At 37.9% G+C, this 107239-nt stretch overlaps 1 protein-coding gene across 6 annotated transcripts; it reads left to right on the top strand.

The window, feature by feature from the left end:
- The first annotated feature begins 5950 nt into the window (after nucleotides 1-5950).
- Nucleotides 5951-106576, top strand: LOC5578857. 6 transcript variants are annotated; one of them, XM_021843654.1, is made up of 9 exons: nucleotides 5951-6062; nucleotides 6299-6436; nucleotides 95756-96138; nucleotides 96195-96295; nucleotides 96353-96457; nucleotides 96606-96791; nucleotides 96940-97239; nucleotides 97440-98744; nucleotides 104702-106576. In XM_021843654.1, exons 3-9 carry the CDS (start codon nucleotides 95769-95771, stop codon nucleotides 105680-105682), a joined length of 3348 nt encoding a protein of 1115 aa, XP_021699346.1. In that variant the 5' UTR covers nucleotides 5951-6062; nucleotides 6299-6436; nucleotides 95756-95768; the 3' UTR covers nucleotides 105683-106576. The 6 variants fall into 6 exon arrangements, with proteins under 6 accessions (XP_021699346.1, XP_021699350.1, XP_021699351.1 ...); XM_021843658.1 differs by lacking the exon at nucleotides 96353-96457; XM_021843656.1 differs by lacking the exons at nucleotides 5951-6062; nucleotides 6299-6436 and adding an exon at nucleotides 95405-95521.
- Nucleotides 106577-107239: the final 663 nt, after the last annotated feature.

Below are 107239 nucleotides of genomic sequence, written 5' to 3'. Positions count from 1 at the left end.
GTGAACCATATTGAGTCAAGTCCTTAGCTGAAATAAATGGAGACTTCGTTCGCGACAGATGACGACGAACCTGGAAAAGCGAAAGGTACAATCCTTCTACGTCAACGTATAAACCGTGAAATGTGCTATTTAGAACGTAGGGGCGTTAGAAAATATTTACTTTTGGTGTAAGATAGGGCTCACTCAGAATGATGAAATGCGTTCCAAAGCTACTTCAGTCAACTCACCCTTACTCGATATTCCGTATCTCAAAAATAAAAATAAATAGTAAAAGTTGGATTTCATGGCCTCGATGATCTCTTGGATCGCAATTGCTCTGGTTTTGTGTTCTGTAACTCGATGGTCCCTTTAATATCGAGTTATGCAGAGTTGACTGTATTATCATCGTATTGTGACTACTGATGCAAAAAATAAGAAATTTAATAAGAATCATTTGTATGCTAACTAGAGTTCAATTAAAAAACGAACATGATGTCGTTTTATTATTATTATTATGTTTCATTTAAGACACTTTACCATTTGTCATGGCATTCGTGTCTAACATGATGTCGTGTTTTTGGAGGAAATCACACGAATAAATCATATCTAAAATTTAAATGTACAAATAATGGCTGTGTAATAAATAGGGATTTTTTCAAAAGCAATGTATGTAGCTTTTGTCTAAAGATCAACATTATATGTATATACATACACTCAAACAGCCTTTCAGAGATCGGTAATGCAATTTACTGCAACAGAACGGGAAATTGAAATAGTACCCCGACTAGAGGCTTGTAACAAAAATATAATAAAATTTTATCAGAATATGATATGCATATCATATTATGATATAATTTTGTTAGGCTCCGTTATCCACAGAACATAATAAAACAAAAATAAAACATAATGTGTTTTATTTCCCTTTAAGATATTTTTTTGTTTATTTTCAACAACTTTATAACAAAATAAATAGATAGTTATGCAATAAAATAATATACAATATTATCGTATATCGAACAGTATTATAATTTTGATACTTTGTATCAAACATTATTACTTGGTTTGATATGTTTTTGATAGAATTAAAATACATTTTGTTATGTTTATGTTACTATTCATACACTTTTTGTTATAATTTTAGTTATTTTAACAACATCCTGCATCAAGTTTGTAACAACCTATGTTCGAAAAAACTTTATAACATAATAACATGTGCTGATATTATTTTATTATGTACCCTTAGTCGGGACACTTGTCTCGGTAATTACCGGAATTTCAAAATTAATCTATGGTATATCGGTGATGTCATCCCATTTTAACGAGTACTGTAATTTTATTCACCGAAAATATCAGTAAAACAGATCCAATACCGAGTTCGGTAAGATAGAACTGAACCTTCTATAAATTTGAATTGTCAGCTCCGACCTCTATATTCCTTTCGGGACGAACTATATTTGAGTGATTATTTCAAAATTCACCATATAATTTATCTCGTAGAACAAAACTTTACTTATTTTGGCTATTTCATCAACCCATGAACTTTTTACGGTTAAATTCAGACTAGCACAATTGTGCTGGTCTGTCCCCAAGCGGTCGATGTCCGATTTTTTTAATCGTTCCAGTTATGCCTTTTAAAAAAATGGTCCCTTATTTTTTATTATGTCATTATTTTGCACTTTCGTACGGTAGGGTGACCCAAAAATTAAGTTTTTTTTTTTATTTTGATCTTTTCACTTACATTATCTTTATTTAATACATACTCTGTCACGCTTTCAATTCCTTTTAAATGGAATTGTCAAAAATGAGGCAAAAGTAAGAAAGCGTCCGAAATAAGAATCATGATAAATCCACAAATTTATATTTATTTAAAATTATTAATACGAAATGAAAGTTTTTAATTCACCATTCGAAAGTTAAGTGTTTTAAAGGCTCGATAACGCGGAGGAATCATACAGAATGATTTATGTTATATGCTTATTGATGAGTTATGCTTCACTGTGGCCTTATGTATCCGTGATATGGATCAAATCGGTATTGAAGCGCAAAATCATGTTGAAAATGACGCAATGCCGTCACATTGAATTAAATGTTATTCGGATCACAATAAGTTTTACGTTAATAGGGTCCAAAAATGTTTTATGAAACCTTGTTTTTATTTAATAACACGAAAGACCATGTTACTGCAACTACTTAAGCAATTTTTCCCGCTCAAATAACGTTTAGTCGACAAAAACACCACAGGACTTTTAGTTTTAACACTGAGGTTGTTCCTATCTGACATTTCGGAAGGTACACGGAAAACAAAATACACCCAAAATTTGAGTGTAAGCCAAGAGGTGTGACAAAATCTAAAATAAACAGAACAAATTTTTTTGGGCTTAAGGCTCAAGAATCCATTATTCAATCATCAGCAATCATCAAAAATGAAAAACCAGTTTTTATGTTCAAATTTAAAGAAATCCTCATACAAATTTATCATTACAATCCAGATAGCAAGTGTAATGCAATGATAGATTTTGCTTAAAATTTGAGCAAAAAAACTGGTTTTGAAAATTTGTAAAACGATGATGGTTATTTTCCTCTTAAACAAACGAAAAACATTAAAAAAAAATGAGTAAACATGTGTTTTTGGCCTAAACTTAAGCGTTTGGCGCTAAAATTGGGACAGGGCTTTAACAAAAAAAGACGCATTTTAAGTGCAAATACTTTCTATCAGATTTCTACTTCTTTTTTCTAGCATCACGTCCCATCTGGCACAGAGCCTGCTTCTTAGCTTACTGTTCTTATGGGCTCTTTCACAGTTATTAACTGAGAGCTTTCTTTGACAATTGATCAATTCTGCATGTGCATATCGAATGACAGGAACGATAATACTTTATGCCCAGGGAAGTTCGAGAAAAGATCCTCGACCCGACGGGATTCAAACCCACGACCCATAGCTGTGCGTTCGATCGCTACTGATCCCATATCAAATTTATTTTATTTTTATTTTTACATTGAGAATTTAGCTTTATATGGCATTTACGTCATAGTAATAAGAGAAAAGAAACCACACTTCTTGACTCGATGCGGCTAGTTGCCATGCAACATTATACACATGGCAATGCAGTCCAGATTTTGATTTATAATATATCAAATAATCTCTCAAAATTCAGGATTTGGACAGTATTTGTTTAAGGTGAAACATACAAAACGATAAATGTTATTATGAGCGGATAATCTAAATTCCAGAACTTTGTACAATGCTTAATAGTTTAGTAAAGTATTTCATTGTACTGCATAATTTTTAAGTTTACCTGTTCAAAACGTTCTTTGAACATTGACATCATGGTCAAAATTCTTGTGAGTACTAACCACATGGGCTGGATAGATCAATAGTATGCCAGTTCCAGTAGTCTAAATTCGTAAATTATATAGCAAATATTGCAGAATGCATTGTAGAACACCAAAATGGATTATCGCTCCAACATGGTATTGAAATATTATCAAAGCAATGGCAGAATAAAAAATTGTCAAATATCTGATATGCGTTAAAAGATAGTCCAGTACTGTCTTCGGCAATGTTTTAGTACACAGTACGACTTACCTTGAAGAGGTGAGGACCATCTTTTTAGCTGAAAATTTGGCCAATAGAAGCGCTTTTTCTAACTTTATTAATATGAACCTTATAGAAAAAGTATTTTCTTCTTCTTTGTAGCATGACATCCCAACTGTCACAGAGCCTGCTTCTCAATTTAATGTTCTTTTGAGCTCTTCCACAGTCAATAGCCTAGAGCTTTCCTTGCCTTTTGACCATTTTTGCATGTCTGCAATTTTACTACTAATAACGTCATCTTTTGCTTTTCCCCTAATTCTCTATTGTTGTTTTGAGTCTTTCGAGTTCAAATTTTAGGCCAAGTTAGAGCTAAAACGTACTGAGTATTGAAACTTCTCAGAAGACAGTATTGTGCTATCTCTTAACACATTCGAAATATTCGATAATAAATACCTCCGAAACGATGAAATCCCATAAGCCCTGGCTCTGAAGTTCGTGTTGAAAGAATGCGTTTAATAGGAGGCGCGACTGTATTCGAGAATATGAGCGAAGTCTTTTTTAGATGTGGATTCGTGCGTTCCACTTTCAAGACAAACATTTCCTGCGTGTATTGGGTAAAATGAAATAAAACATTTAAATACAATGAGCTGCCGGCATAAAGTCAATTTTTGAAAAGTTCTTATGTAGAGATTGCATTAGGTAGGACCTTGCATCTTTTGTATTGTATTTACATTGTGCGTGTACATGGTTATATAAATTATGTTGGAAACAGTGCCCCTACTGGCCATATTCTCAACTAAAATGATGATCATTAACTCTGCAAAGTAGATCGTAAGAAGTACTGAAACTCCGTCGAAGACAGTACTGAGCTTTCTCTTAGCACATACGAGATATTCAATAATACCCCAAAAAATTAAATCCCATAAGTTCTTAAGTTTGCGTAGTAGGAGTACGAGCAGGTCCGTCCCACTCGGGCTCAGATTGGGTACCACTTCTAGTACTGCATTTGGTCCCTCGGTAGTGCAAAAGGTACCCAAGTTTGACAGATCGCAGTACACTTTGAACGGCATTCTAGATTACCTCATGAGCCATATAATTTTGGGCAACTGCAAGGGACATGGGGGTCTTTAATTTGTCTTTGGTACGAGGATCAGACTGTATTTAAATGTCAACTCAGATTGCAAACGAAAGAAGGATACCATACTGTGGAGCTGATGTATCAGATAATGCTATTCCGCTTCGCCCAAAAAAAAACGAAGTTTTTTTTAGAGATGGCTGCGTGCGTTTCAGTTTAAAACGGGGGGATGTTTGCATATATTGGACATCTATGTTTCGTGCCAATAGAGGAGTTCCGGTGTACACGGAAAAAAATCCGTTGCCGGATTCATGAACAAAAAGTCATGATTTCATGAAATTTTATGTTTCATGATATCATGACTAAAAGTCATGAAATCGTGACTATTATGCAAGAATTCGTATGCTCAGGGTGTTACACAAATCTAACTGTCACTTTCTTCACCTTAGTCAACGTGTCTCGTGGCGATCGGTGATCTTTTCTAGTGAAATTATAAAAAAAGTTTTGTTTTGAAAAAGTTTAAATTCTTCGGAACCTTGTCATCATATCGATGACATTCTTGGTGAAATTCTCGTGAGTTCCAACATTGTTTCACGACACAATCAATGTACTTACTTAATCCTGACTTTGCAGAACCAGGCAATGTTTCACTTTGAGCGAAGATTTTGCTTGACATTGAAATCATTTTGATACGAAAATTCAAAATAAAGTTGTACGCAACTTATTGCAGAACACGATTTTTATTGTACACGTCGTAGTTATCCAACTTGGAAAACCTCGTTGGATAAATGTACGGTACGAATCGTGCCATAAAAACACCATTCTGCAACATGTTGTGTAAATTACTATTACATATACTTAGTTCCTGACAGTTCCCGAATCTAGGCGTATTAAAGATAAAACTCAGACCTGTGAGTCCAGTGTATTTGTTTAAAAATAAAGCTTTAAATCTAATCAAACTCTTGTAGGTATCCGTAAACATCTTCCATTTTTACTGTGTAGGCACAGCTCTTTCGCGAGTGAGAATTGAGCCAGAAAATAAGACGCAAACAATCAAGACGCAATATCACGCTAAATAATCACAACACAGCATTTTATATATTTCAGAGATATATTATGCTCTCGTAATAACTAATATTGGAATGTATTGTCAAGCAGCTGGTATAGTAATATAATGTTGAGAAAATCGAATCAAATTGTTTATTTTTCCCATAATTTTTCACTGATCCAGCAGTTTTGTTTTGAAAAAGGTGATCAAAATTTGTGCAACAAACGCAAATTTGTGGAAACGATCTTCAGCGTGATCACATGTACACGCAACGTGGGCACTCCGAGAGTGACAGAGCTTGAGCTCCATCTGCGCAAGTAGATTCGATTCAACCCGACCGACATGTTGCTTCACTACTGAGTTAACTGTTGTCGAGTGAAGTTGGGAAGTGCCGCTCCGATGTTCAAGTCAGTCGCCGTGCAGAAGTGAGTTTTCCAATAATTTGTCGGTGAAATTCGTTGGGGCTCCAAGTGTGTAGGGTGGTTACATCCTAGGAAACATCAAAGTAAAATTTGGAGATATTTTTTTCGACTCGTGTTTTGTTGGCAGTGGTCAAAGTGAATTATGATGGGTGTTTCACAGGAATATAAATAATTGAGGTCGCCGCATTTGTGGAAATTTTCTAAGTGTCGCATTTTCGTGTGTTCGTGTTTTCTTCTAGCATCTACTGAATAAAAAGAATTGAAGAAAAGTCTAGCTGTTGGATTTAGATAAACGTGAAGAGAGTGAAACAAAACACATTGTCAACTCCAGAAGGTGGGGTTCTCCGAGAGATAGCGTATTTTGGAGTAATAGGAAGGTGAGTAAACAATAACCCGATATGTCATCATTTATCACTTGGTTTGAATGGCCAGCAAGAAAAAGGTGTTACCTGTTGAAAGGAAGGTAGATGTGTACGGAACTAATACATTTACAGGTTGTTTAAAGATTGCCTTTTGCCATTTCAGTGGAGTACGTCTACCTGCTAATGTCCCTGGTTGGTTGGTCGTTCATTCAGTATGCAGATATGATTGAGCTCTCTTGTCTATTTTTGATTTTTCAAAGTCACTTCTTACGCCCAGTGAGAGTATTTTGACAAATTATCCGAAATATGACAAGAAATATACCGTCCTAGCACCAATCGAGGTCAAACGGTTAGAAAGGCTTGTTTTTTTATTATCATTGCTTCACCCCCACAAGTTGGAAAGTATCATAAAAAGTCAACATTGACAGCTTCAACATAAATCATGCGCGAGATGAAATTCAACCGGTCCCGTTATGCTTTATCCAGGTTCGTTCGCCTGGTTTAACTCTGTACAGTAGATACGACCACAGCAATATATAAGATGCATCACGATCGTCATCCCTTGATCGCTTTTGTTCTCTTCTATGTGAAGCAGAAAAACCGCAGTTTCCCCTTTTTTTGCATTCGATGCTTCGCAATCCCAACGTGGAAACACACACCTTTTGTTGTAACCTTTTACAACTCACCGCCAATAGCCGTGGGAGGAATAAACAGTGCTGCCAGCCGAAACTAGCACGACTGCAGCAATTGGTGCAATTGGCAAATATGATTGACGAATCGACGGAAAAAAACCGTTTCCTGTTCCAGAACGAAAGTTTACAAGCCCACAGTGTGAGTGCGGCAAGATCAAACAGTACCCTGTAACTGCCATCATATCTTCAGACCTCGGGTCGGCAAAAACAACAACGAAAAAGTGATGGCAGCAGCTAGAAAACAGAAGTCGAAAGCGCGATGAAAAAAAAAACTCAGTTAACCGTACCAAGACAATGAAGAAACAAGAAACTTGCAAGACGGCATCGTGAACTGCACTCCTCTGAACTGGCTGTGACTATTGGCACCAGTTGCAGTTGCGCTTCAACTTAACCTTCACTGCTCCGATCATCCGTTCTTCTTTTTAAAAGCAACCCATTCCTATTGGAACTGAACCTGATCGCTTCATAAAACTGCTTAATCATATCCAACACTTGAAAAGCAATTTTCGAAAATCATAAATTCACAATATTAACAATTCAATAGCTTATTTGAGAAACTAGATCAAATTGGTTCTGAATTTCTAAATTAGTAGACTTTTGTTTCTGAAAGCTTATTGGGCCAACAGGAGACTCATCAAGTCTATCCTGGAATTTTTTCTGCAGTATGTCAAGCTTACCATCGACGCAGCAAAGAAAAAATACATGATGAAACCAAATGATCAACAGCACAGTTCCAAGGAGATCATTTCCGGGAATCAGACTGACATCCATTTGGAAACAGAGGGTCCCATTAAGCAAGATGTAAAGGAACGGCAAACAGAAAGCAAATTACAGGAAAACATTTCTCTGCAATTTCGGGGGAATCCAAAAAAGCAGCACCGACTGAACATATGCGAAGTGCATTTGTCTCTCGTCAAACGGGTTGGAGTGTTTTACAGTCTCCCTTTTGATCACTCGGTGGCTGGCAGTACGCGCACCACCAAAGTAACCCACAAGTAGCCCCATTGATTTTCCAAAGCCTACTGCGACTGCGATGCTATAGTGCTGGGTGCCGTCGCCATGTTGGATCAAACCCAGAGAACTCTGTATGGGTGTTTCTGGCAAACAGTGCAGACTGAGCAGTATCACATTTCCACAAACACATACCCGCAGAACCGAGCTTTGTGGAGTGCTGAAATGGCTCAACCGCAGCGCAGTGCCCACAATTCCTACACACATGTCTGAGTGTTTGCGGTTCAACTTAAGTCGAGTATTCAACAATCAACTTACCTATATCTTTACCAGCACTAGCACGCGCGCTGCTCAATGAGATACGACTCTTGCCGTGTAGGTTGACTTTGTGTGGCCGCAGAGTGTCATCGCTGCTGCCGCCGCCGCCGCCGCCGCCACCACGGACTTCGCTGAGCTCATCGAAATTGTTATCAACTTTTTTTTATTTTGTGAGGAATTCGTACGGCAAACAGAACCGGCTTGAAGATGTGTGTTTAATTTGCGTTTTTTATGGATGATCATTGTCACACGTTCATGTGCTTTGATTGTTACGAAGACATCTAGTAATAATCACTAAACAAATCAAAAGATGTCATGTTTACTGGAAGGTTTTAAGTGTTAATTCAATGTTATACAGACAATTTTCCCTTACTCGATATTCCGTATCTCGATATCGAGTTGGAGAAGCATAGTAAATGTTGGTTTTCATGGCTAACTCTATGGTCCCTTGGATCGCAGTCGCACTGGTTTTGTGTTCTTTAACTCGATACCTGCCTTACTCAATGGTCCCTTCAAAATCGAGTTATGGAGAGTTGACTGTAATTGATCACTTTAGAACTATAAAATTTCATACAAGTTCAATAATAATATTGGAACAATTCACATACTGTGGAATTCAAAGTTAAAACAAAAAAAATCTTGATAGAATTACTCGATTTTAAAGCATTTAAGCTAATTGTGCTTTACTATTACCGTAAAACGGGGTAACTTTGATAATACGGGTAACTTTGATAGTGCGAGACGCACAACACACTAAACGAAATAACAAAGTTTATGTTTATCAGTTAAGCAAAACGAATGCAAAAATAAAGACTGTCAAAGCTATTTTCGTTGGAATCAAGTATATTTAAGGATTTATATGCAAATATTCAAAATTTATAAGATTTTAGCATTTTTGAAACGCTTACAAACAATCTGTTCTACGATCACTATTTCATGAAGTCATAATGAGTTCGTCACTTATCCTTGACAGCCTAGTTGCAGCAGAACATTAATTTGGTCTCAAATCTCTTAGCGAAACCCATTTTAACAATCTGGGACCATTTTTTTAATCTAAGTCAGAAATTTCCATATAGCGTTAAACGCCTAGAGGTATGCAGGGCCCTATAAATGTTCCGTTATGCATTCAATTTTGTTCGGTTTATACTCCACGATCAAAGTTACCCCATAACAGAAAACCGACATAGGATTATTTGAAAAACGATATATCCATTCAGAATAAATCTTTTGGCAATCTCTCAACTACAATCGATAGTTAGGATACCAGTACTTGTTTTAAAAATATAAATTATAATTATTTAAATCAGCATGCATAAATATTCAAGTTTTCTTCGAAAAACTATCAAAATTACCCCGTTTTACGGTATATAAATATTCCATATCCATGATAAAATCCGTGATTGTCACAGACAAAAATATGCAACAATCGAATTATTTTCATCGTACGGAAAAAAAGTGCTCAATTCTAATATTGATTAGTTAGCAAACGGTTCACCAATGGCGCCCGTATCGCTTTTGTTCAAGTTTGACGTTTGCAAACTACCCCCATCTAATTATCGGATGGCCAACTTTGTTTTAAATAGATAATATATGTTCTCGCAGCTACGTCTGTTTGTTAGTGGCGAAGCCATACTGAAGGTTTTTGGGTTCGATTGCGATCAGGAATAATTATGGGTTGAAAATATACTTATCGTAGAATAAAGTATTCCATTCTTTTTTTTTGCTTAAATATTTGTTGGGGCACGCTGGAGATTTTGCATGCCCATACCTGTGTAGGTACTGAATATAGGCGGAATATCACTTCCCCTTTGCTTCTTCTATACTACACGGAAAAAATCCGTTGTCGGATTCATGAACAAAAAGTCATGAAATCATAAATTTTAATGTTTCATGATATCATGACCACAAGTAATGAAAGCATGAGTATGTTTCAAGAATTCGTGTGCTCTGGGCGTTACACAAATCTAACAACTGCATCCTACATTCGCCAAACCCTGCACGGAGAAAATGAAGTACTGAAAAGAGAGTTCATTCCACTCAATTCGGGGGCGTGAACCTAATTTTGAGTTGACGGGGTAGAAGTTCTTTTCATTTCCAGCCATGCGAAAAAATACCTACTGACTAAGTTATTTTTCACTCAACCGGCAGATCAAATAACTCAACTTCCAGTACTATGCCACTTACTCAAATTTGAGGTAACGCACGAAGGTTTGGTTTTTGCGTTGTTTTGCTCTTCGCTCTCTGACAACAATGGAAGGAGCGAATGAAATAGGGAGAGAAAAATAACATTTCCAATTTGAACATCTAGTCACCCTAGAAACGTGTTTCTGGTTACCCCTTTCACTGTTTTGTTTTGACTCTGCGTTCCGTTCCACAGCGTTCCATCTCACTTCACTCCGTTCCATGAGCTAAATGACGTTTGAACCATTTTTAATCTGAACGATGTGCAAATTAGCGGGGTACAGATTGAAAAGTGTTCAGATTACATGTGGTCAAACCAACGGGGGTACCCGGTATTTACGTATTGGCTGCAGATTGGAACAAATTATTCATTATTCCGAATTCATTTTTCGAAGCTCCAATGCAATTCACTACTCCTGTATCAGTATCGTTCACCAAAACGCGTAAATACGTCCAAGAAGACCACTGCATTGCCATCATCATGGACACGTTCAATCGCTAACTTACTGCTTCTCTCCAATGAAATCGTTCATCGCTTGACCAAATGATCCACATATAAACAGTCTTCTAATTCCACCATTCACAATTTAATACTCTTTAACTGAATAAATGGGGGACCTTCCTTAGCCGAGTGGTTAGAGTCCGCAGCTACAGAGCAAAGCCATGCTGAAGGTGTCTGGGTTTGATTCCCGGCCGGTCAAGCATCTTTTCGTTATGGAAATTTCCTTGACTTCCCTGGGCATAGAGTATCATCGTACCTGCCACACGCTATACGAATGCGAAAACACAAACTTTAGCAAAGACAGCTTTCAGTTAATAACTGTAGAAGTGCTCATTAGAACACTAAGTAGGCTCTGTCCCAGTGAGGACGTAATGCCAAAAAGAAGAAGAACTGAATGAATGCAGTTAATTAATTAATCGCTCTCGATTACGAAATGTATAGTTTTGCAATTTCTCATCGTAATAGGCTGTTTTTCATCACGTCAATCTGCCATGAAACGGACTACTTTCCTGCACTGAAGTATGCAGTGCGGGAATAGTCATTACTCAACTGAAACCAGTGCTGTAATGGCTCATTGCGCAATGCTTTCTCATAACGCAACTGTTTTGAGTTGCGTAATGAGTCATTACACAACATTTTTTTCATAAATTGTAAAATGATGATGAATGCAATCCGATAACATTTTTGATACCCTCTTGTGGTCTTCTACGAAATTGCAAAAAATGTTGTACGTGACTCGTTGCAGAACTCTGTTTTTACAGCACATTATCCTTATTTACGATAAATTTACGACTCGTGCTGTAAAAATCATCATTCTGCAACTTGTTTCGTAAACAACTATTTCGGAAGGCATGTAACCTAGAAACCGCGGAATTACAAGATAGTTTACTCAAAAATCGCAACAATATTTACAACAACAATAATTTATGAACCATGGTCATAATTTCAGATATTTCGGCTTAATTTGTATTTGTTTTCCATACTTTTGTTCGAATTGCAATAGCGTCACAGCTAATGTGGGCGGCCTAGGGTCCTTTCAATCTAGGTTTAATTTTGATTTTTAATGGTTGATTTGATTTAGTGTTACAATTTGGTTCGATTGGAGCGCCGGTAGTTTTTTAAAAAAATGATAACCTAACTACTGACTACTATTTATAAATATAAAACTTTGATAACCTTACGGGGTGCGACTAGTTGGTCTGACGTTGGTCTGACGTGCGGCAACGAGCCCTGTACCTCTCGATAGACTCATTAAAGCGATCCTTGAGAGATTGTATCTCGGCCAGACGGTGGATCTCAGAATTTCGCATTTGCATAGGGGCGTTCAGAGTCATTATAAGAAACTTGTTCTGAACCCTCTGGAGCTTAAGGTGATGTGTTTTTGCGTTGCTCTCCCAAACCGGCATGCCGTACTCGATCACGGGATGAATGATTTGTTTATAGACAACAAGCTTGTTCTTTTGGGACAGTGTCGACCTTCGGTTTATGAGAAGATACAACATTCGCAGCATCGTGCTGCACCTCGTGGCCGTTTTGTCAACTTGTCAATAATCGGCCTCGTTGAACCATTCCACCGCTGTGCCGTTTAGGATGATTTTGCAATCCTCAGTCGGAACAAGTCTGTGGGATTTGGAGTGGAGGACGAGGATGACCTGGGTCTTCGCCGTGTTAATACATATCTTGCAGCTGGTGAGGTATTCTGTCAGGATATCCAGGCCTCGTTGAAGTTGAAGTGCCGTGAGCGCTCTGATCACTCTTCCACTGTAGACGATGGAGGTGTCATCTGCGAACAGAGACAGCGCGCCGCATCCTGGGAGTGCGGGCGTATCGAAGGTGAACAGGTTGAATAGCAGAGGCCCGAGGATACTGCCCTGGGGAACACCTGCGATGATGTCATGCGCATCGGAAATTGCTCCGTTTAGTAAGACCCGGAATGTCCTCGCTGACAGATAGTTATGCACTATTTTCACCAGGTAGCTGGGAAGATTATATTGTTGAAGCTTGATCACCAGGCCATCATACCAGACGTTGTCAAATGCTTTTTGGACATCGAGCAGTGCCATGACAGAGGTTTTGGAACGGGACTTGTTCCGTCTGAGGATGTTGGTGACTCGGGAAAGTTGGTGCACGGTTGAACGACCGCATCGAAAACCAAACCGTTCCTTGAGCATGATGTGGTTTTGCTCAACAGAAGCAAGAAGTCGTCGATAAACTGACCTTTCGAAAAGCTTTGATAACGCTGAGAGAAGGCTGTGGGGCGATAGCTTTTCGGAGGAGGAAGGATCTTTGCCAGGTTTCCTGATGGAGACGACTTTAGCTGACTTCCAGGACGATGGGAAGTAGCTAAGCCGGAGACACTGGTTGAGGATCACCGCAAGGTGATCATAAAACTGGACACTCAAGTGCTTGAGTTCCAAGTTCATGATGTTATCGAAACCTAGGGCCTTCATGTTTTTGGAGGATTTTAAATAGGTCGAGAGTTCGTCAGCTGTGATCTCCACCTCCCCCCGGATGTCGTTGGGAATCTGTTGGTGGTTGTTTGCATGCTCATTAACGGCGGCTTCATACGGACTGATGATGTCGCGTCCAAGATTATGTGAGCTGACGAAATGTCGACCCTTTCCGGCTGCCTTCTCAGCAGGCGTTATCAAACGATCTACGGGACTATTGTTATCTAGTGGAACCAGCGGTGGAATGGGTCTAGGCTTGGTTTTTAAAATTTCCGTGAGCTTCCAGAACGGCTGAGCCCAGTCTGGGAGAGTGCGGATCTTATTTGCAAAATTTTGGTTTCTGAGGTCCAACATTCTGGCCTTGATAATTTTGTTCATCCGATTTACATCGGATTTGAGGGCAGGCAGCCCAGTTCGCTGGTACTGCCTGCGGATGGTGTTGCGAAGTCTGATCAAATCATTAGTAAGCCTATCGATTGGTATGTTGTTGCTCACCTGACTGGTTGCCGGCACGTGTCGTCCCCTGGCCTGGGAGGTCGCTTCTTCGATGGTCTGCAGCAGCCGATCGACGTCATCGGTTGACTCGGGTCGCACCTCGTAGTCGACGTGGGTGTCGACACACTGCCGGAACTGGCAGTTACCTGGTTACCTTCCTCCGAACCTTGCTGCAGGATGACTCCATTTCGGTTTCTTCTGAGGTTCTTCCAGGCTTCGTGATTCGCGTTGAGGTCGCCAGCGATGATGTACCGCCCGCGCCGCCGAGTTAGCTTGGTGATGTCCTGTCGTAGGACCGTTGCCGACCCGTCGTTGAGGTTCGCTTGCGTTGGGTAGTATGCAGCGATGTGGTGAACGGGCCGTCCGAAGCTTACACTTCTACTCCTAAGGCCTCGATGAGTTTTAGTTGCAGGCTCGGCAGTAGGCGGCAGTTCATGTTGTGGCGCAAAGCGATGGCGACTCCCCCTCCTTCAGAGCCGGTCCGATCTAGTTCCACGTAACTGACGATTTTCTCGTTTACATTGTTGGTGACTGCTCTTATTATACGCCTTCTAGAAGGACTTCAACAATCGAATCGAATTCCAGCTACGCTAGCTCGAGGTATAGCACGCCTGCGACATCCGTTTACTGCACTAACTCGCTCCAGGTTATGCCTAAGCAAGTGACGGTCAAATACATTATTCACGACGACGAATTTTGGATTAACTTTCCACGTAGTGTAATCAAACCAATAGTCTAAATTTCTTCTCTTGGCATACTAGCCGTTTATCTTTTATGATTATCTCGCTGTCATCGCTTTGGCAGCGATCGTATTCGGAGTATTTTTCGGTTGGTTACTACACATTGCAACAATGCTTCTCAGCTTAGTGTTCTTATGAGCACTTCCACAATTATTAACTGAGAACTTTCTTTGTCGAAGTTACCATTTTCACATTCGTATATCGTATGGCAGGGAAGTCAAGGAAATTTCCAATACGGAAAAACCCTGAATCTAACAGGAATCGAACCCAGACACCTTCAGACCCAAGAATGGTCCAATGCACGTGAAATTAGATTATAATTTTTGTATTCATGATCATCATACGAATATCACAGACAAAGGTATTTTCCGCAAAGCTAAACGCCCACATTGTGGTTGGCATGCAAATCGATGGCTGAGAGTGTAAATATTAGCTCATAACGACAAACTTGCTTCTTTGGATACCTCATCGCACCACCGTCTTCCTACTGCATTTCCCCTTTGCACGATCGATTGAACGAGAGAAGCACAAATTGCCTACCTACACAGTGAGAAATAAAATGTAATATATCGCATTTCTTTGTTTCTCCGTTTGTCTCACTGTAAATAGTTAAGTGAAGTCGCCTGTATTTTAAAACTATAACATAGACTATTTAAGATTTTGCTATGGTGCACATAAATCCACTAAATATTCGCATGCTTGTTTTTGCTGTGCACAATAAATCTATCTTCGGATGATTGAGTCGGATGCTAGAGACTGTTCAAAAATGTGCGCTCTTACCCTACTACCTACCGAAGCTGTTGGTTGACGACCGAATGAACAACCACCAGACACACCGTGGTTCACCTTGAATAGCGATGAAAAAGTGCGAGAAGTGACAAATATTGACAGATTTCATCGTAGTCAATGTCCGTCCATCCTTCTTATCCCCTTCGTCAGTGCAGCTCTGGGTTTGTCGACTGTGTGTTTTGAACGGAAATTTCATGCATCCAAACCAGCGCTACAAATTTCACTGGTCATCACGTCAATGTGAATTGTCATACATTTGGTGGTAATTAAAAAAAAATCATTACAATGTTTGCCATCGCTAGCTACTGGTGCAAACCAAATCATCAAGCGAGCTTGATACGCAAAAGTCACGTGATACAGTATTCTTATCTGTTTCTCAGAATTAAACTGAAATCGCCCTCCACTGTATAAGTGGAACATCCCTATCCATGTAAACACTAATACTAAATTAAGCATTTATTAACATTTTTTTAACAACATATTACATTTCATTTGCCGTAACAGTTAGAAATTTGTACAGGTATAAGAGAAGATAAAAAAAACGCTTTCAATTTACTTAACCTAGATAACGCATTTATCGTGGCAATAGAAGATTGCAACGATTTTAGTCTAAAATTATCAATTTTTTTTTTCGACATTTATTCCAATGTTTCAACATTTGAAATTCTATGTAACTCATTAGTACTACACCAGGGAGGAAGCTCCGAAATCATTTTCAAAATTTTATTCTAAATTATCTGCAGAGCTTCTTTCCAATGTTACAACAGCTAGTCTATATTGGTACAGCATACAACGTGGTTGGTCTGAGAATTTGTTTGAAGATCAAACGCTTGCTCTTACGACAAAGTTTCGATTTTCTGTTAATAAGGGGATAAAGACGTTTTACATATTTGTTACATTTGGCTTGAATGCTCTCAATGTGATTTTTGAAAGTTAAATTTTTATCTAGCATGAGCCCTAAATACTTAACTTCATCTGACCAATTTATTGGAAACCCTCTCATCGTGACAACACGTCTACTTAAGGGTTTCAAATAAAGATCGTTTGGTTTATGTGGGAAAGTTATTATTTGAATTTTAGAAGCATTAGAAGAAATCTTCCATTTTTGCAAGTATGAAGTAAGATGTACGATGAAAATAATTTAAAGTTTACGTCTGTTTGTTAGTAGTTTTACTATTGTTCCGTTTTTGCAAATACAACAACGTGATCGAAAATAAATGGAACGCTTGTTATCAACCTCCCATAAACCAATAAATGTTTATAGCGGTCCGAAATTTGATAGGGAAAATTGGCCACCAGTGGTTATTGAAATCCGCCTGGAAGAGGTTGAACATCGTATAATTCTCACCCAATCAATAGACTAGATTCCGGAGAAGTAGAACACCCGTAAACATCGTTCGGATCGTAAAATCCACCGAAACAAGCAAAATGATCTGCGTGGAGCTAATAAACAAATCAGTGGCGATTTTATGCATCGCGTTTGCTATTCCATCATTATGGCTGTTCCGGTTACACTGCCAATCATGAGCAATAGGAATTGAATCATTCGTTCAAACTATATATCTGCGCAAGGTAAATTCAAATTATGCATGTATTCACTTCAATATACATTATTTATGGTGTACAATTACACAACAATCGTTTGGAACTATGCGACGTCACTCAGAAATTGCAGACATTTAGGAAGAAAAGATGTCTGACTGATAGGTCTAGAAGTTTTTGCCTCTTATTATGACACACGTCCTCTTTTCTCTATGAGACCGTTCAGTTTGCGAACATGATCATATAGGGTGCCAGTGCCATTAGTGGACTACCTAAGCTATAAAATATCATAACAAAATAACGAAAAGCCCTAACTGAGATCTTTTGACGTTAACAGAAAGATTTCAACCTCTACTATATGGGAAAAATATAAAAAGAGTGATAAAACTAATTTTTTAACATAAAATCGCTTGAGCCACTATTGGTACACGTGTTCCAGTAGTTGCGCTATTGCTCCAGTAGTAGACGTTCGGGAATGATACAAGGAATTTTGAACAAAATGGTAAATTTTTACATAGGTTTAACATTTTTCCCTCGGAACAGCAACTAATATCTTTCGAATGAACCATTAAGATCATCTCTGGGACTTTTCTTCATTTTTATACATCCATTTTAAAAACTGCTTCCAACCGTTGATCCACTACTGGAACACGACGGCTACTATTGGTGCAAGGGAGCCAATTTTTTACGTAAACTTAATTATTTATATGACTTTTTGATAAGACAAAAAGCTGAAATTTGGCAAATCGACTAAACTAGAGGCGATCTATCCACCAAAAATAGCACATGTCGTTTTTATCGAAAAATGTACGTATTATTCCATAGTCCAATCTACTGGTACATTACAACCATTGGTACCGGCACCCTACCTGCTTTTCAACCGCTTTAGGTTTCTGCTAGTTCTAAGCGCCTTTGACCAAATTGGTCCTCCATACCTCAGTATGCTGTAGACAACAGTGGATAACGCCACGTCTGCCAGGAGCTTGCATATGCTGCCAATTACACTGAAACCTCAATTTACGAAGTCTTTTTCTACGCTAACTCAATTTACGTCACGTTTTTACGAAGTAAATTCAATTTACGTTACTTTTTTTACGAAGTGCGTAAATTGAGTTTATACTGTTATTTGTGTAATGGAATGACCTCCAGTTGGGGAAAACCGTTAAAAACCCATGCAATATGTATATTTTCGGAACGGGCACGAAGAGGAGATGACGAAAATCGATGTGCGACGCCATTTTTAAATCCAAGATGCTCCAAGATCCAAAATGGTTGGGGTAATCGTTGGAAACCTATGCAATATGGGAATGTTTTGAACGGGCACGAAGAGGGATGACAAAAATCGATGTCCAACGCCATTTTGGAATCCAAGATGGCAACCTCTAGTTGAAGAAAATCGTTGAAAATATGGATATTTTCAGAACGGGCAATGCAAGGGGATGACAAAAATCAATGTGCGTCGCTATTTTTAAATCCAATATGGCAATTTTAGATTGGGGAAAAGCGTTGGAAACCCATGCAATATAGGTGTTTTCGGAACGAGCACGAAGAGAAGATGACGAAAATCGATGTCCAACGCCATTTAGAAATCCAATATGGCGACCTCCGGTTGAATTAACCGTTGGAAACCTATGCAATATGGGTATTTTTGGAATGGGCATGAAGAGGAGATGACGAGATATGATGTCCGACGCCACCTTTAGTTGGGGAAATTCGTTGGGAACCCATGCGATATGGGAATTTTCGTAACGGACACGATGAGAAGATGACAAAATCCATGTCCCATGTAATATGGGTATTTTCGGAACGGGCCGGACAAGGGGATGACGAAAATCAATGTCCAACACCATGTTGGAATCCAAGATGGCGGCCCCTGGTTGGGGAAAATCGTTTGAATCCTATGCAATATAGGTATTTTCGGAACGAAAGAGGGAATGACGAAAATCGACGTCCGACGCCATTTCGGAATCCAGTTCATTAAAACCTCAATTAATAAATTCTATCTTAACGCAAATTCAATTGACGTCACTTTTTTACGAATTAAATTCAAGAACATCAGTACAGATCTGTACATTGAGTTAAGATTATATGCTATAACTAAGTATCATCAATATACAACTTTTTACGTTTGTAGATACTTAGGCCTTTACTGGAAGTCCAAGAACATCGGCTCAACTCAATACAATACTTTGTTTATTAATATGGATAGTTAGGGTCCTTCGCAATATTGAAGAACTATCTATTGATAATTGCTTACGCTTGTGGATCATTAGGCCTATTTTCGATAGAGATCTTGGAGGACCAAAAACATCCGTTCAAACTAATAAAATATTCCAACGACCTAAATAAAAAGATACTGTGCCATATGAAAAATGCATCTATTGATAATTGGTTACGCTTGTAGATCCCCAGGCCTAACCTTGATGAATTTCTTGAAGGACCTAGGACATCGGTACAAATTATAACAATAGTCATTTACTGCTATGAATAGATAGTAGTTTGTGCCATATGAAAAAAAATCTTTTGATAATTGGCTACGCTTGTAGATCTAAAGGCCTATATGCAATAGCGATCTTGAGGGACCAAGAACATCCGCACAAATACAATACATCGTTTACTCATATGAATAGTTAGAGACCTTTGGAGTATTTGAAAACTAACCTTAAACCACTTATTTCGGTCGTGGATCCCACCTATATTCAATGGAGTCCTTGGAGGACCGAAAACATGTACATGTACACTCTTAAAAATAAAGAAAATCACTCCGGACGTAATTCACATTATGACTGAATGACACATAATGTAATGGATGAAATGACGTAAAAATGGGTTCTGAAAACTGTATTGAAAGAAAAATGTAATTTTACATGATGAAGGACATGAAAATGATGCCGCTATGATTGACATTTCCCGAATCAGACACCATCGTATTTAAAATGTGACACAAGTTCACGTCATTTGGCTAGCTTCTTTTATGTGTATCCAAAAGACGTAAATTCGCATGATTTTTTCAGAGTGTGTACCAATGACATATACCGATGACTTAGATAATTGGTTAAGAGGCTGTACCATATTAAAAAATTATCGATAGACCATTGGTCAACCTTGTAGATCTTAAGGCCTATATTCGATGAAGTCCTTGGAGGACTAATAGCATCGGTACAAATTATAACAATAGTCATTTACTGCTATGAATAGATAGTAGTTTGTGCCATATGAAAAAAAATCTTTTGATAATTGGCTACGCTTGTAGATCTAAAGGCCTATATGCAATAGCGATCTTGAGGGACCAAGAACATCCGCACAAATACAATACATCGTTTACTCATATGAATAGTTAGAGACCTTTGGAGTATTTGAAAACTAACCTTAAACCACTTATTTCGGTCGTGGATCCCACCTATATTCAATGGAGTCCTTGGAGGACCGAAAACATGTACATGTACACTCTTAAAAATAAAGAAAATCACTCCGGACGTAATTCACATTATGACTGAATGACACATAATGTAATGGATGAAATGACGTAAAAATGGGTTCTGAAAACTGTATTGAAAGAAAAATGTAATTTTACATGATGAAGGACATGAAAATGATGCCGCTATGATTGACATTTCCCGAATCAGACACCATCGTACTTAAAATGTGACACAAGTTCACGTCATTTGGCTAGCTTCTTTTATGTGCATCCAAAAGACGTAAATTCGCATGATTTTTTCAGAGTGTGTACCAATGACATATACCGATGACTTAGATAATTGGTTAAGAGGCTGTACCATATTAAAAAATTATCGATAGACCATTGGTCAACCTTGTAGATCTTAAGGCCTATATTCGATGAAGTCCTTGGAGGACTTATAGCATCGGTACAAATTATGGCAATACTCATTTTACTGCTATGAATAGATAAGGACCTGTGCAATATCAAAAAACGCCAAAGGATAGCTAAATACTAAATACGCCGAACTAGATTACCTGTTGTACTCACTTAGTTACCACATCTCGAATCTGACAATACATTCGATTCTTCAAAATATTACAATCTTATAGCGTCCAGTATTGTTAGATATTTCACTACCTAGAAATGATGAATTGATCTCCATTACCTCATGTAGAATGCCCAAACTCCAAAGAGTTCTTGGAAGACCTAAACTTGCATACATCCTAGCTAGATTGAATCAAATATATCAACAATATGCAAATGATACTAAAAGAGCATAATTTCTATAAATAATAAAAAATAATTTCATACAAGTAGACTCCAAAAGGCAAAACCTCGTTTTACGAACTAAGCTCCCTCGTTTTATGCACTGATTCAATTCACGCACCAACTCAATTTACGCACCCCCGATCTAGTTCGTAAATAGAGGTTACTGTGTACAGCAGAACTGTTAGACATGATCCTCGATAGCGCCGATATAGCCATAGATGCCCTTTTACAGGCATATTCAACGTGCTGAGCTTGTCGAAGGTCATTACCCCAAGATGACTAAGGGATCGTTTGGACTCTATGGTACAATTACCTACTGAGATGAGCACCCTTTGCTCGGACTTGCGGTTGTTGACCACCACCACCTCAGTCTTGTGATGGGCCAGTCCTAGTTTCCCAGACCTCATCAATTCCTCAACTATGGAGATAGAGTGAGCTGCCCGAGTAGCACACATGTTATAATAGACGCAGAATAACTCTTATATGACCAGATCTAGTCATATAAGAGTTATTCTGCCTCAATTATAACATGTGTGCTACTAGGGTGCTGTCTACTCTACTTCCTCCATTGATTCGCCGTAGACCTAGGATGATATCATCGACAATTCAAAACGCGTCGGAAGGGGTAGCCTTAGTACGTCATCGTACACCGCATTCCATAACATCGGGCCCATGATTGAACCTTGAGGTACTTCCACGGTAACTCAACCGGTTTAATGCCCCTTCTCTGATTCATGCAATAGAATCCTACCATCAAAATAGCTTTATTGAAGCTTACACAACAGCACCGGTATCTTGAGGCGGTTAAGTGCGTGAGCTATCGCTTCCCAATTTGCGCTGTTGAACGCATTCTTCACACTAAGCTCTTACGGTGAATTTCACCGTAATCTCAACAGCTGAACAGTTCGGTGAAATAAAGCACCGTAACTTCGTCGGAATTTAACGGATTCCGGTGATTTTTTACCGAATTTTGTAAAAATTTACGGTACTCCGTTAATTTATTTCATCGAACTGTTCAGCTGTTGAGATTTTACAGGAATCCGTAAAATAATTTAAGTGTGTTCACATCCAGGGTGACAAATGCGCAATAACAGATGCCGCTCCTCTTATGCTCGATTGTCACCTCAGCTGTCTGCATGACCGAGTGGACAGCATCCAGAGTAGATTCCTGAATACAAAATGGTTGTTGAACAGGCCGTCCGCACCTAGCGTATACGGTATACACTTAAATTATTTTACGGATTCCTGTGAAATCTCAACAGCTGAACAGTTCGATGAAATAAATTAACGGAGTACGGTAAATTTTTACAGTATTCGGTAAAAACTCACCGTAATCCGGTTAATTCCGACGAAATACGGTGTTTTATTTCACCGAACTGTTCAGCTGTTGAGATTACGGTGAAATTCACCGTAGTGTGTTTAGTGTGTACTAGCCTGTTGGGGATCAACCTCTCCAACATCTTGCCCGTTGTATCTAGTTGGCAGAGAGGTCTATACATCGATGGGTCACCTGGTGGTTTCTTCTTTGGTAGCAGCACCAATTTCATCACTTCTTCTACTTCATCTGCCGCATACAGTGCTAGGGCCATGGGCGTGTGGGGTGATGCGGGAAGAATACATCGATTATCGATCGCAGCAGCTAGGGCGACTTCTGTTGGGACGCCATCGCATCTTTGGTCTTAGCCATTACCACTCTGTAGACATCACCCCATTGACTCGAGTTGGAAATCTGGCATAGACTATCAAAGCATGCTCATTTGCGACTCTTGATTTCTTGTTTTTAAACCAACTTTGACTCTCTGAACGCTACACCGCGTTCTTCTCTTTGTGTTTCTGTGCGTGCTCGTTGCAATCTTCGTCTAGCACGAATGCAGATCGCTCGAAGAACTGAGAGGGGCTTTTCTCGACGCGGGAGCAACAAATACTCGTGATAGGGTAGATGTGCCAATAGTGGAGGTACTAAGCACGATTGAACTTCATTTAACCGCCAAAATTCAAGAAGCGCAATTAATGTGCATGTTACTGTTGTAACGGGAAGTAACGGCCATTGACTTTATGAGAAAAATGATTTCATCGCAGTAATCCACGGCATGTCAGTGAAAAATAATACCTCCACTATTGATACACTGTTCCTTTAGTTGAGGTATATTTTTAATTTGTGTTCCTATAGTTGCGGTATCCGTTGTTTTCTTATGGGATCCTCCACTATAGGAACACTTTACCGCAACTATTGGTACAAGTAAAAAAAAGTTTATCAATTTTAGTGATATTCATCAGTTTTGAAGCAATTTGAACGCTCTTTTCAACTATTTCGTATATCAACAAGCCAATACGTCGATTGGCAGTGTCGGTTCTGTGACTATCGTAATAAAATCAGTGAAAATGACACTACTGCAACTATAGGAGCACCCACAACTAAGGGAACACTTACCCTACAACTAGCTTTTCGCCGTTTAGGTCCAAAGTGTTTCGTTCGCGCCACAAGGCTTCAGTGAATACTTCGCCGTCCAAGCGCGTTGTTTTCCAACCTTGGACTTGGGTCGAGTTACATCGCACTGCTCTCCGTCCGCCCTTGAACATTATACTATAGCGAATCATTTGATGATCGCTATGAGTATAATCATCATCAACGCGCCAGTTCATGGTTCCTATAATGATAGGACTACAGAACGTTACGTCGAAAATCAATTTGGCACCATTTCTGCGAAACTTGCTCACCGAACCCATATTTGCCAGTATTACAGTGAAACCTGAGTCGATGTTCCATGACTCGATATCGACTCATGGAATCATACTATAATCAAAATGTAATGGAGGTTTGACTGTACATATAATGCAGGGATTCCAACAATAGTTGGTCTCTAATCGCTCTCTGTAATAATAATGATCCGCAACATATCATGAGTCTGTTTATCATCTTTTGCCACAGCTCTAATTTAATCGGGAGGTTAACAGGGCATGATAAAACCCGTCTAAACAAGCTTCAAACCTGAGGAGCACTATTGCAATAGGATGTTCAAGAATCGTTTATCATGACAGTAGAATAAAACTCCTACTCCCAATTGTAAATAGGTGAGAAAACTGGTTTTAACATCGCTTTCTCTTTAGGGCTCTCGTTCGCTACTGCTATTTATCAAGCTTGTTAAAACTTGCGATACATTCCCGATCATGTGCTGATACAGATGGGATGTTTTTCATTGCTTGCTTTGATCGTGCTTCAAAATCAAATGAGAACGAATTTCTGCAATGCCTGATTATACTAAGTAAATCTAAGCTAATAACCGTGAAAGTGATCTTGCAATACTAAGCTAAAACGTAAGCACTTTACTAGTGAGTATAGAATTTCAAGTAGAAAAAGAAGAAGATCTGAAACTGTAATCAATGTCATAGTCTCTCTTCTTGAACACTGGATAGAACTCAATGTCCCGGCTTCAGCCAATCGATCGTAATGCACTTCAGCATATTCACATGGAGGATCTCCACATAGATCGGTAGATCACTTCACCACGATCGTAAAACTCCGCTTCAAGAAGCCGCGAAAAGATGAAAAAGCAACACTAATAAACATTCATTTGCCGGCGGTGGAGCATTATTATTATGATACGCACGCACCAGGGAAGTTTACAGCCGAAGTCTGGAACCGGGATGGGCAGAAAATAGACGCTGAATGAATTATGATTATTCCTACACACTGAACACTGCTGCTGAGATGATGATAGAGCGAGCTATGTTTGGGCGTCAAATCTTGGATGAGTCGAGGAGGAAGCCGGGAAAACCTCACGGCTGATGATGATTACGATGATGATGGGCTTACAACCGTGCACTGTAATGAAGTGTAAGCGAAAGAAATTATATCACGGTTTACAGCGATTTGTGCTTCAGCTAATAACTAATCTCATGTTTCAATGCAAATTACTGAAGTGACGTCAAAACCTTTCTTACAATTCTACGAGATGAATATTCAAATGTGTCGTTATGTAAATGGTTTATTGATTTTCAAAAGAGAACACAATTCACATGGAAATCAATCATCATAGGAAACAAAATTTTTTTACGGTCAGTCAAATGAAACAACTGCAGCATCAGATTTCTGTACCGTAGTCTGGGGTGAAATTGATCACTGGGTCGATATCAATATAACAATTGTTTATTTTAAACTTGAAGATTGACATTTATTACGAAGCTGGTTACATACATGCTATGAACATTATAACATTGAAAACATTAAAAAAAAATCGTAGTACCGTAATCCGGGGTAACATTGATCAGTTTTTATGATATTTCTTAAATATTTCATCCAAAAATGTAAATGGTTTTAGTTTTGTATTTTTAAAACAAGTGCTGTCACCCATAGCTCGTGAGTATATACTGTATTTTGTTTTTTTTTTTTTTGAAAGATTTAAGCATGTTTCACATTTTTATGTGATTTTTTAGTTTAGCTGATATGGGGTAACATTGATCATCCGTGTAAACAACGTTCGGTAATATTGAAAATGTCGTTACTTACATAAATCATGGCCCCTGAAGCCGAATATGATGTCCAAACGCTTACATCTCATTTACTTTTTGAGTTATTTTAAAATTAAAAACACCTCAAACAGCGGAATACGCCTAAAGGTAGGAAGTTTGTTAAGGGAATTCTACATTCTTAACAGTAATCCGTTAATGTTGTCTAATTGAACATACTTACAAAAGTTTTGACACCGGAATCGTGTTTAGCGATGCCATTTTTAATAAGAACCGCATTTTCCTTGCATGTGAGACATGAATCTTCGGTAGTGTCATCCTTAACCATTGAAATTATTGTTAACTTGACAAATTTACGCATAAAGTAAACGCAATTTTTGCAAAAATCTTCATTTTTAATAGCTCATAAATATAAGGAAGAGAAGCAACATTTGTTTCATCAATAAATGATGATACCAACTTTTTTAGAATGAAACTTTTTTTTAAAGACGCTACACGTTAATGCTTCCAGTGGGCTGTTTGCCCTTTGAAGGAAGCACCACACTAGACAACGGACTAGCATGCAACGCCCAGTGGCACAGTCGGAAAACATTCCTCTCGAAAAGTTTTCAGCCTGAGGCGGGAATCGAACCCACACTCCTTAGCACGATGCGGCTAAATGCCTCGGTGACACTAAACGCACGGCTACGAAGCCCACAAACTTATTACAACTTATTACGAGATGAGTCATTTCGATCAATGATACCCCGAATTACGGTACCTACTGAACTTATTTTTGAAATAATACAGCATAGTTTTTCAATTATAAAATCGTTCATTCTCAAACAACGTGCTTATTACAAGGAAAATTGCCTACAGATAGGCGTATTATGCTGAACAAAGTAAAACTTTGCAATAAAATGTTTCTACACGGTATGTAAAAAAAATGACGGTTTAGCGGGTTCAGAAGATCCATGATTTCTGAGGAAAATATAACAAAAAGTTATAAAATAGTGTTGAATTTTCCCCCGGTTTACGGTACCAAGAAAAATTAAATCATAAATTAACCATTCAAAATAGCCATTTCTCGCCGATTTGCATTGTACGGCATCAGCATCGAACAACTTTCAACCCGACATTTGTTAATCATTATTATCAAATTTTCTCCGTTTCTGGCGAACGGTGTCCGACTCGTGTGGTGCGCCCTGCTACTGAACTTCAGCGGAAAGACCTACACATGGGTAGGAGGAGAAACCCGAGAAAAAAAAGCGATGAAATAAGATAAAAGGTGAAAACCATGCCGATTACATTGAGGCGGGTAGGGTTTCGTCCGAAAGAATTGAATCACCAGGTCAACGGAGAATTTCACATATTTAACACCACTTCTGGGTATTCATGGTTTTTGATTGCATATACGAAAAAAGGAATCTTTCACTTTGAAGCAATGGAAATCACTAAATGTTATTAATATTTGCAACGTGTTGAAATATTGTGCACTGATGATCCTTATTGTTACACCACATTATTACTAATTTTTGGACATTTAATCAAACGTTATTTTTTGTCTATTCCTTGTAAGCTCCTTATGTAAAGAAGGAAAATTTACCATTGCTTTAAATATTGTTTGATATTTTTACAAACACCGTTACGCTTCATGATCACTTTTCAGCTTTTATTAACTTAATAAAATATCACACACTAAAATAAAATTTGTGACATAAGCACACAAAAACCTATACGAATGGAATCATATCATTCCCTTGTGGAGAAATCCATTCGATTTCCACAAGAAAATCAGATGCACTCCACATCTGGATGCAGCCAGTCACGATGCACCGTAAATCAGTGCAGCGACAGCACCTACCAGACTGCACTCGGGAAGTGTTGCATGTTTTAGTGAGGAGGTGAATATGTAAATTTTCTTCAGTGCACCATTAGCGGGAAATCCGCCAGCCTCACCCCTCGAACCACCTGGACAGACTTTGCTCACCCAATGGATTTAGGTTGAACTCGGTCGCGGTAATTCTTGGAGGACTGATTTGGAAAAAGTGAAAAAAATAAAAAAATACGAAAGTCCCTAGCCTGTCATGAAATTTCAACAAAGTAGTTTATCATTCTTGGTTGATATATTCTGCAAAAGTTTTCAGCTGGCATATTTTCCTGAAAAATGTAAAAAACCGAAGCTACTAGCTATCTTCTAATCAGCTTGCTTTCGTCTGTTAGTAAACTTTTTGAAAAAGTTACCTATTTTGATCGATATTGATGTTCTCACATCTGACTTGCCTGAGTTATCACAGGGGATTCGAAAACCTTTGTTTGCAGCTAAAACAGGCCTCTCCGCCAAAGGACAAATCTTGCGTGTTATCTGTGTAAAAAAATACTTTCGAATACCAGATTTAGGTATTATAAGCCCAATGTAACAAATACATAAAATGTCTTTATCCACTTAATGACAGAAAATCTAAACATTGTCTTAAGAACAAGATTTTTATCTACAAATATGTCCAGATCGGTCATATTGTATAAACTAGCTGTTGTAATACCACAATTTCAAAATTAAATTTTGACAACTTAAGGTTCTATTTAGAAAAAAAAAAGTGAAAAAGCTTCCTTCCAATTGGACAACAAATTGAGAAATGAATGAAATAATGAGGTTTTTAGAAAAAAGTCAAACTTATTTTTCAACAGAACTGTAGAACTAGAGCTCACTCTGTTGTAGGTCACTTCAATTTCGATAACGAATTTCTCCCTTACAATAATTTTCAACGACAGGCTGTCTTGCGAAATTAACCATCAATAAAACAAAGCGAAAACAGATAACCACACACTGTCACAGCTGTAAGAAGTTATTTATTTTTCTTTCTATGTTAGTATCTTTCTAGACATTACATTCATTCCTTATATCTAGATATTCTGTGTTATAAAACACTATCATCCTAATTTGGTAAAACAAATTTAAGCTTTTATCAACATTTTGTAAACAACATATTACATTCCATTTGCGTTACCTGTTCATAATTTTCACAGGTGAGTTGATTTCCCCTGTTTAAAAGACAAAATGCTTTCAATAAACATAGCCTATTTTAACCTAGATATATCACACATTTATCGTGGCAATAGAAGATTGCAACGATTTTTGCATAAAATTATAAATAATTGTATTCGACATTTGTTCCAATGTTTCAACATTAGATATTCTATATTACTCATTGGGGACACTTCAATTTCCTTTTTTGTAACATAGTGTTATCTATATAAAATCTAGATCAATGCCATTTCCAGAACATTTTCAAAAAATGCATCGAATGCACGAAGAGTGGAACACCACCGACTGGTTGTCGGCGATCAACGTAAATAGAGAACAACCAACAATAACAAAAAAACCGTAGGTACTGGATCGCATAAGTCTCAACTGCGCTTCTAAATTTCAAACACACTGCCGGCAGCAACGGAGGCTTATGTTTAGGAAAAAATAAAATGAAAAGTAAAAGGTCTCATAGTCGTCATGTTTAGAAGGCATCGACTGACTGCTTCGGATTTTGTGTTTCTCCTCCATCGCCATCGTCATCTCGTCGTCGACGTTGCTTTAGCTCAGTGATCATCAAACTATGGGCCACAGGCCACATGTGGTCCTTTGCATGGTTTTGTGCGGTCCGCGAATCAATTTTATAACAAAAACAATTCTTCCGTTAAGTATCAGAAGGGCGTAGCTGAAGTGATCGATTTCTCTTCATGGATTTTCTCTTTAGCTAATTACTAGGCCAATAGACTGTATTCAACTGCTGTTTTTGATTCAGTAGAAACTACTGGCCCTAGAAGAGGGGCCCAGATAGCCGCAGTGGTAAACGCGCAGCTATTCAGCATGACCAAGCTGAGGGTCGTGGGTTCGAATCCCACTGGTCGAGGATTTTTTCGGGTTGGAAATTTTCTCGACTTCCCAGGGCATAGAGTATCTTCGTACCTGCCACACGACTATACACATGCAAAAATGGTCAATCGGCAAAGAAAGCTGATTTTCGCCAACGTCAGTGTTTGAAGACTTTTGAAATTTTAGTTTGAAATCTGTGTCCAATGAAGAGAATCTGTGTCCAATGAAGAGATTCTGGTAAAATTGCGGTAGAATATTGAGGCTCCCTGTGCGTTTTTTAAACAGCATGTTGAATTCCGGAAATTTTAAGTATTTCTGTAACATTCTAGTTATTTTGATAGGCTCCTGGTAGTATCTTTGGAATTCTCAGAACTGAAAATCAGTATATTTTCTCATCGAAATTATTAAGATTCTTATCGATATTACAAAAATTGCCCATCGGAAGAAATCAAGAATATATTTATGAACATTCAAAAGATTTATATTAAAGTTTTGCTCTGAATTCCCAACAAAAGTGGAAATCAACTGAATCTCAAAGATTTTTACAAAAATTTTCAAAGATTGACATCATAATTCACCAGATGAAGAATCCAGAATTTGCAGGAATTCCACCTAAATCTCATAGATTCTCACAGAAATGCCGTCTCAAAGATAGCCACAGAATTCTAAGAGATTAATAAGCGGAATCCCATTCCCATCCGAATTCTAGAGTTTTTCACAGATTTCTAATATTTCCACAATATTCCTAGAATGGCTTCCAAAATTCCAGAATTATCATATCAAATCCAGAACGCCTATCAGAATCCCAAAATGTATACAGGGTTTCCTGAATTCAAAAGGAAATCTGATAATCCGGGATGTCAGAACTCACACGTTAAATTGAGAATTACAGTGAAACCTCCATGAGTCGATGTTCCATGACTCGATATCGACTCATGGAACCATACTAAAAACAAAATTTCATGGTTACCATGATGGTCCCCTCAAACAGCTTTCCAAGCATTTCTGTTCCATGACTCGATATTTCCATGAGTCGATGGTTCCTTCAGATATCAACTCATGGAGGTTTGACTGTAATTCATAAATGGATTCCCACCGGCATCCCATAATTCTTAAGAAACAAGATAATTATCATCAAAGTTCACACGGAAATTATAAATTCCTATTATCGGTAATCTTAACGGAATCTTCTAATTCTTTTCCAAACCTCAGATATTCTATGGAAATCTAAGAAAAACCTTTCAAAATATCAAAATGCACATGGAAAACGAGTTTTACTAAAAAGTAAATTATTCCTTTTAATCCGTAATCTCAAAGCTTGTGTAGCAACCTCTGAAGCTAACTACCAGTAGCTTTGTAGTAAATGCTACCTTTATTCATACCAACGCGTTGTATGTAGTATGTTCGAGAGATTTATTAAAGTTAAGTGACACAAACATGTTCCACTTGCATTTACTACCGCGAATGTAGTAAACCTAACTTGGTTACATTTTATTAATACCGCCCAATGTATCTTGCGAATCATAACAAGCGTTAGTGCTGAAAAGGCAATTGATGGCTCTTTTTCAGTGGTAGTAAAAACAAAATTATGAAGGAAAGAAAACACCACGGAAGATAAACTAAACACAACAAGTTATATATTCAAATTACACTTTGATTTCCAATCACTACTTTTTCGAACCAGTTTTCAAATTGCAAGTAATTTATGTTTTTTCCATTATTTTCCATACGTTTTGACAGTTCTCGACTACCATTCTTCCATGCGCTTATATTGGAAGTTTGAGAAAATTGAGAACCGTGTGTAGCGTGATCAGTGAGTGGAATGCAAACATCAGTGTCGCCGCTCGGTGGCCAGTGAGAGAAATTAAATGTTCAAAAGGTTATTGTCTGTGCTTTTTTCCGCTGGCGCCAACTGTAAGCAGAACGAAACAAACAGTCGTTACCCTATTGCACAAGATTCAGAAGAGCGTATGGTTCGGATAGTGCCTGACGGATTCTACGTTCAACGAAGCATAACCACGTTCTGGTGCAAAATTTAGTTGTTCTTAACTGGTTTGCCATGATTCACGTTGTACAAATCATTAAAAAAAGCAGGAAAAGGACGACCTTGGGCTGCGAATAATCAGTTGGGAACCAATGAATTTTATACCTGTGCTCTATACGTATTTATGTTTCCACAATCGTTGTAACTAACAAACACAATCTTAATCTCCTCACATTAGTTCATTTCACGGCGAAATTCACTCTTAAACAAAACCTGAAATCAACGCTGCCAGTACCTGTCAAATTTGATAGGTACTGGCACTATTGTTTTCAGATTTCCCAAAGGAGAGAGAGAAGTTGATTTTTTGATGACGTCACCGTGCAATTCGCATATAATCACAGTTTTTAAACTATTCCTGAAATCGAAGATATACCAAAGAAACATTCTGGTACCAAATAAGCATTTAAAACAAATATTTAATAACCTGTTTTTATAACTAATTGAGCTGATAAGCAGGCTCTGTTCCAGTAAGAACGTAATGTCAGGAAAAATTAGAAAATTAATGAGAGGAAGCGTAATTAGTTTTCAGTGGTAGTCTCAAAATTCAACATGTTATATGCTTACAAGATGAAAAACTCATTTTACTACTTAAAATCAAGATGACGTCAAAATCCAAGATGGCCATCAGTTTGTTTCACTCAAAACAATACTCCTATACTATCGTCTATCGGTTCACTATCAAAACAGTTATAGCTCTTCAAAATGCTCTGGGGTCATATTGACCCCAGAACACAGACAAAGGATTAAATCCATAAATTCAAAGTCTTGAAAGCTAACGGGATTGTTTTTTTTTAGGTCAAAATATTTGCAAACCCAAAGCTTACTACTCGTGAACCTTTTTTTTATTATTGAAAATTAAGGTCTAATTGGAAAAGAAGCATTTTTATTTCATTTCTTATCAATTCGCCTTTCGCCCTATTATAAAGGTATCGAAGTGGCCCGCATAGTCAGCTAGATTGAGGACCACTGCCTTAGTTCAAGGTGGGTCGGTAAGATGGATCTTTGGCTGTTGACATACCATCTGTTGCTGTTGAGCCGCGCAGAGCGACCGCACAAACATGAGATTTGCCTAACCCAGAATCCGTAATTTTCTCTTTCAGCTCGGAGTCTGTAATTTTTCTGGCATACCTTGTGTACTTGAATGTTTGCTTTATAGTTTTATATTGCTCCAAACCGCACCGCACCGGAGTAAGTATGCAAATTCTAAATCGGTGCTTCGTGGTTGGGTTTTGTTTACGCTGCTTTGTGCAACATATATAAGTGTGTCATTCGTCTGTGTGGTTCCTCCAGATGGAAGAGCTAATAAATTTATGGGAGTGTTAGAACGCCCGAAGAATACGGAATTTCAATGGCTCCAAGACGGCGACGGCGAAGTCGACAGGAGGCGCCGAGACATGCGTTCGGCATACACAGGTAAACACAACAGATGTCGGACACACAATGTTTCACTGTGTTGGTGGATAAGCCTTACCTGTAGAAGAATTTAGGCGTGGGTGGAATGGATTTGCTTACTGCGAATCGAATGAAATTGCTAGACTTCTAATTTAAGTCAATATTTGTTAATTTTTATCGTTTAATTGTTGACATCAAATATTCGTTACTTCTCTCCATACCAAGAAGTGACCTCTTTTCGACTCTCAGAGTTCGTTTATGGTCTCATCACGTTTGTTTCCTTCTGTTGTTGAAATAGGAGCGTGATAACAGGAACGTCAATTGATCTTAAGATTGGCCATTCAAAATGTCGAGGCAGCGACGAACAGTTAAAAGGTGCAAATTTCCGTATGACTCATTTAGACACATGGATATTAATGCTTGCGTCAGCTCGGTGCAACAAATTGAAAGCGATGCAAAATTAATGCTTAAACCAGTTTGTTGAGCTGATTCATTATGACGAGCAACGACGGAAACCTACACTTTTCAGCTGCCATGGCCTGGGTGATAAAATTTTATCTTTGTTAATTATAAAATCTGATCGGTTACGTAGACACTGGTAGATATCGTAGTGCGGAGCTTCATTTGCTTTTCAGACATTTACTTCTTAACATTTATCAAAAAAAAAATCAATACAAATTTCTATAAAAATTAACAATTATCACTTCACGTTCAAATGATTCTGAATATTACATTGCATGCGTAATGTGGCAAATTAAAGAACATAAGGTCCTCCAGAGTCTACCTTTACTCCTCGTAGAACCAATCATTCCAAACATAGTTTAATCATTGTACTGCATAAGTCATTAAGGAGCGCATAAAGCTCACAACTTTATTTGATCAGGGATTGAAACCTAAGAGTATTGAGAGTATCCTCCGTTTTCACTCTTCGTAACAATCATGATCAGCAAAACATCATGAGAGCTTGTTTATCATTTTCTGCTACAGCTCTGATTGAATCGAGGGGGATAGCAGTGCATGATAAAATCCAAACCTGGGGAGCACTATTGCTATCGGATGTTCGAGAATAGCTGCTAACAAGTAATTTCTCGGGCTATCTTGATGGATGGGAAATTTCTGCAAGGAATTGATCAAGAATACGCTTTTTTCTGATCACAGTATGCAGTTAAAAAGAAATGTCAGTTCAAATGGGAGTCGCTGTAGAAAATTTCTGAAAAGAATCGACGAGAAATTTCTTTAGCGATTCCTTTTCAGTAGCAAACCAGGATTAATGGTAAACAATCGAGAGAAATGGATTTTATCATCGCTCTTTCTTTTGAGCTCGCGTATACGCTGCATTCATCTATCAAGCTTGTTACAACTTGCGAAACATTGCCGATCATGGACCGATATAAACGGTATGTTTTTCTTTGCTTGCTTTTATCGTGCTTCGAAATCCAAAGAGAACGAATTCTGCAAAGCCTGCATTTGATGGTAGAACGAAAATTTCGGCGCCCTGAACAATTTATATTTTTTATTCGTGATTTCTAGAGCACCAAATAAAAGGAGACCAAACCATTATCATAGCTTAAATTTTACATCTCCATAAAAATGTAAAATCAAACGAACATTTGAACGATACTATAAAACATGAAACAGAATCATCATTGGCAGTATTGTACCACGGAAGGCTTCCCCCGGCATCGTCGTCATCGGCGTTGTCGCCAGTCAAACTTGTTCCACAAGTTGTGTTGTGGTTTTAGTTTGATCGTCGTTACTTGTTTAAAGCACTACTCGCTTTTCGCTTTCTCGCAGTCTGTCAGACTGCCGCAGCCGCGGGATCGATTTGCATTCATACAGCATCCCACACAAAATTTAGGATGGTAGATCACACTGAAACAAATGAAATCAGGGATTTTGTGGAATTATGGTGGCAGTTGTTGGAAGAGTGAGTCAAAAGCTCGGGATCATCATCAGTTTGATTTATCTGAATACCTGTACGCGAAGTTTACACATTGCGAAATGGGAGATTATGTATTGCAAATCAGAATCAGAGAGATTGATCGATTTAAATAAGTATAATAGGTTTTCCTGAGAAATGTAATAGTTTAGGAGCTACTCGTTCCTAGATAAATTTCTTAACGCTAAAAGAAAAAAAGTGAAATTACTGAAGGAAACTCCGAAAGGGTGCTTGAAGACTTGAAGGAATACCTTAAATAATCCGTGGTCAAATATTTGGAGCAATTCCCAGCAAGCAATTTTTAATGGAATCACTGAAGATATTCCCGCGGGAAACTCTGTAACATGGACAACTTCTTGTAGAAATTCCAAAATCGTTTATGTTAGAGTTCTTATAGCAGGCTTATCAAAAAGTTTTGACATTATTTCAATTTGAACAGTCGATCCATTTTAAATAAAAACTTGGTATTCTACCATCCATCAAAGCAATAAAATCGCAATTAAAGCCTGATTCGCTGCTGACAAGCAATTTCTCGGCCTATCTTGATGCATGGGAAATTCCTGCAAGGAATTGATCAAGAAAAGCATTTTTCTTTGATCGCAGTACGTAGTTGAAAAGAAATGTCAATTCAAGTGGGCGTCACTGTAGAAAATTTCTTGACCGTTTCTTTCCGCAGAAATTTTTACTTTTCTTGAGCTGAACAGCATACTTAGCTTAAGTAAAAAATAGAAATTTCAGAACGGAATTCTGCATAAACTTTTTGAGTTTTTAACAGTAAATCAGTAGATGAATTCATGGTGGAGGTTTTGCTGAAATTCCACAGCGCTTTCTTGGAGAAGTCCCTGAAAGAAATAGTAGTGGGATTCCAGAAATAATCACTGGAAACGTTGCTATAGCAATCTTGACAGAATCCATGCCGAAATTCCCGAAGGATGAGTTTTTGGTTGACTCGCTGGAAAGATCCTGTTGGAAGCCAAAATAAGCTTTTTGAGAAATCTCCAGGGAAATTCCTATAGGACTTCTTGTTTCTTGAAAATGTTAATGTATTGGCGGTCTTACGGATTCAGATTTGTAAGTCTTCTCGGCTTCCCAGGTATATATAATCTTCGTTCTTGCATCAGGTATCAGGTAACAGAAAGCCGGTTCCAAAGTCACGTTCCCCTCCAATGGGAAATAAGTGCCATAGCCATATTTGAGCCTATTTCATCATATACTCTATGGGAGAAGAAAGGGAAGGAAAAACGGAAGGGAATAGGGGTGATTCCCTTGAAGAGAGAAAATATCATAAGCAAAATGAGAGCATATAGCTCCATAACACAATGGGTTCAAACAGCGCCATAAAAAGGGCCCTGCAAAACGCATGAGCGTCAAGAGAGCCTATAGCTCATTATTACAGCGGGTTAAGAATAACATATTGTTCTGAAGATTCAGACTTCTAAAATCAGTTTCACCTTATAAGTGCTTACCAAGTAGTCGGAATCGCATTTGCGCGAACACTAGACAATTACACTACCCGTCATAAATACGGACTCCCTAAAATAAGTATTGCAACACTCAGCTAACAAGAATCATACAATAAATGAAAATATTATGCTTAACCACCCCTGCGCTGTATAAGAGCACGTCATTAATTGAAGACTCCTTATATGGATAATAGGGAGAATGTTTCATTGTTCAACAAGATTATAGGCAACCTGTCTCTCATACCGGCTGCCAACTTTGTCACGTCTATCATCCGATGTGATGGCGACAGTGCGCGCGTGGTAATGCCCATGCAGTTATCCAGGTTCTTCGGTTGGTTAGCGATGGCGATCGGTCAGCCCGCCTAAGTGCTCATCAGTAGTCGATCTAATTAATCATTTCACACTCGTACTTAGAACTGGAAGCACCGAGACTAACTAGAAGGGGAGAAAACCGGCTGAGAGCGGCTATTACTAAAGCCGATTGTGATCTCCTATTTTCTAACGGAGCTAATCGGTGCGATGTGCGGCATGCAGTCAGAAGCATGGGGTTCAATGTGAGATATTATAAACAGAAGTGAACGTACACATCGTACGGTTTGATGGCACTTTGGCGCTAGATATAACAAGGAGTGAACATACCTAAATAGATGTGTAGGTAGCACAAAGCTCTTGGTCTCTACTTGAATAGCTAGAAGAGATGACGGCTCGGTGATAAACTGGTTGTGTGATTGAGATAACATCTCTTTGCAGTAAGGTTGCCTGATTTTTTGCATACCAGCAATCTACTTAATATTTGAGATTACTTCCTACCTACTGGGAAAACTTACGCGGATGATTTCATTTTACACATGATTGATCGTTTCCCGTGCTAGTCACAAGACAGTCCATTGCGATTTAGTATTTGAACGAATCGTGTTTCTGTTCTTTATGGGACTTATTCGAATGATCTGTTATATAGGGTAGAAGCAGCGGTTTTTACCATACCAGCAGCTCCTGCAATAGTGTTAATACAGTTATATCTCCCTTACTCGATATTTCGTATCTCGATATCGAGTTAGAGAACCATAGTAAAATTTGGTTTTCATGGCTACCTTGATGGTCCCTTGAATCGCAATTTCACTGATTTTGTGTTCTATAACTCGATACCTCTCTAACTCCATGGCAGTGATGGAAAGTGGCGAACACTTCTTCTGAACTGAAACAAAAACAAAACCAAACGCTCCCGAGCGTCAGAGCGCTGGTTTACTCGCATCTGTCGGCTCCCGAGTAACCGAAGCTAAAAGTGATTCGCGAACGTGTTCGGAGCTGTTCAGAGTCATATTGTGCTTTTGGGAAAAAAGCTTCTTCCCCTGTCGATATGATGGTTATACAATTAATTTGTCTGTCAAAACCATAATAAATCACACCTTGCTCGGTTACTCGCGAGTAAACGCTCCCGAGCTTGTTGCTACTTCTTTTGACATGTTCTCCCGAGTAGACGGGTGCGGACTTACTCACACTTAGGCAGTTCCCGAGTCTGTGATGTTTGTTATGCGTTGGTATACACTCGTGAGCTGCTTCGTGATGCGAACTTTTCCAGCACTGCTCCATGGTCCCTTCAATATCGAGTTAGGGAGAGTTCACTGTACCTATTATAAGAAGCAGTTCAGCACTACATATTAATTTCTTGTTCAGTAAACCAAATTTACATTCACTGAATCTTTAGAAATAAATCAATCTTTATAAATGTATGGATCTGTATAAATCAATTTGAAATATGAACATCAACCTTGCAAGCCCGAATCCTATTTTGCCGATCTGCTTGTTCCTTTTTATAGTCTCTTCGTCGTTGCAGTGAAATTTTCAATTTTGTCACCCTTCGCAAGTCCAGCAGGAGCAAAGTGTCGTGTTTGCTGTTTAAAAACTCATTTAGCGTTGCTGGTGATTCACGAAAGAGACGGCAAAGGAAAATGCAAATGGATCGACATGCAGATGAGTTTAGCCCGAGGTTATCACCAGCGAAACCACTGACTGAGCTAAGGCTCCGGAGATCTCATCAATGCGTGAGCGTGGGCAGACGAGCGCATCGTGGTGATGATCTTGTTTGTGTTGCGGCCACAGCTCTTCAATGGACAACCGATGGAAGAGTTGACCCAAATATGAGGGCACTGGGTCCTATTTATCGTTAAGTTACGAGGGTTCGAATTTCTTGCAAATGTAGTTGGTACGATTACAGTCAAGTTCAGACTAAAAAAACAACCCCTGTTGGCTGTTGCTTTTAAGATTGGTAGGGTAAGTGTTCCCTTAGTTGTTGGTGTTCCTATAGTTGCGGTAGTGCCTTTTTCACTGATTTTATTGCATTACCCACAGAACCGACACTGCCAATCGACGTATTGGCTTGTTGATACACGGAATAGTTGAAAACAGCATCCAAATTGCTTGAAAACTGATGAAAAATTACTAAATTTGGTAAAATTGTTCTTGCTTGTACCAATAGTTGCGGTAAAGTGTTCCTATAGTGGAGGATTCCATAAGAAACCCACGGATACCGCAACTATAGGAACACAAATTAAAAATATACCGCAACTAAAGGAACAGTGTACCAATAGTGGAGGTATTATTTTTCACTGACATGCCGTGGATTACTACGATGAAATCATTTTTCTCGTTAAATCAATGGTCGTTACTTCCCGTTACAACATCAACATGTGCATTAATTGCGCTTCTTGAATTAAGGCGGTTAAATGAAGTTCATTTGCGCTTAGTACCTCCACTATTGGTACATCTACCCTACTCTGCTCTAGAATGGTAATTGCAAACAAGTTGGGTATTTTTGGGTTTGGGTATCTCTTGTAATCAATTATAATTTTGTTCATTATTTTAGCGATCAATTAAGTATTAATAAGTCTTTTCTATTTTGCTTTCAGGTACGTAGCTGCATTTAATGAAAACTTAATTTTGGATTATAAAGGTAATTTTATAAATAAAAAAAATTTGTCGCAAATATAAATCTTCTTGGAAAACAGTAAAACAATAAAGTTAATAATGAAAAGCGTAGCTTTATTAACAAAATATATTCATCTTTCTGTTATTACTCTACGATTTGGTACACTGTTAAAAACAATGGAGATTACGCGTCATGTAAACTTCATTCATTCGATGTAAACATGACGTCAAGCAAATTCAAGTCCGAAATCATGTAAAAATGTGTTGTATGTCATGTCACACAGGATCTGCTGGATTACATGACATATAATTGAAGATTACATGACATATCATGTAAATATCAATGATTTTCCACGCTCCAATTATGTGCATTAGATGTCTCAGAAATTTACACGTTTCGTTCGAACTATGTATACTCAAAAAAAGTCATCGATTTACTAAAGTTTATGCATTGATGACTATATTCTATCCCCCTATTTTTACACTAACTGCCATTTCGGCTGGATTCAAGCAAGGAAATGCTTCAACCCAGACGAATTGACATATAGCATAAAAAAATCCTGCAGAGCAAAAGAGATACAGATAGAAAATAGTCATAGATGACTAAAATTTAGTAATTCTGTGACTATCTCTCATTCTGAGTGTAAGTCGAAAAAACAAACCCAGAACATCCTCGACAGACGGACAGCTTCTAGATTCCAGAAAATATGGGAGAAATTGCGCATGAGTGTCGTGGAACATGATTTGTGATTACAAACACTATTTTAGGCCTATGGCAATTTCTCAATCAATTTTCCAGTTAAAATCAAAACACCAACTTAGTTCACAAATCAATTGGAAAGAGACTGTTTAATACTTACATCAACTGTTTGTGCATAGACAATGTTTTCAATTTGACTGAAATTAATTTACTTAACCTTCGGGCTATCGCGCTGTGGTACTTTGTACAACAGCTGTGATTTATATGTTATAATTTTAAAACAAAGATACCGTTTTGACTCATATTCCGAACACTTAAGGCCAGCAGTGACTTTAAATGTATCTGATTGGCATAAATTAGCTGATATTTGTGAAAATTTTAATTACTTCGCAAAGCCTAACTGTTAGCTGTTGGGTGTACCGAAAATAATGCAGATTTAATTAGTTTTATTACTGTTTTTACATAAAACTATGGAACAACATTTTGATTCAAATGCCGAACACTGTGTAAATTCTGTCTCATATTCCGAACACCTTGATTCAAATTCCGAACAGCACGAATAAATCGTATTCAGATAAATAATTTCGCAAATAAATTTATCTGAGCTTGTTCTACTGGTCTCAAACTAGAGAATCATCACTACTCCCGAGGTATAAAAAAGATTGGAAGACGTTTGAATTGAATTGCAATTGACTGCCATTTTCTCGTCATTTAGTGACATATTTCAGCGAAACATTTCAACCAAATCGCCATACAAAAACCGAGTGTTCGGAATATGAGTCTGTTCGGAATTTGAGACAAAACGGTATCTATCGACAGCAAACCAAAATGCATTCCTCAAAAATCTTCTCAAGAACAATACTCAACCGTTTTTGTTTACAGTATGGCCCTTTATAATGTGGTAAAATCAACAAATGTATATAGAAGTCGCATAATAATGAACGCTCTTTAGGCGCCGTCCACAAATTACGTAACGCTCTAGGGGGAGGGGGGTAGGCTCAAGCGTTACGGCTCATACAAAAATTTAAAAAATTTCATATAAAAATCGTTACGGAGAGGGGGTCAAAATTTTCAATTTTAGCGTTACATAATAAATGGATGCCGCCTTATATGGTTCTAGAAGACTACAATTTGAAATCGATATATTTCAAAATCCAAATAATTTCGAAATATGGGGTCTTCAGTAAAGTTGTTCTAAGATATCCGCAAAACAAAAGTTTCATGCTCATTAGCGCCGTCTGGTGGCAAAATATCGAATTTCTTGGCTCAAATAATGATAGCCCTAATATTTGTTTTAAATTGTTTTGTTTGCTTTAAACTTTTTTACATACAGAATATCATAAATTATTCAAATTCTAAATCTCAAATTCTGTGCGTTTCAACAATTTTTCTTCCATGACTTCCTTCGGCATTCAGAAAATGCAGCCTGAACAAAATTAAAGGCTTAGTTTTCATACATAGTTTCACTGAATCATAGGCTAGTGTTCTCACAGAAGGGCGTTATTCACGCAGATTCATTGACAGGATTATAAAAAGACAGGATTTTTACAAAATCTTGAACAGAATTTTTTAAGAATTCTGGACACGATTTTCACGGATAACATTGGCAAGATTCTCACAAAATTTTCTATGGAATACATAGACTTCTAGCCAGGATTTACAACGATTTCAATACATAATTTTCTAAAATCCTGGGCAAGATTACGATGTACCACTATATAACATTTTGCTAGAACCTTAAGCGAATTTATAATAAAATTTTGAGCAACTTACTTTTGAGATACTGTTTAGCACTCTCAAATTTCAAGAATGCATTTCGGAATGATTTTTGAGTTATATTCTGAAGGAATCTTAGACACTATTCTTGTAAAGTCCTAGACATTCTGACCAAAATTCTCGTGAAAGCTTGATAAGGATTTCAGCACATTCCGAGCCGGATTCTGACAGAATTACGAGTATGATTTTTATAAAATCCTAGGCATTATTCCCACAGAATCCAAAATTTTTGGGGTAGATTCTTCAAAATACTTTGCACTAGATTATTATATAGTTTTGAAAGAAACCCGCACAATATTCTGCAGAATGATTAGCAGCAATTATCTGTCTCTCGATTTTTTTAAATGAAATTTAGTTCATTCACTGATTTCTGACAGATTTTATGAATTTCATTTATTTACTTTCGTCAGACTTCATGCGAATATTTGAGCTTTTTTTTTAATATGACCCGCAACACAAAATTGTTTCTGTGATTTGGCTCGTGGTTCAAAAAGGTTGGGCAGGCCTGTTCAAAGTGATCAGACTCCTGAAATATTTTCAAAACAAAACTTTCAAAATATTGAGCCAAAAATATTACTATTTGTTGGCGCAAGCGACTTGAAGGAGCATTTTCAAGTTAATTAAGTAGTTTTTAAATCCTATAGGCCTGAGTGAAAGCAAACATACTAAAACCATCACCGCTCAGCGAATACTTAACGGTTTTTCTGTACTATTTTTTGTCAGTAGGCTCGCACACATATGTATCTAGTTTCTGGAAGTGGCCAGAGGAACTCGAAAAAATTCCAGTGAACCGAGTTATTCCGTTGGGTCAATGGGTCAGGTCTGGGTAGAAAAGTGCAATTTTGTGAGACATGCCAAGTTATCTTTATTTATTTGCTATGACAATCATTTTAATTTGCATAAATAATTAAGATCTGATATTCAACTTTATAAATGAAGAGGTTCGCACCATTTAGAAAGTACCGGATGTGGCCACTCGGACTTAATGGCTCTGAAGAACCGGCTATAGTTTTAATGGATACTAAACCGTTTTTATGCTCGAAAACTAGAAATGAAGGCATTTGTAGGTTATAAGAGAATATAATTTTTCAAACATATTTCGAATGTATAAAAATTGCACAAAAGTCGTATAAAACTTTCCTAATATGCTATTATGGCCCAAGGTTTAAGCTAAAAATAAAATCATTTTGATATCCGAGTCAAGAAAAAATAAAAAAATAAATCCAAAAGGTACGCTGTACTGTTTTTTCCCATTTGTTAAATCTTCAAGGAGGTCTTAGAAGCTTTTTCTTACAACAAACATATTTTTGAAATTTAAATAAATATATGTACTATTCAACTCGTAGTTTAAACAAGCTACTTACTAAACTTCAGTAAAACAGTAGATATCAAATTTCTGGTGAAAAACAAATCAACAATTCGAAGAAATTTGATTTTTTTTTTTAATAAAACATCACGTTCTTGGGTAGTATTGGTTAAATAACTAAGTCAAAACATTTCTTAATTAAATTTGTTGTATAAATACTGTTCATTTTATAAAGTGGACACTTTGTTTATGCTATATCTTTTTTGTTTATTGTTAAACTCGTAATCGGTTTTCTGTGCATCGTTGAACTATTATTCTACAATGTTGTGAAAATATAAGTTCTTTCAAAATACTTTTGGTTGAAGAATTAAATAGTTTTTCCAAAAACTCCTTAGAAAAAACAAAAATCGCAAAACAAAAATCCTCATTTTTATAAAAAAAAAAAACTGTATGTTGGTATTTTTTACTACTCTACTAAAGGTATTGAAAAAGCTTTTAAAAAAATTAGTAATATTTCACCATTCTCTGACATTTTAGAAACAAGCAAATTAGCTTGAAAGGGATGTTTAAATATCTGGAATCGGATGAAGTTATGGTCAAACAAAGATGATTTTTTTTAGTAAAAAGAGGAAAAATTTAGAGAAAAGACTACTTTTCATTTTACAAAGTTTTCATAAACTTAATTTTGAAGAGAATGATGCTAAGCTTCAAAATTGGTTAGAAAATAACAAATTTATGGAGACTCCACTGAAGGTCATATTTCATAACTTAAAAATTCACGATTAAATCACTTGCGCCAGCTCTAAATCTTAATATTTTAGGCTCAAAATTTGAGGTTTCCCTTCTTATGTGATTTAAATTAAGAAGAGCACACGAATTTTCGGTTTTGAGAAAACTTTCAAAAAGTAAGCCGCACCCTATTGTACAATACAGTAAAATTTCCCTTCGATTGTATGGAGTGCTTATAATGATAGTTGTTAGTTTTATAAATTTAACAACAGATGATAACAAATGTGCATCCTTTTTTATTTAACTTATTTGCTGCCTATTTAAGCATGACAGACCCATTTGGAATTTGTGAAATGGTAAATGTCAAAAAATATTAGGAAATTGGTTGTATATAAAGTTTATAAACACCTAAACTAGCTTCTAAAGCATTTAAAAAGATTTGAAATCGGTTCAGTATTCAAGCAGTTATGGTCAATGATTTTAAGTAAAATGAGGATAAAATTGGAAAAAATCTACTTTTAAGTGAGACTAGTTTTGGTTTAGACAAATTTGATGTTGGACATTCTTTTCATAAATTCAATGTTTAAGAAAATGATGCTGAAAGATCCAAAATTGGTTTAAAAATAACAAAGTTATGTAGACTTAATTGAAAGTCTATAACATGAAAATACGCTTGCGCCACCTCTAAACTTTAAGGCCAAAGTAAAAATGGAGCCTTTCAAATCAACAAATAAAAAAAATGAAAACAAAGTGCTCTGTCACTTTTGATGTTTTCTCCATTTTTCTTGGGCCTTAAGAGGAAAATAACCATGATCGTTTTATATACTTTCAAACCCAGTTTTTTTTTAAACCTGACGTTCATAGACACAAAAGTCAATTTAGACTAACTGAGATGTAAAATTGTGAAAAATAATGGAATCGTTCTGGTGGGCTTAGATCCCACGACTCCCATTACGCTAGACTGGGAGCGTTACCCAAATACGTCATAGAACGGGTAACAATTTTGCAGCGCAATCGGCCAACCTGAAATCAAAGTTCGTCACGACCCCATATTCTCCTACACAACCCTACATCTCCTTCGACTCTCTTAGATGCCATCAGAACGATTCCATTATTTTTTACAATTTTACAGCTCAATTTGTCCAAATTGACTTTTGTGTCTACGAACTTCAGTTTTTATTTTAAAGACACCGTCGGCTGGTATAAGCCGTAATAGACATGAAAACCCTAGTTGCGCAGTTTTTTAATGCAATGATAGATTTTCAAGCGGATTTCTTGGAATTTGAACGAAAAAACTGGTTCTTAAGGCTAAGTACACAGATAAAAATAAATAAATTTCAGTAGATTTTCATACACATTTTGGATCATCAAAATATACTGAAATGTCAACAACAAACCGCTTATTTTTCAATGGAATGCACTTTAAATTTACCCGATCATGTAACATTCAAGTATCTTAAGTTGAAAATAAAACGTGATGCTGTAACAATAAATGAATGTGATTTACTTTTACCATACTCTTCTGTTAACGCTACATTGAAATTTAAATATTTTTATCTGTGTAGCCCGTCATTCGTTTTGGCAGCCTGATGACTTTGCACCTCGCAATTTCAAAGTGATAGGACTCAGTCTTGATTGTTTATATTGACTTGAAAAAATATCACTGTACGCGCTTACATGCATCAAGTATGCTGAAACTTTTTCAGCTATGTCAGTGCAAAACCAACCGATTTTCTTTGATTCGAAATCGTGAGATAAATTAACAACAATCATCAACGACGCGTACAAATTTCAATGACGGCCTACTTCGCCTTAATTTATGATGATTGCTGATGATTGAATGATGGATTCTTTAGCCTTACCATTGTTGGCTAATTGTTGGAAAGCTAAAATGCGCGCTTATTGTTTACCACGCTATAAGGAACACACAGATTGTTCAATATTAGGCGAGATATTGTATCAACAATTGTATGCCACAAAGCCCGTTTTGTGGCCGTATTGCTCCTTTTTGGATTCTGTCCCAAGTTTCACAAATCGTTGAGCACTTAGCCTGTTCACATAGCCCGCTGCGCTACACGCCTTTTTATACCGGTTACGAAGCAAACACCACCTTTGCATGAATGCTGTCAAGCATTCTTGCAACATGACCTGCCCAATGCGTCCTTCCAGCATTCGCCACTCTGAAAACTGGGTTCGCCGGAGAGTTGGATGAGCCTTTTTACGAATCTGTCTACTAGTATATATTTTGATTTTTGACGCATTCACACCAAATGTTTGTCCAATTGTTAGGCCGACAATGTTAATACCATCGGTGAAGTAAATGAATTGAATGGATCTATTGAAAAGCGTTCCTCTCTCGACTGCAATGTTGTGAAAAACTTAATTTCTAATAGCCTTGAGATTTTTCATGCGTGAGTTGTCAATCACGCAACTCAGCAGTCAAAAAATCATGGATGAGTTAGCTCACCTTTTTGACTCATTGTCTAGTATTTCTACAGTTTACTCACACACGGCAATAATTTCTTGTTAGTCTGGTAAAATAATAGTAGTCCTTTCTAACGTAACAACAACATTCGGGTTTCACGAGTTTTTGACGAGTTTTGCGACTAAATCATTTTTTATGGTTTGAGTTGGTTGAGTGATTTTGCATCAAAATCTCAGGCGTGAGATTTGCGAAGCAGATCTCTATTGAGATTAGAGTGTGAGTCTATCAACACAGTTCGACTGTTCCACTCAGGTATTCGAATATCATTTTTCTACGCAGTATTGGACAAAAGAAATCTCCGATTTTCCATAGAATTTTAATAATTGACGCAACTCAAAAAATAAAGGAATTTCTTCATGATATCTTTAGAAAATTTGTAGATTGAAACAAGATTGCTTTCACATTTGCAGAAAAATCCTTTATAATGTTTCATCGAAAACTTAACTTTGGTTGAAATGTTATTACTTTCGAACTCTAGAGTGGAAAGTAAAACTCCAAAGATATGACAATGGCAGAAGGAGGGTTGCTAATGGTATTTTTTTTATTATAAGGAATATATTATTCCCACTTCTGTTATCCATTATTATAACTGTTCCATTTCAAATGACATTGGATTGCTTGGTACGAGAAAACAGCTGATATCGTTTCCGCCCCCTTCGTGATATTATTTTCGATGACGGTATTTCAATGATTAAGTTGATAGCCTTCGGATGCACTTATAGGTATGTACGTATTTACGTATTCACCCGGCAAGTATTGGTCGTACGTGTGTAGATACCTCTACCCCTAACAGCTTTCTGCTTGCATGGGAACGACAGTGGACAGCTGTCAGACATGGATATAACATTCGAATCTAATTTATATGATGACAGCTAATTAGAATACTCGATACTGGCATTACTACTAGACGTTCGAAGACAATTGGTTTACCGCAGTTCTGCTTCTGATTGGTTACGATTATTTTTCCTAGATTTCATTTGTGTGCCACCGAACAAACGATCTTCACAGGAAAAATCTCACTTATCGACCAATTGATCCATTACCCATCAACAAGTCGATAACCCCCGCGATGTGGGATTTCATTACTGCTGTGCTCGTGACCGCAGAGTGCACCAACATTGCGCAGCACTGAACGCGGATAAATGGACTTTAAAGATTTGTGCACTTGATTTGTGCGCTACCAAAGCCAAGCCATCGCCGATCAACAGTGCATATCGTCATAAATTGGCACTGCATGTGCGGAAAATGATGGTTCGATCAGGGTTTGCCAATTGAACAAAGAGCACTGCACTGTACGAGCTGGGAAATGTTTGTTGGGTGGAAGGCCGGTACATACTTTGGAGTCGAAAGAAACAAATCTCTGATTCGTGTTTCATTTCATAGAAGTTAAAATTTAAAATCAATACCTAAATTATCAACCTTTGGTCGTTAGTGAGATGTTCCAAAATTTAACAAACATATATTCTTGCAATTACGTTGCATATCAACCTACTTGTTATCAAAAGAATGAACTTGCCGCCAAGTTTTCGAACAAAGTGGAACATTGGGAGACCCTACTATACAGTCAAGTGTCCTGTTAGACATTATCATTTCTCAGCTGTGGTAATCACGAATTAGTTAAAGTACTGTAGTTATATGCTCCTAACTACAAACAAAACCATTATCCAACCCAATCTGATGAGCAATCTGACTCATATAAAACCGACAGTTTGCCTGTGCTTAAATGAATTCAATATCATGGATAAATCAATTAGCGTGCGTTACCGATGCCTAGAAGTCGAACAAAGAATGTTTTGCGTGCCAAACTTAAACATGGCTTATTTCACAATCGCCGTCGCGCTGGTAGTGCGTGTCTAGTCAATGCACCAATATCTATGTAGAAAAGGTACAACATACGCATAAAAAACAGCATACAAGTTTTATCTCACGCAGACTTCAAACGGAAATCACGATAAGTGGGTGTTGTTTTGACTACGAGGGGAAATTTCCAATCGAATGCGCAACCAGAACGATGACTTTGTAAGCTGCAATGGGCATCGGAGTTCTAGTTAAAGGAAAACACTTTTTTCCCAATTGAATTCAATTTATTTGAAGAATTCAATGAGTTTGAAGAATTACCACATTATTTTTATAACGTCCAACTGACTTGGACGTCTCTTAAGTGGTTTGGTGATATCAATTGATGATTTGACATTTCTAACTATGATTTTCATAAACTGGAATAGAAGGCAAGAGATAGGAAGTACAATCATGAAAAGCCCATAAATTTTATTTATTTTACATTATTCTTGTTGCGGAATCAATATTCTCACCCACCCACTCGGCTAAGGAAGGTCCCAGACATCCAGTTAATCCTTCCTGATAGATGCCAAGAAAACACTTCTAACATACAGTGTAACAATGAAAGGTCATGTTCTGTCCATTTTAGTTCAGAATAACTAGCAACGACATATCGTTAAAAGGTTGAGTCCTTTTAAGTATGTTGCGTGTTTTATACATCGACCCAAAGCGCCAAGCAAGTTCAGCTCGCTACCAAAACTCAAATCAATATGCTTAATTTATCATCCAAACCACGCAACCAAACATAAGCGCGGCGACCACAGTCTACTACTGTTATAGAGATACAACAATCATTGAAATTCAAACCACGAATTCGAAGAAGATGATAACCATAGTGCGGTGGAAACAATGGATCGCCACAGCGCCTCAGCCAAGAAGGGTTACGAAGATATTTTGTTTGCCATAAATTACTGGTGTTGTGGAGTTTTCAATTCGATGCATCCCAATGCGCTTCTCTGAAACGACCGTTTATGCTGCCCGAGTCTTGACCTATAATCTTTCCAAATGATGTTATAATATTAGCTTTTAATTCAATATGGCGATTTCTATCTATTCCAGTATTGGACAGTTTATGATCCTACGGTATGTTTAATACTGACAATACTTCAAGACTATTTGCTGGTTGAGATTCATTTGTAACCATCAATTGTGGAATTATTCTTCTTCTTTCTAGTGTCCCAACTGGGCCAGAGTCTGCTTCTCAGTTAAGTGTTTTTATGAGCACCTCCACAAGGACAGACACGTATTTTGCAAATTATTCCTGCGCTGAGAAGATCCCCGCGAATAATCCCGAATTTTATATAAATCATGGAAATGTCCCTCATTTTTAGAAAAGTTATTACTGATGTCGAGCAGCTATCATTTAAAAATGTATTTTTTGGATACTTTTTATTTCAAAATGTTACAAATCACTGAAAATGTATGATCTGTTACGTGCTTGACAGTTGCCAAATACTTGTATTAGCGATTGTACCCCGTTTGAAATAAGGTCATTTGGCATAAAGTCGTTTGGTTTTTTTATTGGTAGTGTGTTGATTACCTAACATTTCTTTGAAGCATCTCTTATCAGTTTTGCACAAATCGCGTTATTTTTCAGCGACTTTGTTTTGCAAAATTTGTTCTATTTCAGCAAGTGCGTATAATAAAACTCTGAAAAAATATATGTATCAATTGTAATAACTGATCGGACTATCACTTATTTAAATTGAAATTTTAAACTTAAGCATGTAAAATTTGTATTGGAACAAAAAATCCGATTCCAGCCGTGGTCGATTTGAAAATGGTCAAAAAACAAATCTTTATATTTACGTAAAAACATGAATAAATTAAAAATAAAAGTTGCCTATTCAAAAGAGTAGGTATAACTCTTTCTTAAGTCTTAAATGTATTATTTTTTTTTTTTTTGCTGTTTAAAATGTCTGAAGAGTTATAACATCGTGTTGTTGTCATATGCGAAGAGAAAAACACGAGATTTTTCGAATTTTACCATGCTTTCAAGTGTTCAGTAACAAATCCAAATGAAATTAAAAACAAAAAATTTTGTAAAACATCCTTTATATAATGTACTTGAACTCACCACGGTGAAAGATTTTGAAATAAAAACCTATTTTACTGTTTTTTTTTTCGATAAAAACAAAATATCGGGTCTGTGCTGACCAGATAAGAATGAATTTTCTAAAATCAAAATTTTCAATGTAAACGATTATTAAATCAAAAAAATATATTACAGATGCTGGTTAAAATATGCTATAGAAAAATACAAAAATATAAAAATATTAGATTGTTCGGAAAAGTACTATGATTTTCATTACCAAAGTCGTGCCCGTACTTTCTGAGGCACCCTATAATGGTCATTTGGCATAATTATTGACTTAGAATGAATATCGGCATTTTTGAAGCTTTTATCGAGATCAACACCACCGAGCCCATAGCATAATTTTTTGGTAGGTTCTCAACAAGCGTGGAGTTCGTCCAGAGATTTTCCAAGCTATGAATGTCAAAAATGCGACATGCGAGAGCATTACTAAATAAAACTCGTGACAGGTGTGGTGGAAGATCTTGTCCGAATAATGTTTTTATCTACATCCCAGAACATAAAGTATCTTTGAGCTTGTTGCGATATACATATTTAAAATTGTAAATTGACAAAAAAGTACTAATAAAAGGAACGCTCATAGAACATTTCGCTGAAGATCAAGCTCTGTCCCAGTTTGAACTAAACCCTTGATGAAAATTACTTGGGAATTATTTGCAAAATATTTAAAGCTCTAATCCAAAGATCTATTACTGCAACATTATGCAAAAAGCCTATATACGAGAGCAGATTATTTTTCGTTTAAAATGTTTAAGGCTCTAACGCGAAAAAATCTTTTCACAGCATAACTCAAATGAACAACACATTTGTAAATGAAATTATATGTTGAAAAACTTCTTAACGATTCAATATAAATTTTAATTTTGGAAGTGTACATTAAAAACACCGTTTATTATCGACAGAAGAGAAAATTTGGGATTGAGATAATATTTTTTCCAGCATATCTCGAAAGGAGACCATGCGTTTGCAAAAAAGAGTTGAATATTGGCAGGTTCTTAAGTAAATTAAAAAAAATGGTTAATATTTAGCTTTACTAAATAATATAATTTAAAACAGTATAAATTTAAAAAACAGCCTATTTTTATGATAAAATCAATAGAAGATTGGGCGCCAAAAATTATTGCGGCATAATACGACGAAAAGACATCAACAATTGCGTTCAGAATCATCGGAGTGATTGTGCTACTTTTCCCCGAATGTCGTTTCTCCGAATGTCGGTTCCCCGAATGCAAGTTCCTCGAATGACCGGTTTCCCGGAAAAGTGTTGCAGTTTAAACAGGTGCTATAACAGTCTTCAGTGGCTGGATAGTGAACGAGAAAGAACGATAAGCAATCAAAAGATGAGGTTAACCCACCGTCGGTCGCCCTAGTGTACTGAGTACACGCACTTTGCGAAAACTCGAAAAACACGATGAAAACCCCTTCAAATTGATCCGGGTGTTGGTCCTATTCCAAGATCTACTCTTCTTCTTGCTTGTAGGGAAGAAATTTTTCGAAAAAATCAACGAAAAGTATTCGAAAACTTCGTGTTTCTAACCTAAGTTTTTACGCGTGTACTCAGTACACCAGTGCGACCGCTCGTGTAACTTTTTTTTACCGGGCCCGTCACACGAGCGGTCGCATCGTGTACTGAGTACACGCGGAGCATTTTGATTATAAATCTAAAACTAGGCAAGATAGAATATTGATGTCTTCGGCAAATTTCTTCAGTTCAACTGTACCAATCGGTCAGTGGACAAATGAAGCTTTGAAAACATCCTCACCTTTCAGTGGCCATCGGAATGTGTCCCGGGGGAACCGATGAAGTGGACATTTCACAATGTAACATCTCGATCACAAATATCTCAGGATCTAGATTTTTTAGCAAGATGGTGTCTTCGACAAAGTTGTTCAGTAAATCAAGGACTAACATGTGATAGGCTGCTTGTTTCGGAATTCTGTCACCAGTTGGCGCTAGTGAGCATGTAATTTTTCAAACTCGGATATCTCAGGATCCAGATTACCTAGAAAGATGCGGTCTTCGACAAGGTTGTTTAGTAGGTCAAGGACTATCATATCATAGGCCATCTGACTTTAAATTCTGTCATCAGATGGCGCTAGTGAGCATGCAATATTTCAATCACGACTATCTCATGATCCCGATTTTTTAGAAATATGGTGTATTTGGCAATGTTGTTCGATAGTTCAAGGAGTAATATGTGATGATCTATTTAATTCGGAATTCTTTCACCAGATGACACTAGTGAGTATGCCATATTTTGAATACAGATATCTCAGGATCCCGATTACTTAGAAAGTTGACGTCTTAAACAAAAGTGTTGAGTAGGTGATATGCCATGTGATAGGCCACCCAACTTGAAATTCTACTATCAGATGGCGCTTGTGAGCATGCTGTATTTTGATCGGGCAAGCTGTAAAGTAGATCAAGGACTAAACATGTGATGTGACGTTTGATTCGCAATTTTTCCACAACACGGTGTTAATGATTATTAGAGCGGTTCATAATATAAACAAGTTTGAGAATCCAATATCGCATATGTTCGTTACTATTATAGTACCATAAATTTAATGTTCTGTGAAATTTTCAGTTTTCTATGTGGTTATTAAAACGTGGCCCAAAGACGATGTTGATTTATATGCAAATTACTATGGAGAAATTTTAAAAAATGTTCCAAACACTTTAATACTACATTGTAAGTACAAACTTATCATCACATAGTAAAAACTCATTCTTCAAACTATAATAAAGTAATTTGCTGAAGAGATAAATTCATTCCAACGGATAGGAGAAGAGATATTGATGAGTTTGTTTGCTTTTATTTAGCTTCATACGGGATTATAGCCCTGCAAACATTAAAAAGAAATTCCCAAACAATTTAGCTCAAAAGGGATTTGTTTTTTCAGCAACATGCTTCATTAGGGTTTGAAGAATGAGTTTTCACTATGACATGATAAATTTGTACTTACAATACAGTACTAACGAGTCTGGAATAGCGTTGGGCAAATTTGCCCAGAACATCGATGTTACTGAATCGATTCACATTTGAGCTGATGAATCGATTCACCGATTTAATCGAATCCTTTGAATCGATGTTTTCGAATCGATTCGAATCGGATGAAAATTAACATTTATGAAACTTTAAATGAGACCAAATGCATTTGCATTCGATTTCAACATCTTTCTATCACAACAGTTTGGAAAATCAATCGAACAGGTTTACTACTTCAAGATTAGTTCTAAATATACTTTTTTTCCACAAACTCATTAAGAAATATTTAACGATTGTGTGTGTGTGTGTGTGTGTGTGTGTGTGTGTGTGTGTATACAATCCACCTCCCACTGACCGGCAGTGCTTTTATGGAAGAAAATTGTATGCATGTATTTATTGATACCCTTCAATATCTTTATATATGCAGACAATTTTAGCCCGGGAGATGAAAGGTGATAGCTCTACTGAAATTCCAACGACCCATTTCAAGAATGGCAGTAAATACACACACATTCTGAGGTCATTTTCATTTACAGTAAGCCCCGCAAAAAACACCCAGATATCAAATGGATATATGAAATGTTTTTACACTTCCCGAATCGAAAATTAAATTTTCGACCCCGGCACGTATTTAGTTTCAAGTGGTAATAGGTGAGTAAATAATAATAAAGAATAAAGAACGATTTTACCTGGATGTAAGGCTGTTTTTTTCCGTCGCCACACTGAGCTTACCACAAAATACTATACACTTTTTCACTGCACTACGCGCATAACATGATCGCTTCACCCGCCCCCGCAGGAGCAAGCGTCACGGTCAAAAGATCACACACTACTCCATTAAGAAATATTTAACGATTCCAACAAAATTAATCGAATAAAAAAATCGAATGAAGAGAATCGATTAACCCGATTCTAGGTGCTCCAAACATCGATTCAAAAAATCGATTAATCGGAAAGCAAAAATCGATTTTCGGAACATCGATTCAAAATCGCCCAACGCTAGTCTGGAACATTTCTCAAAAAATTTCCATAGTAATTTCCACATAAACCTACATTGTCTTTGGGCCACCTTTAAATCACCACCAAAAAAGCTAAACATTTTACAGAACACTATTTCTATGGTAAGGATGATAAGGAAGATGCAGGAGATTGGATTTTCAAACATATTAATATTTCTCATTTTGAAAATAAATTTAGATTAGAAAGATGGCGGCTTTGATCAAGTTATTCTGTATATCACGGGCCAACGTGTAAGGTGTAAAATGTACTCAAAATTCTTCCTCATTCAATTTAAAATACAGTGGGATGCTAGATGTACTTCCATCAGGCTACGCTAGAGGTCTCAATTCAAAGTTTTCTAATGCAGAATCTCGAGTTTCCGATCATTTGGGCTTTCTGCCGCCCATTAGACAGGCCTTTTCATGAGACAGGTCCGTGTTTCCATTCGTTTCTATCGGTGGAGGACTGGTGTATACATCGTCTTTTCCATACAAGACTGTCAAAAACCTTCCGAATTAGTTTATTTGAAACATCTCGTTAAAAGACCTATTGCTCGATTGGAACCGCGTTTAACAGTTCTTTGATTCCGGTATTCGCGCTTCTCTATATAAACAAATTCTGTGGATAAACCCTACTTTCTTGATAATCTTAAATTTCAAGTAATGTAGTAGAATACCTTGAAGTGAATGAAAGCTGAATTTAGTACTGTATCGTTTAATTCCACTAGAGTGTGTATCCTTGGACAGATACGCGTACTTTGGTTTCCATTGTAAGCCCGTCTTCAATATCATGTACTAGACTTAACGAAGACTCAACTCGGAAAGTGATTCTATAAAAAAAATATGTTAAAATGAAAAGGAGGACGAATTTTATAAAAATTTGTTTCAAGAAAAATCTAACACAATTTGTAAAGAGAACAGAAAACGCCATATTTCTAAATACTGTCAAACCTCCATGAATCGATGTTCCATAGCTCGATATCGACTCATGAAACCATACTTGAAACAAAAACAAAAAACATGGTTACTATGATGCACCCTTCAATCAGCTTTCCAAAGAATATCTGTTCCATGACTCAATATTTCCATTATTCGATGATCCCTTAAATATCTACTGGAAATTTGAATGCAGTTAAGATTCTGAAGTATTTACTTATGGAATTTTCATGCTGAATAGCGCCGTTTGGTAGCATAGTTTCGAATCAAACGGATTATAACATGTTAAACATACTTTAGCCTTGGACAGAATAAACAACTTTGTTGAAGACATCATTTTCATGATTATCCAATCGCGATCCTAGATATTTGGGTTGGAAATACAGTCTACTCAGTATCACCATCTAGAGCAGTGATTCCCAAAGTGGGCGAATTCGCCCCCTGGGGGGCGATTTTTGGGACGAAGGGGACGAAAATTTTCAGAACAGAATTTGGGGGGCGAAAATCCAGTAAAGGGGGCGAAAAGTCTAGTATGGGAGAAATTGAAAAATGACTCATAACGTTCGGAGGACACACGATTTATGCTAATGCTTCTGAAGGACAATCAATTTCATTTTAAACTATTTCTAGTTTCACCTTAGATCGAATATACCTCTGGTCTAAGATGGCCATTTTAATTTATTCTAGATAACACTTGATGATTGTCAAAAGAAAATATTTGTGTTTTGCATTCAGATTTTTTTCATATCATATGAGCTTTAAGAATTTTAGGTTTTCTCAAGATCAGAATGATTTCAAGATACGGAGCGCATTGATAACACACATTGACACCGTCTCCAGACATTTAGCTGCACAGACTGTAACTTAACACTAGACAACGGACAGGCATGCTCCAGTGGCACAGCCGCGAAACATTTTTGGCGAATAGTGTCAATGGCTGAAGCGGGAATCGAACCCACACCCCATGACACGATGCGATCACTGCTTGACGATACTATCCACTGGACACAAAGCCCACAATACTCAATCTGTATAAAAAAGTGAAAAAGGTTTGTATGCCATGAGTTGGCTTGAGAGCGGATCGATGGATTCGAAACTGTTGCATTTGTTCTGGACTTTAAAGTAATCGTCCGAAGAAAAAGTTTAATAAAATCTCTAGAATAGTCGGAAAACGTAAGAAAACTAATTTGTAATTTTGTTTAGGAAATTTTATGACTTGATGGCAAGACGAAGTTTTCTAGGATCACTAGTATTTAACATAAAGATTTTTTTTATATTTCTATTGTTAGCATCCAGTTTTTCACAGAGAAAAATATGTTGTACCCTTTTTTTGTTATTTAGGTTGAACTTTTTCTTACCATTCTTACTTCTTATGGTACAAATATTTTAATTAACAAATCTCTGAAAATTTGACTGACAAAATCAGGTTCCAACGATGAATTAAAGCCATAGTGTATATTTTTTCCAAAGCAAATATGTTTGATATTTTTAACACTTTTGTAGTAATATACGAGTAAACTTGATAATTTTCTATAATATTAATCAAATGTTTAGTACAGTTTATATATTAATTCAATTATATGAACTTGTATATGAACCATTCATCAAGGGGGCGATTCCAAAAAATATTGGCCTCGAGGGGGCGAAAGTCGAAAAAGTTTGGGAAACACTGATCTAGAGGAAGAATTCCGAACCAAGTGAGGCCCATCACAAGTTTGTACTTGATTTAGTGAACCGTTTATCCGAAAACTTTATTTTTTTATGTAATCGGGATCTTCAGATATAATTATTCATAAATATGCATACTCACTAGCGCCACCTGTTGGATGATTTTTAAAACTTGAGGTCCTTCCCATTTAGGCTTCTATTTAATGAACAACTTTGCCGAATATGTAATACTTCTTAGTAATGAGGATATCCCAGGATCATTTTTTTAGGAATCAGGATCCAAATATATCTGAGTCCTTGATCTACTAAACAGCTTTGCTGAAGACACCATCTTGCTATAATATCGCTATCCTGAGAATTTGTTAAAAATAGGGAAATCTGCAAACAGACGCCTGAGAAGGTAACTCAGGCAGTATGTGGTTGCCGCACCAACGACGACCCACTAAAACCAGCCGATGCACTGTACTTGAGCAATTTTTGTTGAATTGCTCAAGTGGTGTACAGTGCATCGATATTACCCTTGGTCTCAGACCCTTATCTCCCCGGACCCTCCTTACGGTATTTCGGTATGGTACTGCTATCCTGAGATAACCGCGATCAATATACAGCATGCTCACTAGCGCACATGCTAGACCTTGACGTACTCAATACTTTTGCCGAAGACGTCAACTTTCTAGGTAATCGGGATTCTGAGATATCTGTGTTCAAAAAATGTCATACTCACTAGCGTCATCTGGTGAAAGAATTCCGAATTAAATAGATCATCACATATTACTCCTTGAACTATCGAACAACATTGCCAAAACCACCATATTTCTAAAAAAATGGGATCATGAGATAGTCGTGATTGAAATATTGCATGCTCACTAGCGCCATCTGATGGCAGAATTTAAAGTTAGATGGCCTATGATATGATAGTCCTTGACCTACTAAACAACCTACTAAACTGACCTACTTTGTCGAAGACCGCATCTTTCTAGGTAATCTGGATCCTGAGATATCCGAGTTTGAAAAATTACATGCTCACTAGCGCCAACTGGTGACCGAATTCCGAAACAAGCAGCCTATCACATGTTAGCCTTTGATTTACTGAACAACTTTGTCGAAGACACCATCTTGCTAAAAAATTTAGATCCTGAGATATTTGTGATCGAGATGTTGCATTGCGAAATGTCCACTTCATCGGTTCCCCCGGGACACATTCCGATGGCCACTGAAAGGTGAGGATGTTTTCAAAGTTTCATTTGTCCACTGACCGATTGGTACAGTTGAACTGAAGAAATTTGTCGAAGACATCAATATTCTATCTTGCCTAGTTTTAGATTTATAATCAAAATGCTCCGCGTGTACTCAGTACACGATGCGACCGCTCGTGTAACTTTTTTTTGAGCGACTGACGGAAGGTTAAGTATCTAGGGCTCATTCTAGATAAGAATTTAACTTTCAAAAATCATATTGAGGGCATTCAAGCCAAATGTAACAAATATATGTAAAATGTCTCTATCCCATTATTAATAGAAAATCAAAAAAAAAAACAAAAGAAGGAGGTATGCTGTCATTCTCGGCTATACACATAGGTGGTAGGTCATTTGGCATAATGGTCGTTTGGCATAATCGTCGTTTGGCATAATAAGTCTGAAACCAAGAATTTCTCAATTTTTCGTTTCAATTGAATCTTTCTGATGACATCTGGCTTGTTTTGGTGTCAATTGATACAAAATGACATTTAATTCAACAATCATTTGCTATTGAATAATTTCAAGCATATTAGGAAAGTTATTGCCAATAGTATTTTATTATTTATCCAGAAATTACCCTTCTTACAAATATTAATTCTTCTTTTGTGTTTCGCTATTGGAACAAATTTTTGCACAAAAGATTTTTATATAATTAGCAAAAATTTACCCTTCTTTTAATTGTTATATTTTTTTCTCCTTCTTTTATGCATAGGCTGTTCTTTGGAGCTATATTTTTTAAGCATTTGTTGTTTCCAACTGACAAAAGGGCGGCAATCGATGACATTAATCTGCTCAAATTATCGGCGAAAAGAGAAATCGATTACTGCAGTTACTTCGATTACTTTTCGTTGTTCTGTTACTTTTCCCAGAATGTCGTTTCCCCGAACGCCAGTTCCCCGAATGCCAGTTCCTCAAATATTCCGTTTCCCCGACTAGCCCACTTCCCCGAAACATTTTTAGCACTCATAATTGTATTGGCGAGCGACCGTTCATTTATGATTTTTTACGCAAAAACGATCATGTTTACCAATTTCGCATGAAACGTAAAACTATGAATGACGTCCATCTACCTTTTGCAATCAATGTGTACAATTAGGTCCAAAACACGTCATAATTTGTTTGGTGAGTAACAGGTCCATTGATGGTTTGGAAAATTTCAGATTAAAAAAAGCTTTTCGAACTTTTGATTGGTAGCGATTAGGATCCTACAGTTCTTACAATTCTTCTAAAAGTGATTCCCAAATTTCAGCATGAACCTCCAAAATAGTTGGAGTATTTCTTTAAGGAATATGGCATAAATTCTCCCAGAAAATGTCTATAATATTGATGTGAAGTAGAGATATTAAATTTAGAACAACAAAAACTCAAGGTTCATGATTTTTTTTCTAACATTAGTTGCAGTTGGATTTCTCGAGTAATTTCCCTGGATTAATATAAGTATTTTTCTAAGAGTTTCAATAATAATACGTTTAATGTCACCACATATTTTTTCGGATATTTCTTCTAAAATCCCTTCAGGAGTTACACTTGGAATTCCTGTAGGGATTGTTTCAGGAATACAGCGGAAATCCGATGGTTGGAACTCAACTGCCTTCCAACTAGCGAATCCTTCCCGTTAGTTGGACAACTGACAGCTCCAGGCCTCATGCATGTAGAGTAGACTGGCCCAGCTCAGTATGGGAGAAAAATAAAATTGTATGATTCCGCGGGGCACCCCCCAGGATTATTTCTTGGGGTTAGAGGAAGCCTTTCTGAAAAATTCAGCTCATTTGGTCGTTCCATGAGCTGGCGCATTTCAATTGAAGTTAATATGGGATTTTCAGCTCAAACATATGAGCAACAGCACATCATCTACTGTTTGGTTCAGGAAAATTGATGATCGCGTTCAATTGGACCCAGAATGTCAAAAACACTACTTGATGTAATAGCGAAGAATATTGTAGAAGATTGTACCATGATCAAAATTAATAAAGTTGGTGTTTTAACCATCTGAAGTATATCATGCAATACTGCTTGTATTTCTTCAACATAGCTTGGAGGTAGCCACTAAACGCATCATAGCCACCTATGACGCGGAGCGAGCTGAGGCACATGTCGCATGCATATAAGTGACTGTACGGGAGTGTTGATATAAGCCTAACTTTCAACAACTGAAAGAGTAATGAAAATGGGATTAATTCCAGATACAACCTTCTGCAATTATGTTCATTTGGGTATAAACAAGTTTATTTGTCATTCTGGGCTTATTTTATCGCGAACAATTAGTATACAGAACGAAACAGTGACATAGGATCAATTTTCAATATATTTGAGACGAATATCCCATACAAACTTCAAATCTAATGCGCCAGCTGGTGGAGCAACCAATTGAGTTGATATTTTGAGAGAGCGTTTTTCTTACCCTAAGGCTCATATCTAGGGGGTGCCCCGTTGAGTTTTACAACTTTTTTGTTTAAGGGCCAGTCTAATGTAGAGAGCAATTTGTCACGAAACGCGCGTATATATGCATATTTGTTCTGTATATGGAGACTTCAATGCGACAATGCTCAGAAGTCAAAGTCAGTTTGACGTCTACTGTTGACATTCGAGTGCTTTTAAGTTGGAATTTTCTGATTTTTTTTCCAACTAGCGAATATCCAACTATGTATATATTCATGCAGCGGAACCCCAACAAGCGAAGTCCTAATGTACTATCAAAGTATATTTCAGGAATCAATTCGATTTTTTTCAAGACTTGCATCAAAATGTGTATTTGGGTATTACTTCCATTATTTTTCTTCCATCGAGGAGGAAATTCTTTTGAGATTTATAATAAAATACATCTGAGAATTTCTCCAAAAAATCCTTCAGAGATATTCTGAGAAAACAAAAAAATATTGAAAAATTATTTTTTTTACAAATTCTCTCTGGCATATATTCTAGTATTCTTTTAGAATTAACACGAAAAACTAGTCCAAGAATCAATAATCAACTTTAACTTTAAAAACTCCTAACAGTTATATTCTCATGAACTCTTTTTCGCTCTGGAACTCTTTAAACATAATTCAAAAGATTCTTCAGAGATTATCAGGATCAGAATTTATACAAGCCGTTTCTAAGAATATCCCTCGCAAAATCCAAGGAGTGATATCTTCCTTTGTATTCTGAAGATTAACTTAGATTAACATTAGTAAATCCCGAAGAAAAGTTCAGATGAAGTCCTTTAAACAAAACTCCAAATTAATATATCCTTGGAAAAATTTCTGTTTCAATATTTGAAGAAATTCTGAGAAAGACTATTCAATCGAAGTGACTGGATTAATTGAGAAATAAATATGATATATTTTAGATAAATTTTGTAATAATGCCAATAGGGAATCAAAACAAAACACTTTAGGTACTTCTGCTTGAATTCTTGAAACTTTTGGAAATATCCAAATTTTGAATATCTATATATGATTTTTTGATAAATTTCAAATAAATCTCTTAAAACTCTCTAGTTCTAAAAATATACTGAAAAAAATAAATATCTGTTCTGTCAACTGCACTAAAGAAGCCAAATAAGCATTCCTGGAGAAATTTCTAGGATAATTAGGTTATTATCCTAGGAATTTCTCTATTTATCGAAGCAAATTACTGGAAACATCCTTGAATCAATTTCGTGGGGAATCCTTACTTAAGGCATTGTATATTCTGGTAAATTCTGCAATAATTCCAGTAGGTAAAAGGAATTTGGAAACAATTCTTAAAGAGTTCTTGGAGAATTTTTCAGAAGCTTCTCTGGACAAACTTTTTGATTGGTCATAGGTTGCATTTCATCAAGGATTTCAAATTTTAAGAAGATGAATTTTGTAAGTGCCTTTTAAAGGACTTCATGCAGTCATTAAAGGCAAAATGTCGCGAGTATTACCAGGAACAATTTCCAAAAAAATATATTGGGGGATTATTGAAGGTGTCTTCAATAATCCCCCAATATATTTTTTTGGAAATTGTTCCTGGTAATACTCGCGACATTTTGCCTTTAATGACTGCATGAAGTCCTTTAAAAGGCAGTTAAATAATGAACGAATTTCACAAGAAACAAAAGAAAAAGATGCTTGAAATGATTCTGAAAGTAATATCTTTCCTAAAGCGTAACTATAAATGTAATTTCCGATCAAATTCGAGAGATATTGCATGAAGAAAATTCCTATAAAACATGTAGAAGAATTCCCAAAACGAGGCGAAACTTAATTTGAGATATTGACAAGGACTCAATGAAGAAATTCTAACTGCTCTTAGGATCGATTTCTGAAGTAAATTAATGGAATGGTTATTGAAGAAATAACCGTGAATAATAAAAAGGAATTCCTGATTAATATATGGATTAATTGCTTATAGGGTTTCTTGACGAATTCTTCGATGCATTCCTGAATGAATTCATTCTAAGATAACCTAACATATGCTTGGCAAAAACCTTTTGAGTTTCATCGCAAATATTGCAAGATCCAGTGCGAACTTTAAATGAAACCTTTGATAGACCTTTGGCAGAAGTCTGATATTAATTTGGACTCCAAGAATTTTTCGAAAAGTTTATCATGACGCAATTTTTCATAAGCACGAGCGCTGTAAAAAATATTTTATAAATTCAAACTAAATATGTACCATTGTAGCAAATCAGACGATTCGATTTTCGTCGGTCATCGGGGGCAACGTTCTTCCTGCTCCCCTCTGGCTACGCCCATGGGGAGCTGCATCGATGCTCATTTGAAATGCCGAATTAAGCTTGGTATTTCATATCCCATCCTAGAATACATACTAAACTCCGCACCTTGATTCGGAATTGCCCTTTACTAATTGCATTGCATGTGCATGCCTAATGGCAGTGCCATTCCAACACCGCACCAAACCGGCAAAGCTCGTCCTCACTCAAGTCCAGAAGTGCGAAAGATTTTTTCTCGCATCATTTGCGTTGCTGTTGATGGGTGAAGATCTTGTATGCCACACTGATCGAGACCGAGGTTTACGATTGAGCATCATGTCATGGTAGTCATCGGGAGTGCAGTGATTTCCTACCAATAGCTGTTTAGTATTGGCCTGAGAATGACTACCCGGGCAGAAAAAAGCTACATAATACCAAACTATGGTATTCCATAGTTATCATATTTACTAGTTTCGATACTTACCCCCTCAATATGGTATGAAAGAGCCCTGTATAAGAGGTAGAACACCTTAAAAATATCTCATGCATATTCTACAAACACCAAACTGATAATTGGATCAAGTATTAAAATATGTTTCCATGTAATACATTATGAATTTTCATAAGGGAAATTTTTCAATAGTATGTAGTTACACACCTCAAGCAGTCCTCAATAGCTTTCGAATATAAGAATGACATATTTTTAATTGTTTTAAAAAGTATTTTTAATATCATGACGATACCAAATTTGGGAACGGAATAGTATTATGGTATGATATGGTATGCTTAGGTAAATGCGAATTATTCGTTCCTGCTCGGGTAGCGACATCCCGAGTATGTATTTGTTCAAACCTCGCTGTGTGGTTCCACATTGAAATGTGTTGCCGCATTTTTATGTAAATTTAACTTACTCTCATAGCCAAAGTGGTTATTTACTTATAGATTATGGAAGACGCGGGATTGCGGAGGTGTCGGGCTACACAGGCAGACATTCGGTGCTAGCTAGATGGTTTGCGAATGCGGAGATGACGAACAGCACTTAAGCGCCAAATCCAAATAAGTGATGAATGCGCAGTTCGATTTTGGTCAATAATTGGCGGTATCGATCTGATCGGGTGCCATGAAGTTTGGAAACGTTTGCTCAGGTTTGGGGTGATTATTGGCACCCTCCTAATTTGGTGGCAGAGTACGGCTTTTGTGTTTTAATATTGGCTTAATTTGACACTTTCTGCAGACAAAATGCAAATGTGAATTGAAAACTTTGTGAGATGGATGTGAGAAATTGTCAAACAGTTGACGGGTTTCGGTGAATTTCATTCCAGGTTCAATCGACGTATCCTTTGGGTGTGAACATGGCTTGACTTTTTCAATGCTGCCCAGTCAATTTTATATAACTCGATATTGTAGAAATCATCCACTAAGGAATATATCGAGTTATAGAACACAAAATCAATACAATAAACCAGGAATTTTCAGTGCTACTCTTTATACCAATTGATCTCTCTTCGATCATTGTTAGGACTCGAGCTTCAGATTTTGTTGAACCCGTTGGCGAAGTACCATAAGATGTTTTGGATGGCAAAGTACCATAAGATTGTATCTGACTATATGTCATGGAAACAATTCCGGAAGCCTACAAATAAAACCCACTCAGTGCCATAAGTGCTAACAGTGGGGCTATGGTTCCAAGCATTGTCACATCGATGCTAAATGCTTGATTTGTCTATAAGTTTTTCGCATGATACGGACGTCTGTCCTGCGAAAGAAGATATAAGTCAAATAAGTGTGTAAGTGCAAATTTCGGAGGCAACCATATGTACAACTTTTGGAAATGCTGTCCACGCAAACAAAGATACTTTTTCTTTCTGGCGTTACGTTCCAACTGGAACAAAGCCTGCTTCTCAGCTTAGTGTTCTCATGAGCACTTCCACAGTTATTAACTGAGAGCTTTCTATGCCAATTGACATGCCAAAGTTGCATTTTTGCATGTATATATCGTGTGGCAGGTACGAAGATACTCTATGCCCTGGGAAGTCGAGAAAATTTCCAACCCGAAAAGATCCTCGATCGGTGGGATTCGAACCCACGACCCTCAGCTGTCTTGCTGAATAGCTGCGCGTTTACTACTACGGCTATCTGGGCCCCAAAGATACATATTACGCAGATAAGTGGAACCATTTATCGTAGATAAATTTTAATCAATCTCACTAACAAAATAATAATCTCTTGTTTTCGATTTCTTATCTGAATAATTGCAACAAATGGTTGATGCAGGTAGGGGGTCATGCACAAATTACGTCATGCTCCAAGGGGGGGGGAGGTGGTCGAACCAAGCGTGACAAGCCTTACAAAGTTTTATGAGGACTTATACAAAAAGTGTGACAAAGGGGGGGAGGGGGTCGAAAAAGTTGAAATTTAGCGTGACATAATTTGTGTACCATCCCTAGGTAATGATCACAACCTCAACTAAGGCCAAACCATCCAAATTGGCGTAAAAAATGCAACCCAGGGCCGTAGTTACGGGAGACCGATGGGGAGCATGAAACCCGGGCCCTCACTTATGAGTAAACATATTTAAACTCAAACTTTTTAGAACAATTAAAAACTTAGCATTATCAAGCTTTAAAAACATTTTTACATTGAAAGCTGGGTAGAGACGTCAAAAGATCTTGTGTGGCCTTTTAATGATTTTTATTCCGAATTTTTTGTCATGTTTACGACATTTTGATTAAAATTCCACTGATCGATGAAATGTATACATTGCTAAACAATAAGGGAGACGTTTAAGCTAGTAGGGCATTATTCATTTTAATAGATGTTCATAGAAAAAAATATATAAAAATAATAAAAAGTGAGCACTTCTGCATGGTAAATTACACTGTGGAACACATTTTTATCTAAAGTGCCAAAATACAGTTATTTAATTAATTTAGGATTGCAGAACCTATTGCGGTTTCTAGAAATATCATAGCACGTCTAGTTTTTGAGTTATTGAATATGCCAAATTTCATGATTTTATCAAACTTGCATGTAAGTCTTTCGAAGCTAAGTCTTTCGAAGTCTATGAGTCTTCGATGACATTTAGATTAAAGTAACCAGACGTCCCGGATTGTGCGGGACAGTCCCGGATTTGAGCATCCTGTCCCGCATCACCAAGTGTCCCGGAAAACGTCCCGGATTGTAGAGATAACAAAATATAATGGAATTTGTACTTGAAATGTGAACATTGAAATGTTATATGGAAATTCAAAATTAACATCCACACACTGGGCGTCTTTCTCCACGGACCAACACGATTCTTATCAAGATATTAATAGAAGCCAGACAGGATTCTAGACAACATCTTAGCAGAACTTAGTTCTAGTTCTTTCTAAATGTATGTAGTAAATATTATTGGAATCGTAACATAATTCTATTTGCACTTAACATTTCTGTAACTATTTAGTGTCTGATCAAGATTCATGGAATCCACAGATTTACTTAAAGTCGAAATCTTAACATAATTTTGATAGAAATGAGAATTTTCACAGAAATCACGTGTAGACATTTTCACAATACTTCAGCCGGACTTACAGGGTACGGAACTGTATTTAATATATTTTAAGCTCATGATTTGCTTCAGAATCTTCTAATAATTTACATCGGTACTGTTCTCAAAATAAGTTGTTTTTTTTTCTATCCCTGCAAAGAGTTTGTTGGGCATACTAACACTCAGAATCCTTTTAGATTTAGAATCTTTCATGGATTCAGTTCAGAATTTAACAAGGATTCAGTTTGATACACTATTAATGTTTGCATCAATATTTCTGAAATTAGTTTGAAAAGTTCATTAAATTCAGATTAAAACTCGTTAAAAATTCGTTAAAAATTTCAGATCTAAATTCATACTTATTTTGTTATTTTTTTTATTGAAAACTCTTTTGCAACATGTTATGAAAATCCCACTAGAATTTGTGGATTTTTGAGCAAAAGTGCAAAACAGACATATTAATAAGTTAAAAGTTTCAAAGAGATAAGTATCAAAAATCTTCTTCTTCTCCTTCTTATTGGCATTAACGTCCTCACTGGGACAGAGCCTGCTTCTCAGCTTAGTGTTCTTATGAGCACTTCCACAGTTATTAACTGAGAGCTTTATTTGCCGAAGTTGCCATTTTCGCATGCGTATATCGTGTGGTAGGTACGATTATATTCTAAGTATCAAAAATATCGTTTCCTTTTCCTCGGAAATTGATTTCATAAAATAATAACACAATAATGTGTGTTCTATATCGATATTAGGCCAATAATCAGAAGTTTACAAATTGTGTCCCGGATTGAAGCCAAACATATTTGGTCACTTTAATTAAGATTCACTGGGCAATATACAATTCTTTTATAAACCATCAAGAAATAACTTATGATTTCTTGATGGTTTATAAAAGTATTGTATCTTGCCCTGTGAATCTAATTGTCATCGAAACAGACGAAAAACAAACAACAAAGCAAGCTCGCTCACAACCGTGTGCCCCAACTTTTGCAGATGGGGATACAATCAAAAGCAAAATTGTCATGACAAGCACAGGGAGCAACATTGTTGCAACCTTTTCAACTCACGATTAAAGCCTGATTTGCTGCTGAACAGGAATCACTAAAGAATTTATTCGCTGATTCCTTGCAGAAATTTTCTACAGCGACTCCCGTTTGAACTGACAGTTCTTTTCAACTGCGTACTGCGATCAGAAAAAAGCTCTTCCTTGATCGATTTCTTGCAGGAATTTCCCATGCATCAAGATAGGCCAAGAAATTACTTGTCAGCAGCGAATCAGGCTTAAACAGTTATTTAAAACACAAAACTTTTTTTTTATAGATGCTGTTCGATAATGTGTCAATGTTTACCAGCACGGAGAAAGTTCTCGACAATTGCAATGCTAAGTCCAGAAAATCGCTGCGCACGTGATGATCGATCATTGTCATATTCCGTTCAAGTGGAGATAAACTGATGACGCGAAATAAAATTATTGCAACAAGAATAGGAGATGACAATGTCTTTGTTGCTGCTTGTTGGGTGATAATTAACTCACTGATCTTGTCATATAAGAGAAACAGAGAATTTTGTATGGAGACTACAAGCATGTTGAAAAAGCCGATTAAATCCAAATTTAATCGTGCAATATATAAATTATATCTTGAATGAAAATTACAGTCATATTTTGTATGCTTTGGTGGGTTAGATAACTAAAATGTTAAATATCATTTTAAATTTAATGTAAACATCAATAAAACCAGTTTTGTATACAACTTTGGCGACCTTAAGCTTAAAATTGTAATGTGTCGGAACACTTATGAGAACGAAATCAGATTCAGCAACCCAAAATTCACCAGACACATAATTTGATCCTTGAGACAAGTAAAAATGTAATTTTTGTTACACTGTGTTATAAATCATTTCCCATACAGAGCATAGTATCTGGAATAAGAAGTCATCTGGAATTTTGGTGAGAACGGCACACCAGACAAATTTAAAACAAAACATTCAAATGAATTGGATGTGATTTGGAAGTATCAATTACATTCAAAACAGATTTGCAGAAGATCAAAAACGGTTTGAATTAAAAGCAAATGTTAGGCGTAAACACATAAACATGTTTCGACCATATCAATCATCAAGGTGTCCACTCATTTACAAAAAATGAAATTCCTTGATATTTCCAGATTTTTCCAGGTTAAAAAAATATATTCCAGGTTCAAGAAATTCTCCAAAATTCATAAATTATTGACGAATGAGAACATTTTATATGACTTAGAATTAATTTAAGATTTCAGTTTAGAAACACTCAAACAAAAAACCTAATGGTAAATTTCAAAGTAGTTTTCAATTCAATAAAAAAAAATAACTCTTTGTTCTAAATGTGCAAACAACTTTGTTTCAATTTCCCGAAAACTAAGCGATAAACCGAGAATGCCTTAAATCAGATATAAGGTAAAAAATCGAACTTAAGAAAATAAACAGCCTTTCCCTTGAAAATAAAAAAAATCTATGATAGTCTTAATTCCTTGTATGAGTAACAATATAATATAATAATTGAAATGTTGTCATGCCGATTTATATTGAAATCTTGCAGCCGCTGGTTGGGTGCGTTTGCTAAAACCTCACCCCAGACAACCAGAAGTCGCAAAACAGTTTACGAACAAAGTCGTTTATTAGCACAAATTGCATCACACCCGCACTACATGGTGTACGAAATCGTTTGACCGACGAGTTTCCTCACATATAAAGCTTTTGTATGGGTTCATATGTACATTTCTTTTCGTCCCGCAAACACATACGAAGTAAGTCGGATCAATCCGTAGCAGCTGTCATATCAATTTTGTTGTTACAAATTTAGTCGTATAAGAGTACAGATTAGTTCGCAATAAAATATACACACTCGCATTGCATACTACTTTTCATGATATAAAATATGCACGTATATCGCCTCCACTTTTGTACATATAAGGCCTTTTCGCGACATCTTATATGTGAAATTTTGCGCATATAAGCATCGCATAACGCAAAAGGTGATTTCGTTACATGTACATTCTGGTTGTGTGGGACATCATTAACGTATCCTTAGTTACATTCACATACTTAAAACTAAATACATACCATAAAACGGGGTAACTTTGATAGTTTTTTTGAGTGAAAATCGAAATATTTTTGATAATAAATCTTCGAGCTGTTTAGTAGAATGCCTATAAGTAGATGAAAAAACCGAATTTAGTACTATACCATTTAATTCCACTAGAGTTAACTCTAGTGGAATTAAATGGTATAGGACTAAATTCAGTTTTTTCATCGAAATATTTTATTTTTTTATTTGTAAAACAAGCACTGGTTTGTTAGTTATCGATTGTACATGAAAGATTGCATAACGGTTCGATCTTAATGAATCTATAGTTTTTCATATAATCGAAAGTCAGTTTTTTGGTAATGGGGTAATATTAATAATGAGTAGATAAGCAAATGAAAATCCAAAACAAACTATTGTTTGACATCATCACAGTTTGAATTGGATTGGAGAATGTTAATAGAGAAACTGGATTAGATTTTATCAATTAAAGTACAGAATTTATTGAATAAAAACAACTTTAAAAGTGGTTTTTAGTCAAAACAAACATGATAAACACCATTATAAGTTGATAATAATGGGTATAAAAATATATCTCTGAATAGATATCTATCAATAATCATGTTTCGAAATTGAATTCACCATAAATCAATCGTTTTTGGAACATGAATGAGTAGAAATCGACTGAATCCCGTAAAGTACATGAGGCGTTGCATACCTCTAGGCTTTTAATGTTATATGGGAATTTGTGACTTTGATTGCAAAAATGATTCCAAATTGTAAAACTGTTTTCCGCTATGAGGTTTGATACCGGATTCATGTTCTACTATAGCTAGTTGATGGCCTACGTACCGAACTCATTATAGTTTTATGAAATAGTGATAGTAAAACAGATTGTTTGTCAGCGTTTTGAAAGTACCAAAATCTCATCATTTTTTAATATTCAAATATAAAGCCTTATATACCCTTGATTGGCACGAAAACAGCTTAGAGATGAAGTGTCACACTGATACTCCTTAGTTTCGCATTTGTTTTGCTTAACTGAATAACATATTTTTTTGTTATTTTGTTTAGTACGTTGCGGATCCCGCACTATCAAAGTTACCCGCATTTTCAAAGATACCTTGTTTTACGATACTAAAATTTATGTGTCCATGTTGGTTATTGAAATTGTTGTGTCTATTTCGCAAAATGTGCCCTCCATAAGTGCGAAGTCGTAAAAAAAAGGGCTGGATTACGTTGGATCGATTTGTTACTGTCGCAACATTTATCCGAAGTAATCCAGCCCTTTTACTCAAAATCAGGCACTTCAAACCCCAAATATAATGTGCTCATTGCATATGAGTAGATTAGTGACTACAAAAAACTTGTATCACGATGAGCTTGAGACCACCTTAAGGCATTTACTGTTAATCATGTTATAGTGAACCCTCTTTCAAGACTTTTGCGCGTATAAGCACATGAATACAGCCTATACTGCCATGTTTATCAATTTCTGGGAATTCCTATTCTGATTAGATAGTTTATACCGAATACGTAAAAAAATACTGATTTGAAGACGGGGTTGGTGGTCTAATGGCTACCGCTTCTGCTTCATATGCAGAAGGTCATGGGTTCAATCCCAGGCCCGTCCCTTTCCTCGTACTTTGTAGTTGTATATCTCTCACTTGCTTCTATCTTCCATTCTAAATATATCACACTCAAACTATTCGTTCATAGCAAACGCTAGAACCAGAGACGGGACAAGAAACCGTTTCCCTAACGCTTCCTACTTCCACGCGCACGCCTTTCTTTCGCCTGATACATAGGCAGTCTGCTAACCACAAAAGCAAACCTCTCTGCCATGCCTTTCCCCCAATCCATACACTCCCGCATGTACTGGCGTGGATGCAGTGGAATATACGGTCTACGTGGGAGCCAGTTCAATGCATCATCAATTCCTCCCCCTTCCCCTCATTGATCTGCATTCTGACGTGGCAGGTGCCATTGTTGCCTAAAAAATAGAAGATCACCAGCACTTATACACTGAGGATGCCTGTTAGTCCCAAGCAGTCATTCGGTTGGTTCCTTGTGTAAGTGCAGCTGATCTGGCGATACTGGAGTGCATCCACGGGCGGCCAATCAAGCTCAAGCTCAAGCTCATACGTAAAAAAATACTGATTTGATTCAGAAAGAAGAATACAAAGCGTTCGTATGAGTTTTGAAAAGTGAAATTTCCATTATATAAAAAATGGCATACAACCATGGGCTGGTCATATTGTGTTAGTGTATGTAGGAAATGATGCTTAATTTAAAATATCTAAGAATTCATTCATGTTAAAGATATGTCAAATTGGTCATTAAGTCGTTAAAAGTCATCATATAAGTGTATCTCTAATATTCTCCTATGAACTCATATATGAAAAAAGGGTAAAAATACAAAAATCGTCTTTTTTCAATTTTTGCCGATGAAAGATTTTTTAATATTCCGCTAGCTTTTTTGACTACCAAGGCTAACTTTTAGTGAAAAAAGATCGGAGGTTCATGCAAGTCCGATAATATGTGTGTTCCAGCACACCGTGAGACGTCTGATAGTGGCTAAAAAGGAACTTATTTATTTCTCTTCAACAAAATAACATTTCAAGCGTGTACTAGAATAAGGGAGTAAGTCGCATGATCATTTTTTCTTCATCGATCCTCTTTTCTGTGAATAAAGGAGATAAGATGCAAGTTTGTTAGCATTTTTTCGCTCCATGAGCCTTACAGCGATACAATTAGCAATGTGACAAAACAACGTGTTTTTTTAAATCTTCCAGAACAATCTCAGAGATTTCAGTAAGTAGATCGAAAGTATGTATGAATTGATTGCTAGCATCACACGACATTGACTCGAATTTTTCGAAAATGTCAAATATACAGTTTTGGACAGTACAGGTATGGTCATTATTAGCGTTAAAGCTGATTTAAATTTTATCATAGATTATCCTTTCTTGAGATCAAAGGCTTTTCTTACGAGTGATTGTAATTGTTGACGTTATGAATTCTCGCTTTTTCATAAAAGATTTTACCTTCCTTGAAAAATAGCTTATTTTTTTAATTGATAATGTTAGGCTGTGAACCGTTTCCCCAATTCGTTCAACTATTAGTTAAAATTTTACATTTCGATAGTTATTTTCCCCTCAAATGGTTAAATTTAACTTCGCGGTCGACCCATTTGAGCTTTGACAGTCGAGTAGTTATTTCAGAACAAAGTTGACAGATGGTTAGTTATTCTCAAATTTACGGGAGCAGAAAATAACTTTCGAACTGCCAAGTTTAACCATGCTCCAGAGCAGGGTTATTTTTAACCGGGTGGGGGGAGAGAAGACTCACAGTTGCAGCGCTACACATCTTGTTCCTAACATACCAAACGGCATTCGGCCAAATGACCCAAAACCCAAATAAATCACACAACTTATATTCACCCCAGTGCGGAATCGACAAATATCTGCCAGCAAAATTAATTAGCGTTTAGTGTTGCTTGTGGCATCGTTGACCCAATAAAACATTCATTCAAATGTTTTGAGAGATTTTCATATAAATCATCACCGAAGAAGCAATGAGAAAAAAGTCATCTTCATCCAGATTTCCACGTTCGAATATCGGTTGAAATTCGTAGGCTTAAAAATATGCTCCCAGCCAGGAGGAAGTTGTATGTCTACCAAAATTAATTAATTATTTTGGCGTTAGCGTTAGCGTAGAAAAATTAATTAATTATTTTGGCGTTGAACGGAAAGATGCATCCAACCGAATCTCATTCAACAGAACAGCACATCTGTAGAAGCACTGAGCGACAGCCACCACACGATGGTGAGGCAGTATCATTCTCGGAAAGATTTATGGGATTCGAATGTGATACAACAGTGAATCTCGTTTGTTTGCTACCATTACCGTTAATTGAGTCATTAAAATAGTTTCGCCCAGTATTGTCAGACGATCACTTTTGGAAAGATTCACGAGCATATTTCCGTGGACGGAATCTGAATGGCGTTGGGATCCCCATGAAAGTTTGCTACGGTTGGGTCTACTCTAATGAAGACCATTTATTCGTCACAATTGACTCAAAATCAGTGGTTTTTATTTTACTCAATAATTAACCGCTAAACAGGATGCAAAATGTGCGGTGGTGACTCTAAAACAGAAAGACAAAACTTGGAAAACAAAAAACAGATGATCACCGCTTTCGTTGGCTTCGATGCATTAATTTTTCCGGTTGCCCTCAGGGATCTGGAAAATTGCTGACAAGTGCAATAGCCTCCTTGTATCATGGGCAGTGCAAACTACTTATGAAGCGAACGGAAAGTGCCTCACATCATGTAGGTTGGAGGTATAGCGGAATTTGGGGCAAGTGTGCCACCTTAAGCAAATTGTTCTCTAACTTTATCTAAAGCTCATAGAATCCACCAATTTATCCTCATGATGTTAGTTTTACATCTTTTCATAACCACTGTGCCATTTAAAAAGAAAATAATTTCAAAAAGTATTAGTTTTGGAGCTTCTCAAATATCATCCAAAATAACCTATTTTTCGACACTATGGGGCAAGTGTGCCACCCATATGGGGCAAGACGGTCACCATATGAAAATCGTATATAATTCCACTTGTAATAAAATTTTCTTTATTTCCTATTAATAATACTTACAAAGCAGACGCTAATCGATAATTAAAACAAGAATTAAGTTTACCGTGATAAGGGGATGCTTTATAACAGGATTCAAAACATGCGTAACTCCCTATTACTCAATCCGAATAACTAAAATGGTTATTTTTGTCTCCATTCCATACAATATATGTATTACCCTTATATTACGGCGAATATGTATAATATTAGTCTAGATCAGCACTAAATAACGGTAAAATATTGATGTAGATATGTAAAACTGTACTTGATAAGCCGAAAAACGTATTGAATATTGAATATTCTGAGAAAAAATCACTTTAGGGGGCAAACATGTCAGTTATTCCCCTACTATATCTTCAGAAATTACTACTGGTGCCTCATTTTGGTTTATTATTATGATTCTGTCTGTAAACATCTTAACATTTTTATAAATTTCACTCCAACAATTTTTGTTTACCAAATAGGTGGCACACTTGCCCCAATAGGTATACATTTCAACCAAACTGGATTTCGTTGGTAAAACTAAATACTTTTTTGATTAAAATGCCACAATAACTTACACATTTGAATAGTTTCACGATGTACAGTACGTTAGAAAAATCTGTTAATAATTGACCTTTCACCATGCTATTTAGAAACAGCAAAATCTTATAAAATTCCACTCAAATTTGGTTATCTTAGCACAAGTCGCTGTAAATACGTGAAAAATAGAGCAATTTTCATCATATTTTGATCATTGTATTGTGAACTATAAGGGAACATATTGTTAAGCTCAAAAAGAAAATATATATTGTAGTTTTTATAAAAAGCAGGGGTGGCACACTTGCCCCTATGGCACACTTGCCCCAAAGTCCGCTACACGGCGTCGTATCATTTGCAGCTGTTCTTCTCAAGTGGGATTCACAGCTGGTGCAGGTGTTTATTGCACTGGATAGTGTTGTTGAGAGTTTTGGATGTCGTTGTCGGTGCTGTCTGGAAAGGCGTCGTTGTTTTACGATGAGTTCAATTCTAAGTTGTCATTCATTCACACCCAAGATATTTCTTCAGGAAGTCATTTGATTGAAAACAAAACATTTTTGTTGACCATACCACGTTACTTATCACAATGGCACAATTTCATTCATAAATAGTCTGAGTACAGCATTGTTTAGACCTGATAAATCAAACCACAGGTTACAGTGTTTATTTTGAACATTTATTAATAATAATATTAATCATAGATATCTAAGGGCACTCAAAGGTTATGCAAATTCATACTACACTCCCGTATAAGTTTGGGTTCACCCCCTTAAAAACATGCAAAAGTGTTCAGTCCATATCTCTGTGATTACGCGTCCAATTGAAACTCTTTAACCCGCATTCGTAAGGCAAAGAGTTATTCTTACTTTATATGTATTGTTCCAGTTCCAAAAACATTCTTTGAACTTTGTATGCTAAATTCTTACTTAAAGTTGTGACATTTTTCAAAAAACACACTGAAAAATCATATCTAATTTCCTCAGCATTGGATCGACCAAAATTTTGATTCAAAGTGTCATTAGAATCGTAATTTTATATTCTTTGAAGAGACCCCACGAAATTTTGGCGGAAAAATCTGGAAAGTATTCAAAATCAATGAAACAGTCAGTCAAGTCATCGTGCAAAAGTTTGGGTTCACCCCTCAGTATGTGTATCGTGCAAAAGTTTGGGTACACCTGAACTTACTTAAATCTGTGAAATCTCAAACCAACTATGTACGCGCCATTATTTGCGCTCAAAAAAGCATTAAACTATTAAAATCGGTTGAAAAATGGCAGAGATATTGACAAAAATGATGTGCGTGCGGCTCAGGTGAACCCAAACTTTTGCACGATTTGCATCATATTTAGGGGTGAACCCAAACTTTTGCACGATGACTTGACTGACTGTTTCATTGATTTTGAATACTTTCCAGATTTTTCCGCCAAAATTTCGTGGGGTCTCTTCAAAGAATATAAGATAACGATTCTAATGACACTTTGATTTAAAATTTTGATCGATCCAATGCTGAGGAAATTAGATTTGATTTTTCAGTGCGTTTTTTGAAAAATGTAACAACTTTAGGTAGAAATTCAGAATACAAAATTCAAAAAATGTTTTTGGAAAAATACATACGAAGTAAGAATAACTCTTTGCCTTTCGAATGCGGGTTGAAGACTTTCAATTGGACGTGTAATCACAGAGATATGGACAGAACACTTTTGTATGTTTTTTAGGGAGTGAACCCAAACTTTTGCACGGGAGTGTATATCTATAACAGCATTATATCGGACTGCTAAAATTTCTATAATACTGTTGCATTAACTTTGAACACAACTGATATTGGAAAATGATATTTTTTGTTGTTTTGGATCCCCTAAGTTTGTACAATTTCAATTATAATAAATATCATTAGGTTTGAAATGATTAGAAAAAAATTGTCTGTGCACACATCATTTAACATTAATATGGAGTTTGTTAAAGAATAGGTTAGCCTTCGGTGTTAAGCCCTCACAATATTTTATAGAAAAGTTCACAAAGTCATTTCAAGTGAAAAGTTCCAAGCTACAACTTTGCTAAAAAATCTGTTGATGTTCACCATTACAAAGTGGGTTTGCTTATAAAAGCGTGCATTGTGCCGTCGCAAAAAATCCTTTGTCAGTCTTTCATCGCAGTCAATCAACCTCTCCATTAACAGCAGCTCCAATTTTGTACCACAAAAAATAATTCGCGATAACTTTTCTGTTTTTGTACTTTTTTTTTCAAAAGTTCTCAAAGCACTTTTCTATTTTTAGAACCTGCGTTGAAACTCATTTGGTTTTGAGGATATTCTCATGTTCCTTGGTGGAGCGGAGTTCTCCATGTAAAATTTCTTGGGCCACAATTTTGTTTTTAGTCAATTTATTAAAAAGATAAATAAAAAAAAAGATAAAAAAGAAAAGATAAAAGATATTTCAATCCCAATGAATAAGGAATGGGACTTTCTGCTTATTCTCCAAGTGCACATTTTAGCAGCTCTTATATTATTGATCAATAGCGGCGCCGGCCGGGTCCTTACAGTTAATTGGGATGAAAAAGGAATGTTAGTGCTTAATGATTGATGCTTCTGGAGACCGAAATACCTCTGCATCTCTGCAATTACCACGGGAAGGGTGTTTATTAGTGAGGGAAGAAAAGATCTGAGAGTCACCTTTGATCGGTAATGCGATCCATGGATAAGGAGGAAAAATACGACTCTTGCTTAACACTAGCTTTGTGTTTTTGTATAGCGATGAAAAGTTATTGGTAGAAGGTTTAAAATTTACTTCAACATTTATAATGTCCAACTATTCAAAAGTTGTTTTAAGTAATGGCGATAAAAGATAAATGTAAACCATCCTGACACTTGTACTTGTACTTGAACCGGATTCGATTGATCCATGCGTTCCGAAAACAACCCTTGCTTGGGCTTTCCGAAGCACTGTCGCAATTTATCAAAGAGATTAATTTTGGGCTGAACAGTGTCAGATAATAAGCAGCTTCTCTGATAAAATCATACAAATCAGTTAAGCTGCTTCCAAGAAATCTAAAAATAACAACATAATGGTTTTTGAACTTTTCAAGAACATCATACGGTCAACAAACATGTCCCAACAACGGTTGCACAAAATCACTTCATTTTTTCACAACAGATTATCATCTGTTGCGAATAAACGAACATTGAAAAAAATATATAGCCTGAGATATTTAGGGGGACATGGGGCAAGAAGGACACCCGGGGCAAGAGTGCCACCTCTAATTTCACGTAGTTCAAATCAATTTTTCGATGTTTAACGCAGGATAAGTATAAATTGAGTACTAATTGAGAGTTGTGTAAATAGTACAGTTAAAAATGTTTAGTACAAAAAATTAGAAAAATGTCTTTAACTCACCAACGCAAAATATGCGAAATATTATAAAAATGTAAGTCTGGAAAACAAGGTTTGACTCCCAATAAATACAAAACATTTTGATTTTTCCGCACAGTATTGATGATTTTCAATTGTTTAATATAGCTGTGAGGATTTTTTTTCGAAAAAGTCCTTTTGACATTAAATTGTACATATATAATAACAGTATGTCTTATGGGGCAAAAGGGACACCGCAATTTTCTCATATAAAATCAAATAAACTTTTATTTTTCTTGTTTAATATTGCATTCAATCAATGTTTCCTACTAAATAAAATCAAAATAAACCATCTTGGACATTCAAAATGGTTTCTGAAAATTTTTACTATTATTGTTACAGTCAAATAAGATGAAAACTAAATTAATTTCGTAAAATTACTTTTTAACTATAAGTCAACTTTTATCCCTCAGTTTTTATCTTATTTACTCTACAATTTATCCTTTAGGCGGGGAAATAATAATATACAAAATTTGTGGCATTTTGCTCTGGTGGTCTTCTTGCCCCATACGAGTGGCACTCTTGCCCCGTGCCTCGTTTAAAAACCTCATAAGAAGGTACATTTTCAAAAATCTCTAATCATCATATGTTTCTTATATTTTTGAAATCTATCGATAACATCATTTAGAACAAGAGTTGAGCTTGCCCCTACACTGGAATAATCTTCAAAAATTGAACTAATCAATCATGATTTGAACCTATATATCTTAAGGTGTCCTTCTTGCCCCCAGCCCCCCTACGTGGTTTGTGGCTACGCGTGGGTCACCCAAGGAATTTCAGAATTATCAAAATCGGCTAAATTTAAAAAATACAAGAGTTTTTTGAAAACAAAAATATCGAAAAATAAAAAAGTTATGGATTTTTTGTTTGTAAATTAGCTTCTTCTTCTTCTCCTTCTTCTTCTTCTCCTTCTTCTTCTTCTTCTTCTTCTTCCTCTTCCTCTTCTTCTTCTTCTTCTTCTTCTTCTTCTTCTTCTTCTTCTTCTTCTTCTTGACGTTACGTCCTCACTGAGAAAGAGCCTGCTTATCAGCTTGGTGTTCTTATGAGCACTTTCACGGTTATTAACTGAGAGCTTCCTTTACCAAACTTGCCATTTTCGCATTCGTATATCGTGTGGCAGGTACGATGATACGTTATGCCCAGGGAAGTCCAGGAAATTTCCATTACGAAAAGATCCTGGGCCGACCGGGAATCGAACCCTGACACCTTCAGCATGGCTTTGCTTTGTAGCCGCGGACTCTAACCACTCGGCTAAGGAAGGCACCCAAATGTGCTGCTAGTAGAGGGATTAATTGACTGCTCTATGACATTCATTGCTACATATCACTTTTATATTTGGACTTGACATTCACCTCAAGAAATTACAATTTTGAGATTTTTTAATATGGAATTTCAAGGTTACGTCAGGCCTTGTGTTATTCGTCAAGAAATTCAAGAGGAAATATTGAGAAATTGCCATATATCTTGTATATATGTATGTCACGAAATGACTTTAGAACGAGTCAGCGGATTTGCCTGTTTGTTCACAGTTAGGTTTTTGAAGTGTTTTGACGTGTTTGTGTCGAATAACTTTACGGGAAAAAATGGAAAACAGAGGAAGAAAATTGGCACCTTTTAGTTGAAGTTTGTTTCGTATCATTAACCAGCCTACTGTGTGACAAAACAAGGTTTGTCGGGGCAACTAGTGTTAGAATAAATATTGCTGTGTGCGTTTGAAATGCAAATATGAAATGCGGGAACACCAAACGCAGTAAGATTTTTCACAAGAAATGCGATGTCAAAGATAGATTTTTCTTGCCAGGGCGGCGGTGATTTATGTAATCGTTGCTAGGTGTCCTTTGATTGTTTTGTGTTACCGCATTTGGAGGACGTTTAGTCAGGATTTGCATCTCAAATGCAAACAGCAATATTAAGTATGCTGTTTTCGATTTTTTTTTATTTGAATGACATCATAATCAGAAGAAAAACTGAAAACAAATCGTGAAGAAATCACTACAGGAATCCCAAGACATTTTCTTAGCGAATTTCTAACACATTAATTAGAGTTAAACTTCGAAAACTAATTTGCAAACTTTGAAAACTAATTAACCGTTAATGCACATGTTGCTCAGGAAACAATTTTACCCAATACGAGTTTTTGACTACACTTTCCTAACTGTGAATGAAAACATGGTGATAGATGTCCTTCATAGTTTAACGTTTCAAGCAAAAAGAGTGAAAAGGTGACGGGGTTGGTGGTCTAATGGCTACCGCTTCTGCTTCATAAGCAGAAGGTCATGGGTTCAATCCCAGGGCGGTCCCTTTCCTCGTACTTTGTAGTTGTATCCTCCACTTGCATCTATCTACCACCCCAGTAAACACAAACTCGTATACGATAGCGCATAAGAGTATAAATGTGGAGGCGATATACATACATGCGCCATAAGGCTGCATGCAATATGTACGTATATCGCCTCCACATTTGTACTCTTATGTACCATCATAAACGATGGTGTGTTTACTGGGACTCTTAATATATCACAGTTGATGTATCTATCACAGTTCATAGCATTTGCTAGAACCCGAGACGGACCGTTTCCCTACGCTTCCATTCGTTCATCATTATAGCATGCCTTCCTTTACGCCTGATACATAGGCATTCTGCTAACCAAACCAGCAAGCCTCTCTGCCATAAAAATTACCCCACCCTTTCACCCTTCCCGCATGAACTGGCGTTGACGCAGTGGTATATACGGTCAACCGTGGGAGCCAGTTGAATGCATCATCAATTCCTCCCCCTTCTCCTCATTGGTCTGCACTCTGACGTGGCAAACACCATTGTTGCCTAAAAATAGAAATTTACCAGCACTTATACACTGAGGGTGCCTGTTAGTCCCAAGCAGTCATCTGGTTGGTTCCTTGTGTAAGTGCAGCTGAACGGGCGATACTGAAGTAGCAACCACGGGCGGCCAACCAAGCTCATGCTCAAGCTCATGCAAAAAGAGTGAAAAGGTTGTATTTTTGCATAAAGCTCGTGAATGGATTTTCAAGATCGCTTGCCCCTCCCTGACGGAAATCCTGGCTACGCCCATGTATAACTCTGCATTTCCATAGTTGTCATAGAAAGGATAATGGGTTAGTTAAATAAAATGAGCATCTCTGAGTTTAATTGGCGGAGTTTATTGAACGAGTTTCACGTCAAACGAACACCACAGGAGCTAGCATCACAATCAATATACCAAACACTACTCAGATGTAGGGGTGCCTGTGATAACAGGCACTATTGAGGAAAACGCGCCTTGTCTATTTCTCTGGGATAAACAACTTGTAAATAAAAAATACAATGTAGATTGATGAAATTTTGTAAATTGTTAACACCCTGAGAATTTAAACATTTTAAATAAATGAACAGGGATATAGAAAAATAGATTCAAAAAGCATTGCTCATATGTAACTTTCCCGCTAATTTCGCCTGTCCTTTTGAAAGTGATAAATTGAAATCTTTTACAAGCCTCAATCATGAAACAGATGTTTACGGAGTAGGTCAATTGTTATTGAATGCTAAAAGCCTCAAATCAATTAGATTCGTGCATTGAAATACTTCATAAATGATTTTTGATCTTTCATTTCGGCACATCTTTCTCGCTAGTGCATTTCACCCCCGTCGTGAAACATAAAAAATGATATTTTTAAAGCTGTTCGTTTTTGTAGACTGTCATATATTTCTTGGTAAAAGTAGCATAGTCTTCAATAGAGCAAACGTATTCAAACTAGTTCTAAAGTTCTGATTGCAGAAAATTAATTTCTAAAAAAAGTTTATTTACCGGTGATGTTGATATTTGACCTCAAAAGAAAGAAGAACCAAAGCCACAATTCGAAATTTCAGCAGCACAAATTTGGAGAACTAAAAAAAGTTTGGCGCTGAAAATTTGATCGATTACGATTATCTAGTCCTCTGCATTCGTGTATCTGGAAATATGAAGTGTGGCTTCTTCTTCTTGGCATTAAGGTCCTCACTGGGACAGAGCCTGCTACTCAGCTTATTGTTCTTATATGCACTTCCACATTTATTAACTGAGAGCTTTCTTTGCCAAACTTGCCATGTTCGCATTTGTATATCAAGTGGCAGGTACGATTATACTCTATGCCCAGGTAAGTCAAGGAAATTTCCATTACGAAAAGATCCTGAATCGAACCCAGACACCTTCAGCATGGCTTTGCTTTGTAGCCGCGGACTCTAACCACTCAAGGAAGGCCCCTGAAGTGTGGCTTCTTACACTCCCGTGCATAAGTTTGGGTTCACCCCCTAAAAAACATGCAAAAGTGTTCTGTCCATATCTCTGTGATTACACGTCCAATTGAAACTCTTTAAGTCGCATTCGAAAGGCAAAGAGTTATTCTTACTTCGTATGTATTTTTCCAAAAACATTATTTGAACTTTGTATTCTGAATTTCTACCTAAAGTTGTTACATTTTTCAAAAAACGCACTGAAAAATCAAATCTAATTTCCTCAGCATTGGATCGATCAAAATTTTAAATCAAAGTGTCATTAGAATCGTTATCTTATATTCTTTGAAGAGACCCCACGAAATTTTGGCGGAAAAATCTGGAAAGTATTCAAAATCAATGAAACAGTCAGTCAAGTCATCGTGCAAAAGTTTGGGTTCACCCCTCAGTATGGTGTATCGTGCAAAAATTTGGGTTCACCTAAACTGACTTAAATCTGTGAAATCTCAAACCAATCATGTACACGCCATTACTTGCGCTCAATAAAGCTTTAAACTATTAAAATCGGTTGAAAAATGGCAGAGATATTGACAAAAATGATGTGCGTGCGGCTCAGGTGAACCCAAACTTTTGCACGATTTGCATCATACTGAGGGATGAACCCAAACTTTTGCACGATGACTTGACTGACTGTTTCATTGATTTTGAATACTTTCCAGATTTTTCCGCCAAAATTTCGTGGGGTCTCTTCAAAGAATATAAGATTACGATTCTAATGACACTTTGATTTAAAATTTTGGTCGACCCAATGCTGAGGAAATTAAATATGATTTTTCAGTGTGTTTTTTGAAAAATGTCACAACTTTAAGTAAAATATTAGTATATAAAATTCAGAAAATGTTTTTGGAAAAATACATACGAAGTAAGAATAACTCTTTGCCTTTCGAATGCGACTTAGAGAGTTTCAATTGGACGTGTCATCACAGAGATATGGACAGAACACTTTTGTATGTTTTTGAGGGGGTGAACCCAAACTTTTGCACGGGAGTGTATGTGCTTTTCCACAGGTCATAACTGAGTACCATTCTTTATCAATTGACCATTTTTGCATATGTATATCGTGTGGCAAGCACGAAGATACTCTATTCTCTGAAAAGTCAAGAAAATGTCCAAACGGAACGGATTCTCGATCGGTAGGAGCGAATCCATAACACTCCGCTTGGTCTTGCTGAACAGCTGCGAGTTTACCGCTACGACTGTCTTAACCCCTCATGGCTCCCGGACATCATTTTTTATGGAATTGATATTTTTTAATGATAAAAGATTATAATTCATGGCAACTAAACAATTGACGGTTTACTCGTTTATTGTTAAGTATGCTGAATGTTAACGTAAATGTCCGTTATAAACAAACTATTCCCCTTTTTTATTTCTTTTTGTACGGCACCCAAACGATTAGAAAAAGCACATTTTAATACTATTAGTACAACAATAGCCTAATCAGAAACGACATGTTTTTCTAGATTAGGGGCCCAGATAGCCGTAGCGGTAAACGCGCAGCTATTCAGCAAGACCAAGCTGAGGGTCGTGGGTTCGAATCCCACCGGTCAAGGATCTTTTCGGGCTGGAAATTTTCTCGACTTCCCAGGGCATAGAGTATCTTCGTACCTGCCACACGATATACGCATGCAAAAATGGTCATTGGCACAGTAAGCTCTCAGTTAATAACTGTGGAAGTGCTCACAAGAACACTAAGCTGAGAAGCAGGCTCTGTCCCAGTGGGGACGTAACGCCAGAAAGAAGAAGAAGAATGTTTTTCTAGATATGTGCACTTACTGTACATTGATACAGTTTGCTGAAAATAATCAGTAGAAAAACTTTCCGCTCATTTAGCTAATTCTCTAAGACCACCTCTCGCACGTTAAACAAAGAGTAAATCCCGAAAATTACCTTGATTGTGAAATAGAGCATTCGTCGGACAACGCATCGATGTGTCGATGAACGGGCCGCTATCTATCTATACGGTAGCCGCAATGACACAGGAGATTGGTTATCGGCCAGTACGTGAGATTTAACGAGCTAGATTTGCGGCAAGAGTTTAACTTTCGCGTCTTTCTAGAGTTCTTGTTGGGAGACAAAGAGTTTGAAAGCCATCGTCGATTCTGCACATTACGGGCAATTATATGGCCTCTCTGACTGTGATGATGCCGACTGAATGCTACGTGATAGTATCGATAATAATCAACGGGCGCTGGACAAGCCACTCGATGGTCGATGGTGGTGGCTTAGCGTTTTAGAAGGGAGTGATAGGTAATTTCTGAGAATCTTTGGAGGACATACTTGCGTTGTTGCTGTGCTGGACAATTGTGAAAATTGTGGTTTTATATGCCCTTAAAAAATAAGTAGGAAATGAAATTATTCAAATTATCTAGTGACAACCTACCAGGTTCAAGGAATTTTGCAATCAAATGACCCTGTTTTGTTGGCATAAAAGAACAGTAACTCCGATGAATGAAACCAAGTCTCAGTGAGTATACTTGTGTGTTATCACTTTGGGTACAATACCATCAGAATAACGTTTTATCTTATCAGAGACTCAGAGACTATTCGTTAGTGGTGTAGGAGGTATCAGGAAAAATCTACTTCATCGAATTCGACGTATATGAGGAAGGGCATGCAGGCTCCTTGTTAAAGATCGTGTGTTCAAACTTGAAACGTATTAAATAAAGTATTTTGCGGAACTGTTCAATTCCGCTTATTGTTAAAGACCTAACGAATCACCAAATTCTCAGAAATAGGCATGATATTGAGTCGTTCAACAATGGGAAAAATTACCCTAGTAATGATACTGAATCTCTCAACATTTTCAACGACTACAGTCACCCCACAGTTACGGATAGCACACAAATATGGATCAAACTTGGATTAAAATGCAAACATCTCATCAAATAGAGTTGAAATTACGCAGAACGCATTTTACCTACGTGAACCATAAATCTGTACAGCATCGTAATCAATTATAATATGCTTAAGCATTTTTTTTTTTCGTCCGTAGGAAATAAAATGTCAACCGTATTCCCAGAAGCGTTGATTCATAACTGTGGGGCATAGGTTGGTGTCTTCGGAAGAGTTGTTCAGTAACTGAAGGGCTGACATGCGGTGGTCATTCTGATACGGAATTACGCTACCAGGCGGCGCTAGTGGGCATGAAATTTTTGTTTTGCGCATAGCTCAGTAGCCTGACCACTTAGAAAGATGGCGTCTTCGGCAAAGTTGCTCAGTATCACAAGGGCTAACATTATTTGAACCGAAAAATTCGACATTTTGCCACTAGGCGGCGCTAGTGAGCATGGAATTTTTGTTTCGCGGATAGCTCAGTAGCCTGACCACTTATAAAGATGGCGTCTTCGGCAAAGTTGCTCAGTATCACAAGGGCTAACATTATTTGAGCCAAAAGTTTCGAAATTTTGCCACCAGGCGGCGCTAGTGAGAAAAGAATTTTTGTTTTACGGATAGCTCAGTAGCCTGACTACTTAGAAAGATGGCGTCTTCGGCAAAGTTGCTCAGTATCACAAGGGCTAACATTATTTGAGCCGAAAGTTTCGACATTTTGCCACTAGGCGGCGCTAGTGAGCAAAGAATTTTTGTTTTACGGATAGCTCAGAAGCCTGACTACTTAGAAAGATGGCGTCTTCGGCAAAGTTGCTTAGTATCATAAGGGCTAACATTATTTGAGCCGAAAGTTTCCAAATTTTGCCACTAGGCGGCGCTAGTGAGCAAAGAATTTTTGTTTGGCGCATAGCTCAGTAGCCTGACTACTTAGAAAGATGGCGTTTTCGGCAAAGTTGCTCAGTATCTCAAGGGCTAACATTATTTGAGCCGAAAATTTCGACATTTTGCCACTAGACAGCGCTAGTGAGCAGAGAATTTTTGTTTTACGGATAGCTCAGTAGCCTGACTACTTAGAAAGATGGCGTCTTCGGCAAAGTTGCTCAGTATCACAAGGGCTAACATTATTTGAGCCGAAAGTTTCGAAATTTTGCCACTAGGCGGCGCTAGTGAGCAAATATTTTTTGTTTTGCGCATAGCTCAGTAGCCTTACCACTTAGAAAGATGACGTCTTCGGCAAAGTTGCTCAGTATCACAAGCGATGACATTATTTGAGCCGAAAATTTCGGCATTTTGCCACTAGGCGGCGCTAGCGAGCAAAGAATTTTTGTTTTACGGATAGCTCAGTAGCCTGACTACTTAGAAAGATGGCGTCTTCGGCAAAGTTGCTCAGTATCACAAGGGCTAACATTATTTGAGCCGAAAGTTTCGAAATTTTGCCACTAGGCGGCGCTAAAGAGCAAATATTTTTTGTTTTGCGCGTAGCTCAGTATCACAAGGGCTAACATTATTTGAGCCGAATGTTTCCAAATTTTGCCACTAGGCGGCGCTAGTGAGCAAAGAATTTTTGTTTTGCGCATAGATCAGTAGCCTTACCACTTAGAAAGATGACGTCTTCGGCAAAGTTGCTCAGTACAACAAGGGCTAACATTATTTGAGCCGAAAGTTTCCAAATTTCGCCACTAGGCGGCGCTAGTGAGCAAATAATTTTTATTTTGTGCGTAGCTCAGTAGCCTGACTACTTAGAAAGATGGCGTCTTCGGCAAAGTTGCTCAGTTTCCAGCCAAAAGTTTCCAAATTTTGCCACCAGGCGGCGCTAGTGAGCAAAGAATTTTTGTTTCGCGGATAGCTCAGTAGCCTGACTACTTAGAAAGATGGCGTCTTCGGCAAAGTTGCTCAGTATCTCAAGAGCTAACATTATTTGAACCGAAAATTTCCAAATTTTGCACCAGGCGGCGCTAGTGAGCAAAGAATTTTTGTTTTACGGATAGCTCAGTAGCCTGACTACAGAAAGATGGCGTCTTGGGCAAAGTTGCTCAGTATCACAAGAGCTAACATTATTTGAGCCGAAAAATTTCAAATTTTGCCACTAGGCGGCGCTAATGAGCAAGTAATTTTTGTTTCGCGGATAGCTCAGTAGCCTAAATGTCGTGTAACTAAAAAGATAAGGCCAATCCTAATTATCTCATTGAGATTGTTAGCGAATGGATTTCCCAATTGATTAGTATTGACTGACATTCCAACCTAACCTAAGTTCGTGCTACTAAGGATACTAGGATAACTAGCCACACTTTTATCCGATTGTATAAAATAATGTATATATTTTTCTCTAGGCACTTCTATTCACTGAGCTATGCGCGAAACAAAAAGTGTTTGCTCACTAGCGCCGTCTAGTGGCAACATTTCGAAACTTTCGGCTCAAATAATGTTAGCCCTTGTGATACTGAGCAACTTTGCCGAAGACGCCATCTTTCTAAGTGGTCAGGCTACTGATCTATGCGCAAAACAAAAATTCTTTGCTCACTAGCGCCGCCTAGTGGCAAAATTTGGAAACATTCGGCTCAAATAATGTTAGCCCTTGTGATACTGAGCAACTTTGCCGAAGACGCCATCTTTCTAAGTGGTCAGGCTACTGAGGTATCCGCTAAACAAAAATTCTTTGCTCACTAGCGCCGCCTAGTGGCAAAATTTGGAAACTTTCGGCTCAAATAATGTTAGCCCTTGTGATACTGAGCAACTTTGCCGAAGACGCCATCTTTCTAAGTGGTCAGGCTACTGATCTATGCGCAAAACAAAAATTCTTTGCTCACTAGCGCCGCCTAGTGGCAAAATTTGGAAACATTCGGCTCAAATAATGTTAGCCCTTGTGATACTGAGCAACTTTGCCGAAGACGCCATCTTTCTAAGTGGTCAGGCTACTGAGGTATCCGCTAAACAAAAATTCTTTGCTCACTAGCGCCGCCTAGTGGCAAAATTTGGAAACTTTCGGCTCAAATAATGTTAGCCCTTGTGATACTGAGCAACTTTGCCGAAGACGCCATCTTCCTAAGTGGTCAGGCTACTGATCTAGGCGCAAAACAAAAATTCCATGCTCACTAGCGCCGCCTAGTGGCAAAATTTGGAAACATTCGGCTCAAATAATGTTAGCCTTTGTGATACTGAGCAACTTTGCCGAAGACGCCATCTTTCTAAGTGGTCAGGCTACTGAGATATCCGTAAAACAAAAATTCTTTGCTCACTAGCGCCGCCTAGTGGCAAAATTTGGAAACTTTCGGCTTAAATAATGTTAGCCCTTGTGATACTGAGCAACTTTGCCGAAGACGCCATCTTTCTAAGTGGTCAGGCTACTGAGCTATGCGCCAAACAAAAATTCTTTGCTCACTAGCGCCGCCTAGTGTCAAAATGTCGAAATTTTCGGCTCAAATAATGTTAGCCCTTGTGATACTGAGCAACTTTGCCGTGAAGAAACTTTTGCACGATTTGCATCATACTGAGGGATGAACCCAAACTTTTGCACGATGACTTGACTGACTGTTTCATTGATTTTGAATACTTTCCAGATTTTTCCGCCAAAATTTCGTGGGGTCTCTTCAAAGAATATAAGATTACGATTCTAATGACACTTTGATTTAAAATTTTGGTCGACCCAATGCTGAGGAAATTAAATATGATTTTTCAGTGTGTTTTTTGAAAAATGTCACAACTTTAAGTAAAATATTAGTATATAAAATTCAAAAAATGTTTTTGGAAAAATACATACGAAGTAAGAATAACTCTTTGCCTTTCGAATGCGACTTAGAGAGTTTCAATTGGACGTGTCATCACAGAGATATGGACAGAACACTTTTGTATGTTTTTGAGGGGGTGAACCCAAACTTTTGCACGGGAGTGTATGTGCTTTTCCACAGGTCATAACTGAGTACCATTCTTTATCAATTGACCATTTTTGCATATGTATATCGTGTGGCAAGCACGAAGATACTCTATTCTCTGAAAAGTCAAGAAAATGTCCAAACGGAACGGATTCTCGATCGGTAGGAGCGAATCCATAACACTCCGCTTGGTCTTGCTGAACAGCTGCGAGTTTACCGCTACGACTGTCTTAACCCCTCATGGCTCCCGGACATCATTTTTTATGGAATTGATATTTTTTAATGATAAAAGATTATAATTCATGGCAACTAAACAATTGACGGTTTACTCGTTTATTGTTAAGTATGCTGAATGTTAACGTAAATGTCCGTTATAAACAAACTATTCCCCTTTTTTATTTCTTTTTGTACGGCACCCAAACGATTAGAAAAAGCACATTTTAATACTATTAGTACAACAATAGCCTAATCAGAAACGACATGTTTTTCTAGATTAGGGGCCCAGATAGCCGTAGCGGTAAACGCGCAGCTATTCAGCAAGACCAAGCTGAGGGTCGTGGGTTCGAATCCCACCGGTCAAGGATCTTTTCGGGCTGGAAATTTTCTCGACTTCCCAGGGCATAGAGTATCTTCGTACCTGCCACACGATATACGCATGCAAAAATGGTCATTGGCACAGTAAGCTCTCAGTTAATAACTGTGGAAGTGCTCACAAGAACACTAAGCTGAGAAGCAGGCTCTGTCCCAGTGGGGACGTAACGCCAGAAAGAAGAAGAAGAATGTTTTTCTAGATATGTGCACTTACTGTACATTGATACAGTTTGCTGAAAATAATCAGTAGAAAAACTTTCCGCTCATTTAGCTAATTCTCTAAGACCACCTCTCGCACGTTAAACAAAGAGTAAATCCCGAAAATTACCTTGATTGTGAAATAGAGCATTCGTCGGACAACGCATCGATGTGTCGATGAACGGGCCGCTATCTATCTATACGGTAGCCGCAATGACACAGGAGATTGGTTATCGGCCAGTACGTGAGATTTAACGAGCTAGATTTGCGGCAAGAGTTTAACTTTCGCGTCTTTCTAGAGTTCTTGTTGGGAGACAAAGAGTTTGAAAGCCATCGTCGATTCTGCACATTACGGGCAATTATATGGCCTCTCTGACTGTGATGATGCCGACTGAATGCTACGTGATAGTATCGATAATAATCAACGGGCGCTGGACAAGCCACTCGATGGTCGATGGTGGTGGCTTAGCGTTTTAGAAGGGAGTGATAGGTAATTTCTGAGAATCTTTGGAGGACATACTTGCGTTGTTGCTGTGCTGGACAATTGTGAAAATTGTGGTTTTATATGCCCTTAAAAAATAAGTAGGAAATGAAATTATTCAAATTATCTAGTGACAACCTACCAGGTTCAAGGAATTTTGCAATCAAATGACCCTGTTTTGTTGGCATAAAAGAACAGTAACTCCGATGAATGAAACCAAGTCTCAGTGAGTATACTTGTGTGTTATCACTTTGGGTACAATACCATCAGAATAACGTTTTATCTTATCAGAGACTCAGAGACTATTCGTTAGTGGTGTAGGAGGTATCAGGAAAAATCTACTTCATCGAATTCGACGTATATGAGGAAGGGCATGCAGGCTCCTTGTTAAAGATCGTGTGTTCAAACTTGAAACGTATTAAATAAAGTATTTTGCGGAACTGTTCAATTCCGCTTATTGTTAAAGACCTAACGAATCACCAAATTCTCAGAAATAGGCATGATATTGAGTCGTTCAACAATGGGAAAAATTACCCTAGTAATGATACTGAATCTCTCAACATTTTCAACGACTACAGTCACCCCACAGTTACGGATAGCACACAAATATGGATCAAACTTGGATTAAAATGCAAACATCTCATCAAATAGAGTTGAAATTACGCAGAACGCATTTTACCTACGTGAACCATAAATCTGTACAGCATCGTAATCAATTATAATATGCTTAAGCATTTTTTTTTTTCGTCCGTAGGAAATAAAATGTCAACCGTATTCCCAGAAGCGTTGATTCATAACTGTGGGGCATAGGTTGGTGTCTTCGGAAGAGTTGTTCAGTAACTGAAGGGCTGACATGCGGTGGTCATTCTGATACGGAATTACGCTACCAGGCGGCGCTAGTGGGCATGAAATTTTTGTTTTGCGCATAGCTCAGTAGCCTGACCACTTAGAAAGATGGCGTCTTCGGCAAAGTTGCTCAGTATCACAAGGGCTAACATTATTTGAACCGAAAAATTCGACATTTTGCCACTAGGCGGCGCTAGTGAGCATGGAATTTTTGTTTCGCGGATAGCTCAGTAGCCTGACCACTTATAAAGATGGCGTCTTCGGCAAAGTTGCTCAGTATCACAAGGGCTAACATTATTTGAGCCAAAAGTTTCGAAATTTTGCCACCAGGCGGCGCTAGTGAGAAAAGAATTTTTGTTTTACGGATAGCTCAGTAGCCTGACTACTTAGAAAGATGGCGTCTTCGGCAAAGTTGCTCAGTATCACAAGGGCTAACATTATTTGAGCCGAAAGTTTCGACATTTTGCCACTAGGCGGCGCTAGTGAGCAAAGAATTTTTGTTTTACGGATAGCTCAGAAGCCTGACTACTTAGAAAGATGGCGTCTTCGGCAAAGTTGCTTAGTATCATAAGGGCTAACATTATTTGAGCCGAAAGTTTCCAAATTTTGCCACTAGGCGGCGCTAGTGAGCAAAGAATTTTTGTTTGGCGCATAGCTCAGTAGCCTGACTACTTAGAAAGATGGCGTTTTCGGCAAAGTTGCTCAGTATCTCAAGGGCTAACATTATTTGAGCCGAAAATTTCGACATTTTGCCACTAGACAGCGCTAGTGAGCAGAGAATTTTTGTTTTACGGATAGCTCAGTAGCCTGACTACTTAGAAAGATGGCGTCTTCGGCAAAGTTGCTCAGTATCACAAGGGCTAACATTATTTGAGCCGAAAGTTTCGAAATTTTGCCACTAGGCGGCGCTAGTGAGCAAATATTTTTTGTTTTGCGCATAGCTCAGTAGCCTTACCACTTAGAAAGATGACGTCTTCGGCAAAGTTGCTCAGTATCACAAGCGATGACATTATTTGAGCCGAAAATTTCGGCATTTTGCCACTAGGCGGCGCTAGCGAGCAAAGAATTTTTGTTTTACGGATAGCTCAGTAGCCTGACTACTTAGAAAGATGGCGTCTTCGGCAAAGTTGCTCAGTATCACAAGGGCTAACATTATTTGAGCCGAAAGTTTCGAAATTTTGCCACTAGGCGGCGCTAAAGAGCAAATATTTTTTGTTTTGCGCGTAGCTCAGTATCACAAGGGCTAACATTATTTGAGCCGAATGTTTCCAAATTTTGCCACTAGGCGGCGCTAGTGAGCAAAGAATTTTTGTTTTGCGCATAGATCAGTAGCCTTACCACTTAGAAAGATGACGTCTTCGGCAAAGTTGCTCAGTACAACAAGGGCTAACATTATTTGAGCCGAAAGTTTCCAAATTTCGCCACTAGGCGGCGCTAGTGAGCAAATAATTTTTATTTTGTGCGTAGCTCAGTAGCCTGACTACTTAGAAAGATGGCGTCTTCGGCAAAGTTGCTCAGTTTCCAGCCAAAAGTTTCCAAATTTTGCCACCAGGCGGCGCTAGTGAGCAAAGAATTTTTGTTTCGCGGATAGCTCAGTAGCCTGACTACTTAGAAAGATGGCGTCTTCGGCAAAGTTGCTCAGTATCTCAAGAGCTAACATTATTTGAACCGAAAATTTCCAAATTTTGCACCAGGCGGCGCTAGTGAGCAAAGAATTTTTGTTTTACGGATAGCTCAGTAGCCTGACTACAGAAAGATGGCGTCTTGGGCAAAGTTGCTCAGTATCACAAGAGCTAACATTATTTGAGCCGAAAAATTTCAAATTTTGCCACTAGGCGGCGCTAATGAGCAAGTAATTTTTGTTTCGCGGATAGCTCAGTAGCCTAAATGTCGTGTAACTAAAAAGATAAGGCCAATCCTAATTATCTCATTGAGATTGTTAGCGAATGGATTTCCCAATTGATTAGTATTGACTGACATTCCAACCTAACCTAAGTTCGTGCTACTAAGGATACTAGGATAACTAGCCACACTTTTATCCGATTGTATAAAATAATGTATATATTTTTCTCTAGGCACTTCTATTCACTGAGCTATGCGCGAAACAAAAAGTGTTTGCTCACTAGCGCCGTCTAGTGGCAACATTTCGAAACTTTCGGCTCAAATAATGTTAGCCCTTGTGATACTGAGCAACTTTGCCGAAGACGCCATCTTTCTAAGTGGTCAGGCTACTGATCTATGCGCAAAACAAAAATTCTTTGCTCACTAGCGCCGCCTAGTGGCAAAATTTGGAAACATTCGGCTCAAATAATGTTAGCCCTTGTGATACTGAGCAACTTTGCCGAAGACGCCATCTTTCTAAGTGGTCAGGCTACTGAGGTATCCGCTAAACAAAAATTCTTTGCTCACTAGCGCCGCCTAGTGGCAAAATTTGGAAACTTTCGGCTCAAATAATGTTAGCCCTTGTGATACTGAGCAACTTTGCCGAAGACGCCATCTTTCTAAGTGGTCAGGCTACTGATCTATGCGCAAAACAAAAATTCTTTGCTCACTAGCGCCGCCTAGTGGCAAAATTTGGAAACATTCGGCTCAAATAATGTTAGCCCTTGTGATACTGAGCAACTTTGCCGAAGACGCCATCTTTCTAAGTGGTCAGGCTACTGAGGTATCCGCTAAACAAAAATTCTTTGCTCACTAGCGCCGCCTAGTGGCAAAATTTGGAAACTTTCGGCTCAAATAATGTTAGCCCTTGTGATACTGAGCAACTTTGCCGAAGACGCCATCTTCCTAAGTGGTCAGGCTACTGATCTAGGCGCAAAACAAAAATTCCATGCTCACTAGCGCCGCCTAGTGGCAAAATTTGGAAACATTCGGCTCAAATAATGTTAGCCTTTGTGATACTGAGCAACTTTGCCGAAGACGCCATCTTTCTAAGTGGTCAGGCTACTGAGATATCCGTAAAACAAAAATTCTTTGCTCACTAGCGCCGCCTAGTGGCAAAATTTGGAAACTTTCGGCTTAAATAATGTTAGCCCTTGTGATACTGAGCAACTTTGCCGAAGACGCCATCTTTCTAAGTGGTCAGGCTACTGAGCTATGCGCCAAACAAAAATTCTTTGCTCACTAGCGCCGCCTAGTGTCAAAATGTCGAAATTTTCGGCTCAAATAATGTTAGCCCTTGTGATACTGAGCAACTTTGCCGAAAACGCCATCTTTCTAAGTGGTCAGGCTACTGAGCTATGCGCAAAACAAAAATTTCATGCCCACTAGCGCCGCCTGGTGGCGTAATTCCGTATCAGAATTACCACCGCATGTCAGCCCTTGAACTACTGAACAACTCTTCCGAAGACACCAACCTTCCAAAACACCAGGATCTAGAGATATCATATGTTACACAATTTTGCATTCTTATCCCTCATGGTTCATATAGTGCAAAACAGAAAAAGCGCCCCTACCGGCCAAGTTCTCAACTAAAAGGATGATCCTCAACTCCTAAAGGTAGATCGTACTTAGCACTGAAACTTCGCCGAAGACAGTACTGTGCTATCTTTTTTGGCATACGAGATATTCAACAACACCCCCAAAGTGATGAATTCCCATAAGCCCTGGGTCTCCTATAACGCAGATTCCTATTACGCACCCCAACCATGTGTCTAATAGGAGACCTGACTGTATAGGGCTTTGATCCATAATATGAGTCAATTTGATCCATAATAAGGATCTTCCTCTCCCGCTGATCCACATCTGTGGGGTGGACATCGTTTGAAATTTCTGTCGAAATCGACACTTTTTAGTAAATAAGGTGTATTCTCAAAAACAACTATGTTCTGCAGTGCCTGGGAGGTAATTTTGTTCTGTAAAGCATCACCATGTTTTTATATCACATTTTGTTCTGAAAAATGACCCTTAGTTGATCCATAACTGTGGGGTGACTGTACTGTTGTTAGGTTTTTATGTTTCTTATTCATAATCAGACGGGATTCAAACTCATCACACTCAGCATGGTCTTCCAAAATGACTGCGGGTTTACCGCTACGATTACGAAAAATATTGTTTTTTTTTTTTTGTATGACAATTCATTTTCAAAGGATCATTAAAGTAACCAAAACGGTCGCTATGAAAAGCATAGATAGCGCCACCGTAGTTCTGAATGTTTGACAGAACAGCAATGCTGTTCCCATACATATATGAAGGCACCACTATTTTGATCCGATGAGTGCCGAAGGAGTTACCTTCAATGATCCATTGACAGATTTTTGAAAAAGATGATCAGAAGTTATCTGTAATTTTGATGCCTGGATGTGCCTCTGTAGCCCCCTGCACACAGACACCATTTTCGCTATCATATCACAGCGCATTCTTATACGTATGCTTGAATTCAGCAAATAATAGTCCTACTTCGCGGTCGAGACGGAGACATCGCAAATGTTTAGTCAACTGTGACAAAGATTTCCACTCGGTTTTATCTACCTGTTAGACTTGCGGAAGGCGTCAGTTTAGGTGATCACTGACTAAGAATATGGTCATTTGTCAATTAGTATTCCAATAACGTCATTGATGGGTAATAAAAGCCCAATTGCAAACAATTTGGTGATGCTTACTTTGTTCATTCACTGTGATGCCTAATTTATCAGGTCACAGTTTTCACTACTTCAATGTTTTTGGCGCCATACATCACAAACTTCGTGTTTCGACTGAATACTTAATGCTTCTTACTCTTTTTGTGCTTTCCAGAACCACCACAGTGATGAGCTACCAGTGCATACTGGTGCTCACGCTGTCGCTTCTGGCGACGAGCGTGAGTTTAGCGAATCCTGCCGCCACCGATAAGGCCGCTGCCAGCAGTAGTGCCCTACCAAAGGCTCAGGATCCTATGTTCAACAAAATGCTGGCCGAAAAACCAGACATTCCGATGGCACAAGATCCTCGTTTCAACAAGATGTATCCAGAGGTTGATTCCAAGGAAAACGACATCGAAGACGAAGCGAAGGATGCTCTTCTGCCGAAGAAACCCGCTGCTGACTTGAATCCTAAGTACGCCCAGCATGCGGCCATATTGAAGAAATTGGAGAAAGTGGAACAGCAGAAGCAACCTAAGGCAGAATCTACCACCATAGGTGACATCTGAAGAATATTCGAGGGTGAAGCTTTGACTAAATTTTGTTGCTTGCAGGAATTGTTCCAATCGAAAATGCCGAGGAGAAGGATAGCTTCGATGATGAAGATAGTTACGAAGACGAAGAACTGCTTCCTGACGAAGACCCCAAGAATGTGGTAAGTTTTCTTAAAATGAGTATCAATACACGCACTTGATAATTCTGATATTCAAAGGACGAAGAAATTGTGCTACCACAAATCGAAGATCTCTCAGATCTTCCTCCAGCACGTCCTTACAAGGTTGAAACTGAGGTAGATAATGTTGAAACAATTGAAGTAGTAAGTCTTTTGCTATCTACTTGATCGATGTTGATCCATTTGTGTTTCGTCTCTTCATTCTTCGGTGTATCTACTTCATTCCGCACAAATGCTTGTCAGTTTGTAATGTTGAAATTCTGATGGTAAGAATAACATTGTACCCCCTTAGAAAAAGGTCAACGAGCCCGAAAAATCGACTGTGAGTTCTACTTCTACTGCTAAGACCCCGGTTGCAACCAGTTCTGCTGCTCCAGATGATGAGTATTACAATGATGATGATGAGGAGAGCAGCGAAGAATTAGAAAATGAAAAGATCGATCCTCTAGCAATCCAAAAACTACTTGCTCAACACGCTGTAAGTGAGCCAAATCTCATCCGTCAACTACACTCACACAGTCATATCTTTAACGCTCAATCGACACTCCACTGCACAAAAGAAAACCATCATCCATTTCCTCATGACCTAATTTCTCGCAACGATACGCATATTTTCCGCTTCACAGAAGTCTACCGAAGCTACCACAAAGGCATCTTCAACCGCCGCCACCTCTACGACCAGTAAGTCCAAGCCATCAGCCACACCGAAGTCCTCTACAGCTAAGCCTGCAACGGGCGATAATGAAATCCTAGATGAAATTGATGAGGACGATGACGACTACTTATACAAAGACGAGTACGACGACGAAGACACCGCCGATGATAAGATCGACATTGACGCTGTCAACAAGCTTCTCAGTCAGAAGAAACAGAAGCAAAAGGAATCAACTTCTGCCAATAGCAAGAAAACTGACAGCAAGAATGCTGTAAGTCGTGTTCTGAAAATTACGTTTGTTTCGTTCATATGGCCAAGGAGGATTGCGGAGTCGGTTTTCAGTCGCTAACTCGTGGTGTCTGTTACTAATGATCGCTTTTCTTACTATCGCATTAACTCAAAATTTATCTGAACTTACATCTATACAAAAAAAACATCAACAAAAATACTAAATATGATTTCCACTTTCAGAATCAAAATTATGCGGAATACTACGATGAAGAGGATGAGGACGATGATGATGACTACAATCTAGAAGAGCAGGTTCACTTATGCCCTCGGGATTGCATTTGCGAACGCAACATGCATGCTTACTTGGTCGCAACCTGCAGCCGTTTGGATCTAGACACACAAAAGTTCTCCACATCGATCACTGATCTACAGGTCCTGGATGTCGGTCCAAAATACCCGATCGTGTTGAGCGCAGAGTTCTTCAAGCAAATTGGTCTTTCTCACGTTGTTTCGATAAAGATCAGCAACTGCACAATTGAATACATCAGCCCATCCGCTTTCGCAGGCCTGGATGACTTGTATTCGGTCAATTTGACCAATTCAGGAATCGATATGCTCCATCCGGATACCTTCGCGAATAACACAAAATTGAGGCTGTTGACCTTATCTGGAAACGATCTAAGTGCGATGCAGAGTGTCAACTATAACACTCCCTACACGGAGTACATGCTTAAGGCTCCTTCCATCGAAGAGTTGGACATTTCGAAGTGTAATCTTCAAGATCTTCAGCCAACAGCTTTCAATGAGCTGAAAAACATCATCTACATCAATTTGGCCGAAAACAAGCTGCGCACTCTCCCAGAGGATATTTTCGACAAGGTAGAAACTATCGAAGAATTGGACCTTTCAATGAACAGCATACCAGAGCTGCCCAAAAACATCTTCAACAAGACGTCACTGGCAATTCTGCACTTGAAATACAATCTGATCAGTAGCAACCTGGACTTTGTAACGGCTGATCTGCAAAAGCTTGACCTAAGCTACTGCCAGATCCGCAACATCAACGGTCAAATGTTCAAGGGAATGGAAGGTCTAACCAATCTGATCCTGAAGGGCAATCGCATCAAGAAGATCAACCAAATCGCTTTTACTTCGTTGAAGAGCCTACGTCAGATCGACCTGTCCCAGAACAACTTGGAGCAAATCTCTTCTCTCACCTTCATCGGCAACAAGGACCTGGATATCATCAAGCTGAACGACAATCCGCGTCTGAAGCAGCTGCCTGCCGAAGGATTCCAAAGCTCCTACGGAACGTTCAATGCATATTTCCTGGATGTGTCGAACTGTGACATTTCGGAACTGGCCGACAACACTTTCAAAACGATGCCCCAGCTGACACGGCTGAACTTGGCCTGGAATAACCTGCAGACTGTTGGACCGGCCGTGCTGAGCCCGTTGGACAAGCTGATGGAGCTGGATCTGAGCAACAATCTGATTACCGAGCTGAGCGACGAGACGTTCCAGCAAAACCGAAATCTGAACAAGGTAAGTTTAGGGACGGTAGTTTAAATTTTTTTATGCTGACGACTTCAAAAATACTAGTGTTGTTTTTTTTTTTTTAAAGAAACGTCACCTCGATAATCGGTTTTGCACGATTCCTGCGGAACCTGCGTGGTGTACCCATATTAGTCATGTCTTCATTTAACGCGACGGTTTTGCGTGTATTTATTCTGCCGTAAAACCGTAATTCGAGGTTGGATTGAGTATCGCCCTGTCGGTCCTATCGCAGTTTACGGTATTGGCTGGAATGCGATATAGGTTCGATAGTAACCTAACATCAGGGTCCACCCGTTAAGTGGCCTTCACCTGTTCTGACGATACATATTAGGCACTTTGAGATTTGCTTACAATCTCTTGCACTATGGCCATCAGTACCGTATTTTCTGATAGTTTATATCCGACGGGGCCATTGCATTTCCACGATTTAAGCCCCTTGACCAATGCACTAAAGACAAACTTGAGGAGGTTGCTAGATATTTACGGCATTCCTTTCATCGCTTTGATGGTATATGCAACATGCAGCAAGATAGCCACGACCTGGGTGCTTTTTTATACTTTATTATCGTGAATTTTAATACCTTCGGCAACATGTGTGAATTGAGAATGATCAAAAATGTAGTTGGAAAAGTTTTTCCCGTATATTTGTTGGATTTTCTCCATATACAAACTTTAAGCTCGCTTAGCCATTCCTTAGAGTTGACGGAGTCCATTCGTACTTCCACAGTTGCTTTTGGGGTTCCAAATAAACGATTTTTGATGATGTAACTTTTTGTAATTTTTATACCAAAATGGACCACTTACAGTAGAGTCGCTTCTTTAATTTAAGTTCTCACTTAGACCTCATCGCTAAACACTTAATGTGACACTTGCTTTACACTTCAGCACTTCTTCAAGGCTAGAATCAAGACCATTATCTTTCGATCTTTTTCTTTACAAGTGTGAAATCTGCAAACAGACCCCTCAGGGAGTGAGGGCATGCCGTACCAACGACGACCCACTAAAACCAGCCCATGCACTGTACATGAGCAATTCTCACTGAATTGCTCAAGTGGCGTACAGAGTGCACCGACATTGGCCTCAGACCTTCTTTTCCCTGGAACCTCAATACAGTATTTCTTCGGGGAGGATCCGGTGCATATAGCACAATACATGTAGCAGAAGTAGCCTACGCAAACTGCTTCTCCTAGCCGACTTAAAGAATGTTACAAGGGACCAGCCTCGGCAGGGCTAATCCTCTGCAGCCAACTCTTGGTCAGCGCGCCATAAGCGCTGCAATTCTAACATAATGTGAGTGGCAGCCGTCGTTACTGCATTCCAGCACTCGGTAGTCGTACATATTTTCTCTATACTATTGTCGGGGGACGTGTACTCCGCATGTAACGAGCATGCGACCTCTCAAAACAATGAAACGGGGGCAATCGAACACGACATGCTCCGCTGTTTCCTCCACACCAGCACAATTGGGGCACGCAGGAGATTCTGAGTGCCCAGTGTGCAGGTATTGCCTATAGCAACCATGTTCTGACAGAAACTGCTTCAGGTGGAAGTTCCCTTCCCCATGGTTTCGTTTATTCCAATCTGACACATTTGGTATTTGCTGATGGGTCCATCTACCTTTAGTGGAGTTATCCCATTCCTGCTGCCAACCTACGAGCGGACTCCTCTGGTACCGTAATCCAGGGGCAAATTGATCAGTGGTGTGAGTTTGATCAGGTCGGTACCAAAAAACATTTCCTCCGAAGGATGCTGAAAGCTTCGTTGGCACCACAGATATTCAATGTTTTCTAGTTTATGGATGTTTCATGATGATGTTGCACTATTTCATTTTTATTAGGCTCAGTTTTGCATAGAAATATTAACACTTTTTGATGGTGTATGCAATACCGTTGGAAATGTCGGTGCTAAACAATCTACTGGTGCTATGCGTACATGTCAACTTTGAGTATTTAAAATGTTGCGTAAGCTTAAGTATGAACTACTCAACTCATTTTTGACATCATACAGCATAGCAAATATAGTTTTTTGCTCATAAAACCGTTTATTCTAAAAAAATGAGCTCATTTCACGGGAAATTGCCTACATTTAGGCGTATTCGGCAGATTTTCAAAGTTTAATTTTGCAATAAAATGATCAAAAACTTGAGTTGTAAGAATTTTGACATCATTTTCGGATTCAGGAGACCTAAATTTAGTAAATACGGACATTTTTCATTTTTAAACCTGCTTTGTTATATGGTGATCAATTTCGCCCCAGTGTGTCATTTTAATTTTTTGATATTTTTATATTTTGTAAATAAAAAATGTGCCAAATGCAGCCAGTACTTATAGCTCAGACATACCGTAGATACGAACAGTTAAAAGATACTTAGTCAACGGGTAGAATAATTAATATCACTTGAGATAGGTAGACATGACAGTCCTTTCCCCTTTAGAAACTTTCTAATAACACTTTAAAAGCTATCTACAAGTTGCAACAACTCTTACAACGAACAATCGAAAATATATCAAAAGAATTCCCACGATCTTATCTTAAATACGCAAATTTTGCTAATTCCATGGCTACAACAAAACATTCAAATCATTGGGTTTTACTGTTCAACATTTGACAAATTCGTCAACACTAAAGAACAATTTCGTTCATCTCAATACAGCAATCGCTTCACAAAAGAACAACTATGTTCACAATAAACGACAATTTCGTCAGCTCTGAGGAACAATTTGGTTCAACTCAAATCGGCAATTTTACCACACTTTCAAAAACAGATACAATTGGCAATTCGCCACCCCAAAGAAAATCGATTATCTTCAACACACGTTGCCATGATCCTCGTAGCTCAGAAATGCCGTAAGTACGAACAGATGAAAGATACTTTTTTTTTCTGTTCGGAACATAAACCACTGCGACCAAGATTTGATCAATTGTAGTATATCCCGCGTCCTTTGTTTAGTGCATGTCATGTTACCTTATCCCTATTGAGAAGTGATAAAGTATTCGGTTTTCTTACAGTTGTAATTCCTAACTTGATCACAGGAATGGATTCTAATTGAAAGGTTCCGCTATTTATACCCTCTGAAGAATGTGGTGGGTACACTCTCCACAGGTGCGCCCCTTTATCAGTCAAAATCGGATCCCTTGATAAAGCCAAGAAATTGCACCGATATTGTTCATGCATCAGAATCCTAGTCCTTACTTCTTCAAATTAGAGAACTAAATAAATAAAAGATTAGAAAACAAATTGTTGTATTCGACTCATTTTTTTTCCCTTGTCTTAAGATCATTCTCGGCAACCGGGTAAACCGAGACTTGTCACTTTCAACAAGGTTTACAATTGTAATAAGGACTAAAAAATGTTCCTTTGATTACTATAATATCCTGTTCTCTTCGTTTGAAGCAGTCAGGACTAGGGTTCACTGGTAGATCTTTACCCCATAACGCACCACGAAAAGGTGATCTACCCGCGTTATGGGTCATGAAAGATACTTAGTCAACGGGTAGAATAATTAATATCACTTGAGATAGGTAGACATGACAGATATTAAAAACTATTTTTATGATATGTTAAATATTATTGCAAGAAAAGTCGATTACATAAACTGATAAAGATCAATGGAGTACTGATTTTGTCGAAATTTATTTGACAATATTTGAATTCCCAAGGGTAACACAACCAAAAGTTGTGAAAAAGTGATCAATTTGCCCCAGGATTACGGTACCTCTGGTACTCCTTGGCTGAAGCATTGAACTTCTTCCTTGATGATGAGCCCGATGGGCGTCATCCCGGCTATGATGTACACGACCTCTTTAGACACCGTTCGGTCCGCGCTTGCTACTCTTAAGCACATATCCTGTACGTGCTTTCCAACGGCTTTTGGTTTCTGCCCGTTCTAAGCGCTTTTGACCAGATTGATCCTCCATACCTTAGTATGGATAGCGCCACGTTTACCAGGAGCTTGCGTTTGCTGGCAATTACAGCAGAGCTGTTAGACATCATCCTCGATAGCGCCACTATAGCCTTTTACAGGCATATTCAACGTAGTTAGCGAAGCTGCGCTTGTATTAATCATTACCGCAAGATGCCTAAGGGATCGCTTGAACTCTATGATTCAATCACCTACCGAGATAAGCGCCCGTTGCTCAGACTTGCGGTTGTTGACCACCACTACCTCAGCCTAGTGACGGGCCAGTCCTAGTTTCCTAGACTTCATCCATTCCTTAACTATAGAGATAGAGTGCACTGCTGTCAACTCTACTTCCTCCATCGATACGCCATAGACCACTAGGGTGATATTGTCGGCGAAGCCAACAATCTTAACACCCGTCGGAATGGGGCAGCCTCAGTACGTCATCGTACGTCACATTCCATAACATCGGGTCCAGGATTGAACCTTGAGGTACTCCCGCGGTAATTCCAACGCTTTTCGGCCCTCCTCTGTGTCATACAGTACAATCCTAACATCGAAATAGCTTTCAAGAAGCTAACACAACTGCACCCGTACCTTGAGGCGGTGAGGTGCATGAGCTATCGCTTCCCAACTTGAGCTGTTAAACGCATTTTTCACATTCAGACTGACAAGCGCGCAGTTATGCTCGATTGCCACCTCAGCTGTCTGAACGACCAACTGGACAGCCTTTCCTGAATACAAACTGGTTGTTGAACAAGCCATCCGTACCTTCCGTATACGGTACAAGCCTGTACCTCTCTAACAACTTGCCCGTCGTATCTAGTAGACAGATAGGTCTATACGCCGACGGGTCACCTGGTGGATTCCCCGCCTTTGGTAGTAGCACTAATTTCTGTCGCTTCCATACATCCGGGAAGATTCCTTGATCTATGAAGCGTTGCATCGTGGTTCTGGACATGTGTGGATCCGCATTCCCTGTCGCTTTTAAGGCAACATTCGGTATACCATCGGGCCCCGGTGCCATGTTTGACGCGAATGATTTTACGACTTCTGCCTTCATCTGCCGCATACGGCGCTGGGGGCCATAGGCTTGTGTGATGATGCGGGAAGAGTACTCTTGGGGCGCTATGACACCTTTGGCCTTAGCCATTACCACTCTGTAGGCGTCACCCCACGGACTCGAATTGGTAATCTAGCATAGACTATCAAAGCAAAGGCATATTAAAGACCTCCATGTCCCTTACAGTTGCCCAAAATTGTATGACTCATAAGGTAAACTAGAATGCCGTGGAAAGTGTACTGCGATCTGTCAAACTTGGGTACCTTTTGCACTACCGAGGGACCAAATGCAGTACTAGAAGTGCTACCCAATCTGAGCCCGACTGGAACGGACCTGATCAAAGCAAGTTCGATAGCAACACTACGTCAGTCTTCGTTTCTTCGTTTCCGAGACTGATTACCAAAGCAGCTGCTGGGCTGCATCACAGTGGTTTAAACATAACTGTGTTCTTTCCGTTTTGGCTGCTCTGATATTTCGCTTGTGCCCGGACATTTGGATCTTTCGATCTATAGTGAAGCTTTATTGTTGCACTGTTATAATAGAGGAGAATATTTCATTGCTACATAGGATCCTTAGTAAAGTACAGGGAGATTTCATCGATTCTAGGCAACAGCTCCTCCGAACCTAGAATTACCTTACGCATTTCGGTTCATTGTTATCAGTTTCGGCTTTTTCTTAGTAGCCTTCAGATTTCAAATTTCTTGTTACCATCTTCTTTTCTACTCGTAACCATGGATTGTTATTAATTGCTTTGCACCCGTATTTCGCACCAGTCTTGTTCACGCCATCCCAGAGCGCTGTCTCATTGTCCCTCTTGACCTTAACGTGAGAATGGCCATTTCACTGTTGCCACGTACTCTAGTTCATGGTATATGGCTCGTACTAGCTCTCCTGCTCTGGAAGACCGCCGCTGCTAATATTGACACCAACATATGTTTGACTTGTTACCACCATATTCACAACATTTCCTCTTCTTCCAGCTCAACCTCTCCGGAAACCAGATCTCACGCCTATCGGCCAAGCTGTTCCTGCCGTTGCAATACCTGACCCACTTGGATGTTAGTGACTGCGACCTGCGCACGGTCTGGGAGACTTCCAACGCCAACGCCAAGAACGCCAAGGTTCTTCCCAACCTGAAGCTTCTGAATGCGTCCTACAACGAAATCTCTACGGTGTACGTTTCGGACCTCGAATCGTTGACCAGCCTCCGCGTGTTGGATATCAAGAACAACTCGCTGAAGTGTAACCCTTACTTCAAGTCTCTTATCAAGTGGCTCGGAGTCAAGAAGGTATCGCTGGGTGATGCCAGCAAGGAGCAGCGAACTCATGCCGAGCTGAACGCTTACATCACGGACAATTCGGCACCTCTGCTTGAATGGAGCCAGTTCGCCCAAGAGATTTGCCAAACTAGCAAGAACGGTGCTGATTCTCCGGTGGTAATCAAGGACACCGAGCTGGATGATGTTGACGACGATGATGTTGAAGAAGATGAAACTGAAGACGATGATGATTACTCTGACGAACAAACCATTGACAAAAATGATGATGTGGTAGATAGCCGGGACAACGCAAACGAGCTGTACGATGAAGATGATCTCGACGATGATGAGGAAGATGAAATTATCGAAGTTGCCAACGGAATGCAGACTATCGGACAAACCATCCTGACTGGCAGTGGAAAAGATGATCCACTGGAAGAGGAAGTTGTTATTCTTGATAGAAATACTATGCTGCAAATCAGCGCACTTTGGATACCAATCGTCTTCATCGCTGTTGGCTTTTTGGTGATTTTCGTGGCCGTCAGCAAGATCTTCGCTTTCATGATGAGAAAACGAGGTGAACGCTACCGTCAGGCGCTTTTGGCTTCCAAGAATTCGATCGTCTACCAGAAGCTAACGGAAGACATCGTAGCGCCGAAAACACCCAAGGTGCATCGGTATGCTCCAATCCAGCAAGTCTAATTGTGAGATTTACCTTCCTTAATAGTGAAACTTAACATCAAACAGCACGTAAGCTTCCAAGCGGTCGATCCCCTGGGCGGGAGCACCTTCTTCCAAAAGCTGCTAGAAAAGATTTCCAGTCCTTCCAAACTACAACAGTCATCTACTTATGGTTTTTTGTAACAAATTATACTAGTAGTAAGGTATCAAAGTACTTATAGCAAGAAGTAAAGTGAGCAAATGTAAGCAGCAGTAATTGTATTTATTAAGTTTTTTCTTTTTCTATAATTTTCACTTAACATGAAACTGTAGACTAGTAACAGCCACAATTTCAGAAACACAGACATTATTTGATCAATAATAAGAAAAAGGTGCACGAACTGTGGACATACTTTTGTTGAACATTCCGTTATATACAGGTTTACAAAGAACATTTTCCCCAGATTAACATGCTTTTCCTCATTTCGTCCTATCTTTGCTCCTCCTTTCGTTCCGGATCAAACATATCTACAGCACCACCACAAAAACAAAATCCAGCTAAAGCATAAATTACAGCATCGGTGTGCAAAGCCAGCATGATGTTAACGATTATAGTGATAATTACATAGGCAAAATTCATACTTCCACCATGTGCCATTAGAAACTACAACTCAGCGCAGACACCACTCAGCTATGGATGATAAGTAATGATTCGGTGTGCCTGATTGAACAAAGTATTGAAACACAACTACTGCAGTCTAAAATGGCTAAATTCAACGAAACGTATTGGTGAGAACCCTGCATTAGACAGTCTGTCTGGAAACAAAAACTTCTGTGTATTATTTTTTTCTCTTTAAATTATTGTGGAACCATTTTACAAACTGATAACAATTTGACGTTTGTTTTGATAAAATAAAACGGTTTTATCAAACTCAACTGGTGGTCTCTTGAAAATAAGAATTTAAAAGAAAATCCTATGAGCATGTAAGACATGCTACGGCTACATTAATAAAATTAACAATTTGGAATGAAACAACATTTAAAACATATAAAACTAAAACTTCTGGTATAGTGATCGAGTTCCTAGAAAGTGTTGGAGATTCAAAAGTTTTAGAAAAAACAGTCAACTAACGATTGTATATGATACAGTATAAGAGTACAAAAGTATAAGTATTAAATGTGCATTTTGTATGCCGCCCAATGACGCAATGTATGTATTCCATCCACTTTGAGCATGAGCATGAGCATGATTGACCGCCCGCAGTTGCTACTCCGTTATTGCAAGAACAGCTGTACTTACACAGGGAACCAACAGACGCTACTCGGGATCAGTATCATCCTCAATGTGGAAATACTGGGGCTCTCATTATTATAAACAATACCGGCGCCGGCTGCGTCCGAATGCAGGTCAATTTGGGAATGGGAGGGAAATGTTGACGTGTTACTTGCTTTACAGAAGCCGAGGAGTCCTCTGCACTTCCACAAGAAAACACTGGGAGTTTGGATATGGGAAAGGATTCGTTTTGGTAAACGATAAATATATAATTCGAAATGAATACGTGAACACGAATGACCGCACTATCCAAACCAGACACGATA

The sequence above is a fragment of the Aedes aegypti genome, chromosome 2 (assembly GCF_002204515.2).
Source record: "Aedes aegypti strain LVP_AGWG chromosome 2, AaegL5.0 Primary Assembly, whole genome shotgun sequence".
NCBI lineage: Eukaryota > Metazoa > Arthropoda > Insecta > Diptera > Culicidae > Aedes > Aedes aegypti.
This window is presented reverse-complemented; position numbering and strand designations above follow the sequence as displayed.

What these genes read in the sequence shown, in the direction of transcription:
- LOC5578857 (XM_021843654.1), top strand. Translation starts at nt 95,769, where the DNA reads ATGAGCTACCAGTGCATACTGGTGCTCACGCTGTCGCTTCTGGCGACG. An exon ending in GGCAGAATCTACCACCATAG is followed by an intron (nt 96,139 to 96,194) that starts GTGACATCTGAA and finishes TGTTGCTTGCAG; the next exon opens with GAATTGTTCCAATCGAAAAT. An exon ending in ACGAAGACCCCAAGAATGTG is followed by an intron (nt 96,296 to 96,352) that starts GTAAGTTTTCTT and finishes TGATATTCAAAG; the next exon opens with GACGAAGAAATTGTGCTACC.